The sequence below is a fragment of the Anas platyrhynchos genome, chromosome Z (assembly GCF_047663525.1).
Source record: "Anas platyrhynchos isolate ZD024472 breed Pekin duck chromosome Z, IASCAAS_PekinDuck_T2T, whole genome shotgun sequence".
Taxonomy (NCBI): domain Eukaryota; kingdom Metazoa; phylum Chordata; class Aves; order Anseriformes; family Anatidae; genus Anas; species Anas platyrhynchos.
This window is the reverse complement of record NC_092621.1, coordinates 58,211,958-58,356,136: the sequence shown is the minus strand read 5'-3', so window position 1 is coordinate 58,356,136 and position 144,179 is coordinate 58,211,958. Positions and strand designations below refer to the sequence as shown.

General features: G+C 37.7%; 4 protein-coding genes across 17 annotated transcripts; 2 read left to right on the top strand and 2 right to left on the bottom strand.

Annotated features, from left to right (window-relative positions):
• Positions 1–254: 254 nt before the first annotated feature.
• On the top strand, positions 255–9,677 carry LOC140000804 (interactor protein for cytohesin exchange factors 1-like). The gene is made up of 5 exons (XM_072031608.1): positions 255–448; positions 1,955–1,997; positions 5,464–5,650; positions 8,529–8,664; positions 9,420–9,677. The coding sequence occupies exons 1-5, from the start codon at positions 441–443 to the stop codon at positions 9,517–9,519; spliced, it is 474 nt and encodes a 157-aa protein (XP_071887709.1). The 5' UTR covers positions 255–440; the 3' UTR covers positions 9,520–9,677.
• Positions 9,678–59,908: 50,231 nt separating this feature from the next.
• MACIR (macrophage immunometabolism regulator) lies at positions 59,909–69,716 on the bottom strand. 2 transcript variants are annotated; one of them, XM_038171018.2, is made up of 3 exons: positions 69,566–69,687; positions 64,954–65,230; positions 59,909–62,297 (listed from the first exon to the last, which is right to left on the bottom strand). In XM_038171018.2, the coding sequence occupies exons 2-3, from the start codon at positions 65,008–65,010 to the stop codon at positions 61,653–61,655; spliced, it is 702 nt and encodes a 233-aa protein (XP_038026946.1). In that variant the 5' UTR covers positions 65,011–65,230; positions 69,566–69,687; the 3' UTR covers positions 59,909–61,652. The 2 variants fall into 2 exon arrangements, with proteins under 2 accessions (XP_038026946.1, XP_038026947.1); XM_038171019.1 differs by lacking the exon at positions 64,954–65,230 and having other exon boundaries at positions 69,566–69,716.
• Positions 69,717–74,915: 5,199 nt separating this feature from the next.
• PPIP5K2 (diphosphoinositol pentakisphosphate kinase 2) lies at positions 74,916–126,148 on the bottom strand. 10 transcript variants are annotated; one of them, XM_038171374.2, is made up of 31 exons: positions 126,018–126,148; positions 117,546–117,944; positions 116,093–116,288; positions 115,281–115,371; positions 114,295–114,380; positions 110,502–110,656; positions 109,909–110,010; positions 107,562–107,723; positions 105,710–105,831; positions 104,538–104,639; positions 103,898–103,984; positions 102,936–103,011; positions 102,740–102,849; positions 101,609–101,694; positions 100,812–100,937; positions 100,586–100,707; positions 97,461–97,643; positions 95,413–95,554; positions 94,218–94,441; positions 93,246–93,373; positions 92,936–93,050; positions 91,538–91,645; positions 91,337–91,453; positions 90,477–90,650; positions 87,938–88,111; positions 86,623–86,692; positions 84,503–84,622; positions 83,567–83,629; positions 79,834–79,965; positions 78,126–78,254; positions 74,916–76,705 (listed from the first exon to the last, which is right to left on the bottom strand). In XM_038171374.2, the coding sequence occupies exons 2-31, from the start codon at positions 117,687–117,689 to the stop codon at positions 76,608–76,610; spliced, it is 3,744 nt and encodes a 1,247-aa protein (XP_038027302.1). In that variant the 5' UTR covers positions 117,690–117,944; positions 126,018–126,148; the 3' UTR covers positions 74,916–76,607. The 10 variants fall into 10 exon arrangements, with proteins under 10 accessions (XP_038027302.1, XP_071887625.1, XP_071887626.1 ...); XM_072031524.1 differs by lacking the exon at positions 84,503–84,622; XM_072031525.1 differs by lacking the exon at positions 87,938–88,111.
• A 10-nt stretch (positions 126,149–126,158) lies between these two features.
• On the top strand, positions 126,159–138,710 carry GIN1 (gypsy retrotransposon integrase 1). Of its 4 annotated transcripts, none has more exons than XR_005261921.2 (9): positions 126,159–126,289; positions 129,374–129,519; positions 130,471–130,664; positions 131,771–132,076; positions 132,708–132,896; positions 132,993–133,157; positions 133,587–133,875; positions 134,973–135,081; positions 136,329–136,466. XR_005261921.2 is itself a non-coding variant. In XM_027446122.3 (8 exons), the coding sequence occupies exons 2-8, from the start codon at positions 129,381–129,383 to the stop codon at positions 136,625–136,627; spliced, it is 1,581 nt and encodes a 526-aa protein (XP_027301923.2). In that variant the 5' UTR covers positions 126,159–126,289; positions 129,374–129,380; the 3' UTR covers positions 136,628–138,710. The 4 variants fall into 4 exon arrangements, 2 of the variants coding, with proteins under 2 accessions (XP_027301923.2, XP_038027317.1); XR_005261920.2 differs by lacking the exon at positions 134,973–135,081 and adding an exon at positions 135,134–135,256 and having other exon boundaries at positions 136,329–136,462; XM_027446122.3 differs by lacking the exon at positions 134,973–135,081 and having other exon boundaries at positions 136,329–138,710.
• Positions 138,711–144,179: the final 5,469 nt, after the last annotated feature.

The following is a 144,179-nucleotide window of genomic DNA, read 5'->3' as shown; positions in this document are numbered from 1 at the left end:
GCACAAAGATATAACTTCTGATGAAGTAAAAAAAAAAATACATAAAATAAAATTAAAAAATAAAGGTCAGAAGCAAAGAAGCAAATTTAGAAGGTGAGTAGTTTGTCTTTTGTGCTGTGCTGTATTTTCTGAGGCTACTAATCCTTAAAACAAATGATGATTAGAATAATTTGAAAGGCCATTCACTAATTTCTACACCTCTAAATGTTCCCTGAGTTGATCCCATCCCACAGGGATCAGCCCTGTATCAGCTCTGAACCTTGGCACAGCTTTCTTCTTTCTAATGGCAGGATGAAGGGAAGTGCAGACCCCTGGAAGTAACAAAGTTGGAAGGAGCAGAAATTGGTGCTGATACCAGTCTGGGTAAACCATTTGTTTTTAAATGTATCCCTCAAAGTGGAAACAGGATTTTCTACTTCTGTGCAACTTCCAATCAAGAAATGAAGAGGTAAGTGATCTTTCATTTAATAGGATCAGTTTTGTTATTCTGGGATGGGGAGAGGAAGGTTGAATTTTTGTAGGATATTTGCAAGACCTGCCTTGATCAATAGGAAAAACAAAACAAAACAAAACAAACAAACAATAAAACTGTCAACTACTTATGGGAAGGATGGTGTTTCTGATTTTCATTTGCAGAAGTTTCAAGAATATTTTTTATCTTTAGAGTTTATCCTGTCTTTATTTTGATGAGAAAAAATAGTTTTTCATCAAGTCTTTAACATTCATGTCAGAATTTCCCCAAATTTCCCTTATTAAAGAAGTTACCTCCAGGCAAAAAAAAAAAAAAAAAAAGTACTCTCATTCCTTCTTCTCCATTGTTATCTATATACATATCATAACATTGTTATCTATATACTATCTATATATCTTGTTATCTCATTCCTTCTTCTCCATTGTTATCTATATATCTTCATTGTTATCTATATATCTTCTCCATTGTTATCTATATACAAGTAGAAGTCTGAATCTTCCTGTGGATGTAAACTTGCTTATTGGTCCTTTCCCACCAATGGTCTTGCTTCTGCCTGACAAGGATATTTCAAGTAATAAATGCAATCCCATCTTCTGTTTCTCTTTCTGTCATTCTGTCACATCATTATTTTTGCACTTAAAAGTGTGAACATGCCACAAAAGCATATCAGAACTGATAAGCAATGAATGAATTTAGGCTCTTCTGAGTTTTCAAAATTTTTCTTCAAAAATGTTTCTGCATTTCCCAAAAACTATAGCAGACAAAAGGACTGAAATCACTGAAAACATAATTAATGATTTATAGTTTTTAATTTAAAAATGTATTAAAACAGCCTAATTTTACCTTGTTTTATTGTTCATTACCAGAGATATAGAGCTGTATAGCAGGATGACATTTGCTACAATTGATTCATTCATACACCTTTTTTATATAATCTTAGTACTTAACATAGCGTCCACTATAGCAATACTGCAGCATTTTCTACTCCTTATTGTTATGCTGTTCATGATATAAAAATTAAAAATAAATAGATAGATAGATAGATAGATAGATAGATAGATAGATAGATAAAGGAGAGAGAGAGAGACAACAAATATCTTGCTTTATTTTGAAGCCTGCAGTTTCAGGATGACTCATTTCTTTCTAAAAATTCCATATCTACATTATAACGATGACATAAGAAGAAAGATCATTTAGCCTGACATGATGAATTATGTCCAAAATGTATACCTTCATCCTGTCTGCAATATTACTCTAATTTATTACAATGGTATACAGCAAGTTGAGACTTACCTTTCTGCAAGTTAGCAGTATTTATTTAGATTTAATCCACTACTTTTCTATCTTCGATACTTGAATGTGTCCTGAAAATTGCACGTCCCTTTGAAAGGTGTCTACTTCAGCAGGAATTAAAAGAGACACTGAAGCACATTTATTCTGTTCTACCAAACTAAGCTATTCTTGGTTTTGGTCATTTTATAGGTGGCTGGAGGCTATGGAGAAAGCAGTTCATCCTGTCCATCAGGTAATGCTTTATTTATATGAGTAGCATAGCACAGTAGACTGGAGAAGAATGAGAGACTGTACTTGTGCGTGGCTGGGCACAGACAGCAACATGGAAGCTGCACACATTTGTTCTGGTCTGCTGGGATGTGAATCAGCTCCAGTTTGAAAGCCATGTACACACATGATTGTGTCTCAGCAAATATGTTTTGCAGCCATATGGTGGTTTGAATCAAAATGTTCCCTCTCCAGATATCTGCAGCTTTAAGCTAGTTCAGAAACATGACCTAAATGAGGGTAGTGAGAAGGGAGGGAGGAAGAGAATGAGCATTTGAGAGAAGACTCACTACTGCATGTGCTTCTTGAAGTAATACTATTTGGAATACACAAAAAGAAGGGCTCTATCTTCTTAGATATTCCCTGCAAGTGTAATTACAAGCTACCCTCTTTTTGAGGCTATCCACTGTCACTTCAGACAGAATATTTGGAGAGGAGGGGAGAACAGGACAATTTTTATGTATTTTACAAGATGAAGAGAGATTAGTTAATTTATAAATTTTGACTCATTTCTCTATCTCTTTATATAGCTATGCTCTCTGCTGGTCCCTGTGGCTGTGAGAAACATGGTCATATATGAGCTTGGGCTGCTTAAGACAGACCTTTCACAGTACAACATAACTTAGTAAAATAAGCCCAGGCTGCCCCTGGACTGGCAGCTGCAAAGCCTGTTCTGGGGATTCCAGGTTGGGAAGCATAGGAGTTGAAATGGCTTTAGCCTGCCCAATCCTGGCCCCCTGATTCTTCTTTTTCCTCCTGTAAACAGACCACCTTTATAAGAATGTGTTGTATATCTATAATTTTTTTTTAAGGGGTTAGCTAGGGAACCAGCTTCTGTTTTTCGTTGTTGTTGTTTGTTTTTGTTTGTTCATTTGTTTTGTTTTGTTTTGTTTAGCAAAAAGAAACTGAGGCTCAAACACAGAATAAGTATCAAAGTCTACCCTTTTGGGAGATAAAATAAATTCTTCTATAAAAAATTAAATAAAATAATAATGTGCAAATGATAAACTGCATTAATACAGTGCAGAAAAAAAAATATCTTTCTTCCTTCTCTCAACTCAGCGCCTAGGAGTGACCCCTTTAGAAGTATGTTTTAATAGGTTTCCAATCAGTGAAAGGAAGCCTTTTTTTTATTGTAATTTTTCTTCCACTAAAATAAAAACAGAGATATATATTTGAGCTTCATTTTCTAGATGAGATTGTAAGTACAAAACCAAACTTATGTCTAAGTATATTCTACCTGACAGTGTTGCTTCAAGGAATATAAAGGATCCATATACTTAAAACCAGCACAAATAAATCAAACCATTTTAAATGTCCACAATGTTCACAACCCAAAAGAAACAATATAGTCTCAGCCAAAAATGAGAAGGGCACATATACACAAACTAAAAGAGCCATTCCTCAGTGTAACATGCAAAAATAACTTTTTAGATAAAAAGATCCATCTTTTTATATATTGAAACATCTCTCATGCTTTCTTTGCTACCACGTCTTATTTCTGATCACTTTATATTTTTTATTTTTTTTAGCAAACAATATCCTTTTCTGAAAAAAAAATGTTTGATTTATTATTTTGCTTTCATTGCCTACGTTCTGCTTTTAATGAACACTCTATATCAAACTAATTCCTTCCTTCAATATGGATTTTTCATTCAGTTGAATAAACAGTTGGTTTTTGTTTTGTTTTGTTTTGTTTGTTTGTTTGTTTGTTTTAACTATGTTGTTTTTAAATGACTTTTTAGTATAGCTAGTATGTTATGGTAGGACCCATAACACAACATCGTAATCTCCTCTTAATGAATTTACAAGTATTTTATGTCTATGATTAGTAGGGTCATGTTATGCACTTCACTGCAATAGGTCCAAGCAGGTTCCCTGTTCCTAACAAAGTATATAGCTATCTATATTTTGTCAGATCTCCTTCCACCATTGGCTTGTGGAGACAGAGAGAAAGAATGATAGAATGACATAAAGAAAGAGAAAATGAAAAACAAAAAAGAACAAAAAAAAGAGAGAGAGAAAGGGAGAAAGGAAGAAAAAGAAAGAAAGAAAGAAAGAAAGAAAGAAAGAAAGAAAGAAAGAAAGAAAGAAAGAAAGAAAGAAAGAAAGAAAGAAAGAAAGAAAGAAAGAAAGAAAGAAAGAAAGAAAGAAAGAAAGAAAGAAAGAAAGAAAGAAAGAAAGAAAGAAAGAAAGAAAGAAAGAAAGAAAGAAAGAAAGAAAGAAAGAAAGAAAGAAAGAAAGAAAGAAAGAAAGAAAGAAAGAAAGAAAGAAAGAAAGAAAGAAAGAAAGAAAGAAAGAAAGAAAGAAAGAAAGAAAGAAAGAAAGAAAGAAAGAAAGAAAGAAAGAAAGAAAGAAAGGAAGGAAGGAAGGAAGGAAGGAAGGAAGGAAGGAAGGAAGGAAGGAAGGAAGGAAGGAAGGAAGGAAGGAAGGAAGGAAGGAAGGAAGGAAGGAAGGAAGGAAGGAAGGAAGGAAGGAAGGAAGGAAGGAAGAGCACAGAGAAAGAGGAAGAGAGAGAAAGCGAGAGAAAGCGAGAGAAAGAGAGAGAAAGAGAGAAGAGTGAGAGTGAAGTAAGGAAGGAAGATAAATGCAAAAGAAAAGCTCTGTGGAAACATTCAGGATGCTATTGATACCGCACACATTCTCCCCCTAAATTTCAAATGACAATGGTACTGTTTGATGCATAATTTTGAATATCTGTTGCAGACAAGCAAAAAAATGTAGAATTTGCTGGAGAGACTGAGTTCCTAGCATCTTTCAGATTCAAAGCAACAGAAGAAATATTGCAATCTCACATTAGGCAACTTGCTCTTATGTAGCAACAGACTTTTTTTTTTTTTTTTTCTGACTCTTTTTCTGGATTCATATAAATAAACTATATAATGTATGTATTTTATGGATGGTTTTTTTTCACCCCAGAAATGACAATGAGATCATATTAGTAATGGAGAAGACCTTGCCACCAAGAAAGGGCTGGAAAAGCCATCCGTAAGCACTCAGTTTGTGGTAATGCTGCCATCCAAGTCTGAGTGCTGTATTCTGACCTCAGACACCACCACACTTCCTCTGTAATGCAGAGGTTAGGAGGTGTACTTTATCTTGCCAGATTATGTAAAATAAAGACTGCTGAATTCAAGCAAAAATTTTCTCAATGCCGATTTGAAATATGCCTGTTTCTACTGGCAAAAATCTCTACTGAAAAAAAAAAAATAGATACAGAAAAGACAGGTAATTATTTTAACACAGAAGAAGTGAATCACTATTTGACATCAAATACAGCCTTTTCAATTACATATTCAGAGTTGACTTCACAAATTGTTTTCACAACTAAAGCTTATTTCCTAAAAGAGGACCAGAGACAGTGTCTTGTCATACTAGCAGGCCTTCCTTAATTTCTTACCACAACTGTTAATGTCATGCTTTCTTTACAGAACCATGTGTGGGTAGATGTCACACTGCATAACACTACACTGCCACCCTTGGCCATCAAAAACCCAGAGTGCCTGGGGCTCCTCCACCAGCTGGACAGAAGCAAAGATGTCTGGATTCAGCACTACTGCATTCTGAAAGATGGCTGCTTGTACTTCTATGCCACTCTCCGCTCCACACCCGCCCAAGGTAGGGGTAACCCTGAGAGATTTCAAATAATCCTGAAAGCAGAGATGTTTCATTGCATCTTTCCAAGCAGAACTCCAACCATTATTGAAAGTTTCCTAACAGCAAACTGGCACTGTTCTATGAAGACAAGCATAGGAAAACTAAACTCAACCTCTCTTCAATAAAACAGTCTCCTCATTCCCCCCCCATCTTTTCTTTTTGTTCAAAGATCTGAAGTTTTCTTTCTGGAACAGAGCTGACCAAGATCTGTGTATATTTCAGTGACAGGCAGAACTTCCCTCCTGCAGCAGAGGCTGGTGCTGCAGGGTTTGGCATGTCTCTTTGCAGCTAAGCCGAAAAGCTGTGGAGCTGTCTAGCAGCTCTCATAACAGAGGAGGAGGGTGTCTGGCCACTCCATGAAAGCAGCAACATGACGAGGTTACCACGCATCAGTCACGAGCAGCCCTGAACCTGATTTTCAGGCAGCTGAGTTTCAGGCACTCAAGAGAGCCTGCAGGCACAACATGGTGAAAATTTATTAAAATAAAATTAAAAAAAAAAAAAAAAGCTTTCCAACAGAAAAGGGTATTAGTCAGGACCTGTAAATGCACTCTCTGTGTCCTAAGGAAGCTGGCAGACAAAGAATTGGAAAGGAAATGCTGTTGTACTTTTGCTTACTAGACCGCTACAGGGAAAATTTTTATTGGGGTTTATGCTCTTCTCCAAACAATCAAACATGAGGCTTTCCACTTTATATCACTTACATAGCACCTTTCATCTGCAAAAGGCCATACATGTGAAAGGACCAGTAATTTCCACAGGACACTGATGCTATGCCCAGAGTTAAGCAATGAATTAGTGGAATGGCAAAAATTAAGGATTACGTATTTATGACATCCAAGCCTATGCTCCTACTGCTAACTGTGTCATTTTGGTGTTTAAATATTCTACAACATATAATTTCTTCTGTACAGTAGTGTTTTCTGTCTTGTTATTGCCACTCTTGTTTTTTTCTAATTTCACTGCAGATTCTCATACCATTTTCAGTGCTGTAGCATTAATTTGTTGCTCTTGTCATTAAATGTGAGAACTTAAAAAAAAAAAAAAAAAAAAAAAACAACGACAAAAAAAAATGACCTTGAAGTCAGGAGCTGGAACTGCAGTTAATCAGCTCCGTGTATCTTCTGGCTATTCACCATACGTGGACAAAGGGAACATATGCACCACCGTGCATATATTTTAGGCATTGGAATTTAGGCATTTAGGTATTGGAATGGGCTGCCCAGGGAAGCGGTTGAGTCACCATCCCTGGAGGCCTTTAAAAGACATTTAGATGTAGAGCTTAGGGATATGGTTTAGTATTAGTGACTGGTCAGTGCTAGGTCAGAGGTTGGACTAGGTGATCTTGGAGGTCTCTTCCAGCCTAGACAATTCTGTGATTCTGTGATAGTTGTTGAGTGACATCTGAAAAACAAAGTAGCAGCTAAAATGAAAATGTGTCAAACGCTGTGTAATGCCTTTCCTTCACAGCTGGCTAGCACGGTCTATAATGGCATTCCAGCTACTCAGGTTAAATAGGGAGAACCAGTGCTGACTCCAGAATTCTTTTAAATTTTGAAATTTATATCCTTTTAATTTTTAAAGAAAGAGAAAAGCCCATCAAAAGCTAGAAGAAATATATTGCCACTTCATAATCAAAGACAAGCTAAATAAGACTATACTGCTGATTGTATGCTGGACAAAGTGGATGACTGCAAGTTAGGAAGATTGTACTAAATACAGTCACTGTGCTGGAATTACACATGGAAACAAAATTATACTATACTGACAGAAAGTATACAGACATCACTCTGTGATGTTAATACTGCTTCTATTTATGTCTTTAGCTCACATTTCGCTGATTTCAATGAACTAAAATATAGATCATTTTAATTTCAGTGTGTATAAAATGTCTAAAGTACCTGACAGATAAAACAAAATTTTCAAGTTTAACTTGAAACAGTTGCTATAATTAACCAACAAAAATCAAACCTCTGAATCTCGAGTGTTCATACAGTTCTGAGGACAAGAGTTTAGCACAGAAGAAACTCAGTGCAGCACAAATGTAACTCAAAATTCACATCCATAATCCTTTTCAGTCTTAACTTTTAGTATGAAATAACTTCACTACAACTTTAAGTATGTCCATACTTCAGAACAGGTCACTTTCTCACTAAACCAACATCCTTTTTTTGTAGTCATATTCATACTTGCTGATTTTAGGGATGTGAATGGACTTTTATGGCTTTATCTCTCAAGTTGGCACTGGCAAAACAGAACGAGGTGGAGTAAGTTTTCATAATGTGACAGAATTGTTTCTTAAGTTCCAGTAACTAGACAGACACATTTGTGCCAAAGCATCTGGGAGCAGAAGTATTAACCAAGAGAAAATTCAGTATGCAACAACAAAAACGTTTACCTCTGTACTCCACTTCCCTGATGCAGACCAGGGGCAGAACTGAAAACTGAGCTTACTGAACTCCCATTAAATTCTACACCAAGCAGCTGAGGGGTAAAAAAAACCACACATATACATATATATATATATAGAGAGAGAGAGAGAGAGAGAGAGGTACGTTAAAAAAAGGGGTTCTGATTTTGAACAGGAACTTGGTCGGGAGATCTTGTAGAAAGATCAAGCATGGAGCTCCACAGTATTTACAAATCAATTTTCAGAATAAAACCAAACAGTTGTATTTTTCATATTTTACTTGTAAATTCTACATAATTCCATGGAAACACCCAATACAATTCTTCTGAAAATTAATTTTTCAAAAATCATCAGTATGCATGTAATGGGCAGCAGTTTCATTAATGGTATGTTTAATATATATGATGCATATTATTTTTTTCTGACCAGGTGGCCTCTACCTCCAGGGATATATTGTGAGTGAACAGTCTCTAGGCTCCAAAAGATCTGTAATTGAACTCAAACCTCCATCTGAAGAGTTTAAAACTTTCTACTTATGTGCAGAGAACGTTAATGAAAACAAAAGGTAAACCAAGTTGTTTGTTTGTTTGTTTGTTTGTTGTTTGTTGTTGTTGTTGTTGTTTTTTTGCCAGAGGAAAGCGAGAACACTGTAGCCTGGGAAGATCTGTTGACAACTTTTAATTCTGTTTTCACTTTTTCCCTCAGATTTCCCTTTAATTCTAGCTTTAGTCACACTGCAGTACAACATGCTGGCACATGTGAGTCATCAGTTCTGTTACTGTCAATGCTGAAACTACAGCAGAGCTGGATTGCAGAGGTTCAGAAAGAAATCTGAATAAGGTGCCTTTCACAATGTTGTGGGGGTGATTACACTAAACAGAAAAGCTATGGCACCTTCTCATTAGAGAAGCTCAAACTAATGGAATGTATATTCTCTTCATTCCCAAGGATGATTTACTTCCAACAATGATCATTAGAATTAAAACTGAAAATTGGCCTGTGAAATTATGTTCTGAAGGTGAATACTGTCATCACAATACAGCCAAATTCTACAGCTGTCAGTGGGAGTTCTGCTTGTGTAAAGCCTTCTAATTACAGGATTGGAGTTTAATTTAATGAACAGAGGACAAAGCTATTCAGTATGCTGGAAACTGGTGTTAAGATGCGCTGCTGTTATAGTCAACTCCTTTGTCTCCTGCTTCTCTACAATCAATATGCACAGTAACGTCTGCACAAACAATTTATAAAGACATGTTTCACAGGATATAAAAGTGAATGCATAACACTGATCACAGACAATTGATCTTTCCTTTCTTCTAGGTGGATTACAGCTTTGAAAGCATCTATTAATAAGTGGTTACCCCTACACCAGGCAATCCAAGATTTCATGAACAGACCACTGGAGGAGACAAGGATGTGAGAAGAAAGCTCATTTTCCCCTTCAATTTCTGTTTTCCATTAAAAATTTCATGTTATGTCTTTTGTCCCATCTCAAAAGATGTTCTAGCAGCAGGTAATCTTTAGCATTGCTATACATTCATATATTTTGCAAGCTTTAGTAAATAAAATCAAAGCAATATTGCCTTCTTTGTGGCTATCTTTATTTTATGCTTCTTTTCAGTTTTAGGGTTCATAAGTCGTGCATAACACTACTTTGGCTTTGAAGCCATGAAGTGACATTGAATTTATCTGATCCAACCAAAAGAGAAAGCACTATATTTCAATTATTTCATATTAGCTGATGCCTTGTATCTGCATCACTTTTTATTTGCAAATGCATCCTTTGCAAAGACTTCTGCTTTTTCCATCCCACAGCTTCATATGTGGGTTTGCCTTTAGGTTTATAGATGCTGTGAGGCCCAAGGTTGGGATAGGACAGGCTGACTGATTTGTTAAGAGCTACATACCACTACAGTATGCCTGGAGGAATGGAATAAATTTTTATGATATGGATGAATACCTTTGTTCTTGTGCATTCTATATTAACATAAATTTTAATTTAAAAGTGGTTTGGATTTGGCCATCTGGCAGCACAGCGCTGCAAATTTATGGAGAGAAATCAAGAATCAAAGACACTGTTTCCTCTAGAATTATCAGAAAGAAACAGTAGCATAAATCTTACAAGGATATCAGAGTTAGACATACATGGTCATTACAGCTGGTCATATACACTGTGTTCTACATTATTTTCTAACATTAAAATAATTCTTCCCATGAAAAAAATCTGTGTGTTGTTTCCAAGCTTTCCAAAATACTAACTCAAATAAAATAGTAAAAGGTTAGTTCAATTTATTTGTTGAAACTATGTACAAAATAAATATTTCATCCTAAGAAATTTGCTATTTAATGCTGCAGCAAAGTACAGAAAGGAAAAAAGTATGCACAAAATACAGACAAAATAATAATAACACTAATTAATAATAATAGTAATAGCAACAACAACAATGACAATACCAGTTAATGAGATTTTATTACAAAGGCTTATGCTTAGTTTTCTTGTGAGAGTCCTTAGACCCTGAGATCACCAGAACACACCAAACCTTGAACACAGCAGTACTTCAGCTACATGCTAGCCCTTGTTGTCATTCTGTGAAATACCAATTGCCATGCTATAAAAAGTGAAAAAGTGAGTGATGCTCCCTCACCTACCACAAGTGTATTTTTTCAGGCCTCTTCACATTTAAGCCAATCTGAAGGAGACCTCAGAGCTTTACATGCTTTAGATACTTAAAGATGCCACTTCAAATAAAGCACTTACACAGTCAAAATGGCTTTCTAGTGATTTCAGTGAATTAATAAATAAATAAATAAATAAGTAAAGTAATATAAACAATTTTCTGAAAACAGGCAGCCAACCCCAAATAGATCTGAGATAAAAATGTGTAACTATATTTGAAAGAGAACAAGTTTGGTCAACATGATCACATCCTACACTTACTGCTAGCATTTTGAAATTTTCATGTTCAGAAGTCAAATGCACATTTCTACTACAACTGTGAGAAGAAGTAAAGAAGTAGGTATTAGTGATTTATTTTTCTTATTCTTCTTGACATTGGAGAAGGCAACATACAGGTCAAGTACAAATGCTGTTAATTTGAAACTAATAACTGTTAACATTTCCTAAGTAGCAGTTATCAAATCTAAAGTGGCTGTTCACAGATAGGAAGAAGAAAAGAATCAGTAGGTAAAATTCTTGCATACAAAAAGAAACAGAACCAATGCGCTTCCCTTCCCTTTAAAAAATAAAAAATAAAAATAAATAAAAATAAAAAGCTTAAACAAAGAAGCTGAGAGGATTGGTTACCCTGTGATAATCTTCTTATGTGAGCTCTGAACTGATATTCCTCTTCAAATGTTGCTAGCTTACTAAGCCTGTTTTTCTCCTTTAACAAGTGTTACTTGCAGCCAACCTCAGTCACAGCATAGCAAAGTGTCTTTGTTTGTATAAAGTTTTGAAGACGTATATTATAATTTACGTCGTGCAAAGAATGAGTGTTGATGAAAGATTCAGTAACCACAATGGCAAGTTGCAAAAAGAAATGATCTCTTCAGTCTGAATGAATGTTACAGCAAAGGGTCTTTTTTTCTTAATATCTCACCAAATTTTCATCATTATAAAGTACTCTATAAATTAAAGTGCTTTCCCCTGTAATTTCAATAATTTTCACAAACAGAGAGGGACTGGTGTAAGGTGCAATGGTCGGGTGTCTTGGGCAGAGTGACCACGACATGGTAGAGTTCTCTATTCTTGGTGAAGTCAGGAGAGGGGTCAGTAAAGCTGTTGTCCTGGACTTCTGGAAGGCAGACTTTGAACTGTTCAGGACACTGGTAGGGAGGGTTTCTTGGGAGTCAGTCCTGAAGAGCAGAGGGGTCCAGGAAGGCTTGGATGCCCCTCAAGAAGGAAATCTTAAATGCACAGGAGCAGGCTGTCTCCATAGCCAGCAGGTCCAGGGAGATGAATGTCCCCCTGTACTCTGCTCTGGTGAGGCTGCACCTCAAATAATGTGCCCCTCTGTAGTGGGTTTACGTGGCAAGGTTTTGGTAGCAGGGGGCCGTAGGGGTGGTTTCTGTGAGAAGGATCTAGAAGCTGTCCCATGTTTGGTAAGAGCCCCACTGTTTTCCAGAGCTGAGCCAATAAGCGATGTTGTTTTGCGCCTCTGTGAGAGCATATTTAAGACAGGGAAAGAAAATGCTGTGCCACACAGCAGCTGGGAGAGTGAGAGGAGTGAGGAACAGCCTTGCAGGCACCAAGGTCAGTGAAGAAGGAGGGGGAGAGGTGCTCCAGGCACCGGAGCAGAAGTCCCCTGTGGCCTGTGGTGAGGACCATGGTGAAGCAGGCTGTCCCCCCGCAGCCCATGGAGTACCACGGTGGAGCAGGGTTCCATGCTGCAGCCCGTGGAGGAGATCACGGTGGAGCAGGTGGACCTGCACCGATGGAGGCTGCCGCCTGTGGAAGACCCCTGCCAGAGCAGATTCCAGGCCAGACCTATAGCCCGTGGAGAGGAGCCCATGCAGGAGCAGGTGACCTGGCAGGAGCTGCTGCCAGTGGGGAACCCAGGTTGGAGCAGTTGTCTCCTGAGGGATGGACCCCATGGTACGGACCCATATCTGGAGCAGTTCTGGAAGAGCTGCTGCCTGTGGGAAGCCCACGCCGGATCAGTTCATCAAGGACTGTATCCCGTGGGTGGGACCCCACAGCACAGAGGACGAGAGTGACTGAGAAGGAGCGGCAGAGAAGAAGCACTGTAGACTGACCATAACCCCCATTCCAACGTTTCCCTGCACCGCTCGGGGGGAGGAGGTGGAAGAGGGTGGATGGGGGGGAAGGTGCTTTTGGTTTCTTTCCTTTGTTTCTCATTTCTTTAGCTTGTTAGTAATAAGCAATAAATCTTACTATCTCCTTATACCGAGTCTGTTTTGCCCATTACAATAATTACAGAGTGATCTTCTCGTCCTTATTTCAACCGTTGAGCCCTTTTCAAGGAATTTTCTCCCCATTCCTCTTTGAGGAGCGGGAGTGAGAGAGCGCCTGTGGTGGAGCTCAGCTGCCCACTCAAGCGGAACCATGACACCCTCACTACAAGAAGGACATCAAGGCCCTGGAGCATGTCCAGAGACAGGCTACGGAGGTGGTGAAGGGCATAGAACACAAGTTCTGTGAGGAGCGGCTGAGGGAACTGGGGTTGTTTAGTATGGGGAAAAGGAGGCTCAGGGGAGACAATATGCTCTCTATAACTACCTGAAAGGAGGTTGAGACAAGGTGAAGCTCAGCCTGTTCTTACAGTTAACAAGTGATATGACTGGAGGGAATGGCTTCAAGCTGCACCAGGGGAGGTTCAGGTTGGAAATTAGTAGACATTTCTTCTCAGAAAGAGTGGTTAGGTATTGGAAAGTGTTGCTCAGGGAAGTGTTGGATTCACTGTCCAGGAGGTGTTTAAGGAAAGGTTGGAGGTAGACATGGTTTAGTGGATGATATTGATGGTAGGGTGATAGTTGGACCAGATGATCTTGGAGGTCTTTTCCAACTCTAATTATTCTATGATTCTGTGAATTTGTGCTTTATCTGGTGCCATTTGCAACAAATCTGAAAACTTAAAATGAATTTCTTTACAGTGGTGCATATCAAAAAAGTCTGAAAAACAACTCTGGTGAAGTCAGTACAATTTCAGTGCAATATAACTCTACAAAAGAGAACCATCTTACTTGTATTGAAAAGCTATCCATTCACACAGTAGATTTCTTGGAGCTGTTTAATTAAATGGAAAGTAAATCAGCAATTTATTGGAAGTTTTCCATTTGAAGGAGTTGATTAAGGTTTATATCTCTCCTCTATGATTTTAAACTTCCAAAATCTAATAAAATTCCAAGCTATAGTAAGCTTACCATTTCACAAATTGCCATAAATTCTGGAAAGAAAAAAAAAAAAAAGAGAGAGACTCTGTAAATTATTTATAAATAATAATAAAAAACTACCTATAATTTCATATTTGTTTGTTTTTGTTTAACCTATCTATTTTTAACCCAGGAAAACTGAGGAGGAACCAAGCAAAAGCCTGTTAAATTTCTGAATTAAGGTGCATTTCTCTGTACGACTGAGAACAGATAAGTGTAGTATGGGCTGTTCTCCTTTATGAAGTAACTATGGTCCTGAGAAAGAATCTATGTACTTATGTTACCTAAGGAAGTAAGCTGCCATCCATAAGCTGCCATTTTCATAAAACACTCTCCCAATCTCTTCCCATTATTACCAGCACCAAAAACACTCTGAAAAATATACAGTTTTTTGTTCCATATATATCAATAGCATGAAAATTGTTGATGGAGGGATTAGTAATGTCCTAGGTACTTCAGCTGATTTTGTTTTTATTCTTACCAGTATTAACACCGCTTGTCTGGCAATGTTTTTTCTCCTGCTTTGTCCTGGGATTTCTTCTGATCCGAATGCATTATCAGAAGAATTTTTCTGAAGATTTCCAATGATTTTTTTCCCCTGTGCTGTTTCGCTCTCCTATGCAGTTTTGATTACATATGAGACCTATGATAAGCAAATAACTATAATTACAAATAGCAGTAAATGTTTAAGTGTTCATACGCATATTTTTTCAGCTTAGTATTGTGATTTCCCTACTACCAAGATTTATTGCTACCTTTCCACTTTTTCTTAGCATTTTTACTCCCTGAGTGTTTTTACTAAAATGTTCCAAAATGAAAGATAAAAACTAAAAAAAAAAAAAAAAAGTCTATATCTGGAAATGTTTTTTCCAGAACGGATTATTTTTGTTTGCATTTTTTAAGGATTTTTTTTTCACATTGTTGTCAGCTTCAAAGTTTTCATTACATTTGAACATTATTGGCAGTTTGGGAAAAAAAAAATCCATTTCAAGACTATGAGCTTTCTCTGGGTACTATGAGCTTTCTCTGGGTATTCAGTACTTTCAGTACTACTGCAGCTCAAATGATTTAATATCCATTCAGTTACAACAGGATTTGCCATGCTATGTCAGATCTTCACTTCTCAAATTGAGAACTCCACATCCTGAGATGTGCCAAAGGCAAAACAAAGAAGAAAGAAGGTAATAAACAAACAATTAAATAAATAAAGCTATGCACAGCAAATTGTCCATTCCAACACACACAAGATAAAAATCCTTTATGAAACCTATAGCAATCAGCTTATACCTTCCAGAATGAGATATAGTACTTAGCTTGACATTTGGCTACAGAACAAATGCTAGTCATGGTCATCAAGTCAGGCAGGCCTTTTTTTAAAAAAAAAAAAATCAAAATGGGCTTGTTAACACCACACATCCTTTCCATAAAACAGAGAGATCTATGTTTTTTGTTAAAGGTGTTTGTTGTGTTTTATAATGAAGTACTATAGAGATAGTACTCTATTTATAATGAAGTATTATAGAGAAATATAATGAATATTTCTCTTTTTTCTAGTGCATGACCATTTCTTTATTCACACAATAATGTTTCCTCATAGTAGAATAAAGAATAACATAGTAGGAAAGAGAGAGACAGATTAGTCACTTCATCCTTCACTATCCTGAACAACTAATCCAATTACCTGCTTTTACCCTTTATACCAGAGGAAACATAATTAACATGCACTAAGTACAGAGAAAGGCAATGAAGATGTTTTGGGTAAGGCTTTGGTAGAAAAAAAATACGTAAAAAACAGAAAGAAAAAAAAAATAATAATCTCCTGAGAAGGGAAAGAATAAGGCATTTGGTAAGGTGAAAAATACAGAAAGATTACAGGTGTCCAATATTAATAATAACGATGATAATGATAGGAAAACTTTCATTTATCCTAAGGAAAACTTGGCATCTGCAATGTGTGCTTATGGAATAGTAGATGGTGTCAAGTGCAGTTAAAAATTGAAGTAATTTTCCAATTTTTCTGACAGGTAGAAATTTTTGGTACATGTAACCTTACATTATGCACTATTTTAGGTGCATGTGGATATTCAAATAGTGATCTTTAAGCAGGCATGTTTTTAAGGCCAAATAGATAAATAAAATGTCTTGACAAGGTAGGGTAAAACTGCAAGTATAGTTGTTCTTCCTGGGTGACTGTGCCACCACAAAAAGCACAATGGAATGTCAACTTCTTACAAATGTCCTTCAATTTTCTTAATATATTGCATAATGTGGTCTGCAGGATGAAATGTGAAATCTGCAGAATGCTCCAAATCCAATACCACTAAATAAATGCTCACTCTTCTCTGTGTTTAAACATATGATTAGAAATTAGGATTATGCCTATTATTCTTAGCACTTTGCAGACCCATATTTGCAACAGAAGTTTGTATCCAATTGATTACATTTGTAATTTTGAGACACAAAGCAAGAGGATGCTTTTCAAGATAGACTGAAGTACATGTAAGGAAAAAAAAAATCAAAAAGTTCCAGCTTTAAAATGTTTTAGAATGGAGTCAGTCTGAAAAGTAATGAAAGAACACATCTTTCTCAATATCATCTGTAGTTTATAAAAGAAATATCTAAAAAAAAACTTCATGTTATGTAATTTTTCATTATAGACATATGACAGTTAAACTCTGGTATGTATATAATATATATCTTATAAATTGTGTCTGTAACAGTAGAAGCATAAATAAAGATGCTTATTTGTTTTAATAATAGTAATAATAACAACATCTAAAACGACAACTACTTGGTGATACTCAAGGCATTGACAGAAAACATATAAACTTAAGGAGCCTTGGTGTTAAGCTTGCTTTTTTTAAAAAACAAACAAATAAAAAAAGTGTCTAAGGACACTTTAATAGACATTGCATCTCAGTATTGTAATTTACTATTAAAGCATCCTGCTTCCAGTTGCAGTGAAAAGCTGGAAAAAAAAAAATGTGGCAAAACCGTGGCAGCTTATCTGTTTTTACCTTCAGGTGTTTGTTGTCAACCTCACTTCAGGAGTAGACATATGTTAAACTGCCACGATTTCTGAGCCAAGAGAATAGACTGTGTGATAATTCCTCATTTTCTCTAATGCAAAACCAGTTGGCATATTTTAAGTGACTGCTGACAGCTTTGCTTTTATCTTCATATGAAAAATATGTTGGGAGAACAGTGAGAAAAATATGAGCATAGGGAAAACACTACCTCCATCCTGAGACATGCAGGTCTTTCTTGTTTTTCCCTTGGGACTAAAGAACGGCACTTCTGTCTTTAAAAAACACTAAGTAAAACACTATTCTTTTCAGTCTTCAAGTTACTCCAGTAATGCCAATCAAATGTTATTATCTTTATACTTACAATAATTCAAATGGGAATTCAGAAAGTAGTCTGAAAATATTACTGAAGAATCATGAGAAGAATCATGAGAAGAAAGTCCCCAGAAATTAGACACATCTTAGACAATATATATATATACATGAAAACAGAAGTACATACATGTATTTTGCTGTGAAATTGGACAGCATTTTTATTTAGACACCAAAGAAATGGTATCCAAAGGGACACCAAAGCAATGGAATCTGAAAATTCAGATTTCTCCAAAGGCTGAGGGAGTTTAGATTTTAAACTTTAGATGAAGTTCCCCTTCAGCATCTAACTTTTGTCCCATTTTATCTTTCGTTGCAATTTCTTCAAAGGAAAACACAGAAGGTGAAGCTGGGGTAACCTAGTTCGTTGCTGTCTCATGTCAGCAAGGGATTAGCAGAGCTGTGCAATCTCTGTATATCTAGTATCTCACCATGGGTCATTTGTTTGCATTCAAGGATCTATATTTATTGCTAGATACACCCGCATTCAAGGCTTTCCTTTCACTGCCAGGAAAAAGATAGCTATATTGAAACCAGAACACTTCCATTAGCAGAGTATGATATTCTGCTGAGAAGAAATGGGGTCATGTACTTGAAGCATGATTTATTCAGATGGTTAGCTGCACTCCAAATGGAGCTCGTTTTCTGCCCTGTTCAGCAGAAAATACATACAAAATTCTACAGAGGGAAAGCCACAGAAGGTCACCAATGCATTTTCCACAGAGGGCTGAGTTATTTAGCAGGAAACACTTTGGGGCCACGAAAACATTTTTGCGAAGTGCATAATTCCCTTTTGTAATGTGTTTCTGAAGGACACAAGTGTGTGTGTCTGTCTTGGTTTTTTCCCCTTTCTTTTTCCCAGACCCTCAAATCTCATTTACCAGAAACTGAAAGTCATTTTAGTGGAAAATATTTCTGAATTTTCCAGAGTTAACCCACCTTTCATCTACAGTAAAGATGAAATACACTTTAGCAAAAGCTGAAACACTGCAGCACTCTAGGACAGAAATCTGACTGCCTAACATCCAGACTTTTCTGACATGTGAGCATTTATGCCCATTCCCTCTGTTGGCGTTATGCCCATTCACAAGATGACATACTAATTTTATCTGAGTGGAGGGGAAGGATTTCAGCAGTGAGTGGAATTTGACATTTTTATTCAGGATTATATTCTCTCGGGCGGTTTATGCCAGCCAAGCCAGATAGTGCACAACAAAAAAAATTCTGTGGTGTCAGAAGAAGTGCTTTCTTTTTTTGTGGAAAAAGAGAAATTTGGTTTTGACATAAAGGCTTCACCATTTAAGAGAAAGCCTCATATTAATGGAAAAAAAAAAATCAAAATGAGTTCTTAATACTTTAGGACATCTAGAAGTTTTCTATTTGGTGGTTTCTTTTGTTTTGGTTTGGTTTTGTTTTTTTTTTTTTTTTTCATATTATTTTATATGATGTCAGCTGTAGCAATGTATAATGTCATATCTATTTTCATACTTTACATTAGTAATTTACTAATTTTACATTGCTGATAACAGCTGTTATTTAGCATCAGCTGAAATTTGTCATTTTCATTACAACAGACTGGAGGTACTGTAATGTAGAAGAAATATTTGAAAACTTGATGTAGAAGAAAAGATTTTTCAATAACAAAATCAATGGCACTCCTTACTCTGAAAAAAAAAAAAAAAAAAAAAAAAAAAAAAAAAAAAACAGTCATCTCTAAACTAAATTCTACATTTCTATATGTGCTGAATGTGAATTATCTGAAACCAACATTTCAAATAAGATATTATGTAATAAATTTTAGATATATTTGCTCTTTTCAAAAATGGGAAAGAAAAACAAAATTTGAAATGTGAGCACTGAGAAGTAAGTTTCTGGATTTTGAGTAGATACAGAAAGGATATGCAATCAACTATTGTTATTTTTAGTCTTGTGTTGGAATTAGGCTGGTTTGGTTTTTTTTGGTTTGCTTTGTTTTTTTCTAAATAGTCTCATTGCTCCACATTCTGAAATAGGAAGACAGGAGATTTTTAAAGCAATATGTTGATGTTTTAGCTAAGTATTATTTCTTTAAAAGGTAAGCTCAAAAATATAAATTACAAAACCTGATAAGCCACTCTAATTCCACAAATAGAGGATAGCTGCTGGATTCATGGCTGCAGGTGTACTATTTAGATTCAACAAATTCAGTTCACTTCTCTGTTCACAAGTTTTGTGGATAAAAAGTGAGTTCTCCTAGTGCAGTAAATGAACACATATGCACTGTTCTCCAGTTGCCACAGAAACGGGTTTTCTAAAGTAATATGAGGACAGATCATTGTAGTTAGGCCCAGACTAACCAGATAGCTTACCACTTGTCAGTTGCCATGGGACCGTTCTTACAATTAAAATATTTTTCTCCATACTGACAGAAATAAGAAAATGAGCTGCTGGGGAGGACAATTTCGGAGGGAAGCCACCAAAGGCTGCCATTGATGTTCCCAGGAGTACACCCACCTGTCACCAGGGCGTGATCCCCCTCTGCACATAACCAGAGCCCTTCTGCAGACAGGCTGGTGGATGCTCCACACTGGAGGTCTCTGCCCTGAGATTCCTCACCAGATCAAGAGGCCAGGAGACACAAAATACAATACAGGGAGAACAGCTGCTCAGCCTGCTCTAGGCTCTCTGCTGACACGCAACAAATTAATTCTTTCCAATGGGAAGATGTTATAACAACTGAGGCTCTGGGCCCTTCACTCTAGGCTCCATATCAAGCCAGAAGCCAGGTCTCCAATGCCTCTATACAACCAGCACTATATAATGCAAACATTATTTGCCAGTGATCAGCAAACACAAGTAATGACATTTCTGTAAGGAAATTTAGCATCATACATGTGTTAGTCTAATCAGGCAGAGCAAAAAGATGTAAGGAAAACTTGCTGGTGGCCCATTGAACCGGACAGTGGAAAACATACTCTTAAAACAAGTAAAATAATTAAATAAATGTCCTGAAGTTTCATCTCTAAATTAGCAATTCCCATTACTGCTGCAAAGAAGGTTTTGACACACAACTGGAACCATTAATTGGAGATAAAGTAGAGCATCCTTGAGGGGAAGAGCATGGCTCAGGGAGGGAAAGTCTCTCAGCGGGTATTGATAGCACTCAAGGGAGCAGGCATCAGAGCCAATATCTCACTGCTGAAAAGCTAGTACAAGTCAGCTTCTACTCTGTGTTTCTGTGTAGGATACAAGTTGTGGTTCATAAACAAGTTGGGAAAACAGCCTAGATTTTGCTAGTGAAACAGATCTCACTCTAGGGAAATAGTAACACAACCTGATGGGGGAAAAGACCAAAGCAGTAAGAGTATCTGGAAGACTGCAAGCATCTAAGATCAGTCTGACCCCAAGGAGCTTCCCTGGCTGAAGCTGCATTCAACATAGTCCATTGTCAAGGAGACTGCATGAAAGTTGTAATTAAAAATATCCTGTCTACAAACTAAAGTGCAAAAGTATAAGAAAAAAAAAATGTAGTCACCACTATCACACTATCTAAATAAAGAGCAGCAGTACACATGGTTATGGTGGACATCCAACAAGAATGAGTATTCTCACAGTGCAATCTTAACAGGTGTAGAAAAATCTGTCCTAGTTCAACCATAGGTATTGCCAGATACAAAACTAACTGGCATCTATCCCTGCACGGGCTGGAAATCAAAACAGATACTCATAATCCCTGCAAAATAGAATTCTAGCTGGATACGCCTCCATGGCTGTAAATACCTGTGCTAGGAACACTAAAGTTTACTTATGTATGCAACAGTCACTGTTTGCCATGCATTCAGAGTATGTTCACTGCTGCAAAGACTGTTTATTTGCAATTGCTCTATTAGATCAGCAAATGATTTTAACTGGTCTGCAAAGCCAAGGACAGCATAATCTCAACATTATTGACAACTAGTAATAACAGAGCAGAGAAATATGACTAGATGCTTTTAAAAAATCGTTCTAGAGGCCATCTGTGGGAAGAAATGTAGGCTCTAAATAAAATGGGAAAGTGAAAGGAAACACTGTGGCTTTGAGCTGATGGCAATGGGTGGATGTGTAGGAGTTCCACCCACAACAGGGCAGTGCAAGCAAGGTAATACCACAGAACACATTAAATGGGGAAGAAGAGAGAGCAATCACCTCTCTCTGCCAAACAGAAAAAGGATTCAGATCGAGGATTTGGTCACAAAGAGGACAAGATGGAGCTAGCAACAGAGACCTTTACCTGCTGCTCACAAAACAGAAACAAAAGCAAAACAAAAACCAAGAAGAAATAATAATAATAACCAGGATCTCCAGAAAAGTCATTACACGCAAAGAAGTCTTGCAGAGAGCTTTCCAAGGATAGGGGATCATGGACCCTGGCTGGGGTGGATGAGCAGCCCACTCAAGGTGAGAGTCTGATAAAATGCAGATGCACACTGACTGAGCAACCCAAAGCAGAGGAGCCATTATTCACTGCAAATGGCTGGCAATGCACACCCATTTTATCAGAGGGAAAATGACTCATTGTTTCTGTTATTAAGAAAGGTCCTGATCTTTTGAGCTAGATAAACCAGTGCTGGCAGGGCTGCTGGGAACCAGCAGTGGTGTTGGAGCCTCACTACAGCCCCTGAGGGCTCTCTGATGCAACCCTCCAGTGGGAAAAGCACTAAGTAGCAAGCAACACATGTCAGACCATAAAGACAAGCCTTTACTGCTGAACAGACTTTATGCAAAGCTGAGGAGAGCAGAATTCCTTATATTTAATGCACACTAGCTCTTGTGGGACTCCAGTGAGACCCTGAAAGCAGTTAAGCAAATAATCAAACCCAAGGTCATTAAAGGATCTCAGCAATTTATGGGGATAGCTGAGCATCTTTCTGGACTCTGTGTATTCCTATTGAAAACCTTGGTAGAATTCATCTTCCACAATACAGAAATGGTTTCAGCAGAGCACTTTGAAAGTGAAGCAAATAAATTTGGTTCTGTCCCAACACCCTTACAAGCTGGAAAAGCAGTTAAACCTGGTGTTAGAAGTACAGTTCTGGTAAATACAAGAAGCAGGACACAGACAGTGGCTCATCCTTGAATAAAAAGTGCACAGGCAGCCATCAGTAAGCAGTGTGCAAAAGCCATCAAACAATATGTTCAGCACATACAGCTAGGGTGAAAATTCACTGATGGTATCAAATGCATGGGTCTCATATATTCTCCGTTGTGCAAAATGAGACAGAGTTTCACAGCTACAGTTTACAAAAGCTTCCCATCCCTATGGAAGCCAAAAAATTTGGCAACAAATAAAAACAAGTTATGAAAAAGGCAGGATGCCAAGACAGGGAAAAATCCACAATTGGATGCATGACAATAAATTAAATTAATAAATAAATAAATCTATAAAAGTTATTTCATAGTAACAACAGATGAAGAACTGTACCAAAGGCAAGATTTTGCATAAAGAGGAACAAGAAATTCTCCTGGTACATTAAGAGCAGACATCTCAAGACATCTGTGCTTCCCACCAGGATACTGAATCCTGCTTACAACAAGCAGAGGAGCATATCTACTAACCAAATCTGAAAGACCAGCTGAGAGTATGTAACTGCAGAGCATGTACAATGCACGGGTATTAGAAAGACTACAATAACTGGGGACAAAGCGTGTCAATCCAAGGAAATTTCAGGAAAAGTACAGGTATTCCCACTTTTCCATCTTTCAAGCAGAGATAATTCCACCTTTCTTCTGTCTAATCTGTTTCTATTTTATGCTATTTGGAGCACTGAATCTACTTATTATTCATACAAAGAATCTATCACGAAAGATGGTATTACCACAACAAAAATATAGAAGACAACAATGAGAAAAAAAGATAAATTGAAAATTAATATTTGTTAATATCACAGATAGCATCTCCACAAATTGACAATTATAACAACAACAAACAAACAATAATAATAACAACAACAATAGATTAAAGTATAATTAATGAAAATAGGTATTAATTCTGTCCATGGATCAAAAATAACCTATTTCCAATGATCTGGAACACAATGAGTAGCAAAAATAAAGGTTTCACACATTTGATAATCTAAATAGCCTACACTTTCAGGAAAATAAATAAATAAATAAATAAATAAAAATACTCCACGTTCTCTTTTGATGAGATGATGATTAGTAGCCAGAAGCAGTGAGGAGAAAGGTTGTCTCCTGACTACATTTAAAAATATATTCTGTCATTAAGATAACAGCACTGTACTGATGAATAGCAGCTGTGTTTCCTTTGTTACAGGATGCTAAGAAACCTCTATAAAAAACTTACTTTGACATCAGGTTAGGATGTGAGATTTCAACATTCGTTAATTTGTTGCCAGCTACTGAAATCTGCCAGGAGCACAGTTTTATAGACTTCAGGTCAGAGGTAAAGGACTGAAAACTGGAATTTAAAAAGTCATGTTTCCGTTTGTTTAACCTTTTTTTTTTTTTCTGATTTTTTTTTTTTCATCTGGTAGAGTAAAAGTGCTTTTTATAAAATGAGTTTTATCCAGAATAACTGATCTTCAAGTACACATAACAACAACATAATATATTTTTTCCTATTGTTATCTGCCAGGTTCTTGAGTTGTGAAGGATTTTTTTTATTATATACTATTACATGTACATTACTAGTAACTACAACACACTAATTCATTTCCAGCAATGGAAATATATAACAGCCTACTATTCCTACTCATAGTTGCCTCCACAGAGGTAAATGGACTATGATCCACAAGGAACATCCATGTAACAGCTCAGATACCCATAGTATAGGCAGCTCAGATACCCAGAGTAGCACAGCCAGGTTAGTGCAGTGCAGTGGGAGGGCTACTATATGGCAAACTCACTCACATACTTCTTAATGGTGTTGTGCAATATGTGGAGGCTTGCACCCAGTAAAAGTCTGAAATCTCTAATCCTTTGTTACAAACCTTTAAAGAGGATGCGCAAAAGAAAGATACAGAAACACCCTCTGTTGAAAATCACTGTAAGGATTGAGAGAGAAATTAAGAGACAAGGGTTAAAATAAAATGAATATTTGCAAAAAAACTTTTTCCATGGGCAATAGACTACAGCCCACTGTAAACAGATGCAAATCATGCTTATTTTTATCAAAGAGAAAGGTGGTCTGTTGTAGAAGAGATTTGAGATGCTGCACTTGGAAATGAAAAGAGAGAAAGAGAGATTCTTTCAAAAGAGGAAAATTGACATAACAAAAGTAGTAAACCTATTTTGGAAAGTTACAGCGATAAGTGATAGTAAAATGAGAACTTCTCAGTAAAAACAAATTGTTCATCAATCAAGAGGCATATTAGCATAAGGCCACCCTAGGAAAAAGCAAGAGGGAGAGTAGATTGAACTTTAAATTCATACAATATAGGCAAAACCGTCCCATTATCTGGCTCACAGGAGGAAGGAGAGATGAAGAACAACAGGCAACAATGTATGTAAATGGAGAATTTAATCCTATCTCATCACATTCATCATGGCAACACTGAGGCGATAACTGATCAGCTCTGTCCTGAATGAAATGGGTTAGCTGAAAATCCAGTGTCTACACACACTGAGAGAACAGGTGAGGAGAATAAGTGGCATAAAAGCTTGGAATGAGTGATAAGGACATACTCTGACACATTGTAACATCATTTATTATTTTGCACAGACAAAAGTAAATGTTATCAAAAACATCCTGAATTTCATTGTCTTGTAAGTTGTTTTTCTTGAGGTTTGACCAAGGCTATTTAAAATATTCATGGTCAAAATTACACATGCACATGTGCACAGACAATCCACAAGCATTGTACTGCTGTCACTACCTTTAGCTTGAACCTTATTCAGGTCAGCCTAGACCCTGTGGGACTGTGCTGTTGTTTACTGTCTGGTAGCTCAGACATGATTTTCTCTGGAGATGGCTGCCCAGAAACAGCCTTTCAACAGAATGGAAACTCTCTACCAAGAAACCCCCAAGGGAACAGCTTGAAGATCTCTGCACAAGCTTCTGGGAGGATAAAAACGTTTAATAATAGAACACCAGACCTCTCCTAATTGAAAGTGTGAATTTGTTTGGTTTCAGTTTATTTGCTCATTTGTTTGCTTAGAATGCCAAACTAGCATTCTTACAAAAGCAGTGAACCCAGAAATTTCAGTTCAGAGATGTGCAGCTTGATAGAGGGAATTGCAGAGGGAGAGCTTTTCTTCTGCTTCTTTGCAGCCTCAGTCTAATTGCTGTATCGGAGGGGGGGAGGGGGTGGGGGTGGGGGGGAAGAACAAAGGCTCACCAGAAATATCTATACATATCCACAGTGTGCAGCTGCTTGCCCTTGACATCTTGTAAATGGTGCTGCAATGAAACATAAAGCTCTAGCATCGTAGGAGATAAGATTGCAATGTAAAATAAGGAAAGGTATTACCTTTGGTCACTGAAGGAGTATTCAGTTGTGGTATGTGATGTCGTATAATTAGCAAAGATCAGAGAAAATAAAATGTGAAAGCATTTTACATCAGGAAGAACCTGATGCTGCAACTTTGTATACACACTAGTGCTTATCTCGCCAAGTAACAAAAGCTGTCCTAAAAGCTGACTCCTAAACTGCAGTTACAGGCTGTCTTGGGGAGTCTTTTCTTTTCTAAACCTATTCGTTGCTGCTATTCATGATCAATAGAATTTATAATAATTTAAGCGTTTATTCAAGATTTGAAAGCTTTCAAAAATCTTTTTTTGCTAAGCACATTTAGAGTGGGAGCACACAATGTCATTTTACTTACTAGCTGTGAAACAATCTTACTGAAAGCCTGTGCTTGCGGGGATCTTTTTCTCAGGATCACCATTCACAACAGTGGTAACGAATATCTGATCCCATAATATTGAAAATCTTTTGTCTCCACTAGCATCTGGGCTAGATTTTTGTTTTTGCTGTGCAAAGAAACCTGCTATTTTTGCTGTTTCTTTCTCCTCCACATGACTGTGGACTTTTCTTCTTAGTTTCCCTCCTTCCTAATATTCAAAGTGGTAACAACTACAAGGGAAAATCAGGATGTGTTAAGCACTAAATCACACCTCAAAATAATTTATTCCTATGCAAATAAGAGCATTCATGAGAATTTGTACAGGATTTTCTAACCAGTAGCAATTTAGCACTCTTCACTTAAGCATGCAGGAAAAGGATTCATGTTAGAGACTTTGAACTCAAATGTAGGGCACATACAACAAATGTCAGAGAGAGCAAGTAGTTCATGAAAATGCTTATGCATTAGTAACCTGAACACATTCAGACTGTAGAACAGGAGCAAGCAACTTGATACAGCTAAAGTAGCTAAATTCAACTATATGCTTTCAGGAAAGGGAAGGAAGGAAGGAAGGAAGGAAGGAAGGAAGGAAGGAAGGAAGGAAGGAAGGAAGGAAGGAAGGAAGGAAGGAAGGAAGGAAGGAAGGAAGGAAGGAAGGAAGGAAGGAAGGAAGGAAGGAAGGAAGGAAGGAAGGAAGGAAGGAAGGAAGGAAGGAAGGAAGGAAGGAAGGAAGGAAGGAAGGAAGGAAAGGTTTCTGCAGATTGAACAGCTCTCAAGTGCCAGTCTAAAAAGGATCATTTATTGACTGAAAATATACTGTACATACATAGGACCTCACATACAGTTTTGACTGTGAAATCTAAAGGTAATATAAAGGCATCCTCACCATTAAGACAAACCATTGTATGTCAACTTCAAAGAGCACAAAGTACTTGCTAGGGGGTATGCAAACAAGCAAGAGCACCTTACAGAATGGTAAGAAGCTCTTTAAGGAGTCACCCTCAGGTTTTTGGCCTTCTGGTCCCAGCACCACCCTGCAACCGCAACACTGCAGTGCAGGAACAGCAACCTGCTCAGTTAAATGCAGGTGTGGAGTGAGAGGAACTGCATGGAGCCTGTGCCAGACAGGCAGCCATGGCCCAGGGAGAGGACCCCAGCCTGGCCATCAGAAATGTGTGGCTGCCAGGCTGTGGAGAAACGCTGAGGGGCCTGGCCCTATGGACAGATGATGCTTTTCTCACCAATAATAGGCCCAGTATCAAATCCAGAGAAGGGCAAGCTTGACAATAAAAATTAACAAACATACAGAAAAGCAGTCAATAGTGGGCTTTATGTAACAGCTCTTTTCAGAGCCAAGTTTAGACCTGTGAATTCCTCCCTGATCTCTTTATAAACAAATAGCTGCTGGTAACAGTGGAAGGTGTGCTGTAAATATTTGAGTGGCAGATGATGAGTTGGCCAAGTGTCTGAACACATAAGCGTCAGAATTAAAAGCCTGAAATATGGACTGGAGCTATAAGGGCCCTGTGTCTGTGGTTGATCAAGGACAGAAAGTACTAACCTGCAACAAGAAGGAGACAAAGATGAAAGCAAAATGGAAGGAGCATTGGGAGCAGAAACAGAACAGGGAGGAGAAGCAAACTATATGTCAAGGGAGGAATGGGGGTACAAGGAAATGCAATGCAAATGAAGAACAAGGCGGCCAGATCAGACAGCCAAGGAGGTGGTGAGGCTGGCCTCTAAGTCCTCTAGTAAAGCTGCAGTTTCATGTGGACAGAGGCAGCAAGGCTGACAGTAACGCAACATGAGCAAATAACATAGGAAAATCGTTACATTCATAACAGGGATAACTTTAAGAGTTCCATGCAGAGGTGGGAGAAGGGAACATTCCGTTTTGGCAGGTTCTCCTGGTTTGAGACACATTGTCATCTTTGTATAATGTTGGATGCCACGGGAACCTGAGGAAACTGGTAACCTAGAAAATCTCTTCAGACCTTCCCCTGCACAGCAGCTCCTGAAAAGTAGCCATTAGAACTGTAACCTATTTAACTTAAGTAGGTTAACTTACTTAAATAGTGTGTCACAGAATAAATGCTTGAATTCTTATTTCAGCTTCAAGATGACCTTGGCATGTCAGCGTGAATATGTGCGGATGACAGCAGACTTCAGGCTGCAGAATGAAGTGTTTGCTGCAGTGAGCTGCTTATGAACAAGCCTAGCAAAAGCAGATGACCTGCTCTTACAACATTATTCCTAGTCATTCATATCATTCAATCATGTCTGTGTATACTCTTCATTTGCCTTCATTGCCATTAGTGATCATCAGGAAACACTTATCTGCTTTACCTCAGATCTACAGATCATCTCTGCTATTACATCATTCCCTTGAGGTCTCTCTGAAAACAAAGCATGCGTGTTTTGCAGCACTGAAGCTCTGTCCTTGAAGGTGAAACACAAGATTAATCCGCTTTAAAAGAACAACGAGAAAGAGGTGAGAAATAGTAAAGGATTTATATATCTCTTAAGTCATAAGAAAGCTTTTCATGCCCCCTGTAGAATTTTATACTAAATGCATTTTGGTAAAGAACCAATGCAGTTGCTATACCAGATGCCTATTCTTAAAAGTAGCAAAGTGGTATTTCTGAACTTCTCCAGCAAGCCAAAAGCAAGCTAGCAAAATTCAGAAAGAATGCTGTGCTATGTGCTGTAGTGATAGACAACATTTCACTTTCCATCGTGTAACCAGAAAAACTAGACTGCAATTAGGCAAGACTCCTTACTCAACCTTCTTCAAAAGAAATCAGAGATAAAATCCTGAACTTCAAAGGGTGAAGACCTTGATGGGAGTTCTGCAGAGGTACTGTCAGAGACAAGAGAAGAGGAAAATAAAACTACATTGAAAGCCACCTGTTGTACATGTATGATTCAAAATACATACAGTATTCCTTAGATACTGCAAAAGTTTCTCCAACTTCATAACCCTTGCAGCTGATCTACATAATACATGGCTGCACTGTCCTGTATGCTTTGCTGCAAGAAATTTGAGTGCAGATTTCACACTCTGGTTTGGCAACCAAGGTAGAGAACAACAGGAAACTCAAAAAATCTATAATTACAGACCAGATGCACAAGGCAATGGGCCTCTTCTGCAGTCTGTTGAACTCATCCTTTTTTTCTGTGCCCATTTCTAAAGCAACCCTCCTTCCCTGCAAATTCTGACATTTAATGAGACAAAACTAGTTTAGCTGAAGTGGCTCACCTAAAATTTGAATTTATAACCATTAGTAGAGATACCAGAGTCTACAGATTTTCCCTTGTTAATTTTTTTCTAATAGCAAAACCAAAGACTTCCTTTCTGCTGAAGCAAAGGGCAACTGAGTATATTTCAGGTAAGTATACCTTGTATATATGATCCAGAAATATGTAATAGCTACTAATGGTCTTTAAAACAGACCTAACATAGATTTACACTGATGTGATTTTAATACATTTTTTATTAAAATTTTAAGACAATATTTCCTTTCAAACTTTCTTTTCCTTCCAATGACTTAAATGAGTTTATCATTTTCATTATTTTCGTGTTAGATGCTTTTTCTTGGTGAGTGAGGTAAGCAGCATGGAAGGAAACAAAATTGAGAATGGGAGAAATTGAACACCTCTAGTGCTTAAAAAATATATTTAATTTACATAGCTCCTTATCACACAAAAACACATTTGTGCAACAGAGTCATCAGTGATATCAGCATGGGTCTGGAAAGAACAGTGTTTGTTTAACAGTTCCTGCAGAATTATAGGAGGCGAATGCATAAAAAGTTGTGGTGTTTTTTGTTGTTGTTGTTTCTTTTCTTTTGTTTGTTTGTTTTGTTTTGTTTGTTTGTTTGTTTGTTTTCTGAGAGCTATCAAGCTGATGGCCAATGCTTTTCTCATATTCATTCTCTAGTCAAATGAGCAACAGCTATTTTAAAATATATCAATGAGAAACACTTATAGCCAGATTTTCAGAACTGCTGAATACCCATCCCAGCAGGAATCAATAGGAGCTGCAGGCACTTGGCCTCTAAAAATCAGAGCTATAAATTTCACTAGACTTTCTCAATATGCTATTGTAATGAGCTAAAGTAGGTCAAAATTTCCACCTACATTGTTAGTGACCTTTTATTATTATGCATTTTTTCCAACCTTGACATAACATGCTTTTTTTTTCCTAACAAGCTGAGTTTACTGCAATTGAAAATATATATACATATAGCACATTTGTATATCTATTTAATATATACATAAATACCTGAAAAAGAACCATGAATGTTAGCAATCCTTGCTAGAGTATAAATGTGCCTCACGGAAAGCTTATCATATACCAAAGTTTTATTTTGTCTCAGGGAATACAGGAAACTGATACTGAAACTGATAATGATACCCTGACTGATGTTCACAAAGGACAGTGCTAGTTCTGGTAGTAGGAATTCTGAATAGTGACTGAGATATTGTATTGTTAGACAGTAGAGTCTGTTCATCAGAGCACTTAGAGTTGTGAAATGTTGCTATGTATAGTATGATATCAGTAAAAATGCCATGAACAAAATAAATCAAATGGTGCCACACTCACAACAGAGGAATCATAAATATTAAAACGCAATATGAATTTCTCATAAACATTGTCAATTCTTCGTACATTAGATGGATATCAGCTGCTTGTGCAGACAACAAGCAGCAGAATCTAAGCCAGAACCCTGAAGGTGGAAGAGGAGATTACATCCAATGTTAAATCTTCCTTCCATTTTTGGCCTACGGATAAAAGACTTCAGTTATGAAGACCACAATTTTGCACTAAGTAGCGCCTGACACTTACCTATTTGTCACATATTTGTGACCAGAGTTACATATTGTAGAATAGACAAAGCTCCATTCCTCTCTGTAGAAGCTGTTATTTTGTCCTTCCTTTTATGTTTATCACTGTGATTAGAGGAAAAATCCTGGTACGTGCAAGAGCATATGTTTGTGTGAAATATATCTAATTAATTGCTTGAATAGCTGTAGGCAGAATTGATGAGCACTAGTAGAATAGATAGGAATTAAATCCAGGGTAGAAGGGATTATGTTCTGAGGAAATCAATGTTTCATATAGATATATCCTTAGGCTTCTCAGCTATTATTTGTGGAATGCATTTAAAATACATTATTCACAATATGTTCACACTCAATTCTCAAATAATTCATAAAAGTATTCAAGTCAGAAGACTGGACATATTGTAAGTGTCCTCTATGTAGCTACTGTTTTTTATTTGACCTAAAAAGACAGTGACCTTTGCCAAAGCCTTCACTGTTGTTAGATCTTCCAACATCAAAGTTAAGTGAAATCGGTTTTTCAAATGGATGGTGTTCTCCTTTTCTTTCATGGCTTCTTTTGAAGATGCTTGTGGAATGGTGTGTAAAAAGACAGGCTGAATAGTACTGGCCCTAAAGGATTAGCATCTCCAGAATAAGGAGTTTTGAAATGAATATTGCTTTCTCAGACATATGTGGAGAAGAAAGAGATTATGTTAGTTTGTGGTTGGCCCATCCCAGCAGTAAATTAAAATTGTTTCTGTTCATCTGGTCAGCAATTGAGGATTGAAGCCCAGAATCTTCATGTTCCCAAAGCACATAATACAGAGGTCATGGTATGCCTGGCACTTCACAAAGGTAAACAAAAGTGTTCCTCTACTCCTTTAATATGACAACATGCAATACAAGAGCAGACTTGCACAGGCTGGGTACAAGTCTAACAGTTTCAACCAGGGAGTGTAACTTTTTCCTGATGAACAAAATTTTTCTTCCAATACCTTTATCTGACTGACCTGAACACATTACGTTGTGGGCAAATAAAGCAAAATATTTTGAGGTTTTAATATCCATCTATTGGAAATACACATTTCAGAAAAAAATATTTTGCCATGCGCTGCTTCTGTTTCTTTTATCTATGATGATTTATGAATTTCCTGTTAAAATTGACAATAATGCTACATTCTGAAATGGAGGGAATATACTACAAGTATTCTAGTAAATGCTCTGTATCAAATATGTATTTTTAAATATTATGGGGAATATTTTAAATTAAGAATCATAAGTGCTGTACACAGCTCTCTAGGAGAGGTCATATCTGCAAATAGCTTCTCATATATAGAAATGAAAAAGTCTTTAAAAATGCTAATAGTCTACTATGTTACAACTTTTAGTTAGATTTAGAATTAATTTGGCAGTGAAACAATGCATGTAAGTGCTAGGGTTTTATGGACAATATTTTATTATTTAATGGCAGATCTTCCCATCCTGACAGCAAGAGTGACATCAAATAGACAAAGAACTCTGAAATGTCAATCAACACAGTAGAAAAAGAAAAATTCCAGAGATAGAGTTCTACAGACAATGGAAGAATGCTGGTTTAATCCAGAATCTTCCTTCATCATCGTCATCATCATCATCATCCTCATCATCATAAATGATAACGATAATAAATCAAGAAGGTGGATAAATATGTAACAGGGAAATATGTTTTGTTTGTTTGTTTGTTTGTTTGTTTGTTTGTTTGTTTGTTTTTAACAGAATAACTCTGCAGAGCAAAGAACTAAACAGAGAGCCCTGCAGGCTAGCTGAATCAACTGAGCAACTGAGGATTACTTTCCTTTAATTATAACTATATTTTGGTTCTGCAAAACAAGAATTTAACCCTTCTTGCATTTTGTTGACATAATATTCTAATTCTGATTAGATTTAAGGTACTTCCAGGACCCCAAATGTTTTGTTTTTGAAAGAGAATTTCTGCTACAGAAAAAAATAAATAAATAGATAAATAAATAAATTGATAAACAAACAAGCATTGCGAGGAAGAGGTGACAACTCCCAGTGAAGACCACCATAGGCAGCATTTTGTTGAATCATAGGATCATAGAGTCATTTAGGTTGGAAAAGAACTCTAAGATCATCAAGTCCAATTGTTAGTATAGCAGCCCATTCCAACACCTCACAACATTTCCAGTGAAGAATTCTTTTCCTAATTTCCAACCTAAACCTCTCCTGGCACAATTTGAGGCCATTTCCTCTTGTTCTATCACTTATTGTTTGGGAAAAGAGCTCAATCTCCATCTTGCTACAACCTCCATTAATGTAACTGTAAAGTACAATCATAATCCCTGCCTCCCGAGAGCATCCTTTCCTCCAAGCTAAACAACCCCAGCTCCCCCAACCACTCCTCATAAGACCTGTTTTCTAGACTCTTCACCAGCTTCATTGTCCTTCTTTGGACCATACTTCAGCACGTCCATTCTTTTCTTGCAGTGAGGGGCCCAAAAATGAACACAGTATTTGAGCTCTGGCCTCACCAGAGCCAAGTACAGAGGGACAATCACTTAGTCCTAGTCCCTAGTCCTGCTTTCCACATCATTTCTGATATAAGTTAGGATGCCGTTGGCGTTCCTGGCCACCTGAGCACACTACTGGCTTATATTCAGTAAGTGATCAACCAATACCCCAAGGTCCCTTTCCTCACGGCAGCTTTCCAACCACTCATCTCCCAGCCTGTAACTCTGCTTGGGTTTGTTGTGCCCTAGGTGCAGGACCCATCACCTGGCCTTGTTGAACGTCATACAGTTGGCCTCCACCCATTGATCCAGCCTAGCCAGATGCCCCTGCATAGCCCTCCTACCCCAGAGCAGATCAACACTTGTGCCTAACTTGGTGCTGTCTGTGAACTTTCTGAGTGTGCCACTCAATCCCCTTGTCCAGATCACTGATAAAGATATTGAAGAGAAGTGGCCAGCCCCAGTATTGAGCCCTGGGGAACACCACTCATGCCAGGTCTCCATCTGGATTTAACATGACTCAGCCCAGCCACTCAGCCAGTTTTTACCAAATGAGGCATACACCCAACCAAGCCATGAGCAGTTTCTCCAGAATAATGCTGTCGGAAACAATGTCAAAGTCTTGTCTAAAGTCTAGGTAGACAACATCCACAGCCTTTCTCTCATCCACTAAGTGTGTCACCTAGCCATAGAAGGGGATCAGGTTTGTCAAATAGGAGGTTATGTTCATTTTTTTATTGTCATACATTTAGAGACTTTTAGACACAGTTTCACAATTATAAATAGGGAACTTATCAAAATAGAAAGAATAAATCACCTAATTGCTTTAAAAGCATAAAGGAGATCAGTTTTTCTTTCATAAGGAGATCAGATATCCTTTTATATCATTGCTTATAAACCTAATAGAGAATTAAATGTCTTCTGATCATTTAGTTATATTTCAAGTCCATTTCTCCAAACATATAAACTGCAAGGTGTCTTCAGAGAGGATCCATGAATTTTGCACAGCATAAATTTTGCATTATGTTCTACATCTATGTTATGAAATTTAGGGGAGGAAACAAGGTACCTTTATCCTTTTTTTTATTATTATTTATTTATTTATTCTCTCTTCAGAAGGAAAAGAATACTGTGATTTGCCCTTCCAACATCAGACCACAAGATTTTAATGCATGTTATGAACTTGAACAAACCTCCAAAAGAAGTTGCCTGTAGGGCATCAGTATTTCCAACATTATCAGTATAAGGAAGCAGCTGTTCAGTACTTTCGTCTATTACCTGGAAGTGAAAAACATACTGGGTATGCATGTAATACAAAGACTGGCAGAGAGAAATGTACTCATGTACACAAACAATAGAAATTCAGAACAGCCAAATCTAGGGTAAACCAGAACTGTGACAACACCACTAGGATCACAGTGGACAAAAAATAGGACATGCACTTTCAGTCAGGAAAAATAAATAAATAAATTAATTAAATTAAATTAAAAAATTGAGTAGTTTAGAGAAAGGAAGACAAAGGCTTTTCCCTTTCCACAGTGCTTTGGTGAGATCAATAACAGAGTATTGCATGCAGTCCTGGCCCTACTTAAAATTAAATATCACAAATTGAAGAGCTTGCAAAAATTGAGGCAGTACATGGGAAAATTGACTCCTTTGTAAGAGACTTCACTTGATCAAAAAATATGTTATGAAAACATGTTGAAGAATGACTTGCTCCTTAATAATTGACCTGGGGAATGCAGTGGACAGCAGGATGCCCCCAGTTCTTGGAGGTCTGGTCTGTGGGAGATACTGAATTCTTTGCAGTCAAATGCCATGCTGATGGTAACATAGTCCAGAAGGACTTTACAAAGGTAAATAAGCAAAAAGGTGAAATAAGAACTTCAGCAGAGATAAATTTACAGTAATGCCTGTAGGGAAAAATAATCTAGATCTTGCCTGAGAGATTCTGAGTTCAAATTTGGCAGTTACAACTCAGGAATAGGATCGTTGAGAGCTTTCTGAAAGCTTTGGCTTCATGTCCAGTGGCAAATAAGAAACTCAGGAAAGTGTTGGTCATCATCACAAGGGGCAAAAAGAGACGTGTGGTTCTATCAATTCTGCTGCTGTCTAAGACTTTGGCATATTTGCATCTTGGGTACTATGGGCTGTTCTGGTCTCTGCATCTTAATAAGGTGCTAGTGTAGTCAGAAACAAGGTACTGAGGAATGTGACCTAGGGGATCAATGAAATGGAGCAACCACCCCCAAGAGTAGTTGTTTTGCCAGGGAAGGAGGTGGAAGAGTTTGAAACAATCAAAGTTTACAAAACAATAAAGGCAATAGATAAGGTGAATTCATAATAATTACTCACCAAATCTGACAAACCCCAAATAGGAGACACCCAGTGAAACTGGGAGATCATAGAATCATAGAATGGATTGGAAGAGACCTTAAAGATCACCTATTTCCAACCCCCCTGCCATAGTCAGGGACACTACCACTAGATCAGGTTGCTCAGGGCCTCCTCCAACCTTGTTTTGAACACCTCCAGGGATGGGGCATCCACAACTTCTCTGGGCAACCTGTTCTAGTGTCTCACCACACTCTGAGTGAAGAATTTCCTCCTAACCTCTGATCTAAACTCTTTTAGTTTAAAACCATTCCCCATTTTCCTGTCATTATCTGATTGAGCAAAAAGTCGCTGTTCATCTTTTTTATAAGCCCCCTTCGAGTACTGAAAAGCATCAATGAGGTCACCCTGGAGCCTTCTCTTCTTTATGCTGAACATCCCCAGCTCTTTCAACCTTTCTTCACAGGAGAGGTTCTCCAGCCCCTCATGTATTCATCTTCATGGCCTTCTTCTGGATTCTTCTGGACCCATCGTAACAGATCTATATCCTTGTGCTGGGGGCCCCACACAGTACTCCAAGTGGGGCCTCACAAGGGCAGAGTAGAGAGGGCCAATCATATCCCTCAACCTGCCAGCCACTCCTCAATTTAATGCACATATAAGAAGGTGATTTATTTATTTATTTATTTATTTATTTATAAAAGGGATAGTGAATATCTGGAACTTGTTTGCTGCAGATGGTCAGGGAGGTGAACAGCTTCAGATGGTTCAACGAGGGACAAGGTGAAATTATGGAAAATAGGTCCATTAAAGAGATATTGGAGGAAGAGGCAGGAAGGTGCCTTCCCTTAATGATTATGGATGCTAGGAGAGTACAAGTGTTATAGACTACAGATAATAGTTCAGGTTTGTACCCTAAATCGCATATCAACCACCCCCAGAAACAAAATGTAAAGCCAGAGGTATTATTTGTCTAACTCAGAGGTACTTCTGTATGTGGCTCTTGATGAGTTTTGCTCAGCAAGATTTATTCTAATTTTCTATACTCTCAAAAGTTTCATATAATCACCAATAATAAAAACTCAGTCTGATATCTTTATGAAGCTGCCAAAATCAAAAATGAAAAACAAACAAACAAAACAAAACAAAACCATACCAAACAGAGAAAAAAAAATCTTCAACATATACAGTAGCACTGAAAAAAGAGATCAAAGGATTTCTGCCTCCCACTGAGACTCCATATTTTATTCTCTACCAAATATGAAAGTAACACAACATTTAAAACATATGCTTATGATGATTTTCAGAGAACTTCAGAACTACTCAGAATTACTCTGATGTACTCTGATGATTCTTACCAGAATTACTCAGAGAATAGATGGCATGATATAGCTGGCCATACATAAAACCTGGAAGATAATAATTCCAAACCCGGTGATAAAATTTTATAGCTGTAAATTTTTTATCTATATACAGAAACATAGTAAGGCAGCATTAATGCCCATTTATCCACCTCCTTTACTTTTGTGGTCTGTTTCTTTAATTTAATCTCTGTAATTAGCAGCACCAAATATCTGGATGATAGCAATCAGGTAGTACATTTCAGATAAAAGGCAGAAATCAACTTCCACGCAATGACTCATTAAATCATGACTTAGTGGAAAGTCAAATAAAGGCAAATATCATTTGAAAAATAGTTTTAAAACTACTATAAGACATGTGCCACAAATGCAGAGATACGTATGCTACTCCTTTTGTTAGTGTCAGCTCTATTAATCTTCTACATCAAGGAGATACTTTCATGAATATTCATGTTAATATACACAACATGTAAGTGCATTTTATCAGGCTGAGAGAGAAACCTATGGGCAGTAGGGTTTACTTCTTCTGTGCACTGCTGTCGTGATGATAACTAAAAACCCAGTTTAACCAATTATAATACCAAACCAGAAACAAATATTTTCATATAGTGACTGAAATATACTTTCAAATGGTTTAGTAATGATTAACTTTCTAATATACTTTAAAAATGAACCTTTTTTTATTATATACACAATTGCAAAAGTCTTCTTTTAAAATACCAACCATAGCTTTATTTGGTGATATATGATCTGTTCTGTGTTATAAGATGTTCCCACATACATGTAAGTTACAGTAAAACATCATGGTACTTAGACCCCAGTTTATATCTTCATGCTAGTCTTTCTCATTTAGAATGTTTCAGGGTACTTTGGCCTACTCTTTTTTTAAGAGAGAAGTGCTTACTCCTTTACATTTACTATCTTAAATTCAATTGACAATATTCATGTCACCTTTGTATGGATTCTTATATGACTGCATGCTGTCATGATTGATGTCCCTCCTCTCAGCCAGATCTGTTTGTATGCCACATCTACACCCACTGTTGTTAATGTTGGTGTGCTCCAGATCTCATGCCCTGGACTAGGTGACTAGATGGGTGATAATAAATTGCCTCAGGGATGATCCAGATTATCAGGCCAGGAAGGCATCATTTGGCAATAGCACAGCAATAAATTTCACACTCATTCACAATGAATCAATTGCTGAGCACAAGACAAAAGTCCTAGCTCTCCATCATGCTACACATGTACAAGAGTGATAAAAGAATGGATACAACCTTCTGTGGTTTCCATGCTCTCATAAACTCTTCATGGAGGCATATCCCAGATGTTTTAACCTAGCTAATGGTTTGTGCATTTCTGTGTCAACAGGAAAAATAAACACATTTAAGGCAAAAGTAAATATACTTACATATTTTGATTTTCTAATTTTATTTTACTTTTTTATTTTTAATATGTGTAACAGAAATAACACATGAAACAGTGATAATCTGAACACAGACAGGTTTATGGCATGATCATTTTGTTAACAGATTAGTGAAGAGAGTCCCATTTTGGGGATGTTTTATTTATTTTTTTTATAATTGAACCAGAAAAGATTTTTCAACCTAACTTTTTATTTCCAAAGTATGTGGACCTAATGACTTAAGCACTGCAAAAAATAATGTGGATATCTGTTGTTTTATTCAAAAAAGACATTGAAAAGAATAAAACATTTTCATTTTTCAGTTTCAAAGAGATTTCCTTATGATAACTATTTCATTTATGTAACACTTATACGTTATTAAAATTTTTAACCCAAATTGTCTGATGGGAACATTTAATTCAACCAAGACCTTTTTTTTTTCTAGCCTGCAAATGGTAAAGAAAAATAAAATACAGCCATCTACTTTGATGCTAGAGGATGTGATTAATATCTCGAGAATTCAGTGCTCTGTGAACCTCATACTCATCTTTCTGTTTACTAAAATATGAAAACATGCCCTTAAGATTATACTTTAGCTCTTAATCTCATTAATTGCTCCACTGGATTTTGATTTAAATCAGATAGAGAAACCTCTCTTCCAGGAATCCTCATGGAAATGGCAATCTCTACTTAAATACTTTCAGTCATGAAAAGAGTTTCTAATGAAAATCTCTCTGCTTTCTGTCTCTAGAGACATCTCTTTCTGATGTCTTTAACATCTAACTCCTAATTGTAAGAAAAGTTTGAGTGTTTTTATTTTTTTTTTAAACAACCGTATAAACTTTCTGAAGATACAATTTTAAGCAACGTCTGGCTCCTCCTGTAAAGCCACTATATATCTTGCCCTAAACACACACAGTTTCTCATTTATTTGCCATGTTCTGGCCACAGACCCCTACTTGCATGTGCCACTTCTCCAGCATGGTCATGAAAAAAGGACCTGAGCACTCTCTGCATGATGAAAGCTCAGGTCACTGCACATCTCCAAGGGATCTTTGTTTTTTTTTTCTCTTCCTCTCTTCCGGAATCTCTAGGCACGTCCTTCTGTTTTTGGAAATTTGCATTTCCCATGTTTCTAATTTTGTGCCAGGTTTCAGACTCAGGGCTCAAGTTGCTCACTTGTCTCACTTTCTGCCATAAAATCTACCTAAGTACTCTCTCAAAACCTTGCCTCCCCCCACCCCCACCTCCACCCCAATGCTCATGGGCCCTATACAGTTCTTCTTTATATTAAATATCATTTATTTTGGACCTGCTCACTTTTTATCCTTCAGTCAGGACTATACTAGCCACTCTCTTTCTAACTGTTCTAAATTGTGTTCATCTGGAAGTTCTCTGAGTGTTTGCATTATGTATTTGTTCCCATGCAAATGTACCATTTCCCACCTTGCCTCCCCTCTCACTGTTGCTACTTGCGTGGTTCCTGCCCCACCAAGTATTCCCCTTAAACACGGGAAACACACTTTTTTCCCTGTGACAGGTTTTCCACATCCTGTTTTACACCTTATCTTTCTACTTGGAAAAAATAAAAATAAAAAAAAATCTTTGTGGTGACATTTCAGAATGAAGTCAGCCACTATCTTCTGAGATACGGACAACAGGGATAGGGAGAAGGTATGCCATCCAGGCACAGTCTTTCTCCCCAGTTTCATTTTCTGATTCCTGACAAAATTGACAGGATCACCCATTTTGCTACCACTTTGCACATACACAGAAACAGCCAAAAACTATTAGACTGCATTGCAGGTCCTCAGTCCTTGACTACTAAGGAGAACCTGGCAGTTAATATACAATAGCATATATTCTCAGCTAGTAGAGAAAGTAATCTAAATATCTTAATTGAGTAATAATAAGATGCTTTGCTATTATGATATTGGCCTGACTAATTTTTTTTTTTTTTTTTTCAGATTGAACTCTTTCCTGTTTTTCAGCAACAGTTACATCCTGAGCTAAAAACAAGATTGAGGCTGAGTCCTAAGGTGTTTTTTACCCAGGGATCATGCAATTATTAACAAGTTAACAGGAAATTCAAGTTATAATTATACAGAGATGTCTAGTAATTACATCTTTGGAGGCATAATTGGCCTAAAAAATAATAGTAATGTTTTAGCTGTAAAAAAAAAAAAAAAAAAAAAAAAAAAGCTAAATGGAAGTGGTTAAATTAATTGTGGACCTACAGAAGATTAGTTGGGATCAACGGACTGAATTTTAGTGTACCATATAGAAGTACCCATAAAGCCACTGTAAAGCTGTGAGTGAATAATTTCACAGCAGTCTTAAACAATAATTGATTGGTGAGATCACCTAAAAACTGACTCTGCCATGGAAAAAAAGACTGGCATCTTTTACAGTACAGTCATTCCTTTCGACTATTTTTATTTTAACTCACTTAATTTTTACTACAGAGAGGATATTAATTTTGTTCTTGCATGTTTCTTTTATTAGTTAAAAAGAGATCAAAGAGAAGTGTCACAACTGAAATGAGAAACCATTATTATGAAGTTGTGGAAAACAAAATTTCTTACTACTGAAATCCAAATCAAAATACATGTACTTTAGGTCTTTCTAGGGAGACGTCTTCTGTTTACATATAATCAACTGAAATAATCTTGATCTTATTATTGCAACACTTATATGATCACTTAATGCTACTGATATCTAGATAAAACAGGTGAAGGAGAAATGTGGGTATCCACCTGTGATCCGTGAACTGGACAGCCAACTGGGCCACTGTTTTTCCAACCCCCTGCCTGCCTTCCCACCAAAAAAATATATATATAAATAATTAAAAAATCCTTACCTAGAATCCTCCAACCTTCAGCAAATATGCTATATTCAACTCCAGTTCCCAGAAAAACATTTCAACAAATGACTAGTCATTAACATAACTGTAAAGTAGAAAGAAAAGAAGAAAAAAAAAAGAAAAAAAAAAAAAAAAGCATATTCTGGATGATAATTTGTCAAGTAAATAAGAACAGTGTTTACATTTCAGGTTTCATTTTTAGGCTTTCATCAAGCAATTTTTCAGCAGGGTTCATAGGATTTTCCTCTGAAAAATTACTTTTTTTTTTTTTTTTTTTTTAATTTACATTTTAAAATCTTACTGTTACAGGGCTTGAAAGAAAAGGTATTTCAATAACCTGAAAATTGACTGAAGTAGGTTGGAATTTTAGTTTGCTGAAGCACATAAGACATTCTGTTCTTCCTAGTGTCAATGTGTTCCTGCATACACCTGAGGCCTCACAGATGAAGGGGAAATTAGGCAGTTCAGCTAACCATGCCAGGAGGCACTGAGACATTCAGCTATGTGCACACACACACAAAATGTACAACCAAATCAACACCAGAGGTGCTTCCTGCTGTGTAGCACTTCCACACCATGAGGCAAGAGTGTCAGACTAGAGCATCTGTGCTCATTTCACCTCAAAGGTTCCTTCTCCTAAAAACACATTTCAGCTTCTGGTCCCAAACACAGGTGAAAAGTAAATATCCAAGAACAGAAACACTGATCTGTTTATTCCAGTTAATTTTTAAAAATGCTTCTCAGCAGTATTGAAACTAATAGATTGTGCATGGGAGAACACAGGCCAGCCATAGAAAACTGATATTTGGTTATTAAAAATTAATAGGTATCAGTTCCTTTCCGCTTGCTTTATTTCAATTTTAGTGCAAGCAGTTTCCCCTTCTTACCTACCAAGCAAAAGAGCAACAGTAATAATTAGCATAAAATTTATAAACTCACAGATCACATTAAGTAATTTACCTAGTTTACGGACTCATTTCCAGTCAACATCCTTATAAAACCATAGTGCTTATTTGATGAGGCAAATGACAACTGTATCAGCTTATTTCATTATATTAAGGTACCAAAAGGAAAATGTAATAATCATTATCGTTGCACTGTTTCATGTTTCCACTGTAATCCTGATTGCCTAAGTCATAGGCTCATATACCAAGCTATTTTTCAATGTTTGCAAAAACCTAGTATCAGTTATTTGTTACTCATTATTGTTTGTGTTATCATAGCATGATGAAGCAGTAGTAAGGCATCAGGACTGCACTGCTCCTCTCCAGATACTCTTAAGCTGAGATAAACATAACTTGCATCAATAACCTTTATTCATAAGTTAGTGGTTAATTTTTTAAGTATTTTATTCTTAAAGTTCTAACAGTACTTCATTGCCCTAACCTTATATGAAATTTGGATGCATACAAAACCCAAGACAAAGATTATTTTGTTATCAGGATCACATCACATTCTTTTAACTAAACTATTAAGAAAATAACTACTTTTTTTTTTTCCCTGCTAAACTCATATATTTGAATATGTAAGTTTGATATTGTCCTGGCTTCAGCTAGGCTAATTTTCCTCCTAGTAGCCGAAGTGGTTCTGTGCTTTGAATTTAAGATGAGAATAATGCTGATAGCGCACCGATGTTTCAGTTACTGAAGAGAAGTGCTCACACAGAGTCCTGAACTTTCTAGCTTCTGGTGCTGCCCTGCCACTAAGGAGGCTGGGAGAAGATGGAACCAAGACAGCTGGCACAGGCTGGCTAGAGGGATGTCCCATGGCATATGGTGTCATGCCGAACAATTAATATTGGGTGGCTGGCTGAAGGAGGGTGGGAGGAGTGGAGAAGCGAGGACACCAATGCTCAGGGACAGGAGGGGCATCAGGTAGTAATCAATTGCATTGTGAATCACTTGTTTCGTACACATTATTAATATTACTATTATCATTATTATTATTTTCTCTCCTATTATCTGTCTTAATCTCAACCCACAAGCTTTTGCCTTTTTTTTTTTTTTCCTGATTCTCTCCATGATGCCGCTGTGAAGGGAAGTAAACAACTGTGTGGTACTTAGCTCCTGACTGCATTAAACCACAACAGATATACAACCCATTTTTCTTAAATGTGATTTCTGTGAAGGTCATTCCCCGAAGAGAGTCAACATGCACTGTTAGTAGAGTTTGAGAATGCAGAAGAGGACAGAGCCAGGCTCTTTTCAGTGGTGTTTGGTGACAGGACAAAAAGTAATAGAAACACACTGCAGCACAGGAGGCTCTCTCTGAACATCAGGAAGATTTGCTCTGCAGGTGACAGAGCACTGGCACAGGCTACCCGGAGTGGTTGTGGGGTATCCCTTCTTGGAGATCTCCAAAAACCATCTGACAAGGACCTGAGCAACCTGCTCTGCATTGCCCTGCTGGAGCAGGGGGTTGGACAAGATGACCTCCAGAGGTCCCTGCCATTCCTCAGCCATTCTGTGAGTCTGCGGAAGTAGACGTCCACTGCAGTGGACGTTTCTGAGTTTTTTGTAGGCATAGATTCTGACCATTACCTTTTATTGTTGTATTTAGATGTTGGCTTTTTGAGCCCAAATACACAAGCCAAAATCCCTTTCCTTCAGCAAATGTAGATGTGGAAAGTTGGACCTTACCATAATTTTATGCCACATCACTGTTATTGTAAGTGTGCTAATGTTGCCTAAAACTGTTAATAGCTGCCCAATGAGAAATTGCTGGAGTGGAAAACACAGCAATAATTTACTTTGGAAACATAAAGTTCATTTTTAAGGAGAAAGAGATTTTCTTATAAAGTTCTCTGAATTCTGTTTAAAAAATGATTACTCCTGGCATTAAAGCAATGAAACCTAGAAGTTGTTTTGTTTCGTTTTGTTTGTTTGTTTGTTTTTGTTTTGTTTTGTTTTGTTTTGTTTTTGTTTTTGTTTTGTTTTGTTTTTCTTTCCCCCTCCTCCCCCCCGTTCTCAACTGCTATAATATCCTTCAAGTTGGTTTCATCATTGCACGTGTCCTGTTTATAATTATTCTGCACTCTATCTTCATGAAATACTGTAGAGTTCAGGAATAAGTAGTAATCTTTCCATGTAAGTATTAAGTTATGTGAAAGAATGTTATTGAGGTGGAAAACAGGAGGCATGTAGGAAAAAAATAAAATAAAATAAAAAGCTAGAATTAACACTATGAACAGAATGAACAGACCCTATAATTTTTACCAAGTGAGTATAAAACATAATACAGATCAACTTTAGAGAATCTGGTCTTGCTGAAACATACATGAAACTCACACTGGCCAAAACTCTTATAAAGCTCATTTATACTATTTTTGTCCTCAACAAACAGCAAATATTTTATAAGGAAGTCTAGTTTTGTGTAAAACCACTAAGAGTTCAAAAGAACACTGAATTACCAAGATTTCTCCTGTATACTGCATGGTTTAGGTAATATTAAATGGATATAAAATAAAATAATAATTATCCTATTAAGAAAAAAAAATCAGTTCTCTGTCCTCCAGACAACAACCTTATTTCCTTCTACTAAAGAAAGAACAGCAATCAATTCTTCAGTGTGCATTCTGAGTTCAGTTCTGCTAGAAATTTCAAAGAAGGAATGATTTTAGTTAATCCATTAGGCATAGGCTCTCTTTATCTATACAAGTGAGATACTTCTTCCTCAGAAGTATATTCTCACCATCAAAAACGGGACTATACTTCTTACATAGAAAGAATGTCAAACGTTTCATGCAGATAAAGGGCAGGACATATATTACTGGATCTAGAGCCAAGTTTATTACCCCTTGAGCTTAAAAACAACTAAATAATCACAGCCTAGTCATACCTGAGTCAAGCTGATCAAGAAATTACACCAGATAATAGAAAAAATGGTATAAAGCACAATTGTAACTACATTAACTGGGATGATATATTTTTATTGCTATTTAACTGCTATAAGGGCCACGATGTGTTGAAGCCTGGAACAGAAGAAGTGCTGTACAAACATGTCAAAAGAGATGAGTCAAAAAAGAGCTTACAACCAAGTGTAAAAAAACAAGTAAAGAGCAATACAGACATGACAAGAGATGTGAATTGTATCTCCCTATGTTCACGTGTACTAGATTTCTAAGAAATAATTAACTACATGTGAACCCACTCAAACCCAGAAAAACAGTTTAGCTGTGTTAACTGGTGATCTTAGCAGGACTTGTTATTTCAAGCACATGTTTAGGTTGCCCACACATTCAGTGCAGATGCCATATCAATCTCCCCATCATGCTTCAGTTTCACACCTCTTCTGTAAAGAAACAATATGATTTCTGCAAGACTACACAGGGGACAGGGCATAGATAGAAAAGAATGCAGCTCTGCAGGATGCCTTCCAAAGACATCACTGGTTAGCTCTAGAGATTCAGACACACACATTTAAGCTGAGAGTACGTCTTTGGTAAAGTAAAAATGAGAAGCTGTGGTTACCTTTCTTCATTGTGAGTCTCTTTATCTCCTGTACTGACCCCTAACTTCTCTATATACATGATTTTGAAAGTCATCTCAGCTTTCGCAGTGATTTAAGACACATACAGAAATAACATGTAAGAGCAATACTTTTTGTTTGATTGATTGTTTTTTGTTTTGTTTTGTTTTCTGCTACTTAAAAAATATTTTCAGTACTCTGATAAAGCAAAAGGAACTTTCACAGCAAGGTGTGCTTTGTCCTGCTTTACTGCACACATCAGGGAGGGACGACAGCATCTAGCAGAAGCTGGGTTTTGTACTGCCAAAGCAGGTGAATTGTCCAAAAAAAAAATAATAATTCCATAAACTAAAATCTTGCACAGTTAGGCCTGTATTTTTTTGTAGTTACACGGAGTCATGACTTGTTCTTAATACCAACTTACTCTACAAATTTACTAGAACATCTGACACACAGTCTAAGATACAAAATGTAACATCACTTTGCCTCCCCATAAACTCTCTCATGCAAAAAAACCCTACGGTGCTTTATGTTAGTCATGATTCATTTCTGCTGAGTGCTGCATTAAGCATGGCAAGAGTTATTAAATTTATTTATTTTTTAAGATTACAAGTATCACTGAAATATGGCACCGTGAATTAATTTCCATCATGAAGGATGAAAATAAAAGGAAAGCAGTTATTTCACTAATTATTTAAAGAAACTGTTGTGACATTTACTTTTCACATAAGCAGAACTAATTGCAATATCTTCTGAAACCAAGTAGGTTGGTTGCTAAGGCTGCACTTAAAATAGTAGGCTTTTTCAAGTTCCCTCCAAATTTCTTTTCATCAAATGGCAAAAGAATGTTGCTCTGGCAATAAAATCATATCAAATCATTACTTCTACCAGTTTCACCATAAAAATTTTGTTGTTATTCACAAAAATGCATCCTTTGCACAATTTTTGTGAAAAGGATCAGAAACAGATGTGCAATTTTAAACCAGAAGACTTAGGCAAATGTTTTTGAAAATTGGCAGTAACCTGCTTTCAGTAGAAGAAAGAAAACAAAGAAACTCATTGCATTGACCACAAGTCCCTTCTTACATCTCTGCTATGAGGTGAAATACTGTATTTTTTTCCACAGCTGCTAATGTAAAAACCTATGAAAAGGTTACATTTTATTCTCTTTTTGTGAAAAGACTGTTCTTTTAGCTTTGGATTACTCTGAAATCACACTGTGAATTATAGTAAGAAACAAGATGACAGAGCTCAACATTTTCCAGCCAATTTTATTCTGCTTAAGGCATTTCTGCTGTCAGGAGGAGTAAAATTTACTGCCACAGAAAAGAATGGAAAATCAAATATGCTCTTCAAAAATTCAACACAACTTGCATATAAATGAGACCACACCCCAGAAGGCATTTCTCTCTCTGTTTGTTGAAGTAGAGGTCAAACACCTGTCATACATCACCACAAAAAAAATGGGTGGCAAAGAGAGCTCCACTTATCATCCCTTTGCACAGCTAGGGAAAAATAAATAAATAAATAAATAAAGAGAGAGAGAGAGAAGAAAGAGAGGAGAAGAAAAACCCTCTGTCTTGATAAACAGAAATTGTTCCACTCAGCATCAGGAATAAAGCCAGTTACCCTGGCAACTGCCACATCACATGGGACTCCTTTTGCCTCCAGGCTCCGCATCCTGTTACAGAAACTTACCAGCTTCTGATCTTGAGAAATGGCTTACACTCACACAACACAGACACATGGATACACCAGAAGATGAATGTCTATGCAAGGAGCCCGTTTATATTCCTGATTAATGCTTTGTGTGCTTTCCAGTGTTCCTGCCTGGTTCTGACGACCTGTTTGAGAACTGACTGCAACATTTGTTAACTCTGAATTTGCGATGAAGTTAGTGCTATTTTGATGCAGAGAAAAACAGTACTAATTGAGACCATTAGGGTAATGGGAAAGCAAGAATGCAAAAGAATTACAGGAATAACACATGCAGAGATGCTTCAGAGTACAAGAACTACAGGAGTGTGCCACTCAGTCTAAAATAATTTGTCTCTAAACTCTTTCTCCCTGAGACAGCTCATTTTAATTACTGTAAGTAATAAAGAATTTATGGTATAAAAATCAATGATAGGTTTTCCACTAAATTTTAAAAGCCACTCCCATTTTATTTACAATTTGGCTGCCATTAAATTTACTGTACAGTATCCTTTATTTATTTATTTATGTAGCAACAGCTAAGGCTAGATAGATGTAACTTGATTGCTATTTCTTCCACCCCTGCCCAATAAAGCAAAATTTTTAAGATACTTAACTATATAAAACAAATTATCTTGAAAAACCTGCCCTTAATAATTTCCTTTCAACCATTTCTACATTTCTCTGTTTTCATTTGCTAAAAATGTATTGAAAGTGATTTTTAAAAGTAACTTACATGTCATGTGATCCACCCAACAGCTTCTTAGCAGCCAGACATATGCTGTAAAAGTATGAAGAACCAGTCTCTCCCTTCATCTAATTTGCAGAATTAATGGAACCAAAACCAGAGCAATTAAAGAACCTCCAAAATTATCATGCAGTTGTCACTAGACTTGAAACACTTATAAAATCTGCTAACAGTTTAATAGGGTACATTGCATGTCTAGAATCTACACAGAAACTAAAAGAAATGTAGAAAAGCTCAGCTGAAATCACTTGTACAAAGTTTATAAAACAATAAATACTTAATGTAAATATCAGTTTGAACATATACAAAATCTATCTCAATTACATTTAGCTTTTTATTCAGTGCAATTACTTGTTTCTGCATTAATGCAATTTTTAATTTATGTGTTAATGCAATTTTTATGTGTGTGTTAAGGATAACAATTATTTCATGATGTGTGTGTTAAGGATAACAATTAATTTATTTCATGATACATTAGAAATGTACTGATTAATATTTACCAGTAGTCAAACTATTTACTAACAAAAATTCATTAACATCTTTGTTGTATGCTATGTGCTATTTTTTTCACCTGCATCTGTTTTACATCATTCTAGCAAGATAAACCAGCACATAAGCAACTGAGCAGTGTGACAGCTAACATGAAGTGAGTAGCGGCAACATGTGACCAAGAGACTGAAGGGGCAGTGAGTTAAAGCCTGAATTCATGTGGCACACTGACCCACAATATTTACCTGCAAAATGGCAAAATGTAGCATTGTCGTGGTTTTGGCAGCTTAGAATACCACAACTTTTGTGACGTAACAACAATGATATTAAAACAGATTTATCATAAAAAATAAATAACTTTTTTTTTTTAATTATTACAATCAGTAAATCAGGTGTTGGCATTCACTTACAGGAGGTGTTCAGTCTGAACTTAAATTATTTAAGAATACACTACAAAACAGTATCTCACACATGAAATATTCTTTATAATAAAGCTGCTTCCCACAGCAAGCAGAATGCAAGTCAGTGTGTAAGTATTACATAAGAATTAGCCAGAAGAGAGAATCTTGCATCAAACTTCATCCTTAGCTCTGTGATGTTGATGCAGTGTTTAATAGGCACAGGGAGTTTTCATACTTTCATATTTATGAGAGGGAAGCTTGTTTCTAACTATGTAGTATGCAGACTGCACCACTATGTAGAAAGCTTTTCGCTACATCTTGCACTACTGAACACCAGCACAACAATTGGAAGAAAACTATCTAAGTAAAACAAACTATGTTTAATCCTGTGTTCAGTCTATGGCTGCAGCTTGGCTTCGAAAAGACAGGATACTTAAATATTGTCATACGTCTTGCTTAGGAAAAGCTAAACCCTAAAACTACACAATACCATCTAAAGAAACCCTGGCAATTGTGTGTTTTAAAATTTTGGTTATAAAAAGCACATTCCCATTTTAATCAATAAAAACAGAGCTTCCAATTCAAATAAATAAATTAATTAATTAATTAAAAAAGAAAAAACTGATTTCAATATTATGTTTTAATATTGTTAGTGGCAGTGTAATGAAATGAAGGAGCAATGGCTGATGATGCAAGTTCATCTGAAAATGCCGTTCAGTGAGAATTTATGGATTTCACACAAATATTACTGGATTATGTCCTAAAATTGGACTGGACACTATAGCGGTGTCTCACAGCCTATAATCTTTCAGCCTTAGAACTGGGAAATGTCAAATGTATTCCCGATAGTGGACTTCCTGGATTTTCTCAGAACAAGCCACTGTAATGCCAGACTTCAATCATTTCTCACATCATTATAAAAGCCTTCTTTTTAGGATGACCCAACCAATTTATATGTTTTGCTTATTCTTAACATATTGAGACAATCCGAAACAAACAAATGACAACAAACAATACTAACTTTCCAAAACATAGCTATAACCTTTGCTTTCCATCAGATCTGGAAAAAGTCTATGTTTACACTTAGCAGCCAAGTCACATACTTCCTTCATGGACAGCTACTGAAAATGAAAGTTTTGTTTCTAATAAGTATACCTCATAATCATCAAATTTAGTTCAAATTTTCCAACCATATTTACCTCTGGACTGATAACAAAACAAAACAAATTGCAGTTCAAGAAAGAAACAATCTGATTGGGAAAGCAAGAAAAGAGAGAATGAATATAGAAATTCAATCTTCTATAAGGAAGTTTTACCAGCTCAAGGTTTTGGCCAATTAAAAACATATTTTGATCTGCAGACAAATCTTTAAAACAAGCAAGAATATTATAAATTATTTTAAATCATATATATACACACACACACACACTTTCAAGATGGCTGCTTGAACTGCTTAATTTAATCCCATGTGTATAATTACTAATTGCTTACTCTAAAATATTTCCTACACCTTCATCCATTATCAGTCAAGGCAGTAAGTCCAAATCAAACCTTAGGATGTTCAAAATACCTTGAGCTATTATGTTTGATATGCAGCAAATGGTACACAGTAAGGAATTTTATTTGCTATTTTCCACATCCAAGAGATTGCACCTGACATTAATAATTTCTTCTTTTTTATAAATTGCCATCATGTTATCACAAACATACATAAGGGTAACCACCAGGTTCCTTGGTATTTGAGAACTACACAAATCTTCTCTCACTGGTTACTTAAAGATGTCCTATACCTAAGCTTCAAAAATCTACCTAAATATACCTAAGCTATCAAAAATATACCTAAGCTTTAAAAATCTTCAAATAAATCAATATTTTTCTCACATTTCACTATTAAGAAAAAAAAGACTCTGTTTTTTCATTTTTTTTCTTTCATGAGGGCTCTCCCCAAAAAACAACAGACTTCCAAAACATTCCTCACTTTCCAAGATCCAGTTCTGCCTCCTGTACTGTGACCATCCAGCCCTGTGGCAACACATAGGCTTTAGTAACCTCAGCTGCACATTCTCATGAAAGGCTTTCTGAAATCCCAGTGGACTGGATTATTGTATGTTTTCTGACCCACTCAGAGAACAATAAGATGAGATTTTCCTTCAGAGAGACCACCCTGTCCCAACTGACCACACTAAGACGTGTGCTCAAGACTCTCAAGCAAATCCACCCAGTCCTGGTGGCTTATTTGTACTGCATTTCTGTGTAGTTCAGCATTTGAATGGGTTTCCTCCAAACAAAGCCAGCTCCTCTGACCTTGCCACTACCAAGAGGATGCTAGAAGTGGGGATGGCTTAGTCAAATGACACTCAGGAGCCAGCTCTGCAAGGGAATGTTGCCTGGCATTACCTTAGCAGCTGCCAGTCCACAAATACTTGTTCTGACTACAGTAACTTATGAGTGGCTAGAACACTTTTCCAGAAGGGATTTTATCCCCACTTGAAAATGGGATAACTCCCTTCAGTAACCTGGTGTTTCAACCAATTAATTGATTCAGCAATTTAAAAATAAAAACCAGACTTTCAATCAAATTTCCTTGGGGTTAGCTTTCACAAAGTTTTGTCTCATGTTTCTAAATTAAAGACCCTGAATTCTCTAACATTTATAAGCAAATTATTCTTCAATGTTATAGTAATTTTTTTTTATGATCTCTCTGCTACAAAAAACTTATTGTGTGTATGTGAGAATTTCCCCAATATCTCCAGCTGTAAAAACTGACACAAAGAGTTCATTAAGTTTGTCTTGTCATGGTCTCATCACCAAAGTGACCTTTTGACACATTTCCTCATGTGGTTTCACTGATCCCACAGACACATTCTACTGTTGATGTATTTACAGAACTTTCCACTACCAGTCTTTTTCCTTGGCAAAGCAGTTTTAAAGTCTTATGCTCCTATTTACATTTGACCAGTTTGTCATACATTGTCTTGTTCTTTGCCTTTAAGCTTTTAATTCCATATGCATCAATCTTACCCCTACAACCCACATGGAGTCTTCTAATGAGTTTTATTGGATCATGTTAGATCACTTTGTTTTCTTTTGAAATGTGGCACAGTTTATGTGGGCCAATAAACTCTTCTTAGTGATCTCCAGGTTGTTTGTAGGTTCTTGCATGTTGGGTACATTATTTTTACACAATTAGAACATATGTTGGATTTATCTCATCTCTCTCCTATTACAATTGTAAACCTAATTAAATTTGTGTTTGTTACTGCAAAGTCTCCCTGTAGTATATCTTGAGGTAAGACCCAAGCAGCACTGAAGGCTGTGCAGAAGCCTTCTGCAGAAGTGCAGAAGTGTATCCTCGCTAAAATGGTCCAAGAACAGTTCTTGTACTAAATAGCTTATGTACTAAGTCTAAAAAAAAATAAAATTTTAAATCAGTATATTTAATGCACCCTTGAATAAAAGAATTTTCCTTCAGCTACAGTGTTTAGTTTAGCTATGGTTCATGTTAGTGGTGATCACAGAATTAAAAAAAAAAAAAAGGTAGCCTTTTGTTTTTCCAACTTCAGGATTAAATTCACATCTGATAGTGGGCATTAATCTTTTCAACAGTTTATACCACACTGGTGATGTCATTTTATCTGTGTGATTAAGGTCAGATTTAGCCTTCCAATCAGACAAAAAATTCAGTCTCAACAGGAGCTTTAATCAGAACAATTACTTGCTGTGTTGAAATTGCCCCAGTGAACAGTATTGGTGACCTTCCTTCTGCCAGAAATTTAAGCTTCTGTCAATTGACCAGTCAGGATTACTGCCATTTCACCCTGGATCAGGATTAAATATGGACTTCCCAGATCAGAGATACTAGGAAAGAAAAACAAACAAAACCACACAGAATAGCTTGGTTGGAAGGGACATACAAAGATCTTTACGTCCAACTGCCTGACCATCTCAGGGCTAACCAAAAATCTTATTTGTACAAGATTTGTACAAGAAATGTAAACTGAAGTATTTGGAATATTGCTGATACCTACTTCTTTTGGTTTGTTTTCCTAAGTAGTCTTCAAAAACCACATTGGATATGGCTCTGGTTACCATCTGAAGTCATCACTTTCTATCCTATGATTAATGACATATGTAATTACTGCTTTTTTTTTTTTTTTTTCCTTCTCCCCTGGCAGGACTATTCTCTAAATTACTAATAAACATTAACTGATATCATTCTAAGATTTCTGCCACCTTCCCATAGCTCACTGTCAAATAAAAATGAAAAGCTACCAAGTCTCTAAAAACAAATTTTCCTGAGATAGGCAAATATCAGCTAAGAACATTTTTCAAACAGGTAAGGCAAGCAATATTTTTCTTTCTGAAAATTGCCCACTTGAGAGAATCTCTGTTCCAAAAATATCCTGCCTTCTGGCTGAAGTTCTTCTAAATTAATCAGTGAAACCTCCACAAAATAGGAAATGCGAAAACCAAAGCTTTGGTTTTCAAAGTCTAGATTCTGCATCATTAATGCCAGTGGTCACCTTCCTATTGGCTTAAGTGTGTAAAGCTAATACAAGTAGGCAACATGATATCATTTAAAGAAATTTCTCTTTTTGAGACCAAATAAAGGCGTTACTGACAACTGTAATTACAGTTTTCATACCAGTTAACATCCTCAATTCAAGACTACTTTAGAAGTATCAGTGTATTAATAACAACTTTGTATTTCCAAAGTACACCATTTCCTTTAAATAAAAAGTGCTGTTGCAGCTTAAACAGCAAGACAAGCGGTACCAAACAAAAATGAAGAGAGCAACTTCAGAAATACATTTAAATGCCAGATCTTATAATTTTTATCAAAACTCTTGCATTACTCTGCAATTCATTATATTTAATATAAGCATATTGTATTTCAGAAATATATAAGAATATGGAAGATTCCTATGATTTTGAAAATATAAAGATGTAAGGTGACAGCAAAAAGAAGTGTATCAAGGGTATCATTGAGCTTCTAAAACTAGAAGGCAGATAAAAACATTCAAATATAGTAAAATAAGACTTTTAAAAATGGGTTGAGCTGAATGCTCAGGTTTTTCCTCAGTTTCTAACTTAGCTAAATAATCAAACACAACATACATCATCTTGAAAAATACAGTACAATGACCTTATTGAACTAATTCCTTTAATTCATAGGTGTAACTGATCTTAATACAAACAGCTCCTTAATTCACTATCAACACTTAAAAGACTGAGGGCTTCTCTAGAAGCCCAGACTGGAACAGAAGGATTTGGTTAAAATTATAACATAAGGAAGAAATTCAGGCCTTTGTCTTTTTTTCTTTTTTCTATCCCAAAACAATTTTAAGTATATATTCTGCAAAGTCACTTTCCAAGACCCTAAAATTCATACCTCTAAGCAGTTCTTATAAATCCTATAATTCACCATGAAAAATTCTCACTTGTTATGCTCTTTTCCTTTCATAGCCAGCCATTTAGTCTTTGAAGATGCTTTAAAGAGGATTATTTTTAGTTCAGGCTTATGGCTGCTGCAATGCCAGACTACCCTGAGATGCTAGTGTGTGGAAATTGATCTAGTTGATGAGAACTGAGTAATCTGAACTTCTAAAAACCCTTATGAATGGTGAAGATCTGATTTTATGAAGCACTTGATCAACTCTAAAACATGACCATGTCTCTCAGAATTCATAAGCCACACTAGTCTTTACAGATCATCTTGTGCCACTTCTCTTTCTTGAGGTGATAAAAATATTTTTTTGTATGTTCAGTTCTACTTCAGAATGAAGTCATCAGTGAGACTGCCACCATTTACTTGAAGTTTTTTGTATCATTTTAACTGACACCATCAGCATTTCTAATATCAAACAGCTTCTTTATAGTTATCTCTTTACTGAAACTAATTCCGTAATAGTATCAGCAGAATGTCAGTATGCTGAAAAAAAAAATAAGAGAATTAAATTCCATTGAAGGATGGAATTTAAAGATTAATGGAATATAATATATACAGATAGGTAGAAATCTTGCATACAGTCAGATGCATGAAGCTGTAGCTGTTCTTGATACCTTTCAGTTCTCCTTCATTAAAAAAAAATAAATAAATAAAATAAAGGAAAAAACTATTAATAAAAAAAAAGTCCTAGTTAGAATCAAAACCATCATGGAACTAAGGCAGAAGAGAAATTGTACATTTACTTCTTTCTTCTCCCCACCACATCTCATTCTCTCATTCATCTAGCTGAAAATCTTGGTGTTCTGCCAGTAAATATTCTAGCGCTCTGTGACATTCCCTCTCCCTCTGTTTACCCATTTGAAGACTGTAGTTCACACAGTGAAGCTCTGTACTGCAATGTTTCTGGCCTTAAATAGAATTCTAAATGTATCTCAGTACCTAACACATTTCTTGAACATTTTTTGAGTTTCTGAAAAATAGGTTAATGTAAAGCACTACAGAGAATCATGCCTTGCTCAGTTTTTCATAGAGTTCAAGCTGTTAACGCTGTTCTGAAAGTTCTTGCATATTTTAGCACTCAGGTCTCCTTCACCTTCACAGAAATAACAGGTCATCAAGAGTTTGAGGAGGCAAGAGTCTAGCAAAAAGGAAATAGGGCAGTAATCCTACCAGACTTCATAGTTGGTACACAAAACCATAGTTGGTACTGGAACACAAAAAGAACCTTGAAGCCTTTTTTTGTTGTTGTTTACTGAAAATAAATAAACAAATAAACATTACAGATCAAACTTTTTTTTTTTTCTTGCTCTGACAGCTTTCTACACTTAGCTTCGTCAAAGAACAGTGCGAAGTTGCACCAACTGCCTATTGTCTCCATGTACAGCTGCAGGATACCATAGAAACAGTGCATTTGAATTGAGATCATATCTGGATGGCCTAAAGTATTCAGCTTATTGTTTTATTCCTCCAGAAAACTAAACAAAACCTGTGAAGGTTTCTCTAAATTTCATTTAAGCATATGAGTATGACAGTTTACATGAAAGCTGCACAGCCCCAAGCTCCTCCTTTCAACCTTCACTGCAGCACAGCTCTGAACAGCATTTTGCTAAGATGTCCCACGCTGCTCCTCAATTCTCCAGATGCTTTCTACACTAAAAATGCCATCCAGACAGATTCGAGACCAGCACACTGCAACCCCTCTCCTTCCATATCTTTACTTGTTTTGACACTGAAACCATAAATTATTTCACTCTTATTTTCTTGCAGTACTGCCCTAAGGTTTTGTTTTCACTTCCTCCTCATATATTTTGATGAATTCTTTCTGCCCCTCCACTTGTTACAGAAACAAAAGCACGACAGAAAGCTCCATCCTTTCTCCTTCCCCTTTTTACTCCAGACTATTTCTTCAATAAAATAAAGCATTTATAAATTTAGACAGCTATTTCCTAAGAATCAATGGAAATGGATCAGTAAATATCTTCACCATTTGTTGTATCCTTTTGTTTTCAGTACAAGTAAGGTAATTTTGGATTTTTCCTCCAGACTGACAGCTGTCTTCCCTCATCTCCTCTAATGCAATCTAGTTATTTCCTCTGTGGGTTTGCCTTGATGCCACTCTACCACCAAGCTGTTAGAGCTTAAGGAGAAAACAACCAAGTTAAGGAGATGTAAAACAGACTGATTTTTGAAATATTAGGGCAATGTTCCCCTCCTTGAGCTATCCCACAAAAAATGCACAGAATTAGGTTTAGCACTTTCATTATCAGAGCAGCAGCTCTGAATCTTATCTATTGTCACTTGGAAGCAGCCAAACTCAGCAATCAAAGGCAGCTTCTGAGGAAGTAATGTCAAAGACTGATCCTTGCACTCTGGACAAAGGAAATAATGTTGCTTCTGATTGATTTAAGTCATCAGCCTGAAAAGGAAAAATTGACAAAGAATTGCATATAGTGATTCCTGAGACACAAGATAGTTTGGGTTGGTTTGTAGGTAGGTTATCTGCATCTCATAACTCAACCTATACTTCATGGTTAAAGTCAAACATCTATAAAAGCTCACAGAAAGATTTCTGCACAGAAGTACTTAAGTATTTAGCAACACCTAGATTTTGAGATAAGAAGCAGGTTCTGCATACAACTCAGGATTCCCCCTGCTGCTTCCCCTCCCTTTCCTCCCTTCCCCCCCCCTCTGCCCCCCGCCAAAAAAATTATATATATATATATATACACTATTTTTTTCCATATTCTAGTCGTGAAGATAGAGCTGGATCTTCCCTGGGTGTTTTTATGATGGACTAAAGAGGGAAAATGGGGAAAAAAAATCATTATAATCTAGGGGAAGCATATCTGAATGTTCTCAGTTACTCAGAAAATTGGAGTTAACTTCCAGATAAGAACTGTGATGTGATACAGACCTAAAAAAAAAAAAAAAAAGTTACAAATACATTCTTCTGACACTCGCTCAATCAGGCATGTTTTTGTTGCTCTATTGGAGTGTTCAGTGAACTACCCATCATGGAAACTGATGTCCCAGTTAACAGACCAAATCGCTGAAAACCACTCATGCAAATAATCCCCAGAAAAGATCATCAATAAAACTGTATTGGCCAACTCAGCATACAAACAGTGTGCACTTGTTCTGTTGGCTGCCAAGTTTTTGTTTGTTTTTCTTTAAAGATATTATCATTATAGCAGTTCTACTTTTCCTTCATTTTTAGATCTGCATTTTTTCCTACAGCTGAACTGAAGTACTTTATTACATCTCTGCAATGTAGCTCCACTTTAAGATTAGTCTTCCTCCTAAGCTAATTTTTTTGTTGTAGGTTTATCGAAGCAAGTTTTTGATATTCTTTCTTCTTAGCACACATCTCCTTAAAATGCAGTTTAACATTAGTAATTGACTTCAGCTTGACCAAGCTCCCAAGCATCCATAATGTCAAGTTTTGTACAATTTCTGTTTTGTATTATTTGGTACCATTGAAAAGAGTTGGAAAACAATAATGTCATGTATCAATGATTTGCTTAGTCAATATTGTAGATAATTTTTCCCTTCCTATCACTACAAATACACAATTGGTCCATAACACTTAATATTAGCTCAACTCAACATTAGCTTAAGTGACCTTAACACTTTAAAAACAAACAAACACCACTGAGTCCTCTGTTTTGCCAAATGAAATAACATTTTGAAACTCATTTAGAGATTTTCTACCCAGTTTTGTGCTCTGGATAACTTTCTTATCTCTTCAGAAACAAATTATACAGTTTGACACCAAATAGCTTTTCCAATTAGATAATAATCCTGCAGATATTATGGATTTATTTATATATATATATATATATATATATATATCCATTTTTATTCAATTTATGGACTTTCTACTCTTCTAATTCTTCTTAAAAATTATATTGGCCTCTTCTCTTCTATATTTCCCCCTCTAAATAATTATTTACACTCCAACCCCTGAAGTACTCAGAATCTTTCCCCACATCCAGACACCAACATCTGCATTTTGAGTAAAAGACCTCTCTCCATAACTTTGGCCTTCCAAGAACTCCCTGCAGTAGAGCAGCTTTGGAAGGCTCTAAATCCTGTCTGCTACCCACTCTGCCATACAGCCCAGTAGCCCTAGTCAGCAGTTAACAGTCCCCACTTACAGTAAATAAGCTCAGCAAGAAAATAGTCTCCCAGGAACACCGATGATAAGTCAGAGCATAATAGATGGATCAAGAGAAGGTAAGTTAACACTGCATTTCCTCTAAGTGTTGTGTACAGCTGTAAATATGAACCATAACACAGCAGGAGTACCTACAATTTTTTCTCCCTGAAAAGGGAGAAAATACTGAAAAAAAAAAATGGATTTCCCGCCAATCCTTCATAGTACAGTTAATAAAAATAACAGTGATGTGCCAGAACTTTAGATCTGACTCAACATCCCAGCTTATACATCTGTACTTGATACCAAATCTGCTTTGGTGATAATGGATGATTTGTGTTAGTATCCTGTGTTGTTTCTGCCATTAGAATTTTGATCCTCTGAAAGATACCTTAAACTGACGATGAAATAGTTTCTTTGAGTCTTTTTGGTTTTTTTCTCTCTTAATTCGAAGAATACTGACAACTCTGTGCTCCTGACAGGTAGTGAAGATCTCACTTTGAAAAAGTCATGTTCATATTGTTCATATTAATTTTAATAGCCAGAAACAATCTAATCTATGATTTTAACAGACTAGTGGAAGATACTAGAAACAGCAAAATAAGACCAAGACTTGAGGCTCTCAAATGCTAACACCCTATGAAAACTGCACGCATGTATCAGTCAAGCAAACAATATTTCCATGTGTGAGCACTCCGACAAGCAAGTCATAGAGCAGATAAATAAAATAACATTTATGTTTGAACTTGGCAAAACAGACCGGCCACCATCCTATTAATTCAGCCAAACAATTATGACACAGGACTTCATTAGAAACATGATCAAATAATTAATAACTGCATGTCTTATTTCCTGAAACATAATACTAAAAATTAATTTCACAGAAATCCAAGCTTCCTGCTTTATACTTGTGTTTGCAAATTATTTGACTGAAGTTGTGTTTTTAAATGCCCTAATTTTCCTATACAGCAAAAGACTCCACAACAATAGGTATTTATTACACTTTTTATTTTTTTTTCAGCCAGAAATACAGTTTTATATGGTATTTCAATAAATAGTGGTGTTTATTTCTTAAACAATATCCCCATCTCTTTGGCATCTGACCATATTCTGTTTTTCAAACTAAAAGACTATATAGGAAGAGACCATTATTCAATACATTAAATTTGCAGAAGCATAGTTAATTTTTAAAAATACACATGAGTTGTTGCAAAAATTCTAGTAAGTCTAAAAAAGAAAACCCAAACTAGTAAAATGCAGATAACCAGGCTGCCTTCATTTACAGCCATGGAGTTAACTGTCAGAATGAGAAGAACTCATTTTCCACAGCACATGCACCAATTAGTGCTTCCTATTCATTCTGAACAACAAACAAAAGTTTTTTTTTTTTAAAAAAGGCATTGTACCAGAAAGAAGCGATTAAATAAGTTATGTTTCAAAATAACGTGATCTTAATTTTAATTTCTACAGAGGTAATCAACCAAAACCAAGTTACACACTGCTTCAGTAATAGACTGTACCTAAAAAAAGCCTAAAGACTATTTTCCATCTTCAAACATAAGTTACTAAAATGGTTTAAATACATCTAGGAATACAGCTGTCAAAACTGCTTTTGATGTCATGTTTGGATAAAAATTTCCTAAGCAACAAAGTAAGCCAGTGTATTCAATCTACTCTGAATAATCCAGGATCATCTCTTCAAGGCTGACATAGAAATACTTTACTTGCACTCCATCAGAAAAAAATAATCTGCTTTAAAAATCTCAGTAGAAGAGTTCAGTTCTTCAAATCAACTAAATTTTCAAAGCAATGACAGTCATTTCGCACCTTCCATTAACATACGTTATAGAAATCATGATTTAAAATTAAAACATTACTGACACACCAACGCAGACATTACAGTGTACCTACTGGAATCTAAAGTGAATCCTTCATTAGGTGTCCAGATGATGTAAAAAATAAGTTCCACTAACAAAAACTCTTCATCCCCAAAAAGATTTTTTTTTTTTTAAATATCCCACATATGTAACCTGAAAAATTTTATAGAATAGAGGAGGCAAAGCACTTACTTCCATGCAGGAACTAAAAAAATAATTTAATAGGATTAAAGTAGCAAATTAACTAAGGTTTATTTTATGAGTAGATCTCCCCCTCATTAGCAGTGCAAGCCCAGTTTCTAAACTAGACTGTTTAAATAACAAGTGATCCAATTTATCCAAGCTCATATTCCTCTCGATGAAAAAAACCCTAAATCATACCTACATTTTACTGTAGAATACAGTAACAAAAATTAGAAACCAAAATGCCCCCAAAATTTCAGTACTTATCCAAGAGAAGTTTCTAACATCAAGCCAAAATTAGCAACAACCAAGCAGACATCACCAATTTTTCAGTGTTAAATTACTGTAAACACTAGATCTAACTGCACAAAAAAAAAAATCCCAAAGCAAAAAAAAAAGCCTTTTTAAAATTTTTGTTGTTAAAAGATGTCCAGAGAAACATCCAGCAGTTGCACTCAAGTTTGCATTAGAAGCTGCTTCCTCAGGAAAGATTTCTCCCTCCAAGTACTTCTAACACATTGCATTGTCAAGATTGCATTCAAATAAATTTCTTTCTGTTAACATTTAGCTGACACAACCACCTACAATATGGACAGTCGTGTACACAGTACAACAGTGGATTTTTGCAGCAACAGAGCAATGATCAGAAATTGGCTCAAAGTTTGAGACAACAGCTCATGTGTTGTTTCTTGCAAACATACGGTCCCCTCTAAGGGTAAGGTGTTGGAGCTGGTATTGTAGCACTTCTGTGTCAGCAGGTTCCTTAATGCTCATTTTGTCTAAATTGAGGTAGTCCAGAGATTTTGAGTGAGCCCTTTTACCTTTTAAAAGGCAAAGAGGCAGAGGACCATGAAGTGCCTTGTAGGGTTCACACGGTAAAGCCTTAGTGCATTTATCCCCTGAGCTGGGCATCCGCCTCCTCCTCCTCCCGTTGACAGCTGGGATCTCGTATGGCTGATAGTACCTACTTCTGGCTTTGTACAAGCGGGAGGAACGCGTGAGTCCCGAATCAAGCTGTTTGGAGCGCAGGTTAGGCCCAGCTTCCCCTTTATTCTCTTCGTTTCCCGTACGCTTCTGGGCTAATTTCAGCAGCTCCTCTCCAGTGGTGAAGCCAACCAGGTAGTTTGAATCCATGTGGAGGATCTGGTACCCCGAAACCGTCCGTCGCATGGGTGAGCAGGGCGTACTGGAGCACCGGGGCTTCTCAGCTTCCATCCTGCCCGCAGCGCTCACCTCTGCCAGCGGCACCGGGAGGGCAGATATGGCACTTCTGGACTCTCCGTTTATGTCCACTTCCATTTTAAACGCAGCGCTACCCTCCTAAAAACGAAACAGAGCTTTATCAGAAACAGAGCTTTTAACAGTACGAGGGGCTACAGGAGGACTGCAGAAACGAAATTTTGTAGAGGCCAGGAGTCACGACCAGCACTTCTCCACTCAGTCGTCCTACACACTGAGGGTGGCCTTGTAATCAAGCTATCAACAAACATCTGTCTGCCTTTTAAAGTTATCTCAGGTGTTTTTTCAATAACACATACCATAAATATATTCCCTAAATACGTTACAGACATTCATGAGCAGTGTTGTACACAAAACAGATACCTTTTCCATCATTTTAGTCCACTTGATTCCTTACATCCCCCTCCTTTTAGGCCACCTACACCATTAGCATGTCCACAGTAGCTTCTCCCATCCTCAGCTGCATATTTTTCCCATTTACAATAGCCTCAGCAAACAAAGCTTTGAAGAAGTCTGTCTGACAGCTATGACCTCAGGCACGACCATGAAGCAGACCTCATCTCCAGGGCACTGCAACATTTCCCTCTTCCAGATGTGGAAACAGCTTGTCTTAGGTGGAGAGGATGGCATCCTGATGGTTCAACAGCTGTCTTTACAGGCTCTCAGGAATTCCCCTCCAAAAAACTGTCACCTTATCCACAGCTAACCAAAACCACATTGTTTACTCTGACATACTTCTAACAAAGGAAACGGTATCCTAGTGTTTAATAAATACAGCATGAGAGTCTTAAAAGTATCTTAAGAACAAACGGTGTTCTGATTTCTACGGTACCTGGTTTTTCTATTTGCTTTGGAGATAAACTGTTTTGCCCTACTTCTCCCTTCACAGCTATTCCAAATACACAGCTTGGTGCCTTTCCAGCGCAACAACTTTCTGCCACAAGCCATTAACATCTTTAACTTGGAAAGATAAGGTTGATATCACAGCAAGTACATGCATCAGATGCCCAAGCACAGAGAAAGCTCAACTCTTCTTTGTTTTCAGTGTCATTCACACAATCTCTACACCACAGCCGTTTTTGCAAAATATAAAGGTCACACATTTCTAAATCCACGCTTCCTTCATTGTCAGTTTCACCTTTACTCTCAGTGGTAGCTTACTGACTCCCTCACCAATGGGTTTCAGAAAAAAAACACAACAGCATAAAAAACCACGACAGCAAAGCTTTGTAGTGTTTATAGGCAATGAGACTTGAAGAAAAAAAAAAATCCAGTATGCAAGTGTCAAGCAGAAACAAAATTCTAAGCTGCACTATACATGACTGTTAGCACAGTAAGGTTTTCACAGATGAGACTGACTTGTAAAGTGTGCCATCACAAGTAGCAGCTTTAAAAGTTCACAAACGAGTTGCCATACTGAGGGACTTAGGCCAAAGGCAGGTGAGCAAGGGTGCAAGAAGCGAGGAAGAAAAGTATCCCCACTACCTACACACTTTATTGAGCCTTTTGGAGATAGACACAGAAAATCCCATCAAGATGACTCCCTGTTCACTTCTGTTAATATAGCAGGTGAAAGTTGTGTGCAAATCAAACTCACAAGAACAAAGTATCTGTCCTCATGCAAAATGTAAGCCTTTTTTCTATTCGGGTACCAGAATACAGCCTAGTCTCAAATCAACCTCCTGCTCCAGTCCTCTTGCAATAAATGAGTAAAATTACTACAGTCTTTTTTCAGCGCTTCTTATAATCAAGGCTTTACTCAGGATTCTTCACTACATGCTTTACACAGCATTGCTTTTACAGATACATACACACACTTCATCCAATAAGGGTTTTCGATTTAAAAATACATGTACATGTATCACAGCAGAAGATACATGAAAAATGAAAATATCGTCATAAACCAAACACCCGATATTTTTAACTACTATATAAAAAAATCAAGAATAGGGTCCATTGTCTCTAGCGGACATTCTGAAATATATTTATGTAGCCATAAAGACTCTCAGAATAGCAGAGGCAGTTGTTTGTCTCCTGCTGTAGTAGTGTACCTGCCAGTGAGACAATAACATGGTGAGATTTCAGCCACGGCGTTATATTCATGAGAATTCCTCACGCAGCAATAACATCAGGAACCAAGGTTACTAGAAGCAATAGCATAGAAAAGTCTTGCACTGAAACTTTTGGCTACCCCACGCTCTAGCCAAGAAACACAGATATTTCTTTAAATTCCTAATTTTTACCCCGCAGTTCAAAAATCTTCCCAATAAACTTTAGAAACAAACAAAAATTGTTCTGTTAAAAAATAGAAACAATGCTAGAAAAAGTACAACTAAATTCTAGAAGTAGAACAGTCATACAGCAAAGTTAGAAATGCATAATTATCAAGACACTTGTAAACAGCAATAACCAAGAAAAAAAAAAAGTAAACACCTGCAACAATAATGCAAGCCCTAAGGAGTGAGAGAGAGGGAAGGATGCCCCCATGAACTTCTTGAGATGAAAAAAAAAACACAAAAACAACTTGAGAACTGGAGATCCCTTTCCTAAGTACAGCTTTAAACGTTAATTTGTGTCAGCCTGAAAGATGGGTGTGTGCACGGTAACAAAAAGCAATCAACTTCAAAGAGCAACCAGAAGGTGGGGGAAGAACACCGAGCCTTCACTGGCCAAAAACAGCACAAAGGAGAACCCAGAGGAGAAAAATCCTTCAAGTCAGCAAACTTCAGCTTGGTACCTCAGTCTGAAACTGCAGAGCTTCAACGTGCGAGCAGAACAGAAATCCGACAGACATTTGACAACAACAGTGGCATCAGCAGCCAAATTGCAGGATTTGCTGCCATCAACATCAGAAGCTTATGGGAACAGCACTGCTCGCTGGTGCGAGGCATGACTGGCCAGCTCCACAGGCAGAGGTCCAAAACCCAGCGTGTATGTGTTCAGCTGTTCTTCCCCAAGATTTAATGTGACTTACTCGAGCTGCCATATGGCTTCAATATGCTTTGCTTCCTTATCTGGTAAAAAAGATAGAGCAACATTACTTAGGACTTCTATAAAAGAAAATCATCTGAGAGATTCACAGTGTCTTGTGAATGTAGACACCAGTACCTACAAATGTTTTTAACACTTTCTGATTCAATTTTAGGCCATTTCCATGGTTATACGACCACTACTAAGGAGATGACTACTACCAGGTTTGTTGTTTTACAGTAGTGTGAGTTTGTCAGTAATACTCTTCATCAGTTACAACACTGAAAAACAGTCCTTCAGCTTAAAAAAGGATTGGGTTTTCAGATCACAGTTGCCTTTTCTTCTCGTTTCTCAGAGAATGACAAGAGTGATGCCATTTCAAGATAATTTATAATTAAAGACTTAGTGCAGAATCAAAACAAGGGGAAGATGAACAAGATGGCACACGCTTTTCTTTGCTGCTGCTTCAAATATTTGGGAAATGTGGGAAACAACTGAAAGTAACAGCCAAGAGGGCGCACTTGACCAATTACACCAAAAGTGCTTCCAGAATACACTTCACTCCAGTAAGGTTTTACAGAATGGTAATGATTCTCTTCAAACTACAAAGCAGGCTCTGCACATAAAGTAATCTGACCCAATCCAGCCGAAGAAAGCTGGCTAAACCAAAGAAAAATTAACAGAAATACTAGGTTAACTCTTATAAATCATTTCCTCAAAGAATGTATTTGCATGTTTAGGATAGAACTTTGAGGGAAAAAACATAATAATAATAATAATAATAATAATAATAATAATAATAATAATAATAATAATAATAATAATAAATAACATTAAAAAAAAACAAAACACACATTTTACATATATTGAAGCTTTCTGATTTTTGAGTATTTCACAAAGGTATCGGTTGCTGCTCAAGGATTAGCATGTTGCAAATAAAAACAAACAAATAAATGTGTATTGCTTACTAGCATCATACCACACTAGTTGATTGTTTGTTGTCTTGGATTAGAGCCCTGAAATGACTTGTAGCCATGTGCTCTTTCTGTACCCAAGGACACCTTTTGCCTTTTTTTTCTGATCATATTATTTTTTCTGTTAGATGTGTTACTTATATTTGTGTTACTTATTTTTGTCTCCTCCTCAAAGAGACAGCGGCTCAAAAACAAAACAGCTTTAATTATTCAGTATCTAAGTGGGGTTTCCCCTGACAGTCCTAATCTTTATAAAAAGCTTGCGTTATTTTGAAACCTCTACAATAAGTTGCTCTCAGAAAATGAGTCATTTCTCTGCAAGTTCCATTATTACCTATCCTCTCAACTAGAAGATGAACTAATTTGAGAAGATGCCTCGAGGACGCATTTTATTTGTTATTAGATGAGCATTAGATTTCTTCCCATCCAAGTAGATTTAAAATATAATATATATATATATATATATATTTTTTTTTTTCCTTTTTCTCAAGATGGCAAGCCTGCAGGTAATTTCATTTATTAAGAACCACAAAGATCTGTCTTACCAATAAAATACTCTTAACATGCAGTAAGCGAGCGGCAAAAGGGGAAGTGGCAATACATGCAGCACATCCCAACCGTGTACAGGCATCAAACATACAGGACACAGATGTCAACAAAGTAGTACCATTTTCAATGTCTCCCCTTCTCTGTGCTTCTGTTACTTCTTAAAATACACAAAGCAATTGAAAGATACTATGATTGTCTATCAGACATTAGGAAATAACACAGCAAGTAATGTCATCCATCGTGTGTAAAGCCAACACATTGTTGATCAAGTACTTCAATCATCTCTGTTTGTGAAGAAGGGAAGTAAAAGGTTTACTACAGCTTTGCCCTTACAGCCTGAAAGGAAAAAAAAAAAAATCCATATACACACAGTACGTATACCTTGAAATCCCATCTTGTTTTGCTGTCATTGATGGACATGCTGATGGAATTAGGTGCTTGTTGAGCAAAGGTTTCTGGAAATAGTTATTTCAGATCTGCAATTAAAACACCTGAACTATTTACTGGAGAGGGAAATGTCAAGCTAAAATGCATCTCTAGAAAATTAACCACAAAGGTGCCAGGTTTTGGTACACAGAGCAGGGGCAAACAGCCCACAGACTGAGCTGTGTGCAGCTTGCAGCCCCTCCAGTGCAGGCTGGTGATACCGCTGCAGGCAGGCACTGCTGCTGCTGGCCCATGGCTGCTCTTAAACTGGCTCTTAACCCTTCAGCAGAAGGCACTTAGAAAAACATTGCTTCACCATGCTCTTCAAGGCTCCCTGAAAAACCTGCGGTGTATCTTACAGACCAATACCTTGTTTTGTAGAGACAGGAAAAGGGTGTGGGGGAAAAGAAATCTCAGAACAAGCCCATGAAAGGTTTTGGTAAACCGTTCACATTCTTCGTCAACACTTTTCCATTCCTTAAGAAATACCAAACTTTTCTAAGCCAAAGAAAGAGCGACCGAGGCAACATTAAACTGCTGCATCCCATAAGGCAACATTCAGACAGAGAATGGAAAATAAAATCTGTTAAGCTGTGTTCTAATATAAACATATGAAAATGAAATTACGCACGGGGTTCATGTCACAACCCCACAAGCCTCAGGAAACTCAGACGATCGGATACAACTGCAGCAGCAGAGCCAGCGCGGTGACTTCAGGATGAGATGCAGAAGGACAGTCCCCTCTGCAGCTGCAAGAACGACGTGAGGGCAGCACCTGGCAGGCTGGTGGGAAGGAAGGGCGCTGCCCTGGTGGGCAGGCAATGGAGAAACCCCTGAGCCAGGTGGTACAACCATCGGGTACACCACGTGCTGCGAGCAGGACAACGGGCTGCTGCGTGCTCTGCAAAAGAAGGTTGCTTCCACCTGCCTCCTGCAAGAGCCAGTTACCTATTTTGTTAGTTCTTGTTATTAATTCAGCCCTAAACAGACAACAAGTATGGCCATCCTTACAAGCACCCTTATGGACAGCAGAGGATGGTGAATGAGTTACTGAGGAAGGACGAGCTTGCTGTGACAGCCCGCAGGCCAGGCCAGCCTGACACAGCTCACGCCTGCACAGATGGGATTTCAGGAGCGGGTCCAGGCTGATGAATTTTGTATAAGCAGACTGAGCAAGCAGGAAAAGTAAATGAAAGCGGAGGGAAAGAAGGCCATGTAGTCCCTCCTTGCCAAGTAACACCAGATGAAGGTGTTTAACAGAGAGGGATGTTTCTGAAACTGGTACAGCCCTTGCAGCTGGCAATGCCCCTTTCTTGCTGGTTGGAGCCGCAGATGAGTGCTGCCCCCTGACCCACCCTTGTTACGGGGATGCTCCTGTCCACCACGAAATGGCCGCTCCCTACGGCTGCTCAGCTAAAGCCGGAGCCCTGTGACACCTGTAAGGAAGCTGGCACATGGCGCGACACAGATCACTTTGCTCTTCAGCTAGTAAGAACTGAAGTTAAGTTTAAAGACTGTGCAATAACAAAGAATATGCTTCCCTGTACCTTTGATTTTCACCTTCTCGCTAGCCAAAAATTCATTTTCAAAAAGTCATCTTCTCTCAAGTTCCAGGTTAGCTGACTTGGGGGTATAAAACAAAAAAAGGCTCATCTACAAATTAAACTGCCTGTTAAATAAGAAAAACAGGCAACTTTTTGAGACAAGTTTTAAAAGCACGATGGGTTGTGTCGGAGAGGCACCGACTTTCTCCTGTAAGAGCCCAACGAGGCGGCCGCGGGGTGCCCGCTGCTCCCACCTCAGAGAGGAGCGGCGCGAGCGGCAGCGCCGCGCTGGGAGCCCGGGAGCTCGGCTCTGGCTCTGCGCCCCGGAGCCGCCACCGTAAACAAACACAGCGCGGTGCGCTCAGGGCCCAGCAGGCAAGGCAATGCCATTTCTTTTGATTGCATCTGCCGGCAGGCAGACAACAAGGCGCGCTCCGCAAGTTACGGGGGAAGCGCCACGCTTACTGCAGGCGGTGCGCGCTGTCGGATCTGCCGTGTGCGTGCTGAGCCCAGGCTGTGCCAGTGCCGGGCGCTTTGTCCCGAGGGGACACAGCCCGCAGCAGGCACCCAGCGCCTGCAGGAGAGGTGCCACCCACCCACCCACCACCCCCGTACCCCGCAGGTCGCTTCCCAGCCCGGCCGCAGCCCCTCGCCGGGCTCCTTGCAGCCGCACGACCCCGCGGGCCTCGCCTCCCTCCATCTCAGCCCCTCCTCCATCTTCAGCGCCCTTCCCCGAGGAAGGGGAGAACCAGGAACAAAACCCGAGCGCCCCGCGCCCCGCAAGCAGCGCGCTCCCGAGGGGCGGCAGGGGCACAGCCAGCGCGGCGGGGCCGCCCCCAGCCCCCAGCCCCCAGCCCGCCGCCGCCGGCCCGCGGCCGCCTCCTACCTGAGCTCCAGGGCGGCGCCGAGGCTGGCGGCGGAGCTGCCGGGGCCCCGCTCGGCTCCGCTCCGCTCCCTCCGGCTCGGCCCGGCCCGGCCCGGCCCGGCGCGGCCCTGCCCCGCCCCGCTCTCGGCGCCGGGGGCGGGACGCGGCGGCAGCGTCGGGCCCGGCCCCCCCTAGCGGCCGCCCGCGCCCCGCCCCGCCTCGCCTCGGACCCTGCCCGCGCCGCTCGCCCCTGAGGGAGCCGCGGGGCCCCGCGGGGCCGACCCCGGTGCCGGGACAGGCGCAGGGCGGAGGGGGCCGTGGGGATTCCCCCCGGCTGTGGCAGGGACGGGGGGAGCGGGAGGAAGCGCGGCGGCAGGGCCTGAGCGCCCCGGTGCGGGTTCCCCCTGCGGGTGACCCTGCGAGCTGCAGGGCTGGGGCGGGAGCCGCCGGAGGAGCTCTGCTTACAGACACAGAATGGTTGGGGTTGGAAAAGCCCTCCAGGATCATCTGGTACAACCACCACCCTACCACCAGTGTCACCCAGTAAAACATGTCCGCAAGCACCGCGTCCAACCTTTCCTTGCGCACCCCCAGGGACGGTGACTCCACCACCTCCCTGGGCAACCCGTCCCAGTGCCTGACTGCTCTTTCTGAGAAGAAATGTCTCTCCATTTCCAACCTGAACATCCAACGGCATGACTTGAGGGCATTCCCACTTATCCTATCACTAGTTATGTGCAAGAAGAGGCCGACCCCCAGCTCCCCACACCTTCCTTTCAGGTAGCTGTAGAGAGCAATGAGGCCTCCCCTGAGCCTCCTCCAGACTAAACACCCCCAGTTCCCTCAGCTGCTCCTCACAGGTCTTGTGCTCCAGGCCCTTCACCAGCTTCATAGCCCTGCTCTGGACACACTCCAGGGCCTCAATGTCCATCTTTGTTGCAGGTGTCCCCAGGAGCAACCTAGCAGGCATTGCTCCTTGGGACACAGAACCAGAGTGGTGGACAGACAGGTTTGCAGGACCCCAGCACAGTTCTGCCTCATCAAGGACACCCACAGAGTGCAGGCTAGCGTAGGACAGTGTCAAATACTTTAAGCAAGTCCAGGGTACCTCCGCTATTTTGGAACTTTACCCCTGAACAAATGCAGAACCCTGAAAAACTGGTAAAACGTTTGAAAAACTTGTGCCATCACCCTGGCAATTCCAGAGTCATGAATCACTGCAGCATGCTGGGGCCTGGACCATGCCTACCCAAAACGGCTCCAACACCTGCAGTGGGCTCTGTGGCCACTCCAAACCCTGCAGCAAACAATGCAGCCACTCTCTTGGAACGGAAGCACAGCTCCTCCTAGCATCCTGACTACCAGGGCTGGGCTGGATGTTCAAAGGGAGGGTCCCCTCTAAACATCATGCAGCTGGTGCTACGTGGAGTAACTGGGTCAAACTGATCACACAGCGGGCTTGATTATGAAACTCCAGTCACCCAGGAGTCTTGGAAGTGGTTGTGGACTGGCCAGAAGGCAAAGATTTGAGAATATCGCCACAGAAAGAGGTGAGGTACTGAAGAAGCCCCACTGCATAACAAGCTACCAGAAAATGAGAAGCAATGTGCTCTGTTCATGATAGGTCCTGACATATTGTGGGAAAGTATTGGAGGCAGAAGGCTGCTGTATGGAGTCCTACAGGGTAAGTCACAGAAACTGCTGAAGGAGAAGGTGAATCGAGACAATTTGAAGAAATGAAGTCCATCCAGCTGGCTTTAGATATTGCTGAACAAGAAAAGTGGCCCATGCTCATCTCTGTACTGACTCATGGGTGGTAGCTGGTATGGTGCCGTGTTTTAGATTTAGGATGAGAATAATGCTGATAACACACTGATGTTTCAGTTGTTGCAGAGCAGTGCTCACACAGTGCCCAGGACTGTTCAGCTTTTGGTGCTGCCCTACCAGCAAGAGGCTGGGGGTGCACCAGGAGCTGGAGGGGACAGAACCAGGACAGCTGGCCAGAGGGATGTCCCATGCCATGTGGTGTCATGCTGAACAATAAAAATAGGGGAGTTGACTGGGGAGGGTATGTGGCTGTTTCTTGGGAATCAGCTGAGCATTGGTCAGTGATAAGTAATTGCATTGTGCATCACTTGCTTTTTATATACTTTTATCATTATTCTCCCTTCCTTTTCTATGCTATTAAAATGTCTTTATGTCAACCATGAGTGTCAGATCACAGACTCTACACAAAACCTCTGCCATCAGGTAATGTACAGATAGATGCATGGTGAAAACTAAAATTGTAGTAAGTTTGCCATTTACTGTGCAACAAAACAATGTTATTTTTACATGATCTGCATAGGGATCAAATAACAATCTAGGTCTTTCAGGCAAACCTAACTGTATCAAAACCAAGTTCTTGTCTGTTAAAAAAAAAAAAAAATAGTTGATAAAGACATGTGTATGACAGAAACAGGCTATTCACAGAAGTTGTACATTCTCCATCCTTCAAGGTTTGCAAGCCCAGACTGGATAAAATCCTTGATAATCTTGTCTGGTTTCATGGGTGACCCTGACTTGAACAAGTGATTGGACAGAAGACCTCTGGAGGTTATTATTATCTGAATTATTCTGTGTTCCTATGGTCTTTTTTTTTAACTTTATTTAAGTTTGTGGGCAGAATGCGTCATTTATAGCGAGGTCAAAATGTACGGGAAATAGTAGTTTGGATCAGTGCTTACTTGTTCAGTACATAACATTCAGTCTAGAAAAGACAGGAATCTCCTTTTTTTTAATTCTATTTAAAGTACATCATTTCCCTCTTCTGAGTTATTTTTATTTGCTTTTCTTCTGTGCAGGCCTCAGTAATTTGTAACTCTGCATTTACTGTGCCCATCCTCTTTAAAAAAGGAGCATAGACTCTTAGTTAAGATTCATAAATAGTTCAAAATATATCCCATAATAGTCCTTTAAAATAATTTATGGAACCTTTGGAAATGATATTTTAAATCCAAATATATTCCCAGCCCTCATCCCAAAGAATAACTTAAAAGTTATCAAGAATCTAAGTAAGACAAGGTCCAAATGGGCTTATGCCCAGATTTTAAGACTCACAGCAGTGTTACTACTCATATTAGTATAAAATAAATAATAATGATCTTATGGAAGGAATGGTTATTCTTTCTTCTGGGGAGACATTATTAGAACAAGAGGAGATTTAATGAGACACCCAGACAAGAACTGGCTTTGCTGTAAGCAAAGATATTGCAATTTTATTAAATTCTTGATCTGGTACAAAATGAAAATCACACAATTACCTTGTTCTCCTTTGCAGGTGATTTTTGTTCCTCCTACTGAATAAAATAGAGATATGTAAGTGTGGAGATATGTAAGTGTGGAGCACCACAAAATACCGTTCGAAGAATGTTTCCATGTTACTTGGACATCAGATTATACAGATCTAGAATGTTGCATTTCTCAAAAGTGTGTTGAATAAAAGATACATTCAGGCCCCCAGAAATCTAGCATACATTCCTTTCAGGCTAATGTTAACCTAATTTTGTAAAATACACCTGTCCTGCACTTCTCATTCACCACTTGATTAAAAACAGAGAATTTCTCACTAGAATCCATCAACCACATAATTATGTTTGGATCAGAGCAAAACTGACTCTTTTTGAAAGTAAATATTATCAGTAGACTTAACCTAACTCCCACAGGAGTTCCTCTTTTCCAGCAACTTTATAATAGAAAAACATACAAGGGTCTCAGTATAGTTTAAAGACTAGAACATGATGTCTAGTCACGTTCAGTGTTATTTCAGAAAACTGATTCTTCCCTTTCTAGCAAATCGTATGAAAATTTAACATTCTTAAAAGTTTGGACTGGAGAGCTGTTACTGCATATTATGTTAGGTGGTGTGGGAGATGAGAAATTACTGTTTGAAAATACTTACTGAGATTTGTCCTCTCCATGAAAACAGACAATATTAAAGCCATTATTTGAAAAGAAAAAAAGAAACATAAGTGGCTACTAGCCTTCATTTCTTGCACCACCTAGCAATTCCTTCAGAAATGACTTTTTAGGAGTCTCCATTGTTTTTTTCTTCAATTTACTTATGGGTCTACCAACAATATAACTGCTGTAAACCAATAAAGAAAACTGAAATAATAGATCATTGTTAAATCCCTGTGCTGCCACTTACATTGAAATGGCTCTTAGAAGTTTTAGTTACAGCTCCTCTGCTATCTTCCTTTGAACTCTACCGATTTTGATGCTATTGACCAGATTGCATGATGAGTTTGATCATATGATTTTTTGTATGCCTCCCTAGCTATGCCTCTCTCTAGGCCTGTATGTATGGATTCCTACAAATTGTGCTAAGAAAGCACATCTGATTTCTCTCAGCAAAATTCACTTGCTATAAGTAGAACTCAAATATATGTCTTTATTATAACAAAGAAGCACTAAAAAAAAATGTGCAAGTTTTAGCAAGGATTTTTGGGTTTTGTGCTGTTTGGTATAGATGCTTGCTTGATGTCTGAAGGAAACAACTGCTCACTTAAACTACGTATCAGTGTGGTACCATTTCAGGAGTTACAGCTGTATTCAACCACTGATTTTCTGTGAATCTTTCAGACCTCTGTCATATCTGGTTGAAATAGGACATGTAGTTCAAAAAGTTTAATGGAAGAGAAAATCCAATTGCATAAAGAATCTGGAATAAAAATAGGTTCTGGAGGTCAGAACGTACAGAAAATCAGCTTAGTACTGTCCACATTGTGCCTTATTGCCAGTGTAGTAAGCAGAAACAGAAAAACAGTGGTTTTATGTTTAATGTGATCAGTCAGAGAGGCAGGCACCAAGATCTTCTCGCTGGTGACCAGCAACAGGACCCAAAGGAACATCATGGAATGAGAAGGTAGGGTCAGGCTGAGTGTTAGGGAAAGATTCTTTACCCAGAGGTGGTCGGGCACTGGGGCAAGCTCCCCAGGGCAGCAGTCATACCACTGAATCTGCCTAAGTTCAGTAAGTGTTTGGGCAATGCTGTCAGACACATGGTCTGATTTTGGGGAGTCCTGTGGGGACCCAGGAGTTGGACTCAATCCTTGTGGGGACCTTCCAACGCACATTCTATGAATCACTCTGGAACATTAGGAAACACAGCAGAATGTGTGACTACTTGACTGTTTACCTTTTTGAGGAGTGTTTTGAGCATAAAATGCTAAACTCCTATTTCTTCTAAGTTACGTTGCCTACCATGAGAAGTAATTTTGATGTATTTGTATATTAGCAGCATATTTGTAATGTTTTTTCCACTGAGACTACTGATTCAACTACTCACTGCATTTCAAATACACTTTTAAAAGAGAAAATTCGATGAACAAAAGTTGCCAGTGATCTTGTTTTTATTTAGGAGCACATAAAAAAAAAAGTTATGCCACAGCTTTGGTTGACTGGAATGATATGCATACTTATATTCAAACAGTATTTTTTAAATGGTAAACAATGTGTACATTCAGTTGTGTGCAAGACAAACACTGTCAATAACAATTACACTACAAAAAAATGAAATGTTTTAAGTATATAGCTGTGAAACCCTTCATATTTTTGGTATTTAACCAGCATTTTTTAGAATTAGTGTGCCAAAGCTATTTCATGTGTGGTATACGCTGAAAACAGATCCTGTGGCAAAGTGAATAGAATTATAGTTGCAATGGCTCTGGAAACAAGTGAGAGCCCTACTTAAAAATATTACTCAGAAGCTACCTCTTCTGCAACTTAAACGTGAAAAGAATCATTAACCTGTAGTTTATTAAGTCATTAATTAATAGTCAGCCACCTGAATTTACAAAAGTGGACAATACTTTCATATATTTGGGATAATTAATCATTAAATGATTTGTCATGCCACAGAAAATCTCAAGAACTGTTGAGACCAGATCATTACTCTACATAACCCAGTAACTCAGGGTTCCACAGAGATAATAATGCTTCTCACAGCTCTTATAAAATCTTCATTGTTCTTTTTCTTTAATGAGAGCTGTTGTTCACCCTATAGATTGAAAGGACAGAAGGATGAAAATTCCCATGCTATAATGAAGCCTGAGTATTTTGCACCATTAACCACTGAGTTCTGGTAGAGCAGTCTCTGTCTACTCTGAAGGGATGGGAATAAAGTATAGATGGAATATTTACAATTTTTATGATAAACCTACTAGCAGACCAGCTGTAACCGTTTCTCTTTTTATAAATCCTGCTTTTTAATATCACCTTATTGTAGAAACATATGGCAAGGCAAATAAAACTGTCTTTTTAGTAAACAAAAGAATTTTTTGATAAAAACATATAAAAGACAGTTTTATCTGCTGGATGATATACAGGTACCCGTATACAGCATGTATACTAAACAACAGAAGAGAAGGTATATTTGAATGTTACAGGTCTGATGTAAACACAGAGTAAAAATAAGGAGACTCAAAAGTGAAAATACATTGACTCACTCCACCATGCCTAATTATTGCAGCATATATGATATAAAATTATTCAAATGCAGAAAACACCTGCTTATCTTTAAAAACAGGCAAAAGAGATCTCTTTGGAAATGTAATTAAATTAAAAAAAGAAAAAGCTTCTATCCAAGATGTGTGTTAAAATTTCAGCCAACAAAATAAGTTCACAGGCAAATTATAAACTCCTGAAAATAGAAGTTTATAATGACAACAGACAATGCTTCATTATAGTGACATCAGCAGAGCCACTGTAACAAATACCACTGGATTGGGATTTTCTCTTTTGTACAAGTTTACAGTAGATATTTGAAGACACTGAAAAGGTTCATGTGCAGCTTTTCCATTGAAAGTGTGCAGTTCAAATGAATAAATATATTTCTTGTTTTTTTTAGAAAATAAGACATTTGACCTAAATACACAGAATGCACATTAGTTAACCTTGTATAAACAAAAGATTAAGCGAACTATAAACTGCAGACAAGAATGGGTTTTGCATGATTAATAATTTAGTTAAAAGCACACTAAAAATTGTTTACGAAGTTGTTTTCCAGTTTTGTCTATCAATTTCATTTCTTTTCAGAAAGAGTGTCGCCACTAAGTTCTACATCTTGTGAGGCCTCTTCAAGCTTAACATTAGATACACAAACAGAAGATCCACTGGAAGCTGTACAGGTAAAGAAAAAAAATCTATTAGATTTTACACATAAGAATATCCATGCTAAAACACCAAAAGCAAGAAAATACAAGGAAAGTGTTACTTTACATGAAATGGAAAACTGCCTTGACATTGGCACTGAGATACAGAACGAACTAAGAGAATTACTGTTGATCTCAGCATGTCACTTTTTCAACAAAACATTCCGGCCTCCAGTACCACCAAGGGAAGGTGAACTTCTTCACAGAGGCCTGGAAGATCCTAGAAGATGTACTCTGCATTTTCAAACAGCATCTTCGAGAAAATCTTTGATCTAGTATATCACATTTGTTTAAATAAATGCTTTTCATATTATAATCTTAAATTTTAAAGACCCATTAGCACATCTGAAAAAACTAGTACTGAGCCAGAAAAAAAATATATATACATATGTGTGTGTGTATGAATACATATATATATATATATATATATATATCATAAAACATACTCCTAAAGCAAATACAAACAGGCTTCAACATAAAAGTGTTTTTCAGATAAAGCACTATTAGATGAAAGTATGCAAAGCCAAGGATATTAAAAATAAACCGTATCCATAAATAGCGTAAGTGAAAATAAGAGAAAAATGCAACATGGTGATGTTTTAGTTTTAGGTGAAAAAGGTAATTTATTTTTTTTTCTTTTTTGCAAGTATTGTTGCAAATTCCAGGACTGTGTATGCCAATAAGCAGCAAAATAAATAAAAAAACACAAAACCCACAAACATTTTAAAAAAGAAAGCTTTTTACTGTAATGACACACATACTGTGTGTGTGTGTGTGTGATTTTAATTAGTAAGGGAAAAATTTCTTGCGTGCAGCAAGCTACTGTTATTAACAAAGCATTAACAATATTTTCAGCTCATTTTTATATATTTTCAATTTCTGCATCTACAAGTTTTGTGGGGAAGTTTCTCTTCTCTCTTTCAGCTATCAAAGCCCACATACAGTCTCTATTTAAATTATCCAGGATGTTTTTCTTACTTCCCCAGTTTTGTCAATAGCAGATCTTCATTTAGGAATGGTTAACAGTTTTTGTCAGTTCATTATTATGCTTCATGGTGGATACTTTTTCTCCACTTGTCTCTCTTGGGAATAGCTAGAAATACTGTCATACTTGAAAACGAAACAAACTCCCATGAATTTAGATGCCACAGAAATACTTTCAAACACTTAGAAGATAAAAGAAAGTAACTATTAGTACAGTTTAACTGCTAAAACAATTTGTGCAATGCTGCTGAGTTCTAGTTGACTTGTAAAATGATCCCACCTACACAGACAAGTAAAGTTAAGAAATAGCTGCCCTAGGAAACAATGAAAAAAAATTTAAAAATCCCTACTGCTGGAATAATTTTGTGAAGTTAGTCATTCTGCCTCTGAAAGAAGTTACTTACATGGGCTTGGTTTCTCTATTGCTAGCCTTTCAGGCAGGGTTTCAAGTGGTGTTGGTTGAATTTTTGCAGGCGTGTATGTATTTAAAGAAATTTTTTTTCCTGACAGGGGACTCATATAAGTTGGAGAAGCTAAAAAGCAAAACAAAAATAAAAGAACACATGCATTAATAATAAAAATACATTAACCTTAGCAAAATACTAAAAATAGCAGCCACAGAACTGTTATCTGTCCACAGTTACACAACCTGCAACTCAGTTACAAATTACTGACTGTAATTGTAACTTTAATGCATGAAAGACAAGAATCTCCCTTTCACCTCAGTAAATTGACATAACTTCCAAGCAGCCCAGAAGCTTAAGCCAAATTTCAGTAATAAATGCTTTGCCAGAAGACTAGCAACATCATTAGTGCTTCTTCTCATAGGTTATGAAGATCGCACTGGAATAATCGCTTTTAATTCAAAACTTCTATGAAATGTGCATACAATAGACTACCGCAGACAACTGCAAATGTTAAAAGAAAGCAGAGGGGGAACAAAGTGCCTATGGCCTCAATTCTATCAAGTCAGATTTACAGCTACTCCTTTATACAGATTATATGGAAGTATTTTAAAAATACTGTCTTGCGTACTGTAAATTCTGAACTGATCTTGAAGTAATGCTATCTTCCTAACCAGCATAACAAAGCATTTTAAATAGCTGAAAACTTTGAAATGCCTATGAGACTCTGAATTCTTCCAGTTACATCAATTTTCTTAAATTGCTTATCTTCCTTCTCAGATATAGAAGCTCTACCCTATCAAATTAGCTACTGATTCAAATCTAAGATGTAGAAGCCTAAATAAAGCAACAGTAAAAAAAAAAAAAAAAGAAAAAAAAAGAAAAAAAAAAGGAAAAAAAAGAAAAATCCTTAACATCCACATCACATTTGAATCAATGTTATGCACAAACTTTCTTATTAACAAGTATAATTTTTTCTCACCAGAGAATGAGTCTTTAAGCATTTCTTCAAGACTGTTTTCCAGTCACCGGTCGTACAAATTGTAACAGATCTAGTAAGTGGTAAATCTAACCTAACTGAAACTGTTTCCAAAGAAAGAGCAGCACACTATACACTGGGAAACCACCTTCCTGGACACATACCCATGTATAGAATTCAGTTTGGATTTAATTTCAAGATAACTTAAATATTAAACATACAGCATAAACTAAGTAACTGCAACTATACAGTGAAACACTAAGTAATATTGAAAGAAACAGGGTATAACACAATTTTAAGATATAAAAGGCAACACTACTCTGCTGAGGTTACCAGCTGTAAAACTATAAAATACAAAGCTGGAAACACTGCATGCTCATTAAAAAGAACTCCTCATCATCTAACTAACAATGTGGACCATACAGTTGAGTCCTTAATGTGCTATTTGTGTGTAAAATAAACAAATTATATTTTCAGGAAGTCCTTAACCTACTATACCAGTATATATACTACTACAGCAGAGGCATTACTTTAATTGACTCTAACAGTGTCCTTACAGCAAGATGATACTGCAGAAATTAAAGTTATAGTTTATCTAAATTATTTCTTCCTTTTTTTTTTAAAAACAAAATTTTAGGTTACTTGTTATCTGTAGTATATTGGAAAGATTAACTAGACATAAGTTATTTAATAACTTAAAATGAACGTAATTACAAACAAAATCAGTACATGTCTCCTGTAGACTTTCCCTTGATGGAGCAGCAACAGAGGCGAGAAATTCATCCACCTGCTTCAGAGACAGGGAGTTGTGTAGAGTTTCCAAAGGGCAAATAGAAGGCACCATGGAATATAGTTCAAAACCTACATGGAAAAATAATAAAGAAAAGAGATTTCGAGACTTCAGGCAGGATTTAAGCTATTGCATTGACAATTATTAATTCATGACAAAAAGTACTTATTTTAAATCAGCACGTGCAGACATAGTACTCTTGAAATCATGGTAGTAAAGGTTACAGGAGTTGGAACAAAATGTGCCAATTTCCAGATCTATTAAATTCAAGGTACCATGTAGCATACTATGGGATGCTACACGTGCACAAAAAGCAGCCTCCAAACTTTACAAATGTGTTTTGGCAGAACACTAAACAGGTAAATCAATTGACAGCTACATTATCAACTGTTAGCAAAGACAAGAACTAAAAATGCTAGAACTTCCAAGAAGAATTATATTTGCAGAATTCACATTCTATCACCTTCATTATTCTGTGAAAAACTGTTGCCTTAAATATGAAAGGAAAACCACTATTACCACCTTTGTACCTTGCAGTTACACGTTTTCTCTTTGTAAGACAGTTTTACACCCACCTTTTGGCATTTAAAAACAGTATTTAAATAGTGTAAGTTTCATACATTTTAACAGGTAAGTATACGAAACCAAAATCTAAAAACTTATTGGACTTCTCTATTAGTAATGATTATAAAGCAACCATGCATATCCATACTACTAATATACTCAAAAGCATTTAAATACATCTTGGAAAGAAAGACACCCTGCAGTTCTGTAAACTGATGCACATTTGAAAACTCAGTGAACAGCTCTTCATCCAATTGCATTTCAAAAGAGGAAAATACATCCATTAGTGTTTTCAACATACAGCTGTAACATTACAACTTTGCAATTCAATATTTTAAATTTACAGTTGCTACATTTTTATTTTTCAATATTTAAATGAAGAGACAAGAGTGAATGAAGTCATGTTTAGTTTCAGTTCAAGGTACATTTATTAGAGATACCATTAAGACTATGACCTGCTCCCTCCCCAAAACAATAAGCATCAATATTCTTCTGGTATGCCGTGTTAATTACCCACTCCCCATTTAGTGCTTTGGATAGAGAAGTAACCAAAATTTCCCCCTGAAAATATCTGTATTTATACTGGCCAAAAAATTCAAGGGACGGTCACTCCCAATATACAATCATCTGAAGTATATTTATGTCAGCTTCACTTATACTACAAATAAAACAGTGCCTTTCATGGAAACTTTGTTTTCATGTATAAAAGAAACACCACCACATACTTCATTTCTATTTTCATGTAAACACAACAGCTACACTTCAGAGTAAGCACTAAAATATGTTTGGCATACATGTTAACATCCTAAATAACAATGCATGCATGCAAAGCGCAAACCCTTTCTTTGCATTACAGTAAGGTAAGACTTAGCTCTTTATGCTGACAGAAGAGTCACAGTCATTTGGATGGAATATTTTTAAAAAATTTTATATTGAATGCAGTGGGACAATGTCAGGTTAACTTTTTAATAACTAGTACTGTTATACTGCAGTTTTACAGAAGTCCAGAAAGGAATTTCAAAATACGCCCACACCCTTTTCTTTCAGGAATTTGACCTTCTACATGTTTTTATTTGGTTTTAACAATTCTTTTATCTGATAGCCATATCCCAGCATGTTGTTGCAACATTTTTGCCTCCGATATGACTGAAAAGTTATCCTGGAAATCTATCTGAACTGTTTTACGATAAAGTATACATTTATAATAAATATTTTTTAATTTTAATGATGAAGAACCCTGACAGTATCCCTTTAAAAAAGACAATTTCCTGTAAACTACCAGCCTTTTATAGTTTTGTTTATATTGACTCATAAAGCGCCGTCCCCATCAAAATGCAAGACAATGAAAGGGTACACGCGGCATTTCAAAAAGCCACCCTGCTGTCTTACATTTAAAAGCAATAGAGACATACCACTGGAGCCTAGCAATTCCACAGAGGAAATGGACCAGCACCTAAAGAGGTGTCGGTGTTCTGCACAAGAGGCCCAGAAAATAACGTAAAGCACTGTCAGAAGATACTTGTTTCACCATGTTCCTTGAACTAAAGATGGCAGGGAAGGGGGGAGTCTGAAATGAGTTAGAAGGTATGATAATAACATAAAAGTGAGAAAGAAACAGAGTGAAAGGGACAAGGAGAATCAAAATGATAGTCCATAGGACAGACAAAACAACACCAATATGTCCTCATGTTAGTAGAGAAACCTCAGAAACCTGCAATGTATTTAGGTTCCATAGGAGCTCAAAGAGCATGCATTAATCTTGTAAAAGATGTGTGGTAAAACATCTGTATTAAATGAATCAGAACAATCGATGCATTCATTAAAAGCAATTTAGATCCATTTTTAAAGAATGCAGCCACAAAGAGAGCGCTAAATGGAGCAGAAAATAATCAATTATTAGACACTGGTATTCAAGTGCAGCTCTTACTTTCTGACCTTGAATGTTTGGGAAATATTACTTGATTTGATTCTAAAGATAAAAAACAGGTTCCTATCTTTCCTACTGTATCAGTTTTCCTTCGACAAGCACCGCAGTGCAGAAAACTCACTATGGATTCCAAATGAATATCATAAAGGACCTGTTTGCTTCTCAAGAAATCAAAACAAAAATTGCTCTTTTTCTTTAACCTTGTCTCTAAAGAAACACGTTTTGAATCTAACACTAAAATGCTGGTGGTTTCCACTGCAGTTTCGATGATGTCATCATCACTGTACTCGGCCAGCTGTCAAGCATATTTTAAAAATGCAATTAAGAAATCTGAAAAAACTACATTAAGATTGGGTGGATTCAGAAGACCGAGTTTGGTTTTCATGAACAGGATATATTTTGAGCATCTTTAATCAAGTAGAAAATTAGGTATGAAATGTTTGCTGAAAAAGAGAAAGATGGACCTCTGTCACGTGTTAAACCAGACTTTTTTTGTAAATATGGTAGCCTGAAGACAAATTAACTCTCAAGTTAAACGGCAACTCTCTCGCTGTGACTTTTTAGTGCAATATTTAAGTAATTTGCACAACTGATGAACAGAGAAGCATGATAAGGTAAAATAAATTTTTGTCTGATGTTAAATATAGTGATTTTGCAGGTAGGTTAAGTGAAGTGTCTGCTTTGCTTTTTTAATTTAGTATCACTTCAAGAAGATTATCATAAACTCCAGTTGTCAATTTAGTGATTTATTATAGAATCAGAAGGACCAGGGAAACAGTTCAGCAGGAGAAAGGTGAAGAAGAAGCAGCAGTAGCTATCAAGATGTGTATACCCAATAAAGATCAGATTTAATTCTGTTTTTATGTTGTATCCATACAGTCTGATCACATGAGTAATTGGGGAGAATAATTTGTTACAGGAATCATGATTAACAGTAAGTACCACTTCAATTTGTTTCAAGGATTTTTCTGAGGAATGAATTTTGATGTTATATTCAGACTAATGAATGGTAAAGAAGGGATTCAGGATATCTAATGATTACAAATATATTTGGAATTGTGCTTGAAGTTAGGAATGACAGACGGCTGGATGATACTGTACACCCCGTATTTGAAATAAAAATAAAAGGGATGAAGCAAGGAACCTTTCGTTTTTGTTTTTAAAATAAAAGCAAAACGTACCATTGGTTGGGTGTCGAGCAAATGAGATAGAAAACCTTTTAACAGCAGAACCGCGTGTGGTGTCTAAGAAAGAGAAAAACAGGTACCTGAAATTTGTAACAGCTACCAAAAGAGGGACATTTTTAAAAAGGAAAAGAGGAGGTAAGAAAAAAAGAAAAGATGAGAAGGTATTAGAATTGAGTGGCATGCAGAAGGGACCAAGAAAAGGGGCTAAAATCTAAATAGAGGTTAAAAAGAAGAAAATTTGAATTGCTGGTAGCTACAAGATGTGTAATGAAGTGTATGAAAACAAGCAGAATGAGCTGGTGATTCTGGCATACAACATTATATCAGGTTAGAGTTGAACATTGAGTAATGAATTGGAGGGGAAACAGCATGAATACTGTTTCACCTAGGAGTTATAAAAGGTGTGCTTTTTTACATTCTGAAATCTAGTGAAAGACTTTGTTCTCTACCCCAGATTATTCAAAACTGAAAATCTCCTGCTCTTTTGTATTCCAATCCCCAGTGAAAAAAGGTCAGGAATCCTAAAATTTTCACCATAAGTATTTAAATTACTAGTTTGTCATTTCTTTCATTCCTTGTATATGCTCCAAGATCAATAATGAATGATAAAACCTGACATTTAAAGAACAGAGAAAAGAATTTCAAAACTAAAATTTTATTTTACTTTATAAATGCATTTTCTGAAATCTCCTGACATGTATAACAAGTTTGTGAGCTAATGTTCAATTCGAGACAGACACAAGAATTAACTATGCTATTAAGTTAAACATAAGCAAGCTGTGGGCAATAAAGAAGGAATAGAAACTCATACAATTAATACTAAGGCAAAGGATTCTAGGATTCCATTAAAATCAGTAACCTACAACTTATCTTTAGAAGTTTAATGTGGCACATGGATTTGTGCGTGCATGTGCGAGAGTGTGCACATACCATCTATGAAGCCAGAAGAAGTCAGCTTTTTACGATGAGTACGAGCATAATCCTGTAGGTTAGGTGCACTTGAAGAACCCCCGAGCACTGAGGTGCTAAACAGGCCCGCACAGTGAGACCCTGATGGGAGTTAGAGAAAATACATACAACAACCAGGTGTTCGTCCATTCACATTGGGGATGCATGCAGCATGCAAGCACATGGCTCTTACCACACAAAAGGCAGCTTTTGGCAGTGCCTTGGACAGGTTCACAATATGCTTGTAATGTCAGAGTGGTACTTGTAGGCTGAAACTATCATAATTTATTGTGCTTCTACTCATGACACACCACTCTCTGCCATATGTGCAAAGAGAGGACTGACTTTAACAAAGTGACTTCTTATCCTGTTTTCACATTTGGTAAAGAAAAGTTACCAGTTAGCATTAATGTAAACATAACCAAAACAACAAAACAAAAGCAAGATGATGATGTGAACGTTGTGTGTTTTAAAACCCGCAGTTCTCAAACAAATATAAACTGGGAAAATACTACTCATTGCTTTCATCCAAATAAAATTTTGAGATGACAGGCTGCAATGAAGTATGCATGCATTTCCACAGACATGGAAACACCTCCCCTTTAACCCCAACAAAATGTTAACCAAATTTGAAATACTCTAGTCATATTTCAGCTACCATCATTATTAGAAATTGAAAATATCTAAAAGTTTCATAGAGTTTAGCTTAACTTCATTTCCAAAGACGACTTTTGTATATCTCCATGCAAGTAAAAGTACTTTTGTTACAATTTATATGATCTTGCCACTGGGATGGGAGTGTTAACAAATCACTGAAAGCTACATAAAGAAAGATGAAAATAACTTTTATAATCCACCATAAATTAAATTTACATAGAACAGTGAAAAAAATGGAAAAAAACGCTGCAAATTTTTCCCTTGATTCTTCATTACTAGTTGAAAGGAAAAATGGTTTCACTCATAACTTATCTTTTCCATTTTAGACAGATCATTTTTGAAGACCAACTACCTATCCAGTGATACTTCCTTTCATTACTTTTGATGACCTAATGAGAGGAAACATTACTAGCACATGTGACCAATCACAGCCAAAATAAATTGGTGCCTGGTCTGTGGCAAAAGCCTTTGACATCAAATGTAATATCTTCACCTATGCACAGAAATAAACTTCCACAAGCCATATCGTGTCATATTGACAAAAGAAAAGTTGTTTAACTTTAGCAAGCACACAATAAAAAAAAATACTTTAATAAACAAGAGCACCTGATGTATGCATTTTACTAAGGGAAAAATATAATAGGGAGAAAAGTATCACAGGAAGATTAGACATGCAAAAAAATACAGATCTTTGCAGAGAGTTGAAAAGCTACTTCTCAGTTTATGCATGTACCTTATGCATTTTCTACACTTCATTTTTCCCACAAAAAGACACACTTACAGAAAAAAAAAATCAATATTAATTTATAGTAGTGCAAGATTTCATGTTTTTACGTATCAGGCATGTGAATGTCAGTTCCAAAGAAGCAACAGAAAAGCACCACTTGAATTAAAAGAATTTGAAACAAGTCATTGAATTATAGCATGATTCATTCTAATGCTGAAAAGAAGAAATTGATTTTTGGAGAGGGAATACGTGCAAAAACCCTAATATATGAAGATACTTGAGGTTTGTTCCCCCTTCTCCTTGGTAAGACACCTTCAATTCCATCAATTGCCCACAGTAGGAAATGCTAGTTTTTCAAGAAACATATTTTAACTGTTTCCATTGTAGGCTATTTCAATCCAAAAGATCCTTGCAAAAACCCCAGGCAACTCAGTCATGAACTACATTTTTTGTTAAATCTACTTTACATTAAAAATAATCCTGTTTCAGTCAGTACAGTGTCAGTAGTGTGAACAGCCTCAAACAATTTGTGATTTATTTAGAAATTTTTGTTGTAGAAAATTGACCAGTTCAATAGGCACACTCATCATATTATTGATAGGAAATGCTACCAGGTCCTGTTCACATCGAAGTTTTTTAAAGAAAGTACAACTGTGCAGAACAACAGGCAGATGAAAAGCTACTACCATGGAACAAAATTTCAACTGTATACACATACCTAGACCACTCTGCTTTTGTTCCAGAATAGTTCTCGGTGTTCGTAAGTTACTATTGCTTTCTGAGAGGACCTGGATATAAAAAAAAAAAAACAACAGAAAAATAAGGTAAAGTAGGACAGTGGCATGAAAAGTCCATTTAACTTGATACAGCAGCCTGCTTCAGACAGACAAGTGTTAATAAGCTATATGATAAGTGTTAGTAAAAATATGTAAAGGAAACATGAAAGATCATGCAATATCCCCTTCTGAAGGGAGTCCATTTCACATATGAGTTCCTTGCAATGAAGTGGTGCAAAGCAAGCATTCAGAATGAGAAGGGACACAGACCAAGACAGATATGAGAACAGACATTTGAGACATTTTGTTTTATTTTACCAAATGCACTCTCCTAAACTGCGCCTGTATTGAAAAAAGGAGGGGAGGGAAGGAAAGACAGACAAACTATTGAGGACACCATACAATCACTGATCCATGCACGGGCTCAATCAGTGTAATCTTCAGATGCTCACAGCCTTTACTGATATAAACTTTTCCTATGCAAATAGTTTTATAATCTTCCACAACGAAAAGAAATTATGAAAAATTTCAAAGAAAAAGGATATGATTAACAGAACACCATCCATTGTCAAACCGGTAAACAATATCTTGAAATACAAAGAATCTTTTATCTTCACTGGTACGTTAAAAAATTTACAGTCTTTTTTTTCCTGCTTCCTCCCCCACATATTTAGGAAAATCTTCAAAATATTGTCAATGGATACAGTCAATGGATGATGTACTGTGTTGGGAGTTTTAGATACCTCCAGATACAGAACGCAAGAATTATTAGTGCTAGAGTTTGTTCCCTGCAATAGTTAATACCAGGCCACTGAAAATATGATATATGCAAAACAAGTTTTGAATAGCAATATGAAGTTCCAAATAAATTATTTTAAATGGTATTGGTTGCAATTATTAAAAAAAAAATAATTTAAATTTACCTACCACCAAATTAAGCAATGCCGTTTTTAAAGTCTTAAAGGACAACTAAGCCAAAGCAGAAATCTGTTTTATTATGCAGTAGACTATGTCTTTTCTACTGTGGTAACATTTGCAATTCCTATAAGGAAACCAATTTTTCAAGACAGTGTGTAACACATTCAGTGGAAAAACATGCACTTGCTCTTTTTCCCCCAAACATTCTCGGGAAGTAAATTTAAAAAGTGGAAGAATTTGCTTCAAATGTAATCCATAACAAGGGATTAGATGTCCTTAAAGACAGTTGGTTGTTGCTTGGAATGCATAATAATGTTTAATGAAGTAAAGTTTAAAAACCTGTTGCCATGAGCCAAAAATACTGGATGTGAAAGCCAATGATTTAGGGGAGACAGGGGAAGAAGTGATTTGTTCCCCTGATCTGCGTCTTCGACGCCCAGTACCCACACCACTGGTGTAATGCAGCCAGGTACCAATACACTCTGGGCTAGACACACTCAGGGGGCTCTCTTCCTGGAAGTGAGAAAGGGGGCAAAAAACAGCAAAGCATGCAAAGTTAGATTCAACAGAGCCAAATGAACAGAAAAGAAAAAAAAAAATACCCAGTCTGCTTGCACCCTTTTAATATACTGCTTCTAAAACTATTAAACAGTGAGTAGGGAAGAGAAGTATTACAATATGAGGAAGTTATCACTTCCACTCAATCAATTATATTTTAATACATTCTAATCACATTTCTTGTATATTAATTATTAAATAACGGCATGAAAGAAAAATAATGGGCATCAATAATTGGTTCATAATTTTTAGAATTCCTCACGTTGGAAACAGAATAGCTTTTTATCCTTGACATACTGTTTAATAGTTTTCCCCCTCTAAGTACATTAAATTTTCCTATTTAGTACTTAATAATTTTCATTGATAAGTCTATAGCCTGATCTAAGAGACTCTGATTTTAGAATCACCTTTGAGACTGACTGTTAAGTGACACCAATCTGACTGATAGTAGTTTTCCAACCTTAAAAAAGCCCTAAAGATTATCTGAAGCTGGACAGCTACAAGACTTCAAGGGAAGACAGTGTCAGGCTGAGTCCTGCATGCCCTATATTACTACATAGCATTAGTAAACAACATTTTTTGCAATAAAGAATTTGATTTCCAATGCTAATGAGCCTTACTTTCTCATTTTACTCTTCAAAATCTTTTTTTTTTTTTTGCATGACTCAGTTACAGTAGCAATGTTTCTCTAAATATTGTTAACTATACCCCAAATGTAAACTTCCATCTAATCACACACTTGACAGTGTCCCTTCAAATTAATGGATGTAAGGGAAAAGAATTGCCTTACAGAAAAAAAAAAAAAAAAAAAAAAAAGTTCAAGGCAGTTGCAGTTTAAGTTGCAGTAAAAGGACTTTTTTTTTAAAACACTTGAAAATACTATTTGGTACAAATATTCCAAATACTGGTTTTGCAGATTTCAGTGGGCCAGATGTATCTCTCAATTTTCCTTTTGGACAAAAAAAAATAAAAAAAATCATAGTGTATGTTTTCTTTAAATATTCCAGCAAATAAACAGTCACTGAATGCTGGAACCAATTCTATTAGGAGCCATATTATATGCACAGTCAAAATTTAGTAATTGGTGATACCTTTTGAAAGTAACTTCCACACAATTTATGAAAATGAAAAAAGGTTAAAAGTTTGAAGTAAAAGTCTATTAAGCTGTGTGTATATGAACTCATAAATAGGAGGGGAGCTTGCATGATCGTACTGAAAAGAGCATTTAAAAATCCAAAATATTGATGTTGTGAGCATTTGTTTATGATAAAACTTGGAAATAGAAAATGTCAGACATTCACATTTATTACCTATGTTAATTTATGAAAGTCACGTGAAGTTATACAGATATCCTTATAAAAGGAAACCATGCATCTTTTTCTCTCCATACTACCAATAACCAAATAACTTGCAAATCTTGCTTCTGTAATACTTGCATTGCATACAAACAGTCCATTGCCAACACAAACATGAAAGGAAAAGCTTTTGGTGTGAATCTTAAGTTCTGATGGTTTTAAGCAACTGAAAATGAGGCAATAAGAAGCTGTTAGTCTGCTTCTAGCATTAACGTCATAGAAGTGCCACTATGCACCAACTGAAGCTTTGCCACTCAACTGTACAAATGGTATCAGTGACAATGCTCTGCATCCCCCACCTCTGTGACATTAAAGCCATATCTGTGAAGCACACCTAGATGTCATGGCCTTCAAGACAGGAGACTAGACTGTTCAAGCTGTTATCTAGAGACTTAATGAAAACACAAACCCAACCCATTTAAAAAAAAACACAACTTACAGTCTATTGTCTTACCTTCAAATGCTGAATGAGTGGAGTCACTTCCACTCCACATGAAAACAAATACAGATGAAGACATTTATCTCACCTCCTGCATCTCCCCTATAACCCCGCAAATCCCCATCCCCTCTCAGTATGATGACCCTGAAGGTTGGCTTACTTTCCAACACCGGCTGTCTTGTAAGGATGGATACAAAAGCAATGTATGTTAGCTGCAAGATGTAGGTTTAGATTGAAAAAGTCTTCATTTTCAAATGTTTTTTTTTTTTTTTTTCTCTCTAATATGGTTTTATAAAACAACAAGGAAATAAATCTTTTATGGGAAATTGATCATGCATTTTAAAAAATTCATTCAGACAAATTATTGCCATGGAGGACGTCCACAAAATAAGAGGAACCCTTTTGTGAGACTTAACACCATACTGGTTCTGTGTAATTGAAAGCAGAATTACCTTTGCTATTGCTTTGTTAAAATAAACAGAAGTTAATTTCTGTGAAAGACATTCTCTGAAACATAAACACTTACTTCAACAGAACCAATCTTCCTGGATCGTGGAAGGGGTGACTTTCTGTGTATGTGAATTGGATCTGATACCATTGGCTTGAACATCACTACTGACCGATCTGTTTCATCCCTTCTAGAAGCATGTGCCTCTTCATCACTATCATTTCTGTGGGAGGTTTTCTTCGAGCCTTCATTCTACAAACAATATATTTCCTTTTCAATTTAGATTCACACCTTGCAACACATATAGAGAAGTGGCTACTAAATGAATCTTCTGCATAAACACAAAGCAACAAAGATATCAGTAAATTATATACTATTGAACAACTAGTTATAAAATACATATTGATTTAGACTTAATAAACCATGTGTATTTGCTCCTACCATGCCACTGCATATGAATGTATGGTCTTAATTAGCCAGACTGTTCAGTCTACATATCTTATTCCAACTTCCTGCTGACATAGTAGTAAAATTCTAGCCCCGCAAGTCAAAATTCCCACCAAGTTTTGCAGGATTCATTTCTCAAAAAGCATGTGACAGACCTACAAATACAGTTACAGTCCTCAACAATCTGTTGAGCCATCAAACTAATAAGCATGACAAACTATCTTATTTTCTTAAATATTTATTTCAGTTGCCAGCATGTCATTAGTGTGACACTGGTGTTGCTACCACTTTCTTACAAAGAATAGTTTGTACTTGTAGTAAAAACTCTAGCAAAGCCATAGGAGACCCACATTATCTATGTACATTCCAAATGGACCCCCCCAAAAATTACACTTGTATTTTTTAACCTAATAATTTCCCACTGTTTATTTTAGGTATGTCTGTATCCAGAAAAAAATAACTTTTGCTTTAAAGAAAGATATAATTATTACCTCTCGGGAGGCAGGCCTGTATCCATAACCAGCTGGTAAATTTTTATCTTCCTCACAGCCTTTGGCTCCTGGACTAAAGTGCAACTCTACATGGAAACGTTCTTCTGAAGAAAGTTCCTAAAGAAAATAATAAATAGATTTACACTTTAATACATAGCTTAGCATTACTCATTTCTGAAGACATTTGTCCATTTTAAATACCTTGTTTGGATCCTCATAAAGCATGATAACAATCTGTGTCATGTAATTGAGTTCATTGACAACATTTAAATAATCCATAGCTCGTTTCCATTGTTCATCTTTTGATTCCTTATGAAGAGAAAAAAAATTAGCATCTTGACAAATAAAAGCTAGCAATTTTCTTTAGAAAGACTGATGATTTCAATTTTCTCCCATTTACATGGCTTTTACTTTCATAGAAGCAGTATGAAGCTCTTTATAGCTAACGAAAAACCTGAGACACAACTAGAAAAAAGTGAAGCAAAATTACTCATCAAATGAATGGGAAGTGGAGATCAGAAATTTTCACATTTTATTTCAGTATATCTTTTATGTTATTTTGTTAATAATGACATATACATTGTAGACAGAAGCACCATTTTATATTCTCCTTATGAGAATCTTGCACTCTGCAATAAACTTGCATCAAATAGTATATTGTGGGAAATGTTTCTAGGTATCTTTATAGTAGTTAAACAGACATGGGGTACTTCTAAAGTATAGCAGAAGAGTAAGCATCATATTCTGAGTTACTTAAAGTGAATATTCACCTTTTTCATGCTCTAAAACAAAGGTTCATTAATTATGAAAAAAAAAAACAAACTATGGGTGTATCTGCTGTAGCATTTCACAGAGGTCAAGGATTAAAAATGCTTATTGCACCAAAGAGTTTACTCATCTGTCACCAGAAGCAAGTATATATATGTAGCTATTTCAAAAAATATTACTTTAATCACAATGTCTCAGAAACATCTATGTAGACTCTGTGGTGCTACACTGTCCTCTGTCCATGAGCTCAGCTAGTTAACTGCTGAGTCTTAAGAGCTTGTTGTTTTGGTCTTAGGTTGCAAAGCCAATCAGAGGGAGAATAAAGCAGCACCTTCAAAGTATTCTACTCCAGTATGGGAAAGAAAGACAGTCCACTGAACAGTAGGAACTTTGCCCTACAAGAGCATACTTGAAGCCAAGTAGAAAGTTCTTGACAACATTCCAGTAACCAAAAATAAGCCAATCCAAAAGTCAATTCAGAGAAGCCCGAGTAAGATAATTTGATCAGAAAAAAGTTGGTAATAATAACAGGTGACAACAGAAGACAAAAAAAAATAAATCTTTCCTTTGCAACCCCCTTTGAGACCTTGTATAGCTGAACACACCAATGGAACTCATTTTAAAGGAGCATGCTGTTTTCCAATGACCACCCTATGAGTTTGAAATATGTCTCTGCATATTAAACAAGAAACCAAATGTTTAAAAAAGTGTGATAATTTCCAAAGCCATTTTAGAAAATTAAGCTTTCAATTAATACATCTTCAGTAAAAATTGATCTTTTTGGTTCCTCATAAAATACCACAGCTTTCACAGAAAAAGTGTTCAACTTACATCACATAAGGCACCATAACGAAGGGTGGACAAGAGGGAATGGACATGACTTTCACTGGTGAAATATAGTCGTGTACGAACATGGCGTTCAGGGGACATAACACCCCTGGAGTAACTTAAAAGAAAAAGAAATCTAATTAGACCATAATGAGATGTAACCCTATTTTAGAAATAGCTGTCGACTAATAAATGAGTCATATGTATTAAATTATACTGAACTAGTAAGATGTCTCAAGTATGAAAGCTATGGAGTATCTCCAGTAAGTCTAACAGAAATTAACATAACCATATAAAAAAAATAAAGACTTACAGAGGGTGAAGCTTATTTACAGTATCATCGTCTTGAGTTCTCTGAAGGTCAGAACGTATTTTTCTAACTAGAGGAGTGCAGTAACCTTTGGCAATCTCTAGTTTTTCAGACTTAGAAATACCATATTCCTGCGTAAGAAGAAATTGACTTTTAAAAATCAGTTAAAGATCAAAACATCTTCTAATTCAAGGGTTGTATATTAAATATAATTAGCCATCTATTACTTTTGTCTGGCTGCAAATTGTTCTGTTTAATGTTATTATAATCAAATACTGACCTCTCCCTTCATGTAAAAAGGGGTTTGCCTTTTTCCTGTTTGAGATAACACAGAAAATCACTTCTTCATGCACAGGATATTACAATACAATTTCATATCCTGTAGCCTACATCATTTAGAGCTAATCTGAATTACAGTACATGCAGTACATGGAAATTTAACTTGTCTACACATGGCCTTAAATTCTGTGAAACTTAAGGTGTTTTTATCAGGGAGTTTTTATCAGGAAGTGTTAGCACTTTGAAGCAGTAGAAAAGTCCTTTAAAATTTCAGTTGCTTAAGACAAGGTAAGTTAGATAGACCAGGATTCAGCATCAATTGCAGAGAGCCTGAAAATGAAGTTGTTAAAAGCAGCAAGAATGAAATTACACGTGATTTAAGAATATACAGTTGATCACACGGTCTCCACTCAAATCTGTAAATAATGGCTGTGATGAGACAATTCACCTTAATACACTGAAGTAGGAAAAGCAGACATGTTCACAGTATCAACTGCCAGAAAAAAAACACTGTGAACACACTTCAATGAATTCTGAAACAAAATCTTTCTAAAACAAAACAATCTGCTTCCTACCAAAAAATAAGATGTGAAGTTAAAATGACCTTCAATAGAAAATACAAAGTAGACATCTTTCACACAGTTTGGTAAAGCATTAATTCTGCAAGTAATCCATTTAATAACTGAAAATATTTACCTGAGGGATCACAATGTCAGCTAAAGCCTTTGAAAGCCTGTATAACTCCATTGTGTCTTCCAATTTTAAGGAGCCGTTGTGCTGTACATCATACTTTATACAGTCATAAATATCAGGAATTTTGCTAATATCGTATCTTCCATTCTTTGTTTTGAAGTCTTTTTCCAGCTTGGCCCATCTGCGCAGCATCAGTTCTAGTGTTTCACTGTGGTACAACTGAATATCTGGATAAATACATATCTCATGTAAGTAATCAGCAGCATCCAAATAACAAGAGAAAAAAAGTAATTACATGGTAGTAACTGCTGAAAACAATTTTAAAATATATTAAAGAGATAAAATAAATTAATTCTACTACTTCCAATAAGAAGGAGTACATGTGCATATGGTTAATTTTACTGATAAAAACATCTAGCCACATCAAGACAGCAGAAAGTTTCCCTGTAGAACTGCATCCCTTACACTTAGACAAAGCTACAGCACCAAGAATAATGTGTCCTACAGCACTGGTCACGTAATAAAGTTGTCAAAAGCAAAAGCCAAGAGACTGGTAGACAGGTTGGATTATCTCATTCATAAGACAGGAGACTAGACCAAACAAAGAACAGTGATACTACTTAGGCATGACACTTTTATGCCTCAACCTCAAAACAGATGTTTGCATTGCAACACACTGCAAAGAAGATTGATAGCAAATATTCCAGTATTTAGTTAGTACCAAAAAAGCATTGTGGCCAGTTCCAGCTCTAGTTTTCCTGTATTGTAGGTTCACCACCATTCATACAAAGTATCTTTCTATACAATATTATTATGCATCAAATAACAAACAACAGATATTCAGCAAAGACACTTAAATACAAAAATGTACCTGTGTTAAATAGTTTTATTGGAATCTGCTTTGCCTTTCTTTTCATGGAATGCTGCATTTCAAATAATTATGCCAAGAATTTCTGTAAATGTTTGAGAACTAACCTGAACTTCTGAACACCACAAAGAGCCCTTACCTGCAATATGACCATGTGTTTCTCCTGTTTTTTACTGTAATATTATGCACAGTGAATCAGATTGTGAAAATCCATATGCCATTGTTGAATGAAGTTCAGCTAAAAGCTGGTTTACTACAGAAGGGCTATGTTATAACGCTCTCAAATGCAAACAAGAGAAACTAAATACAGCTACAAACATGTTTAAGTACCTGCAGACTTTGGATCTTCCATTCTTTGCCTAATCTGAGAAGTCAAGCTCTGGATCAAAGAGTAGACCTTGTCACATGTCTTTACAGGATTTTTAATAAACTGCATTGATTTTATCAATGAGATGCTTCCAGATGGAGTAAGCTGCAATTTGAGATAAACACAAACTGATTAGATTCAAAAGAATGATAGAAATAAGATGGAACGTACTAAAGATTCCAAGAATGAGGTGAAAGGTATTCAAGTAGGCTGTTAGTGATTTTTGAAACAATTTCTTAATGATTTACACCCTCTGAGGAATTAAGAAAGAAAAATATATTGAAAGGTAATACAATTTACTAGAAATTCAAAGGTGATAAATTCATAGAATTCATATTACTTCCATGTAATAAACATGAGCAGTTTCAGGAGTTCCTAAAACTCTTATTTGTTCTAAGACATGAAAATTCCAAGCATATTTAAGATCTGTATATGCTTAGCAATTTTCCATAACTTCCGTTCAAGTAACTGTTGCATTTAAACACTTACCAAAACTTTCATAAGAAAGATTATAGTTAGGCTACATGTCTCACAAAATACATCTTTTTCTATAGAGTACCCTTTTTAACATAACCGGAAGGACGAAGCAGGTATCTGGAAAAAAAATTGATTCTTTCTGGTTTAGGTTTTTGTTCTACGGTACTGCAGCACATGAACACAGACAAAAAAAATATTTAAGTGCACATATATTACAAGATGTCCTTCAGACCTGACTGAAGGAAACTACATAGAAACTGTAGAAGTTACACATTATCTCCATTAAGCTGGTGTCAGTAAAGTAGTTTATGTCCATGTACGGAAGCTTTAGCCTCATTTTCTCAGAAAAGGTCTACATAAACTGAAGTATGAAAAAAATGATATTAAAAATAATTTAGCTATATAATATACATACATAATTGCACTCTCTCCACAGTTTCCTCAAATGCATAGGATAATCTAGAAATAGAAAGCTTCTACTTGCTACCTAATAGTAAACAGTCCCTACCTCCCTATCATGACAAACTACATCAATAAGAACAGTGCTCTGGCACAGGAAAAGAAAAGACATTGTTTTTTCAAATTGCAGGTAAGTGGGAAAAAAAAAGCCAAACAACAGAAAAGATGATATCACTTTTTAATCTGAAAGGTTAGTTACTTTCAGTGACTATTTTAGAAGATAAAGTTATATAGTTTCAGTCACTTTTCAAATTCCCATTTTTAGCAAAAATAAAGGTGGTAATGAAGAAAAATCTTTGAAACCTCGAACCCTCTCTTTCCTCAGAGTACTGCTGAATCTATTTTATGCAGTGGTTTGGATGATTCTTTCAATCCACATAGAGCAAACATGTAATTAGTAAAATTATTTTTCAATAATTTGCTCTCCTTTAGAAAGCACCACCTTTTAGAAAACATCAGTTTTAAACTTAAGAGACAACATTTGAGGACTTGTTTTTTTACCTGTTATACCAGACAGGGTAAAGGCAATTGAAAGAGAAAAAAAAAAAAAAAAAGAAAAACTTCTTAACTATAACAATAGTACTTAAATTTAAAACCATGAACAATTATGCGTGTTTTTGTACTACATCAGAATTTTCTTTCACTGATTAGGAAGTATTCTACTGTTTTTCTGCATTTTAGTATTCTTATAGTCAGTAAAAAGGCCTTGTAGGATGTAGGTAGTACATTTTGTAATATTAAATACAGTCAAAGTTACAATTAGAAAAAAAAGTATAACCTTTTGAATAATAAAAAAAATATTAATCGAAGTGAAGATGATTTACTAATGTGGTCCCTACCAACAAGTACATGTATATTCCTATTTCAAAGTTTGTAACTATTCTTATTACTTAAATTACAAGACAGATCGAAATACCTGATACCACAATTGCTACAGCTTCCTTTTTAGTTCAAGACTATTTGCAAACACAAATGATTTTTCAAAATAGATACATAAAATTACTGTTTGTTAACTTAATACAAATATTTTGTTGTCTATTTATTCCATTTCATTGAAAAGTAATCATATTCTAACCTTATCATAGTCGTCAGCTGTAAATTCTCTGTCTCTCTGGAGAATTTCATGGAGCGTTGCTTTAACACGATGCTGACAGCTGCTTAAAGAATCACTGTCACTGTCCAACAGACCATTCATGTTAGCACTTTTTACCATCTGGACAAGAATAGGAGTCAGTTCACCCTCTAAGGCCAGTAGACCCTGAAGCAAATAACATAATTAATCAGACAAGCATGAGAAAGTAACAGGATCTTAAAAACAAACAATCAAAAACCCACTCAAAATACTAATTTAAATTCAAGATTGTATCAGTTGCTTATGTACAAGACTTGGCCCTGCCATGCAGCATGATCCCCATCATGAGCTCAGGTAATACTGGCATCTCAGAAGCGCCACAGCCATTCAGGCCTTGGGTTGCAGGGAGTCCATGGTGCCTCTCCAGCAGGCTGGAAAGCAATAGTGTCCTGACTTAGGGAGGGGACATGGTCAGGGTCAGGTGCTGAGTTACCAGAGGAAGGTACTATGGGAAGAGATGGAATAGCATCTGGGAAGACAAACTGGACACACACAATCTCTTTGCAGAGACCCTACAAAGCCCAAACCCTGTGTGGCATGGCACAACATTCAAAGAGTATAGTTGAACTACAGGTGGATGAAGACTTCCAAAATGGAAGTGGCTAGAAACTTTTGTAGCTCTTCTGGCTACTGAAGGGTTCTGGGATAAGAAAGGAAATGGAGTGATGTTTCTTCAATCCTGCTAATGGAAGAGAAAGCAGGACAGATGGATGAAACAACAGAATCATAGAAGGGTCTAGGTTGGAAGTGACCTTAAAACTCGTCTAGTTCCAACTGCCTTGATATGGACAGGGATACTTTCCACTAGAATCAAGCTGCTCAACACCCCATCCAGTCTGGCCTTGGTTGGATGGGGCATCCACAACTTCTCTGGTCAACCTGTTCCAGTGCCTGTACAACACCACATGCAGGACAGAAACAAACAGGAAAAGAAATTCTGAACACTTGCAAAGGTTTAATTTTGCAAAGGTAATGGCGATATGGCAGAACAGCTCGCATGAATGGATCTCTGCTATAGCTTCAGGCCAGGAAGGCAAGGAGGAAGAGTTGGGTTCTATTTAAAGGAGTGGCTTGACCACTGAGAGCTTTACTTTGGAACAAGGAAGCTGAGATGTTATGGGTAAAGATCAAAAGATCCTGTAAGAACACGGCAGGCCCCTGCTACAGACCACCCAACTAAAAGCAGAAAATAGATGAAGCCTTATTAAGAAAAGTGAAGAATGTTTCCTGATTGCAGGTCCTGTTTTATATTGGGGCCCTTAATCCTGGATACCTTAATGCATGGGCAATATTGCAGGGGACAGGTGCTCCAGATACTGGAGATATTCAGGATAATTCTGTGACACAGGATACTGATAAAATATCTATCTACTGAGGCACTCTCCTCAATCTATTTCTCAGATGTATCAGGAACGTGAAAGTCAGTGGCAGCTCTGGTAACAGAAACCACGATATTGTGACAGATCCTTAAAGAATAAACAATTTTATCAGACTCCCTTCTGATGAGGAGATTTAAGCTTGTTCATGCACTCCCATGGAAGAGTGGCAAAGGTGCCCAGGACAGCTGTCTCTAAGGACAACCTCCTCAAAGCACAAAAGCAGTGCATTCTGACATGTGGAAAGTCATACAGAAGGTTAGCATGGATTAAAAGGGAACACACTGAAGGTGAAGAAGTTAGGGATGGGTTACCTGGGCGAAAAAAAGAGATTACTTGAGAATGAAGGAGTGGGATTAAAAACCTGGAGAGGCCATGGAATTTCCATTTTTGGAAATATTCAGAACTTGACTAGATACAATGATGAGCAACATCATTCAAGCTGACGCTGTTTTGTGTGCAGTTGGACTACATTACCTACACAGGCTTCTTCTAACTTAAACCACTCTAACACTCTGTATTATTGCTGAAAATCATTCACCTAAGGAAGTCTTTCTGTAAAGATTGCACTGTCCAAGTTCTCTTACACAATTCAAAATCCTTATCACTGCCAGAAGGAAGTGAATAAATTACTAAGAAGTATTATAAACGCGAAAGGCTATTTGGAAGGAGTAGCAAGAGAGAAATTTGTCTAGGATAAGGAGGGGTAAAGGAACATTTTAGCAAACATTATAGATGTAGAAAGTTTTTCTAAATTGTTTTCAATTAATAGAAGTTTTTCTAAAGTGTTTTTTTTCCCTAAAGAAGAAGTTTTTCTATTATAGAATTTTATCTAAAAATGTTTTCTATTAATAATTACTTTAAAGTCATGTTTTTACTCAAAAAAAAGTCCTTATTTCTTAAATCCCAACACAAAATGTTTATTTCACAGCAAAAATAATAAAAAAAAATAATTACCTACAATACATCAAGATGTGGTATTGCCACTACATATTATTTACTGAGAAGCTGTTTTGACAGGCTAAAAATTAAAAAATATCCTTGTAACAACTTTTAAAGGAATTATTTCTATTAATACCAAAAAAACCCACATTTGTTTTTAAAAATTCTCATTTAAAAAATTTCAAAGTAGTTTATTAAGTCTACATTTCTGATAGGTTTCAAACTCTCTAATTTCCTCTGTAAAGTTACAAATCAGTAAGAGAAAGATGGTCTCAATGTAAATATTGCTTTTTGAACTTCAGATCTTTTGATCCAAATCACTGAAGTGACTGAAAATTGTAATTTTTGCTCATGGAAAATGAATACATTACCTCAAATCAGTTATAACACCTGTGCTTTTACTCATCACACACAAAATTTGTCAGGAAATTCTGACAAAATTTTTGGATAATTTCAGAAAATAAGTACTAAACAAATAAGCAAGGTGCAAACTAAAAATGTTTTTCTATTATGGAGGTGATTACTGATAAGGACTAAATCATATTGCTACAGCTCTATAATGAAACTCTGTCTGCAATGTCTGGCACATTAAGTGAAAACTTTTCCACCTATCACTAAACAATCTTTGAGAGCAAGTTTCTTTGGAAACACATCCTCTGTAAACTACAAATCTCCACCAATTTTTAGAAGAAAAAAGTTTGAGACTATCAGCTTTTTTTTTAACTGGAAACACACAATTTGACATAGTACCTTTGCAAAAGCTGCTGCAGTCATCTGAACTCGTCCCTCATCAGAGGCGTAGATTTTGAGATCGTGTCGGTAAGTGCTATGTAATCTAAGTAAACCACATCCAGGAAATCCAGCATAATCTCCTACCAAACAAACAGATTGCTCAAATTCTCATTTTACACTTTATTATCCTCAAAAGGGATCTATGCCATTCAACACTTTTTTGTTTTTCCTGTTTTCTTTTTACCTTGTCCACCTGGATACATACACCTGAAAGCCCTTCCAAGCTCCTCTGCTTGAACCCTGCCTGCAGGGGTCAGTTCTCCTCCCCATTTTAGAACCAGAAGCAGGGATGGCTCATTTCTTCTATTATCTAATTGTACACAAAGAGAGGAGTTTAGTAGCAAAGTATATTATAATTCCATTTTATTTTTCATATAAACAAAAATACTGTGACTACAAAGGGCTGCAGTAAATGACCTCTTCTGCATTAGGAACCTTTAATAGTTTTCTAACATTAAAATAATACTGAACTAGAGGACTAAACAGGTACTTAAACAGTAAAACCTAAAGTAGTTAAATTAGACAGAAAACATTAGTGAATAAATATTAAATAAGAAATCTGAAACAAATATGAAATCAAGTCAGAAAATTAGAACAGATTGGTTGTTAAATGATGAGAGTTATTGCAGTCAACGAATACAGATCGAGGACCAGAAAACGCTTAGAAACATTTTAAAGTCATCAGTAAACGATGAGTGGGAATTCCCCATCTTTCCCCCCAAGATACAATGTTTGATGAATTACTGAACCTTCTTAACCCCTGCTTTCCTGACACAGAAAAACATTGTTGGAATACAAATTTAATGCATTAATTTGTGTGCAATTCAGTAGATTAAGAGACTGGTAAGTGTTTACCATCAATAAAAACATCCATTTAAATCAACATATTGATTCTTAACATCAAGACATACTATAACACTAGTCATTTACTATGTAAATACACATGATATTAAGTTAACATTCATAAAAGTAATACTACACCTTCCTCTTCGCTGGAAGTCTTTGGGCAACCATGAGGAAGATATGTTAACTGAACTTTGCGATTTATGCCTGAAAAATGCCCATACCTGAAGAAGGAACAAGAAGTGAGAGAGGAAAACAAAGAGGGAAAACAAACAAACAAACAAACAAACAACATCTAAAATATTTTCTTGTACAAATCTACATCTACCATGCTCCTGTAAACAGGATATCATAAAACCACACTGGTCATTGATTTAAGCGTTTAACCACCTTTTAGCAAAGCAGTCTTAAAACAAACTGTATTCAACAAGCACAGAATGACTACAGAAATATCAAGCACTCTGTGATGAAACACTTCCAAATACAATACTTGTTCTCACCACTTTGAACATAAAACTGAAACAAAAAACACAATGCCTATGCATTTGCAGGTTGCATAAATAGTTTATCTGTTTAATTGTTTTTCAGATTCATAAATACATGGGCTACCAGTATCTAGAATCTGATCTGGCAATGCAGATGGCCACTGCTTTACTAGCCAAGGAAGTTCTCAAACAGAACTCAGTATCTTCATAAATTTCAAGAACAACTGTATTTGCCCCAATTTCTAAAAAAATTCTGCTACCATTTAGAGTTCTGAGATCCCAACTCCTTATCAATCCTTGAAGACTTTTTTACTTCTGTTAAATATTTCAGACTTCATATACAAAATCATATACGGAATCCTCCAAGTTTGCTATAAGGAGACAGTACACACAGTGAAAGCTGCTACAGGTTCTAGACTTCACACAACTGCTAAGAGGTAGACACTATACCCAGGTACTTATGCAAAAAAAATAAAATTTGAGAGCACAGAAACTAGTCCTTTCATGTAGGTAGTACACTGAGACACTAGGAAGATTGATAAACTGATTGTTTAATCAATTCCATTAAAAATTCCATTAAAAATACAAGGAGAAAACGGGAGCTCTGGTCTCCCTCAAGATGTCTGGTCTCCTAATCCATGACATTCTTTCTTGTCCTTTCATGACATCCCAAGTGCTTCAATTAATATATCATAACATATTTGATAACCATTGCAAATGAAGAAGTAACTGTCAAACAAGACAAACAGCAACACACATAGCATTTTGCAAATTAGACACTTACATTTCTAACACAGTTTTCAGCTGTTCAAGCTTTGCTTTACTTTCTTCAATTTCAGAATCATTGTTTTGCCCAAGTTCTACAAGGAGTTGCCTTGCTATGTCAAGCACTTCCTAAAGAAAGCAAATACAGAACTAACTTAAAATAAATAATTTTCTAGTTATAAAACACCAAAGCAAGAAAATAAAGACATACTTACCTGCAACTGTTTTGGTTTTTTCAGTTTTAGTTTTCCAGATTTATATCCATCACATTTTTCAAAGAGATCAAAAAATCTTTAGGAGAAAGAATATTGATTAAAAAACACAATGAGTTAAAATATTACTTGAACAAGTGGCTTTTAAATTAAAGTAGCCTGAAATTAACAACTTTATTTGAAAAGCATGTTAAAATCTGAAGTCCAGAGCTCAAGTCAACCTTTATTCGAAACCCATTTCTCAAGAATATCTTCAACATAGTAGAGAAAGTTGAGTACAAAACATTTTCTTATTCACTTACTAATTGATAAGAAGGGAAGAAATTCTATGTGTCAAATGACATAATATTGGAATATAGAGCTACATGTATTCTTAGCCTTCAAGAATAATCCTCAACAGAAGCATATGATATAAAAAATGAGCAGTAGTACACCTTTTCTGCAAGTATCCGTGAACACGACTCTACTCCCAACACAAATAAGTGCGTTTTATTGAATCTGCACTTTATGAATGCTAATTTAAATTATCAACCAGAAATACACAGTAATAAAACTTTTACAAAAGACAAAAAGGTGGTGCAGTAAGATGACAGCTGACTGGAGAACAGTAAGATAAAAATAAGGCCAGAATTCATAGTCAAATGGTGAAATAGAAATATTCTATTCTGATTATGAATAAGGACATTTATAGAGATAAATGCACTTTCATTAAAATCACACAGGAGTGTTTAGAAGGCACATAATGTGATGAAGGAAGTCTGCACAACTCGTTTGGCAGTCTTGTTAGGAAGAGATGCATGATTGTTAATTAGCTGGAAAGACATCAGTTACATTAAAAGAGAAAAAAGTGAACAACAAATAACTCATGATGCAATTTCTGCTTAAATTCATTGCTTGCACACCCCAAAGAAATGAGCTTTACTCTAAATTCAAACTCTTTTTTAAAAAATCAAAATTCAACTTACTTCTGATGTTTTACTTCCATTTTCATTTTTTGTTTTGGTGTTCGGTCCCCATGACGTATTACGGCAATAACACATCTAAGCTCCATCCTAAAATTTTAAAGGAGTTATATTTCACAATTCTATATGTGAGGAGTTTTTATTTATTATTAAAACCATCATGAATCAAAACAAAATTGTCATTATCTTGCATAACTACAGGAGTGACAGAAGGATATGCAAGAATATAAGGTTAACAGAAAATGACGTGAAGTATAAAATTTAAATATTGATTTTAAGACTTGAGTAACTACTTGGGTAATATTTATTTTAAGTAGTTTTTAAAATGATTTTGACGTTCATTAAATGAGAGAGCATGTTTATTAGAAGCGCATATTAAGTTGGTGCTGGAACAATGATTAGCAGTGAAGGAGGCTATGCACAGAAGACGCTACACTTGAAAATCTGCTGTTCTATACTCAGCTTGACTAAGGATCAGAAACTCTGATTGCTGGCATAGCAATTGTGATTTCTTCCTTGTTTTCATCACACAAAACAAGCGTTCATAGGCCAAAGTGGGAAAACCTTGTGAAGAGAAAAAAAAATTCACACAAAAGTTACATTAGGGTTTTATACAATTCAGGCATAGCTACTATTCTCTTACATTGTTCCAGAGGTGGTTGGCACAATAGGGATGTCTTCTGCTTCCAAAGGAATTGACCATGGTATCTGAAACTGGGGAGCAAGTTCTCTCATTATGATATTTCTAAAAAGGGGTTAAAAAGAAAACAACACTAAGTTTAAAGAAAAGCTTGTAAATGTAAACAAGATCCAAAACAAATATATTTACTTTCCTAGATGTGGTTTTAGAGTACTATCAACCATAAGTCTCTAAATACATATTTTTCTTTTAGTTCTATTTAAAAAAAAATAAATCACTGAACAATGTAAAGCTACTATAACTGCTATAGAGACAACACTAACCTAACAGCCCAGGATACCTCAGAAACTTCAGTCCTTCAACTCCAATTCCTAGAAGAATTCCTTGGATATGACTTGGTCTGGTTCATTTAAATATTCAGATATCTGGCTATTATCTAAAAAGTACCTGAAAATCAGAAAGCCATTCTAACCCAAGAGTTACTAGTAGCTTTAGTGGTAATTTCATTTCTCAAAAATTCACTGGTAAAACTGGAAAAACCTATAAAGATGATAACTACAAAATGGTAACACAGCTTATAGAAGGTTATTAAATCTTGATAATGTTCTATTGCCCAAGTATTCTGTCAAAATATAGTGAACCTCAAACTGGTATCTACATTAAAAAGCAGTAACACCACAAGAAAAAAGTGCACCTTGAATTAGCATAATCTGAGATTTTATTTTAAAAAGTGAGGAAAAAAATCTGCCATTTACTTCTCACTGTATCATATTACAATTCCCTGCATGAACAAGGAAAAAACTCTAAGATAACTTCTTTTTTTTCAGAGAATTCAACATCTATAGCAACTTGAAATTGTTACACCTTCTTTCGCTCCCAGTGCAACACATAAATGCTTCTCTCCTTTAAAAATGTCTCAAATACCTTTAGAACTTTAAGCCTGCTTTTGAAATACTTAGCTTCCAGGGTTTGCGAAACACCCAGACTCAGGTGTTTCGGATGATTTCAGAAATAAGGAATTAATTGAGGGCTTATTTAGAGATTTATTAAATATTTTACTTATTTAATTTAACATTTAATTTTAAATAATTATTTAGGAATAAGGAGTAAGTAGTACATAGGCTATAGTTACATACAATAGGCAAAACTCCTGAAGTAAATCAATAAACTCTTACCCCAGGATCTTAGCACAATCATCATAATATTTCATGGAGTTTTTCACAAAACTGAAGCCATTCACATCACAGACATATGACTGTCCATTAGCACGCAGTAAATCAAAGCCACAAACTGTTTGCTGTTTTTAAGGAAAAAAAAATTCAAGTCATCGATCATCTTTCTTAGGTTTTAATATTCTAAATACATTTTAATATGTTATTCACCTAGAGGCATGCCAAAAATAATATTGATTTTTCTAAGGATATGTAGGAAGGCTAAAGTCGAGAGTATAAATTTAATAAGTAGGAAGATGTTTGCATATCATGAGTGAACCTAACATGGAACTCGCTGTCGTGGTTTAACCCAGTTGGCAGCTAAACACCACGCCCTCTCTCGGACGGGGAAGAGAAATGGAAAGTGAAGCCCATGAGTTGAGATAAAGACAGTTTAATAAGACAGTAAAATAATAATAATAATAATAATAATAACAACAACAACAATAATAACAACAATAATAATAACAACAACAATAATAATACAATGATTATAATAGTACTACTAATAATAATGTGTACAAACAAGTGATGCACAGTGCAATTGCTCACCACCCGCTGACGGATGCCCAGCCTCACCCCGAGCAGTCTGGCCCCCTCCCCCGGCTAGCCACCCCTATATATTGTTTAGCATGACGTCAGATGGTATGGAATACCCCTTTGGCTAGTTTGGGTCACCTGTCCTGGGTCTGTCCCCTCCCAGCTCTTACTGCACCCCCAGCCTGCCTGTTGGCAGGACAGAGCAAGAAGCTGAGATGTCCTTGGCTTGGTATAAGCACTGCTCTGCAACAATTAAAACATCGGGGTGTTATCAGCACTCTCCTCATCCCAAGCCAAAACACAGCATTCCACCAGCTACTAGGAAGAAAATCAACTCTGTTCTAACTGAAACCAGGACACTCACAAAAGATATGAGAAATAAAATCTGTTATTTTTGTCAAGTTCACTTATGTACTATACTAATTTCAAGACCTACAGCTTAGATAACAATGGCAAATTCCCCTTCTGACTACAGACCTTCCCGCTATGCACTGTTTTTATGGATTGCACACAAGAAATAATAATGTATCAATGAAAATATTATTGTCCAAATTTGAATTTGACAGGATAGTTTTGATACAGACACAGTACTGACACTGTAAGTACAGGATGTTAAACGGTATTTCAACAGAGCTCAAAGCCCTTTTGCAAGGTGACAGCTGTTCACACACCCTCCAGAGTACTGTCATAGTTACATGTTATGACAAAGACTGAAAGACCACCTTTTAATAAGGCTGAAGTGAGAGTAAGAGACTGAATGAATGATGTTTTAACAAAATAAACTTAAAATTACTCAAAAATAGAACTTATCAAACACTTAAAGAAAAACTATGTCAATGCCAAGTTAGCATTTATTTGGACCCAGTGTAAACACTAGGTAAATAAGAGTTACAAAAATTTGACTAGTGAAGTTGCTTTTCCCTAATTAGAAACATTAACAAAATGCGGGACCATATTATGCATAGAACAGATACAATGTGAACTAGCAAAGCACAAGAGTAACGTGAGGAAATACACACAAAGCTCATGCAACATAAGTAGCCCTCCAAACTTGTTAATGCATTAAAAGAATTCTTATGCACAAAAAAAAACATGAATGTGGAAGTTCAACTTCTCACCTTCTGCACAAAGTCTACAATATACCCTATTATGGATGCAGAGCCTACAATACATGTATCACCACTGACTCTGCACATTTAAAGTCTACATAAGTTTCAAGTAGTAAACAATTAATTAGCACTAAATGTTTGATCAGATAGGAAAGTAATCGGCTTACCTTAAAGGCAAGGCATACTTTCCAAGCAATTAACTTCTCTCTTGCGTTGAGGATGACTGGATACCTCACTTCTTTTCCTTCACTATCTCGTTCTACCTTGCCATCCAGAGCTGGAGATTTCCGGGCTTCAGCATGAGCGTAGTCTGGACCTACCGTGTACACCTTTATTGAAAAACAGAAATTTTTGATTTATTGTAATTAAGTTACACTACTGCATGTATCCATGCATCTTGCTAAATTTATCTCAAATGTGATAATCACTGCAATCACACTGTTGCTGCTTGAGTAGAGGGTTGGACCAGATGACCTTCAGAGGTTCCTTCCAACCTTAGCCATTCTGTGATTCTGTGAAGACACTAGCAGCTGTCATCACTAATAATTTTGCTCTCAAGTACCTTCCTCAACAGCATAGCATTCACTGAGCATCTGTTATTTACTGACCTCCTAGGATGAAGCTGAAGCACAAGTGAAGAAAATAAACCATGACATTTGAAGAGTAAAAATGAATTCCATAATTATGGCAATACAGAGGCAAAGAAGAACATTTTCCTCTCCAAAACATCTGTGGGACTTTGAGAGCAGATTAATTCAAGGATGATTTGAGTTTAGATGATTGTGGAAACCTGGCTACAGGACTAAGTGATTCTCTTTATTAAAAAATATTTTCATATTTTAGGCAAGACTGAACAAAGCAATATTATTCCCAGTTTTAGCATTACAAGACAGGTGTTTTCAAGAATGAGCGCGCTAACTACTGTTACAATTTTAATGCTCACTGCAAGCAAGTACTGGGTCCTGTACTAGAACAGACTTGTCAACAGCTCTCAGTAAGTGGGACAGTCACATGACTTGAAAACAAGACTGTTCTGTTTCAGTTGAGTTTTTTGTTGGTTTTTTTTTGGTCAAAGCTTATGATAGCAAATACTGCTGAGCATTATAACTGATTTTGAACAGAACTGAAGAAAACTGTTATAAGAACTCTCATACTATCTTGACCATTCTTAGTTCTTATGAAATAGAATAATGCCTGGTTTAATCAAAGAAACTACACTAGCTGTGACTTTCCTCTTGCATGAAGGCTAGAAATCTACACTGACATACCTGTTCCATGCACCTTTGATGATTTGGGATTGTAAAGTGATATTGAAAGTATGCTAGACATGGCTAGTCTGTAGTGGGTTTTCACTTCTCTTTAAATTTAAGGGGGCATCTGCAGGCTTCCTTAGATAGCTTTCAGATGCAGTTGTGCAGGACATCATTTGAAGAAGAGAAGGTAACAAATATGTCTTAGATAACTATTCTGAGACATGGCTTATTATCAACATACTCTACAATCTGAATATACAGAGCGTTTAAGTCCACAGATGCTGTTTGATGTCTGCAGTATAATAATAGTCAAAACAGTCCCCGCCCCTCAAGTCATATGCATCTCTTCAGGTTGCTAGAAACTTTTATTTTTAAAAACACATTGCAGAAGTCTCTTACACAGAATTCTGTAAACCCAGATTAACCTCCTGCACAGTGTTGCACCATATGAAGAATATATCTCATGAAAGTAGAAAAGATTAAAAAAAGAATTGGGGGAATTTGCTTGTATCTCCAAGTGGAAGAAGTTGACTGCAATTGATAAAAAGGCCTCTTTGGCCTAAGACTGGATTAGATCTTACACTCTAACTTCCACTATTTGTCTAAATATGTTGATCTCACGCATACGAGAAAGTATTTGTTTTACATGCTCAGTGATGATCTTAAAATAGCCTGAATTAACACAAAGCAAGCAATCTCCATAGATTTTCAATATCCATAGATAACATTTATTCCGTTAGTGCTTTCTATTCTATCACTCTTTTATGGTGCCTAATCTTTGTATCTGTTCAGAAAATAAATGAACAAAAGAGTAAAAAAAAAATTACAGGTGAGATCAATGCATTACTTTATATAATTTTAGTAAGTTACTTTTTATAAATTAGAGGATTTCCTTATTTGGTAAAAATATATTTCAGCTACAAATTTATTATTATTTTTACATATTCAGACAAAAAATCTAGGTAACATCTATTGGTTTACACTGGGAAGTATATACTGTTCTAACATTAACACAAAAAGCAAAGACAATGTGCCGGGTAATAAGCTTACTGCACTTGATTCTAACAACGTATGCTAAACTTCTCTATATCACAACTACTGTGTTTAGCTAGAAAAAAATGACATTCTTTTCTTATGAACTGTATTAACACTTTATTAAAATTAAACCTCAACATGATGATATACTTTCATCTTTAAAACTGACAAAATCTTGAAGCACTTGATTGTTCTATATATAAATCAGAACACGCCGTTGTCATACCTTCACATCAGTGCCATCTGTAGGCATAAATTCCTCATAAATATAGGAGCCTGTTTTTCTCACACTGCTTTCAGGGGAATAAACACTGCTTCGGCTGCCAATCTGAAATGAATATTTTTCTATTAATAAACTCATATGCTACTACTTGAGAAACAGTAAAAAGCCTTAAAATACCATACCTCTATTGATAAAACATTTCCTGTAACAAACAAAGCAAGTAGATTTTGATCATTCCCAATGCACTGACAGTGTATGCTTCTTTTATCCTTAAGAACTGGCAATTGCTGACAATCTACTGAATGGAGCATTCATTCTTAAAGTTTTCCTTAAATGTACTCCTCTGATCTGCCACTACTCTTACGCAGGCAGGTCATGACAAAACAAGTCTATAGGCCAGGAGAGAACTGCTCTGCAATTCTGTTGGACATCTACAGCTTAAAAAAGAACAACAAAAGGGGGGGGGAAGGGTCTATATTTTTGCTTTCACATTCTACATGAATTAAGTTTGTCTTTTATATAGTCATTAAAATACAACTAAGCATAGAGTCACTCAGCAAGATGCAATTTCCGTAGTCTTAGCATACTATCCTCACCTTTCGAAAAAGCCTTTGGCTTCCACCCCCAGCAGATGTTGGATAATAAATGTAAACATTGTGGTCCTCAGCACTAACTGGCTTTTCTACAAAAGGCTTTTGGAAAATTTCCCCATTCACTTCCACATGATCTTCGCCTTCAATCAAGTTGCATTCTGAAGAAACAATGCAAACAACAGATGTAATAATATTTTCATGGAACTAAATTATTAGAGATTTGGAGTAATTTTGGAGGTTGAAATAAAAAGACTACTATGAATCTTTGGTTCACTGATTTGTTATTGATGCACGAAGAATTAATCATAATTTGTTGAATGTCTGCTGTATCAAATCTATATTGTGTTACATTACTGATGTGTTCCAGGCTTTCTGCAGATTTCTGCATCGGACAGGAAAATGTCTCCTGCAGAACTTGAATATGATGTATTTTTTGAAAATGATTTTAAGACAGGGGGTAGGGCTACGAGTTGGGCTTACTTAGCAAGGTTTTGGTAGCAAGGTGAGGCTGTGGGGGTGACCTCTACAAGAAGAGCCCAGCAGCTGGCTCATGTTAGATCAGCACCAGCTCCAGTCAGCTCCAAAAGGGACCTGCCACTGGCCAGAGCTGAATCAACAAGTAACACTGGTTGCACCTCTGTGAAAGCTGATTTAAGAAAGAAAAACTGCTGTGCAACAGCAGCTGGGAAAGAGGAGTGAGTAAACATGAGAGAACCAGCCCAGTAGACCCCAAGATGAGTGCAGAAGGAGGGCAAGAGGTGCTTCAGGCACAGAGCAAAGGTTCCCCTGTGGCCTGTGCAGGGAGAGGCTGGAGCAGGCTGACCCCTGCAGCCCACGGGTCCCCCATGGAGCAGATTTCCACGCTGCAGACCCCCCATGGGTGGAGGAGCCCCCAGTGGAGCAGGTGGATGTGGCCTGGAGGAGGCTGCGGCCCATGGAGAGCCCCCGCAGGAGCAGGCCCCGGGCCGGAGCTGCAGCCCGTGGAGAGGAGCCCACGCAGGAGCAGGGGGTATGGGAGGAGCTGCCCCCACCTGTGGGGGACCTGTGCTGGAGCAGTTTGCTCCTGGGGAATGGATGGACCCTGTGGTACAGAGCCGTGTGGGAGCAGTGCTTGAAGAGCTGCTGCCTGTGGGCAGCCCCTGCAGGCTTACTTTGGGAAGGACCCCACATGGAGCAGGGGCAGAGAGTGACCATGAGGCAATGGCAAAGACAAAGCATCAGTGGCTGACTGCAGCCCCCTGTGCCGCCTGGGGTAGGAGGTAGAAGAGGGTGGATGGGAAGGTGTTTTTGGTTTGCTTTCAGTTTCTCATTGCTCTGGTCTGCTTGTGATAGGCAATAAATTATATTAATCTCCATGTCCATAGTTTGTTTTGCCTGTGCCTGTATTTGACAAGTGATCTCCCCATACTTATGTCAAATCATGAGCCTCTTTTACATCATATTTTCTCTGCCTATTCTTACAAGGAGAAGGAGTGAGAAAGCAGCATGGTGGATCTTGGCTGCACATCAGCGTGAAAACACAACATGCTGTTTGTCTCTTTCTGCAGTGACCTTCTTTGAAACATCAGAGGTAGGGTAGTTGGACAGTGAACACTGTGTGGTATCAAGTGCAATACTAGTTTTAATAGGCTAAAAACTGTCTCAGTGTCTGACTGAAGCACCTTTCACAGATGACTAAGATCTTTGAAACGAGGGTTTGGGAATCCTTCCACATGTGGGTGTCTGCATGCAACAGCCTTGACTTTTGCAGCACAAGTCCTTTTCCCCCATGATTAAGCAGAGATTTTCATCAAAATTTCTCAATCCCTTAAAAGTTACACCATGGGAATGCCTCAGTTGTCTCTACTGTTAATTTGTTAAGTTTATATCTTGACCTGTTATTGTAATCTCTACTTTTGCTGGAAGTCTTCCTTTTATGAGAAAAAGCTCCTGAATTTGTTTTCAAGTGCAGAAAAACAAAAAAAAAAAACAAAAAACAACACATTGCAATTGATATTCTGAGCAGATTATCTGCAGATCTACCTAGACTACATTCCTTTTATATGGTTGTTTGTACTTTATATGGATTCATCAAAGGAAATTCCTGACTTAGCATTCTGATCTCCTTCTATGATAAGGTGACCTGCTCGGTAGATGAAGGGAAGGCAAGAGATGTAATCTTTCTAGATTTCGTCCCTCACAGCATCCTTCTGGACAAGTTGTTCACGTGATGCTGGCCGATGAACTGGCTCAGTGGTAGAGCTCAGCAGGTTGTAGTGAATGGAACCTGGGTGACTGCAGGTCACCAGAGGTGTTCTCTATGGCTCAGTTTTAGGGCCTGTCCTATTTAACATTTTTATCAACAACGTAAGATGCAGGAGTAGCATGTATCCTCATTAAGTTTGCTGATGACATGAAAATGGGAGATGCTGCTTAGTCCCTGGAGAGACAGAAGGCCTTGCAGAGGGTTCTACATAGACGGGAGCTCTGCATGATTAGCAAAGGCATGAAGTTCAATAACACAGGTTACACACAGGTACAGACTGGGCGATGAGTGGCTGGAGTGCATCTCAGCAGAAAGGCACCTGGGGGTGCTTGCAACGACAGGCTTAACATAGACCAGAAGCATGCTCTGGCAGCCAAGAGAAAAAAAATGTATTGGGGGGTATAGTATACACAGCATTGCCAGCTGGCTGAAAGAGGTGATGCTCCCACTACATTTAGTATTGGTGCAGCCTCAGCTTGAATACTGTGCACAGTTCTGGACTTCAAAATATGAAAAGGATGTTGAGATCTTTGAAATCAAACAGAGGAGGGCAACAAATGTGGTAAAAGGGCTGGAAGGCATGTCCAATGAGAAGAGGACAAGGACACTTGGGTTGTCTAGTCTGGAGAAAAGGAGGCCAAGAGGTGACCTCATGTCTCTCTGCAATTTCCTGAGAAAGGGAAGTGGAGAGGGAGGTGCCAGTCACTGCTCCCTGGGAACCAAAGACAGGCGCATGGGAACAACACAAAACTGAGCCAGGTGGTTCAGACTGGACATTATGAAAAATATATTTACTGTAAGGATGGTCAAACACTGAAACAGGCCTTCTAGAGAGGTGGTTGATATCCCTGTTGGTCAGTGTTCAAGAGGCATTTGGACAAAGCTGTCAATAAAATGCTTTAGCAGTTGAAGTTTAGCCTTGAAGTGGTCAGGCAGTTGGACTAGATGATCTATTCTAGTAAGGGAAAGATTCAACAGCCTGAGTTGCTTCTGCCAACATCACTTTCCTGAAAAGTGAAATTACTGCTCATTGTAGTAACGTAAGTTCATGAATGCTGCTCTCCTTGGTGACATATTTGTGTCTCAGTGTGAGTTTGAAGGCCCTCATGTTCTAGTTGGTCTATACAGGCTCTGAGAGGACTGTGAGCCCAGAATTCAGAACCATGCTTCTCAGATGCATACTTGTACAACTTTTGGCAGGGACGGAGGTAATATTCTTCATGGAAGCTCATATGAGGCTACGTTTTGGATTTCTATTCAAAATCAAAACAACATTGCTAAGACATACATGTTTGAGATACTGCTGAACAGTGTTTGCACAGTACTAAGGCCTTTTTGGTATCTCACGATACCCTGTCAGCAAGTAGGAGTTAACCCACAAACTTAACTAAATACCAGATGAGAAACCAACCCCTGAGCCAATGAGTATTAATTCTGTAGGAAGTGAAATTCAGCTTTCTGCTATGTATCTACTGCTTTCCAGTGGAAACAGAGACATCAATGGTTAATATTTTTGTCATCAGTTTTTTTTTTTTTTTTTTTTTTTTTTACCTTGTGGGTTGTTTGGATCACGGTTCAGAACTGCATAACGAGGAAGTAAAATGCCTTCAGCTTTAAGAATACCATACACTTCCCTCCTAGAAGAACAAAAGTTCCATAGTAAGACAGCAAATCCTGATACGATTTGTATTTTACAGTACACAAGTAAGAAAGGAGGAAAAATTATATATTTTCCTACAAAAAATACAACATAAGATTACACATATTATTATACATTAACATGCATGTTCTCTACTTATGAATATAATATTTTAAAGCTCACTGACACAGTGGTACCTTTGCAGTGCCTTCATCTGTATCAACAAAAGTGTCATTTGCTATATCAATTCTGTCCTCTCCTCTCTGGTAGGGTAAAAACAATTGGGCAGAACAATTTTCTTGTTAAATGATTTTAACAGTGAAGAAGGACTGCAAAAGTTTATACTTGACAGAAACTAAAGGAATCCAAAATAGCAAGTCTGAACACTGTTCAGAGGCTCCAATGCTTATGTATTTTGTTCATTATTGTTAATATTTGCTATACATGATTGCAGCCACACAAAAAAAATCACTTTGAATTACCACATGATCTTTGGATACCAGCAACACCCAGAAGTTTCCACTGAACAGAAAAAATAACCCTTAAGTAAGCTACATGAATTCTACAGTTATGGAAAGCCATGTGATTGCTATACATACCTCTGCTATACTTATTTTCTAGAGCTTAAGCTGTTTATTTGCTAGCTGTTATAGAAATGTATTACCCAATTACTACTTCAGTACATCTTCAGACCTATCAATATAAAATCAGTAAAATGAAAAACACACCTAAACACATACCACAGAAAAATATTAAAACATTAATAAAACAAAGTTCACTGTCATTTTATTTAGACTACTGTACAATAAATTGGAACTGCTGCTATGCAATGCTAACAGATCCTCACTGTCTGGCTGAAAAGTAATTTGCTCTTTCAAAGTAGTTAATCATTACTTACCTGTCTTGTATTTGATACTGCATATTCAAGTCATTGATTATGAATGGATTCCTGAGTTTTGCATAGGCAACTGCTTTGTCCAGTGGAAATCCTAAAATGTTTGTTTAAAGAAAAATAAATTAAAACTGTAAGACACAACATCAGTAAGCAGTTTGGAATGTTCTTTTTCAAACTTTAGATACAAACAGCCATGGCTTAAGTGAGAGGATGTTCCCTCCCTCTCCTACAGACACATAACATCTGCTTAAGACAATCTTAAAACTGTAGCTTGATTTCAGTGTACATTGCCAAAAGCAGTGGTCATCTCCTGTTCCATCTCCACACTCTACATTCCCTCCACTTCCTTACAGTCAGAACTAAGGTTTCTATCATTTCTGCCTGAAAATATGTTTTTTAACTTTAGTCCTGTCACTGAACAGTCCCACAAAACCCCCCTAGACGTTAGAGATACACAAACACATGGCAAGAGATCCAACAGACCCATTAGGAAAGGAGCATGACTTCACAGTTATTGGACCAAGTAAGCATTAGTTCAACGCTTACCATTTCTACTGGCTCCACAAATATTTGCCAATGGAGTAGTTATTTTAAATACCATGTGAGACAGGACTTTCTCAAGCTATTAAAACAGTATCATTTTAAAAGCTTGTATTTTTAAAGTCAGTTGTATTACATTAAACAAGACAAAGGAATAGTTTCCTAGGGCAATCCAATGAAACAAAAAGCAAGGCAGAAAAAAAATTTTAATAAACACTCAAATTGGAGAAAGTATTTAGATGTCAAAATATTTGTGGTATTATTAAAAGATTTACCTTTAGAATGAAAAGAAATGAGACAGTCACATAAAGGCCAGTTTTCTACTGGCTCATTCAAAATTACATCCTCTTCAAATATTACAACAGTTATGTACTTAAACATGGAGAGGCGTTCAAGAATTTCTTTCATTGGTTTGGATTTAGATTTCTTAGCCATTGAACATATCCCAACTGCAATTTGTCTTTCTGGTGGCTGAAGAGGGGGGGAAAAACAATTATTTTAAATCTTCTCAGAATGTAATAGGTGTTTTATCAGCATAATATCACAGCAGACATTTTCTGTTAAAATTAGTTTGCTAACTCGAATTCAGTTTCAGTCAGGTAAATATCTAGCAGGCACCAAATTGCAGCATGCCACTGCACTTATGAAATTAAACTGTTTAACAGCACTACACTACTTTTTGTGAGTATTGTATCAGGAGCAAATACACAGAAGAAAAATTAAGTCATAAGTGTCTGAAATCTTGCTTATGACTTTCTGTGAAATTAATCAGCAATTAATTTTTAAACTGTATAATTTTTCAAAATCTAGTAATCACAAGGCTTCTTACCTTGTTACCTAATATTAGAAGTGAATTACACTAAGAAAAACTAGCCAAACAAAATATTACTCTAGATTTCTGAGTGAAACTGTCTATGCACAAAATACGTTTTCTTGTGTATGGTCTATATTTTCTTTTATATAATGAGCCTTTACAAATTTTATTTCCCACTAAACAGTCATTTCCTTGCATTTAAATTTCCTAGACACTAGCAGTCAGTTAAAATATAACATAATTCCCTAAAGTGGAATGTTGCAGTGTAAAAAGAAAAAATACTACCAAAAAAAAGGTATGACATGGTTACTCATACACGATAACATTAGGAGTTTGTCAAAAGAAATGGTAATACAATCCATTACACTCTGCAAATATATTAAACTAAATTATAACGTAAGATTAATTTAGCATGCACATGCACTTTCTATACACCAAGGTAAAGAATAAGAATAAAAACATGTTGGATCTTAATGAAAACAACAGTAAGATGAAAGAAGAAATGTGATTTTCAGTTTGAACAGACTCTTCAAGGGTAACTCTACAGCAGTTGACAACATACACGAAATAAAAACTGTCCATCTATTTTTGCTATGAATTATACAAATAAAAATAACAAAGGCTTAGGCTATCAAGTTCAGTCCCAGAACCAAATCAAGCCTGCAGAGCTTGGCTGCCCTGAAACTCTGTATTAAGGTACAGCACATCCACTTCCAAACCCAAGGTAGACCTATTTTTCAAGTTTGCTGCTATTCTAAACATAACCAATAGATCATTGTCTGGATATGAATAGGTGTTTTTTTAATTTCAGAACACCTTTTCAATATAACACTTTTCTGATTCAACATCACTTCAAAATAAAATAATGCTAGAGAACATACAATATAGTACATGCATGCCCCTACAGTACATACAGAATCATATTCTTCTTCCTCTTCTTCCCCATGGTCATAAAAGTGTTCATAGTCCGTAGATCTGGCTGAATCCAACAATTCTTCTCCATCTTCTCCACCCACGAAGAATCTAGGAGGATCATTCTCTGTTGCGCTAACAGACATGATTACAAGATCTACAGAGAATTATGTAGAGACTGCAGCCACTTTGGCAGCTGAGATATTGGGCATGTTTCCCAGTGAGCTGGGAGCACAGAAGTCCCGTACTTGTTGATACTGCTTGAGCAGTGCTGCCACTGTGATGACGTTTGCCAGACACTGTTTAACTGGTATCACCTGCTCATTACTGCTTTGTGCTGTTGCTCCAAGAGACCCACAATTGGCTACTGCTTCCCTGAGATGACAGAACAGTTTTTTAACCTACAAAAAATATTAAAAAAATAATAAGCATCAACAAGAAACAAAAAAAACAAAACCCACACTAGAGACAGGCACATAAAAATAGAAAATGCATTTGAACATCTATATACCTCTGAGAAAAGCATCAGAAATAAAGCAGTACAGAGTACACAGTACTTATATATGTATGTTTAGTGCAAGGATAATACTTTCGAGGTATTTTCAAATGACTGACTCACATTTTAAAACGAGACAATATAACTCAGGAAAGTAAAACCGTCAAACACATTTTTTCTACCTTAAGAACAGTAAAGTACAGCCCATATATTTTATACAACAGATGAAAGAAAAAAGTCTCCAGTATTTCTGCTACTTAGCTCCCATTCCTGTCATCAGCTGATCTTCCCCAACATTTTCTGATCAAATGTGTAATAGCAAGCAGATGAAAATGCTAATGAAAAATATGAAGCCACCATTAGAACTATTCTTAAACGTAATCCTATTCTTCCAAAAACAAAGTGACCCTTCGGTTTGAAAGCAGAACGTTATGCGCCAACTTGATGTTATGTGCTTATTTATTTGCAACAAAGTGTTGCTTTATTTTCACATGGAAAAATTAATATTTACAGAGGTATATACTACCACTGCCTTCTATCAAAAGTACCTCAACGCAGTAATGTACCAGTGAAATGAGCACACATTGTACCCTTTTAACCAGTCATGTGAAAATAAGATCTTGGCCAAGTAAGTTGGCTGCAGAAACAAAGACTTAGCACTCAGCCTTCTGTCATATTAATTAGTAATTGTTCTTGCTGTATGTTGTCCATGGCTTTATACCATTAATTACAATCCATTACAATTATTTAGAAAGTTAATAAGCAGTTAGTTGTTCGGAAGATCATCTGATCAAGTGCTTTAGGTTAAGTTGTCTATTAGTCAGGTCATTACGTAAGTGCCATTCAAAAACAATGCCTCAGCAGAACTCAATTTGACTTTAAATATCCACCAAAATGACTGTTCTATGAACCAAGTGAAGCAATAGTAAATTTCCAACTGTGATCAGCCATTCAGCTTCCTCAGAAAGAGGGTGGTAAATGGAGCAAAAGTTACATAGAAAGGATCTGTCATAAGTCAGAGAGCAATAGGTTAAGCATTGGTAAACAATACAGTTGCCTCTATCTCTGAGGCTGAGGTCTGAGCAACAGACACACATGGATCCAGGAGTGACAACAGGCAATTAAAAACCCCTGTATCAAACATATTTCTTACACATCTGTTCTTCTCCAGTTTCATTAATAAAGTTACTTTCCCATATCATATAAAATTGCAGCCATTTGTCCTTCAAGCAACAAGAGCATAATGAAACTTCAAACACCTAATTCACCTTACTCCCAAGAGAGTTAGAAATTAGATTTTATGAGAAATCAATTCTGTTTACAAAAGTGTGAATAAAGCAAGTTTTCCAGGTCCTATTTCTAGCAAGCTTCAGAAAGGTGAAGGTTACTTTGCCAACATATACTGGCAACTAATACAAATTTAGAAATTGTATTAAAGATTAAAAAAAAATAATAAAAAAAAAAAGGTAGTGTGAAAAAGAAGTTTAACAGTTCTCTTGGAACAGCTTCTTCTGCTCCTCTCTCCCTACCCAAAGTCTACAAACATACATCTTAAGAACTTTTTAAAACTTAAGGTTTCCTTAAAAAGAAAGAAAATCAACCCCTTGAAGAAGATAAAGAGAAGGTCATCTAAAGGATTTGTGTTTTTTTTAAGCTTTCTTTTCCCTACATATTCATATAGTGCACTCTGTGACAACAGTAGAGGTTGTGGAGTTAAGCAATTGATGACTAGTTACTTCATGAGAACTCCCAGTAGTAGTTGAATCTTTAATTGGACATGATTACTTCTCAGAGCAAGTTGTTAAGAAACCATACAACTAAAGACTGAAAGAAAAGCACATCTGTGTCTACAAATCACAAAAAAAGATAAACTGACATGTTTAACTCCCTTACAAACATATCTGAAATTTACTGGTTTTCTACCTTCCTAACTCAGAGTCTGGAGAGCGTTCTTGTTGGTGGTGGTAAGTAAACTCATTAAGCGGAGCTTCGCTTGTGAAAAACAGACTTTGGAAAATCACCTACTCTGCTTGAAGTTAATACATTATTTCCTGCAAGGTTAATCACGTTGTTCACCCCTTTTGAAGGCAGTCTGGCCTCTATTCCACTAGTGTCTTTTAACAAGTAGCTTGCAAAGCACAAGCCTATCTCAACATTAGAGCTATGTGTCATATATGTCACTCTTGAGCCAGTTTACAGGACTTCCAAGATACTAGTTTGAAGTAGAGAACTCTTTGTCATCACATAGTTTTCAACTGCAAACTCCTCCAGTTGTCATGGAGGAATGTACACTCAGCATTATTGCTGATATATATGTCAGCAATATATATATATATCAGTCTATATATATTATATAGACTGTTCAGAGTATCCACTTATAAACCTAGAGGAAAGGTGACACAACTGCGAATTTGAAACACAGATTCTTACATCAACTTTGGAATAGATGTCTGTCTACTCCAGACCCATGTGATATGCAACTTGGTAAAATACATTAGGAAGGTATATGACACCATGAAACCTGGCAGAGCTCCAGCTGCTTTTTTGGATTCTTCAGGATTAGAGAGACAATGCAGGCAGGCATTTTACACATAGCCACTCAAATGCCAGCTCAAAATACAAATTACTTCTCAGCTGAACCAATACAGGATGAAGGATAGGATGCAATTCACTCTCTCCTATGGAGAGAAAATAAGTGGAAGTACTGCAGATGGAGTGAAAGAAATCTTGTGATTGATTGCTGCACTAGCTGTGCAGGTAGATAAGTTACTTGATCGTCATTTCCTAGTATTGCTACTGGGTCCCAGGGTTTCCAGACAATTTGTAAAAATACGACCAAAGACATAGGATCAAGAAAAGATACTGACACACTTACAAATTACTGCATGGAATCATTGAATTACATATAAATTGGCATTCTAATTGCTGGTGGTTACTAGCTTATCTTCCACATAGCAGATGCTGCAAGCTACTGTCATTAGCATAAATTTGAGTCAGGATATAAATGAATATATTATTTATTTTCAGAATAAATGCTTTCAGAAATAGGAATTAAAGCTCTTTCCCTCCAAGTGTTTTTCTGCAGTAAAACCAAAGGAATCCACTTCTTTCTTGTGGCATGTGAAATAACAAGAGTCCAAGAAAATAGACATGGAAAGAGAAATCTGAGATTAAGAGGCTGTGACTACAGTAAATAATTTACAGAAGTCTCCCAAAACTTCTACAGTAACCTGAGGTCAAAAAGGCAGTTATCACTACATGGTAACTAGATGACAGCTGGATTAAAACATGTTTCTCAAGTTGTTTATCAAGGAGAAACAGCAAACTGCAGAGTACAGAGATGCAGAGCTCTCTCCTGAAACACAGTCACAACTCCCTCAGGAGGACTGTTAGCGAGATGCTTCAGCACCGTTGGGAGAAACTCCTACCACTGTTTACTAAGGAGGCCCCAATCTTGATGCCGCTGGCAGTAGGGATGATTCTTTTCAGCTACTATTTTCCAGTATTAATGAGTGTCCTGGTTTTGGCCAGGACTGGGTTAATTTTCATCCTACTAGCTGGTATGGTGCTGTGTTTTGGATTTAGGATGAGAATAATACTGGTAACATATCAATGTTTTAGTTGCTGCTGAGCAGTGCCTGCACAGAGCCAGACTGTTTCCTGTTTCTGGTGCTGCCCTGCCAGCGAGGAGGCTGGGGGTGCACCAGGAGCTGGGAGGGGACACAGCCAGGACAGCGGCCCACACCGACCAGAGGGATGTCCCATGCCATAAGGCACTGTCCAGTAGCAGCAGTGCAAGAGCAGAGATGCTCTGTGCTAGATCCTCTCCTACCTGGTGCATGAGCATATATGTAAGTCTCAGACAGTGAAGACTAGATGATTACATGGATGCCCTAAACAGAGAAGATTGCAATCTAAGCAACACAAAATGCTAGACTTCCTCTTGGAATACACGCTGACACATTCCTAGAGAGATTAAAGCAAGAGAATTCAGGCAATGATCTCCTCCTGTGCAATGACCTTTCCAGGTAAAATTAATTAGACTGTGTTGCCTTTCAACCTCAGCTGTTACACAAGGGTTTTCTTTTACAATTCACAGATTGAAAATCTGTTATTTTTGAAAAACTCAATTAAACTGAGTGTTGTTTCTTAAGAGGACTTTCAACTAAATGTACAACCAGTTCATTCTGCCACTGTTAAAGCTTCTTATTCATGAAGACTGCACGAGATATTGTGGGAAGAAAAAAAAAAAAAAAAAAAAACTAACCACACACTCAAAACCTAAAAACACCATACCAAAGAATAAGAAAACAGTAAATTTGCTTATTTTAAATTCTCACCTTAAAATAAATTAATCTTAGGTTTTACCTGGCTAGCTAGGTAGCATTAAAATAGTACACTGCAAAGGAGAAGTAACTCTGAGTTTTACTACTATTAGTATCACTTACTAATAAAAGGTATATAAAAACATTCAAATTAGATAAAGTGATACACAGCCAAATTTAACATTAACATACAAATAGGACTGTATTTGAACCACACATTTTGACAGCCACTAGGCACTCAAAATCTAGCGTTCACTCCAGGATCACGCTATATTCTTTTTCCTGACAGAACAGTTCCACAGCTTCCACAGCTATATTCCAACACAGGAATTCAAGAACAAAAAGTAATCTGTTAACACTTAGTAAGGACATTTCCACAAAGAGTTTTCCTGTCCCCACTGCTGCATGTTTCAACAGCTCAGGAATCCAGCCCTGGTATTTCCATATTTACTTAGACCATAAAGATTAGCATTCCAGTAACTGTCAGCAACAAATCAGCTCAGCATAGCAGCAGTGGTGTGAACAGGCATGCACAAGGGGCTCAAAGTTTTAACAGCTATGTTATGAATACTTATAAAAACATAACTCAACTCCTGTAAAACTGAAGGCAAAGCATTTCACCAGATTTTCTTTTGTGTAGTGACCACTACCAGAAGAACAAACACTGCCTCTACTGCACTCTAATGGAAGTAATGGAACAAAAACAGCGTAAGAAACATTTCTCATCCGTTATCTCACAGAAAAAAAAAAAAAAAAGAACAAAAAACAAAAACCACATCATACACTAAGTAGCTATACATTTCTAAATCAGGAAACTCTGTAGAAAACTACTTTTGGAAACATAACAAAACAACTACAAAAGACTTTGCAACATTTGTATGTTCACATTCAACTGTAAAAGCAGTGTAACTGTTGCTCATCTGTTACAGCATTCTATACATGAAACATACAAACATACACAAAACAAGTCCTTTCCTTGGCCTGCCCCCTACACTGCTCTTTTTAACAATTCAGCTCTTACTGCTGTAGGCATATTCAAACCACTAGGAGACAAATACCAGTTCCTTCCAATTCAAATTAAGCAGTGAAAATATGACTGTTTTAATAGCAATTTTTCAGGTTGTCTCAGAAAGATGTTAGTTATATCAGCTCTAACAGAAAGATGTCAAAAAAGCTGCTATAACTAACATTTTCCTTACGTCCACAAATAACAGCAAAAACGATTGCCTCACTACCGCTAAAAGACATCTGATCTGTTTTGTAACTCCAATTCAGCAACCCAATTTAAGGTGCAAACAAACCACATAAAGAAGGTTTGTTCGTTGGGTTGTCGGTGGCGTATGAAGTACATACAGGAGGGAGCAGAAGAGACACAGAAAGAAGGACAAATTGACAGAGTTTGAAAACTGGGAGCTAACAGCATACTCACGTATGCGACTGTCAAGTGTAAGGACACGAGTGCTCCAAAATCAGACAGACAGAGGTGACACTATGAGAGTTACACAACAGAGAAGCCGAGGAGTAGTCTGCATTTGTTGCTTTTAGTAAGCCACTCGGCTGTACCCAAAAGCCTACCACAGCTCCCACACTGTCAGATGAAAAGCCATGGCCTATGTTAAAGACAACTGCAAACAGGCCAAATTCCTTCCGTTTACAGGAATGCCACCAATATTTTGTACACTGTTCCAAAACCATTCTCATGTAGTACTTGACGTATTACTCAACCAGAAAAATTAACAGCTCCCTTTCCACAACTGAGACCGACCAATCTTTCAGTTTCACTTCACTGCTCTACTAAGACCTGAAGAAGCATTCTGAAGAACCAACAAGAGCCAGAAGTCTTCCTTGACAGTTATTTGCTCCAAATGTTTTCCCTGGCCTGTTAATTATTTCACTGTTACCTGCACTCCATCTTCAGCTCTTAAGTGCACAGGTGCTTTTACCCACACTTTTTTTTTCCTGCTTGGTAACCACCAAGACATTTTTCTGATAAACCCCTTGAAACCACTGAGACAGGAGGGAACAGAAACAGTGTTTGCCCTGCTCCACTCAAATGCTCTGACCATTAGGCTGTCATAATCCAACTGCATGTTCCCCATTCACCAACAGTTTTCTTTAAAGCTGTGGGTTTCTTCTAACAAGAGAGAGCTCCCTGCTCCAGGTTCCAAGTGGAAAGTACCTACTGTGCCAAAACTTAACAGAGTGATGCCTATGCTCCAGACCAACAGGAGTCCACCTTACTGGCATTTACTACCAGAAATAACTGTGGCTGGTGCTACTTGCAGAGGGGCTTATATTTCTTGAAATAACATAGTTGGACTAGCCAATGAACCACAGTTGCCCAAATCTGCCAGATACATGGATGTTTTTACCCAAGAACCGTACTACCTACATGCTTGTGCCTAAAGTGGGGTTTCAACCTGACCCTCCGTATCACCGCAGCATAGCCCTGCCGACTAAAACTTCACAGCTGCTCACAACCATATGAACCAGGATTCTGTTAAAAAGCCAGCTTACAGGCAGCAAAGACACGCGCTTTATGTTGTTGAAGAATGAGGTTTCTAGTCTTAAAACACAATGGCCATAGTTTTCAGACAGTTACCTGTTGGCTGACTTACCCATGTTTCATTTCCTTCCTAGTGATTCTGCAATTAAGCAAAATATTTCTAGACATTTAGCGTTAAAGTGAAATATCTTTTCAACGCAAATATCTTTCCCTCATCAAATTATTCACTTGCAGAATCGTTTTTTTCCTAACATCTCATTGTTTAAAAGTACTACTCTTCTGCATGTGCATGGAGGCCTGCTGAAACCTACTCAGAGTTTTAAATTGAGGCACCCCGAATACTGCATTTACCACAGCCTTCAACCCCTCAGCAGTTGGAGAGTTGAAATGGGAAAATCAACCAGTAAAATAATTCAACACAAGAGCCAGAACTACCTTAAGAGAAAAGAAAAAAAAAAAAAAAGCATTCTGCTGAACATCACTGTCCTCCCTTCGAGACAGAAAAGGAGAACTTTTTAAAACAGGCAAACAAACTGAGGTTCGGCATGCATGGCTAGCGCTCCCGCACAGCCACGGCGCAGAAATCCTCCATGCCACGAACCGCCCCGTTCATTCCCCACCCAAACCTGGCCGAACACACCGCACGCAGCCACCTCTGCTCGCAGCGACTCTGGACGTTCGGAGGGGAGGACGCCTTTTGTCGGAGACCCGATTCGAGACCGCGAAAACAGCCCCTCCTCCGCCTTCTGGCGGGCAGAGGCGCCTCTTTCTCCGACTTTCGACTCGCGGAGATGCGACAGCCCAGCCCAGCCCAGCCCAGCCCAGCCCAGCCCAGCTCAGCCCAGCCCAGCTCAGCCCAGCCGCACGGCCCCGGCAGCCCCTGCAGGCCCGCTCCCCTCTCACCGCAGCGGCCCGGAGCACCGCCCAGACAGCGCACGGGAGCCGCCCCCCAGCCCCACGCTCCTCGCACGGTCGCGCCCCGCCAGGACCGGCTGCAGCCCCGCGCGGCTTTGTCACGGCCCGAGCCTCGGGCACTGCGGCGCTGGGGGGGACCGGGACGAGGAGGGGCGGGCGCTCTGAGGGCCGCCCAACCGCCGCCAACGGCCCCCAACGGTCCCCAACCGCCGCCAGCCTCGCCTCGCCTCACCTGCGCGTGGCGCCGGCGCCGCCCCCGCCCCCCTCCCATGGAGGAGCCGCCACCGCCCCGTGCTCGTTCCCGTGCCCGTGCACGAGCGCCCGCGCTCTTTCCGCAACCCCGCCCCCCGCGGCGTGGGCCCCGCCCCCGCCCCGCCCCATCGTGGCCGCAGCCGCCGCCGCCGCCGAGCTTCCGGGGGCGCCACATAAGTCCCGCCTGAGGGGCAGCGGCCGCCGCGCTGAGCAGGGCGGAGGGGAGCGGCCGCGGTACCTGGGCTGCAGCCGGTGAGTGCGCGGCGGCGGCGGCGCCCCGCGGCCGGTTGGGGGCCCGGGGGCGCGGCGCGGCGGGGGCAAGGAAAAAAAGATCGCATCGGCGCCGCTCTGCGCATGCGCGGATCTCGCCGCGCTGAGATGCCCGCACCCGGCGTGGGCGGGGCGGTGACTGAGGGCGGCGCGGTGCATTGTGGGGATTGTAGTCTGCAGGGCGTGGCGGGAGGGGGCGGCGGGGGTCTCTTCCCGCTCGGTGGGCTGCCATGGCCGCGGGCGGGCGGCGCCATCTTGGCAGCCCCCCGTGGCGCCCTGGTGCCGCAAGGTGCGGCCGGGGGTGCTGGCTGCGGGGCTGGAAACCGCCGCGCAGTTACTAAAGCGAATTAGCCGAGTGTCGGGAGCCACAACTGCTTTGGCTGAGATGCTGAAACAAAGAGTTATAGGGAACTTCCACCTTCTGCTTTCTCGTCCTCCTTAAAAGGTGTTGAGAACTGATTAGCACCTGTATAATTATGCCATTTTTATAGAGTCCCACATACAAGTAATGGCAGAGGTAGCACGTGAATTACCTGTCGCAATTATTTATTCTAAAATAAAACTGGAAGATCATGTAACTTGTCTTCAGATTTACTTTTTTTTTCCTAGGATAGAGCAAAACAAACCATAAAGACCTTAGCATTGGGGGGAAAAATAAGCAGGAACACAGGAAACCAAATATACAGGCAGGAAGCACTCTGAATGTCTCCCTTCTGGGCAGTGATCCAGCAATCTGCTCCAGTACTTAAATCAGTTGCTTTAGGTTCCTGTTCGGTACACTAGATGCATGTGGATGCTACATAATGTGTTCTTTCTTCCCTGGCTTATGTGCACTCCACCCAGTTTTTATAGCAGAAACTGGCACAGCAGGAATGAAGACAGTTTCTCCTCAGCTGAAAAGAGCTGTGGTCCTGCTCAGATGTATCTTCTGGATGTGCAACATTGTTAATTTTTTTAGAGCCCACAGCCATGTGCTGCACAGGGAACATTCACTGCCTCAAGCAAGACATGCACAATAAGCAAAAACTACAGGAAGAATACAGGCTGTTCTGGAATGTGTTTTCTTGCAATGTGTGAAAATCTGTTAAACCAAAATGGTCCATTATCCCAGTATTTCAGTGAGGAATAATACCTAGCTACTTTTGACTTCCAGATGTGCTTGGGTAACTGCTGATTCACTTTCAGGAGAAGCCCTGAGCGAAGCTTAAGTGCATATCCCTTGCAGATAGAGTGCTGGTAAAGAACAGTTAAAATAATCTTTTCTTATCAGATATGCTAGTTAATCAACTGCTTTAAAACAACAAAAATAATACTTTTATCATGGTAGCCTCACCTTCCTTCCTGCTCTTATCCAATTTACCAACTCTGTCAAGTGTTTTGGCTTGTACTATCAGCTTTGGCTTGTACTATCAGTTTCCAAGAAACTGCTCTGCCAGCCAAAATTGCTAGAAACAGTGCCATGTTCTGGCTTCACTCCTTCCTATTCTGAAACACCCTCTTTCCTGGTAGAGAGGGTTGTACTGCTAAGCGTTTTATCTGTACGAGTTCTCTCAATTAGGAGAATTTTGCTTTCAAATTGTAATGTTGAATGACAAGAGACTTGGCTGTTTGCGAAAGACAGGTCTTGGTTATGTAAAACAAAGTATTCAGTGGGGCAAAGGTCTTGTCATTGCTTGAATGTGAAGTTCCTGGCATTCATTTGACGTTGATAACACAGCCCAGCTATATACGAGGAATATGATATTCTATAAATAACATACAGCATTTTACTTTCTGGGAGAAACAGTGTGACTAAAAGCAGACATAATCACAGTAGAGCTCTTTACCTCTTTCCAATTCCCGGTGTAGTAAAGGCAGGTGAGAATCTCAAAATTGGAAAATAAATATCCCGACTTACACATTAATCTTTCAAATAGCATCACTGCATGATGAAATTGCATGGATGCTGGAGTGACTGGATATTGTCATTATCCCTACAATCATGTGCCACTTAGCAGATAGGGCAGACAGCCTGATTATTGCTTTTAGCAGGCTATGCATTGCCATGCTGTGTAGTCTTGGGACACTGCAAAGATAAGGAAGAAATTTGGCGAATGCTCTGGATAACCAGCATTCATTAAAAAATTATGACATGGCAGACTCCAAGTCTGATCCTGCTCTTGTAGGAGGCAATTAGAGCAGGATCAAAGAGCTGCTTCATCTACTAGTTTATTAATACAGGAGCAGATCTTAAAAAACAACAACAACAAAAAACAACCCTGAAATCACACAGTGTCTGCATGAATATGTCTGCCTATCATTAATTGATAATTATTTTGAGGCTACTTGTGGTAGACCTAAACTTTTCCTGTGCCAATGACGCATTTTACTAATGATATTTTAGTTTATTAATATGATCAGAACAGTCAGCCCATGTCAGGGAATTAACTGTCTACTTATGTGCAGAAGCACGTTTGGGACTTCAGAATCCAGTTGTCAGACGAATTAATGATGAAAATAAATTTGTCAGTCTCTGTCTGGGGAGTTCGTTTCTCCTATTTGTCTGTTTTCTCATCAGGGTGTCTATTTGGACACATTTAATCCCCAGCACACCTGTATGGGAAACTATCCAAATGTTTAAGAATAAGAAAAGTTATTTCTTTCTGGTCTCATTTTCCTCCCCACTCTGTAATGAATACAGTGGAAGACTCCATCATTCAGAAGTTTTAAATTATACATTGACAAAACTAACTTTGTATGCAACAAAGTAGCGTGCTCAATAGTGTTCCTTATCCTTATCTCTCATGTTGATGACAGCATGGGTTATCAAAAGCAGTGCAGTGTGTGGTGTGATATGCTCTCAGGGGCACAAAGCTTGAAAGATACGAAGCAATTCATGGGATTAAAATACAGCTGCCCTAAGCTTTCTGGAGAGAGAGCTCAATTGGATCAGTCAACATGCTGCATTATCAGGATACCTCTGTCTAACTACAGTAATCCAGTAAAACTAGCCTAAACTAGGAGAAACTTGAAGATATGCTGCTGTGGCAGTTGCTCCGTCTGACAAATATTGTGCATTTTGTGCAGGTTAGCAATGGTACGCAGTGGAAAAAATGGTGGCCTCCACCTGAAGCAGATTGAATACTACAAAAGAACGGGGGAATATCATCCCACCACGTTATCAAGTGAAAGAAGTGGAATCAGGAGAGCAGCCAAAAAATTTGTTTTCAAAGGTAAACATCTTATTTCAAACTAATTGGAAATTTTAATTTTTTAGACGAAGATTTACGGATACAAAAATTGAAAGTGCTATCTTGCTCTGCAGCATGCCGTGATGTTAATGTACATCCTTCATGAAACACACAGGCTGCCTATCCCACGTTAATATATAACAGAATGTTTGCAGAAACACTACCTGCATGAGTCCTTACTGGAAAGGTTTTATGTATCTGTCTGAAAGCCAAGCCTTGTTTTGGATACCAGATTTGTATCCATTGCAACCCATGATTCATAGAACTACAGGAGGACAAGCCCTGGTCTGCAGCTATTGACAGGGAACATTTGACCCTGTGCTGGAGCACCATGGATGTGGGCAGCAATGCAAGCATGGGTTTGCTGTCTGTCACCTTGGAGCTTCCACACCCACCCTAGCTTTGTTGTATCCTCAGGAAGAAATCTGCAGGTATTGAGCCTTGGTGGTTTGCTCTGTGCTCTCAATCCCATCAAACCTGCCCAGCCTTCTCAGAGAAAAAGAGCAGGAAGGAGTTAAAGCTGAGGATCACAATGTACAGTTACTTGGCAGAGAGGCAATATGCCTCATAACACGTCCTGCGTTCCCTTCTCACTCCCAGCACTAGGTGTAGTTTCTGATGGACTTTCCATGAGACCATAGTTTGCAGTCTGATTTGACCTTGTAACACCTCATGTCCAGGTTAATAAATACTGGTGAATGCTTGGCTCTTGGGAGAAAATAGTTAAAAAGAAAATTCAAACAAACACACAGACAAAAACAAACAAAACACCAAAACAAACAAACAAACAAAAAAAACACCCTACTTTCACGCAAAGGTAAAATGAAGATGGCTTACTAAATTGTATACTGGGTCATGCCCAGTAGTTTACTAAACTAAACAACTGCAGAAGGCAAAGCACTCATGTATAACTTCCTGGTATTTTTCTTCCAGAAAATAAATTGTTCTATGTCGGAAAAGACAGAAAACAAATGCGCCTGGTAATTGTTTCAGATGAAGAGAAGAAAAAGGTGCTTGCGAAATGCCATGAAAATGCTGCAGGCACACATCACGGTATATCAAGGACACTGACCTTAGTGGAATCTAATTACTACTGGACCTCTATAACAAATGATGTCAAACAGTGGGTATGGTTTCATAGCTACAGGATATTTTTTTAATGTAGTCTGTGTTGCAAGCATTTTGTAATCATATGACTTTGATACAGTAATCACCCATACTGCTTCATGATGAGGAAACATAAGCTAACAATCAAACTTTAAATTGACTGTATGCCGAAGCACAGTGCTTTGTTTTTATTTTTCTTTTTTCTTTTATTATTGACCTTGTAATTTGCAATATGTTAGCCAATGGTAGGGAGCCATACTGCATTTCAGTATGCAGGTCACATGGGGTCTTTGGGAGGGATTTCTTTAGCAAGCTGTATTGCCTATCTTCATTAAGATGCAGTGTACCATCCCTGCAGTGTACAGCTGGCCAGAGTGGCTGCTGGCAGATGAAAATTGGCTTCTGCCTTCAAAGTAGGTTTGGGAAGCAGGTAAGCAAATTGATGCTTAGGACTGTTCCTTCTCCTTCACCCAAATACATGTTCACATAATCCCTAGGCAGAACTTGATCCATGAGCAAGCCCTATGTAAAAATGTTCCTTGTGGCAAAATTATTGCTGCTATCAGCTTGCTGTATCACCTAAGTATTTAGAGTCCATGCGCAACTGTAACATGAACTGAAAATGTGTCTTTGCTTTCGCTTCAGACTTAGAAAAGTCTGGTTCTGTCCTGTAGCTCAAGCTGACCCGTGTTCTGTATGGCAGATGGTGCTTACTGCCAATGTTTGACAGCCACAGCATACTCAGTAGAACCAAAAGGGAAATTATTGGGATTTTTTTCCTTTCAATCCAGATGTTTCATACTTCCTTTAGTATTTACAGATGATCATTTTAAAGTTTATACTATGGACTTGAAAGAGCACAGTGCTTTCAGGATGAGCACAGTTCATCCTGAACTGCTGTGCATTTCCTTTTCCTGGCCTTCACTATTTGGTTTTGTTTTGTTTTTATCCTGGGGCTGAAAAACCTAATGACAAAAAATCATAGGGAAAGATAAAACGAGTTCATCTGACATTGCCTGGGTCTGACCTGACCTAGAGAGAAATAATGGAGATTTATGATATTTTGTTGTTGTAAACCTTCTACATCACTTTTTATTGATAGCATCTCCCCTGGTTTCTGCACTAGGTATATGCATGCCAGCATTGCCAAGTGGCAAAGAATACAACCACCACCACGCCCAAACCACACCCTATCAAAGCAGAGGACCCCTGGACAGCAGTCACTGTAGCCCTAGTGGGACCTTTTAATGTTACCAACAGAAGCCACAAGTATATCATAATCATGATAGATTTGTTCACAAAATGGGCTGTTATTTTGCCTCTGCATGACACTTCAGCAGCTGAAATTGCTAAGGCAATCATCAGTGTATTTTTCTTATATGGACCACCTCAAAAAATGCCTATTGATCAAGGGAAGGAGCTTGCTCATCAGGTATGTCTTTACATAGGTTTCGTTTGTTTGTTTTGAGAAAAATATTTTTTTTCCCCATAATAATTTTAGGCCATTCTTGTGGGAAAAAAAAATAAATCTGATACCCAAATGTTTATTTTCTTTAATCAAAAAAAAGTAGGTTCAGAAATTGACAAATTGATTATTTGCAATTGTAATATTATGCATCATTTCCCAGGGATGTTTTCGTTTGGTAAAGAGCAAAAAATGCATAATGTGTATCTTGCCACTTAATTGGAGTGGCTCAAGCTTCCACATACCGACATGTTGCTGTATTTCATCTGTCAAGTATTTCATATTGCTCAGTATAGCAGATAGGCCAATGTCAAAAATATCCTTAGATACAGTGATAAAGAAGAATTACTCACTCTTTGATCCCTTCAGAGATCATGAAATCATGAGGCTATGATATGGAAAAAATGACAAATTGTGTTAGTGGCAGAAGTGCTTTTAGAAACCATCTATTACTGGCTCCAGAGCTATACTGATTCCTTTAGCTCTCATTCCTAAGTCTGGACTGTTATGTATATGTATAGAAGAGTTTTGCTTGGCCATCATCTTACCAACAAAGTAGGTAGAAACTTTCAATAATTGTCTTCTTTTTCTTTTTAAGATAAACAAAGAACTATTTGCGCTGTTTGGAATGAAACAAATAGTATTGTCTTATCCTCAGACTGATGAAGTTAATGAAAGAACATGCAAGACAATCAAAGCTTTCCTTAACAAATACTGCACAGACCATCCAAATGATTGGGATGAACATCTGTCAGCTATTGCCTATGCATTCAATTTGACTAATCTGGTAAGTCGAAGTTCTTCCTTTTTTGACTGAAGTCCTCCAAAATACCTGCAAAATGGTATGTTAAATTTGCTTGCTTTTTACTCCCCACTTAAACAGGAGCCAGATCAAACCACTCCCTATTTCCAAATGTTTAATCGTAACCCATACGTTGTTGAACCAATGAATGTATGTATGGAAGAAGACAATATGTTTGCCAAAATATTTGAAGCAACCAAAAGAGCCAGTCAAGCACTGGAAGAAGAGAAAACCTCAGACTGTCAGGTAAATGGTATAATTTCAAATTTTCCTAGGATGGGGACAGAAGAGAGAGAAGATGGAAAGACTTGAGGTTCAAAGTATAACCTTTAGCAATACATTTTTTTTCTTCTCTTTGGCCTGGGATCCATAGATTCCAGCATACATATGCTTGTATGCATGTGGAAGGAGTAAACTTGAGAGGAGACCTATTTCCAGGAGATTCATGTTTGACTTTGAGGGCTGCGTATGCATGGAAGCTGAAAAATATTGCCTATGGACTTAAAACATGAAGATAAAATCCCCTTCTACAGAACTCTCCAGCTTTACGCATTATGAATTACACACGTCTAAAGACATCTGATATTTTTGATATTGCATTATTAACCAATGTTATGAAAATACATGATTACTTCTGGAAAAAGGAAATGTACTTCATATCTATATCTTTTGCAGGTGGAGAAAACCTCTTCAGATGAACAGAAAACCAGAAACAAAATCACTGTCAAAAAGAAGACAAAGCAATTAAATACCCTTCAACTTAAAGTTGGTCATGAAGTTCTCAGACAAAGAAAAAACTGGTGGAAAGATGGTCGTTTCCAGTCAGAATGGGTTGGTCCATGTATTATAGATTATATCACAGATAATGGATGTGCAATTTTAAGAGATGCTACAGGATCCAGGTTGAAAAGACCCATCAAGATGTCTCACCTCAAGCCATACATAAGAGGGTCCAATGAAAAAGGTATATACGTGTGTATTTTATGTGCGTGTATATGTTTGTATGTATTTTTGTTAAGTTTTCCTGTCATGGTGTTAGGTGAGGTAGTGAGCAAGTATCATTCACTCACTAGTGTGAATTAAACCACTGGGTAGTAATTACTGTAATCAATTTTCAGTAATGAGAGCAGTGAGTGTGAGTGGCTTTAAACCTATGCAGAGCATGGAACAGAGCTAATGAATCATGTTTAAAGCCTGTTTAAAAATAGTTTCCATTACAGTTGCTTTTAATATGTGGTTTGGCCCTGTTAATGCTGGCTGGCCAAAACATGTGAGAAGTATAATTCAGCTGAACTATATTCAAAGAGCATTTTTTAACTCCTATGTTCCTGTTTTGATATAGACAGGATTCGCATTCATTTTCCTCATGCAATGGAAATGTAATTTCTTTTGCCTTATCTGACTAGTATATATGGTACCTGTTTAGGTTTTATTTTTGAGCAACAAAAACGGCCTATTTGCTAAAACCTTAAACAAAGACTACCTCAGAGCTGATTTTTGAAGAGTTAGTTTTAAGTTTCGGTACTGAAGAGGTAAACGGATTTCTTGTCCCAGAGCAATAAAATGTCATGCTCAAAAGTAGAATTTGCGGAAATTCCCAAACACTTGGGAAATCAACTGACAATGTTACTCTTACACATTCAGTGTACTCTTTAGCAATGGTGCTGCTTTAATCAAACAACAGCAGCTGTTTCTTTTCTACTGATGCTATCTTTGGGTCACTTCAGGCATTTGGAATAAAACAAGTACTTAGTGTTCGGAAGACTTTTGTCTCAGAACTGCTTTGTTGTTCAGGGTTCTTGAAATGAAATTCCTACCCTCTTGGCATGTGTGGTTAAGTCCTGATTCTTCAAAATGCATAAACTGCATTGAGACAGCCACCTCTCCCATCACCTCCTAAAACTGAGGAGCTTGCAAAGCTGAAACTAATTCTGGAATTTCACATAGGAAGCTGGTATTGAGGCCACTTGTCAGCCTCCATTGCAGTTTGAGTAAACAAGAACAGCAGTGTCACATTGCTTCTCCTGGACACTGCTCTGCGTCTCATTCTGCATCTTCCAGCTCTTTGCTGAATTACTGAGCTGTATGGAGGAAGTCACACACGTGTCCTGCAGGCAGGTCCTCTCCAGCTGCTGCAATGACTTCGGAATGTGGAAAAAGTGCATCTTAGGTGAGGTATCTATGGCCTGTAGGTGTTATTAAGTATTTTGCTTACACTTCAGATTTTGGAGCAGCGTATCTTCTCTGTATAACACTAGAAGCGTGGATTTAAACTTTTTAAGCAGGAAAGACAAGTCCTGGAAATGGAGTGCTTATATTTTACATGATTTGAAAATCTTCTGCAGGTAAGAAAGGGCAAATAGAAGCAAGGTATTTTTCAAACCTTTTGTAATAATCTTGACCTAAAGATAACTCTTGAGTCAGTGCATTGATATATGCTCTTTGTATAGGCATTGCAGATTAAAAGTCTGTGTGGACCTGGGTTGTTGCTTGCTAGCCAGATGTTTGTATAGCCTAGTAGAGGTTGCAGGACACCATGCAGATGTACATATGTACATCTGTGTGTCCGAAGCAATATTTTTTCTTGAGTGTGGTTTATTTTAAATATTAATCTCAATAGAATCCCAGTGGTTCCAGTGCTCAGACAATTCAGAAGTGCAAATACTTTGCACTTCAGATTGAGGACACATCTGTTGAGAAACATAACTTGCGGAGGAATTTGTAGCCCCTAAAATACTTGATTTGACATAAGGGTCCTCATCTGAGCAAGAAAGTTTGCCCTAAGTCATCTTCCAAAACAAAAGTATAAACCCCATGAGGACACTTACACATTTAATTTGGCTGGTCAGACTATTTTTATTTTATTTGAACTCACTTGGAAAAATCAAACATAGCAAGCATATGTTAGATAGAAGAAAAGTTCAATAGTACCGTACAGCAGCAATCAACATTATGGCCTTTACATTCTATAAAACTGTTTTATTTCTTTTTTATTTCTTAAAGTCTATTGTTTTGAATTGTGATTTCCCAGCAATAGTTAGGAGATGACACATTACTTTGTGAGTTGGTGTACAACATGAAAGAATCCGCATGCCTGTTCTTGTTTGGTATTATTAGTTCAGTAGCTGACTATGACAGGCCTCAAGCTAGTCCACTGACATAGCAAAAAAAGAAGAAAAAAGGTGACCTTTCCTTCTTAACATGAAGTACTGCAAGCATTATTTTATGGATATATGAGATGCAACCAAATATTTGGTGCTTAGTGAAATTAGCACCATGTAATCAGATTCCTGCCACTCAAACTTTCTTATCTTACAAAAATAGTTTTGAAAAGTAAGTTGGCAACTCACTATCATTTTAAGTATGGCTTTCAGTAAACTAGGAGCATCTACTTTAATGGGTACTTTTATTTTGCAGACAACCACTACTTCTTACAAGGTGCAGTAGTTGTTGACCATGACTACATTGGTGTATCTGAAAGATCATATACTCCAAGCCAGCAAGACCCTATCGCTGAAGGGGAAATCAACACCTATGCAAGAGGTGTCATGTCTGCGGCGCAAATGCCACCTTCAGCCTGCAAAGACCAAGATCCAACAGATGGCAAACATCAGTCTGAGGCAACAGAAGATCATTGCATTGAACCAAACAATGCAAAGCCAGAGCAATGGCCTTCACCTTGCTGGACACTTCCGACCAAGATAGAAGACACTTAAGCAAACGGTCTCCTGTCATAGTTCAGTGGCAGTTTGGAGTGCCTGTGGCATACTGAACAGTTCTAAATTCCTCAGCCAAATCCACTTTACTCTATGAATTTAAGAATACTGCAGGTATTCAGTGGTTAATTTATATGGGCATTAAGAAACAATCACTCTGTTAACAAAATGTAGGCACAACCTAGTAAAAGCACATGTTCTACTACTGTTTGAATTTAAGAACACTGTAAGTGTTCTTAAGTGTAAGTGGTTAATTTACGTGGGCATTGAGAAGTAATCACTTGAGTACCAGAAGTACTGTCCCAACTTAGTGAAAGTGTAAGTAGTTTTCATTGTGCATTTGAATTCCAATTTTTGCTGGTAAAATGGCAATATGGCCCAACCCTACTGTCACCCTCTCAGGACACAGCACATCCTTTCACAGTAATGATGTTTTCATTAATCCTTACTTGACTCCTGACTCATTGCTAATATGCAGACGTATTGTGGGATAAATATGATCTAAGCAACTTAAAATATTTTTTTTCTCCCCTGTACAAATGTAAAGAAGATTATGTTGTCATTTTCTTGTGAAAGAACTGTTTCTCATTCTTTCTGAGAAGCTGCAAGCTTGGACTTGTCAAGAGGCAGGAGACCTTTTCTCCATTAACACCAGCGACAGGACCCGCGGGAACGGGGTTAAGCTGAGGCAGGGGAAGTTTAGGCTTGACATCAGGAGGAAGTTCTTCACAGAGAGAGTGGCTGCACACTGGAACAGGCTCCCCAGGGAAGTGGTCACTGCACCGAGCCTGACTGAATTTAAGAAGAGATTGGACTGTGCACTTAGTCACATGGTCTGAACTTTTGGGTAGACCTGTGCGGTGTCAAGAGTTGGACTTGATGATCCTTAAGGGTCCCTTCCAACTCAGGATATTCTATGATTCTATGACTTTCACAGGTTTTAATTTGTAGTCTAACCCACCGCTCTAAGATCTCACAAAACAGTAAAGCCGTCAAAATCAAATACAGCGAGTATTTTGGACATGAAACAGTGTGGCTTTAGCTGCTCCCTGCTCATCAAAGCTCTGCTAAGGAGAGCAATTTCAGTTCCTCACACGTGGCAGAATCTTAGCAGTGGTCAGCATTCATTTGTGCTTTCCTCACAAACATCTGATTTCCCTGACTTCTTCCCAGATCTAGCGTGGGTTTGGAGATTTCCGCTGACAGTTCTCTAGGAAAGGTGAGGACCAGCGTTACTTATTCTCTGAATTCCTGAAGTTATTACAGGCTTCCTGCAAGGAAGACTCTATTTCATGGTAAGATGAAAACATATCTACTGCTAAAGTTACGTGAACAGGAACTCTTTCACGTGTAAAACTGATGAGGGCAAGCTGGTTCTATTTATAGGGGAGTGACAGGAAGAGGAAGAATGCTAGTAGAGAGCTGAATTTAGAAATGCAGCAACTTATGTCAGATGCTGAGGAGGACTTGCTTATCTTGCTCTCTGAATAGTTGTATTCTGTCATCTTTGCTGCTGGATGTCATGTGACATAATACAGGTGGCTTTTAGTTAGCTTAAATGGCTGGATGCATTGCTATTGTCTTTTGTCAAAATCTAGAAGAGGAAAGTATTGTTTATTAAGGGTTTTCAGCTAATCTTAGGTAAAAAGACTTTGTCCTCAAGGCTAATGAGATATCTAGCTTATGCAGAAATTCACACCCATTGTGCAGTACGCCCACAGTGTCATGGGCCTGAGCTGTGTAAAAGAACAGCGCAGCACAATGGTGGTATTCCAGCATCTGATCTTAAAACCCCTCTGAAAGTGCTTAATTCTCGAAAGTGCTTAATTCTCGGTACTTTTTCCCCACTGAGACTGAGAAGGCAGTTGCGGGGAGGCAACTGGGGATGTGGGCTGTACAGAATGGCATGCAGCACACAGTATTTGCGGTGGGTGTGGACAGCAGCAGAAGATATTTATTAACTGCTGCTACCTGCAGGCTGTGCCGCCCTCTGGGGACTGCTGCTCTTCGGATCTCTGCTCTAGTGCAGTCAAGGTAGGGTTGGGGAAATATGCCTGTTGTCTTTGTTGTTGTTGTTGTTGTTGTTTTAAAAAAAAAAAAAAAAAAAAAGCTAGGGAATTCTGTGAAATTACATTGAACTATTTGAACATTGAATAGAAAAAAAAAAAAAAGCTTGCAAACGGGATGTAACTGGTAACTGTGAGCATTGGCCTTACTTGGATTTTATTTTTTCCACCAGTAGTGAGCGCTGTGGTCACACAGTATTTTTTTTTTTCTCCAGAACAGCCAATTCAGGTGCTGTGCCCAGTTTCATGGGCAGCGGCTATTCAAGTCCTGAACCTTCCCTGAGCAACCAGAACAGTGGCTACCAGATCCTTTAACAGAGACCCAGGTTATTTAAACCAATCCCTCCTCCTTCATATCTGCCTTTATTTCTTCTACTACCCAGAGTGATCACTACCCAGAATAACATCTGCTAGGATGGCTTTATATTGTTGGATGCATTGTGTGTGTGTGAAATATATATGTGCGTGTATGAAGTGTGTGTGAAATATATATGTAATTATATATATATTTTTGCTTTACCTTCCCTGTTCCTTATTCAGACGCAGTTCAGTGGAGCCCTTTTCTGTGGTAGGTGTGCAGGGGAGCTCTGGGGTAACGAGTGCTGTGTACTTGTTATAGCCACATTGGAGAGAAATAAAATGCTAAACTGGCAGTGGATAGGAAAAACAGCAACTATTTAACAAACTGTGTAATGCTGATCATTCAGGTTTCCTAGTAATTGCGATATACTGTGTTAACAGGCAGCCATTAGTGCCTCTTGGGTGCTCCCAAATGAGACCTTCTCTGCACGTGGGAGGTTTATTGAAATAAAATACAGGAGTTTCAAGCTAGCAACTCAAAAAGCAATCACTGGAAACAGAAAAAGATGCCACCAGGAAACCTGAGACATAGCAAGCAGCATGCTGTGCTTGGTAAGCTGAGGGAAACCTCACACCTTGGCCTAGTGAAGCACTCCTCAGCATGTCCCTATGCCCACAGTGAGTTGTCAGCACCTGCTTCTGGCTCATGTTTTGACCAACCTGTATAAAATTACTAATGCCCATCTGTAATCGTCTTCTCCACTGGCACACAGGTCTGATTTACGATGGGATAGTAGTGGAAGACTACTGTTATAAAAGCGTTCATGGAAATTCTGTTTTCACATAGAGTTTGTGCCCCCTTATGGCCTCTTTCTCAGAGAAGAGAAATAGAAGGGAGCACAGCATGAAGGAACTGACAATTCCCTTGTTTCTTCCAGAGCAGAAATATGAGCGTTTTTCCTTTGGGTTTGCTACTACCACTAATTACCACCTCCTGTTTGTACTGGGTCTGGCTGGAATGTTAACTTTCCCTGCAGCAGCCCATACAGTGCTGTGCTCTGCACTTGTAGCTGGAACAGCAGTGTTATCACACCAGTGTTGTGTCTACTGCTGAGCAGCACTGGCACAGCATCGGGCCTCTCCCTAACCCTCCTAGGGGGTGGGCAAAAAGTGAGAAGAGAAACATCACCAGGGCAGCTGACCTAAACCAACCAAAGGGATATTCCATACCATGTGGTGTCACACTCAGCAATAAAAGGTGGAAACAGGAAGAAGAGGGGAGGGGTGGGCTCTTGTGGTGAAAACGTCGGTCCTCCTCCCAAACACCAGCTACATGCATTGAGGCCCTGCTTCAAGGACGTGGTCAATCATTGCTCATTTGTGGGAAGTAGAGGGTAATTTCTTTCCTCTGCACTTCCACATAGCCTTCATTTGTTTTATTTGTTTGTTTTCCTACTTTTTTTTAATTTCCCCTTTCCCTTTTTATTTCCCTTTAGTTAAATTGTTTAGTTCATAATAATCTTTATTATTATTATTTCCCTTTAATTAAATTATCCTTATCTCAACCCGTGAGTTGTTCTTTGCTTTACTTCTAAAAAAGATTTTCATCTAAGAAGAGGGGGAGTGAGAGAGCGGTTGTGGGGTTTAGCTGCCCAGCATGGTAAAACCACCACACCATTTTATTAAATTTAAAACATCCCAGAAAACAACAGTCTTTCACTAAAAGTATTCTATGCAAGCACTCACAGTGTTTCAGTATGAAATAAAAAACATACCTCTCTTATTTGAATACTTCCTGAACTTCTGTGTAGCATTTGCCCATTTTTTGCTAAAGTGCTCTTCCATTCCAGTTTCAGACAATACTTGACATTTTAAAGTTTTTTTTCCCTCCATCTCCCTAGAACTGAATGTTCCCTGCTGGAGGACGGATGAGTCATGATTTGTTTTTCACAATAAGCAGTTAAATCTTCTGGAAATACTGCTTTTGAGATATAGATAAGTTTCCTTTATGCATTTGGGTACAACATCTGTCTGTCTCAATGACCTTTAATAGCTGTATCATTTCTCTAATGACCTAGCATCAAAATCTGTTTGCACAGTAACCTTGGTATTTTCAAAATAAGTAATGGAATATTTTATTTTTATTCTCATGGCAGTTGAGTGGATGCTTTCAATTAACTTATTGGAGTACCTGAAAATAAAACACGCAAGCATCCCCAATGCCAGAAACTCAGCACAGCAGCAGCTGTCCATCATCTCATGGCCTGAGAGCGTGCTGCTTGCCTGTGAATTCCACAGAAGAAAATGGCACCTTAGAAGTCCGTAAGACCGGACGCGTCAATTAGAAGGCTGAATAAATGAGGGGGAAATAGCAGTGTCTCCAGGAGATAATAGGTTTTACCTCTTCTACGCATATTGGAGGACCTATGGGCCTAGTGCTAGGCCTGCTATATAGGCCTGCAGGAACTGCTAATCCTGAGAGGTGCATTCCCCTGCCACTTCTCCTTTTCTCCTGTGCTTTTACACTTGCAAACATAGTATGGGGCTGTGTAAGTGTGCAAACCACTGTATGTGAGTTGTGTGAGCTGCCTGTGAATTTGTCCCATGTAGCAGGCACTGCTGCAGGCTCTGAGGGTAGGTCTGGGTGTCTAACCACAGGGCTCCTGGCTGTGGTCTGTGCAGTGCTTCTTGCCCTGGTGCTGTGCGGAGTGTGATGGTGAGGAAGGGACCTGCAGCAGCTTCAGTAGCAGAAATTGCTGTGCTGTGAGCAGGGCAGGTCATAGGAAGTGCAGCAATCTCTGTCTGCAAGGCAGTGCTGCCCTGCTGCAGATTGCCAGCGCAGTGGCCCACAAATCACATGGATAAAACTTTCCATAATTTACAGGTTGTAATGTATGTGGTCCTTTTCTGGTGCTTGGTAAGAATTGCTGAGCTTTGATCAGAAGGAAGGGAGTACTCAGAACTGCAGCTGACAGCAAGAAGCAGTGCCTTGAATGTATAAAGTGATATGCAAGTGGGTTAAAAAGGAACAAATCAGATTTCACAAACTCAGTACTTCAAAGTATTTGACATTTTTTGACAATTTATGCCTTAAATCTCTATACGCCTCACTGCCGCCTTCTGTACAAAATGAATAGCACCGTGTCAGTTCTCAGGCATACTAAAAAAAAATAAGCATAACTTCACAAAGCTGGCAGGCACAGCAGTGAAAGCCTCCTAGAAAAAAAAAAGTCCACAGAAAAATGAGTTCTGTATTTTGCGCAGAATTTCAGTGATAGGTGGTTAATAATGCACGGGGTTCCCCATCAGAGGGATTAACTTGACTTTGAATGTTTGTCTTGTCAGATGCCATCCATCATTTCCACAGATTAAAGACCTAGAAAAAGAGCAGGAACTGTTCCTGTAGCAACACGACAGGATTCAGCAAACTTTCAGCAGTATTTTAGTTTAGTTTTTCCATTTAGTTTAACTTTCAGGCTCTGTGGGCCCAGGTACCTGGCATGGTCATGGGGTGGCCTCCTGTCCTGGAGGCCTTCACACCCTGCGCCTGGCACTGCCTCAGCCTCTGAGGCACTGAGAAAGCAGGGCAGCTACCAAAACTGTTTCTCCAGGAAGGCATTTCCTTCCCAGACTATGCTCTCATAAAAGGCTGCACATCGGTGTTTTGGCACTGGCTCTGTAGTTACACAACAGTTTTAGCGTGTCAACTGAAAAAGAATTAACAATTTAATGCTTACTTCAAATGAAACTGTAGCCATACACACAGGCTTAGCATTTGGCTGAGTCAACACATTTCAGATTTTGTCAGTGGGCTGTAGTTCAGTGCAGGTAGGGAAGGGAAATCCTTTGGAAACAACGATGGGAGGAAGGTTCTGGAAGCCACCAGCAGGTTAAACACAACCTGGAGCACGCTGCCTCCTGCTGGCACATTGGTTTGGGGGCACTGGCAGCCACTAGCTCAAGGACTAGTTAAAAGGCATCTGTGTGTGGAGGGGCAGGGAGAAATAAAGTATGATTGAAAGGTAGAAATGTTCCTGGGGAAATAGCACAGGCATCTGCCTGCCATTTTTGTGTCACGGGCTGTTTGCTTCTTCATGCAGAGGGAGTCATCAAAACCTTAGGCAGGTGATGGCGTGGGAAACATCAGAATGGAAACTGGAGCCAGATAATTATGGAGATATAGATGTATTTCTGCGAGCAATGCAACCAGCATTGTTTGAATGCTGCATGACTGACCTTTCATGTAAGTTATGTATCAAAATAGTCTGCTGGAGCACTAGGTAGCTCACACCATAACTGCCACTGGTGACAAATATTCAGTATAGCTTTGCAGTTTCCTGAGATCCAGCCTCCTTTAAGTACCCATTGAATTTTGGTGGCTGTGATCACAATCTCACAGAGAAGTGCCTGGAAAAAGCCACCCCTGCAGTTCAATGTGAGTGGTGCAGTGTGGGACTTAAGAGACACAACTTAAAAAGAAATGGCAACATTGTGGGATACAGTTGTTTTTGCATTACAACTTTGCATTAAGTAAACAAGTCTCTCCTGAGCTGCAGCTTTAGGACAAGCCAAGAAAGCAATAACAAACGTTGTGGCAGTTGTGGTTATCAAAGCACTGTGGGCTGGACCTGCAGTGGCTGGGACAGGATTCTGCTCTTAACACCTGTGTAATTAGAAAACAGATTCAACCTGCTATTGCTTGTGATGGCTATGAAAATGGGTTGCCATACCCCATTCTTACTTTCTTACATTTTTTTTTTTCTTTTTCTTTTACATTCTAATAATAATACTAAAAATATTTTAGTTTCTCATGTTTGTCAGTTTGAAAACTAATTGTAGTCAGCAATTAATAATTGTTTACCAAGTTTGCTTAACTGTTACGCCTATTTGCTAGGAACAAATTGTTCCATGGCATTGTCAAAATGATACTTTTGGCATAGGTCCCTAAAAAAAATTTGCATCTACGTCTTTTATGTTTTTTTTTTTTTTTTTTTTTTTTTTTCCAGTGGAATCACTCAAAGGATCACTCGCAGAATCTGTTGCTTCACATGCAACAAATTAATCGAAACACTAGCAGAAAGGACCTGAAGAAAAGATCAGTTTAGTATTTAGAAACATCTAGAGCAACTTGCAAGTTGCATCCGATATAGCTCTCCCATGCACCTCTCCAAATACTTGTGTAGCAA

What these genes read in the sequence shown, in the direction of transcription:
- LOC140000804 (XM_072031608.1), top strand. An exon ending in CAGTTCATCCTGTCCATCAG is followed by an intron (nt 1,998 to 5,463) that starts GTAATGCTTTAT and finishes CTTTCTTTACAG; the next exon opens with AACCATGTGTGGGTAGATGT. An exon ending in CCGCTCCACACCCGCCCAAG is followed by an intron (nt 5,651 to 8,528) that starts GTAGGGGTAACC and finishes TTTTCTGACCAG; the next exon opens with GTGGCCTCTACCTCCAGGGA.
- MACIR (XM_038171018.2), bottom strand. Translation starts at nt 65,010, where the DNA reads ATGTCTGTCGGATTTCTGTTCTGCTCGCACGTTGAAGCTCTGCAGTTT. An exon ending in CTCTGCAGTTTCAGACTGAG is followed by an intron (nt 62,298 to 64,953) that starts GTACCAAGCTGA and finishes TTTCGTTTTTAG; the next exon opens with GAGGGTAGCGCTGCGTTTAA.
- PPIP5K2 (XM_038171374.2), bottom strand. Translation starts at nt 117,689, where the DNA reads ATGTCTGTTAGCGCAACAGAGAATGATCCTCCTAGATTCTTCGTGGGT. An exon ending in GGAAGATTGGTTCTGTTGAA is followed by an intron (nt 88,112 to 90,476) that starts GTAAGTGTTTAT and finishes TCTCACTTCCAG; the next exon opens with GAAGAGAGCCCCCTGAGTGT. An exon ending in ACAAAAGCAGAGTGGTCTAG is followed by an intron (nt 84,623 to 86,622) that starts GTATGTGTATAC and finishes AACTCCCATCAG; the next exon opens with GGTCTCACTGTGCGGGCCTG.
- GIN1 (XM_027446122.3), top strand. Translation starts at nt 129,381, where the DNA reads ATGGTACGCAGTGGAAAAAATGGTGGCCTCCACCTGAAGCAGATTGAA. An exon ending in CAAAAAATTTGTTTTCAAAG is followed by an intron (nt 129,520 to 130,470) that starts GTAAACATCTTA and finishes TTTTTCTTCCAG; the next exon opens with AAAATAAATTGTTCTATGTC. An exon ending in GGAAGGAGCTTGCTCATCAG is followed by an intron (nt 132,077 to 132,707) that starts GTATGTCTTTAC and finishes TTTCTTTTTAAG; the next exon opens with ATAAACAAAGAACTATTTGC.